This window comes from Nycticebus coucang, chromosome 5 (assembly GCF_027406575.1).
Source record: "Nycticebus coucang isolate mNycCou1 chromosome 5, mNycCou1.pri, whole genome shotgun sequence".
NCBI lineage: Eukaryota > Metazoa > Chordata > Mammalia > Primates > Lorisidae > Nycticebus > Nycticebus coucang.
This window is the reverse complement of record NC_069784.1, coordinates 39454399-39597568: the sequence shown is the minus strand read 5'-3', so window position 1 is coordinate 39597568 and position 143170 is coordinate 39454399. Positions and strand designations below refer to the sequence as shown.

At 44.3% G+C, this 143170-nt stretch overlaps 5 protein-coding genes and 2 pseudogenes across 16 annotated transcripts in view; 2 read left to right on the top strand and 5 right to left on the bottom strand.

Annotated features, from left to right (window-relative positions):
• LOC128585722 (glutathione S-transferase Mu 1) overlaps positions 1-516 on the bottom strand; it is a 6530-nt gene extending 6014 nt beyond the window's left edge. The window contains exon 1 of one of the 3 annotated variants that reach the window (XM_053590919.1): positions 91-516. In XM_053590919.1, coding sequence (XP_053446894.1) covers positions 91-153 — 63 coding nt within the window. In that variant the 5' untranslated portion in view covers positions 154-516. The remainder of the gene's footprint in view (positions 1-90) is intronic. The other 2 variants (XM_053590920.1, XM_053590921.1) reach the window with 2 other exon arrangements.
• Positions 517-19387: 18871 nt separating this feature from the next.
• Positions 19388-21887, bottom strand: LOC128586233 (adenylyl cyclase-associated protein 1-like; annotated as a pseudogene).
• A 14072-nt stretch (positions 21888-35959) lies between these two features.
• AMPD2 (adenosine monophosphate deaminase 2) lies at positions 35960-47700 on the bottom strand. Of its 7 annotated transcripts, none has more exons than XM_053592144.1 (18): positions 47560-47700; positions 42552-42682; positions 42189-42319; positions 41757-41825; positions 41557-41668; positions 41095-41281; positions 40719-40860; positions 40518-40607; positions 40131-40260; positions 39463-39657; positions 39246-39377; positions 38944-39107; positions 38528-38654; positions 38273-38436; positions 37851-37971; positions 37345-37539; positions 37096-37206; positions 35960-36938 (listed from the first exon to the last, which is right to left on the bottom strand). In XM_053592144.1, exons 1-18 carry the CDS (start codon positions 47567-47569, stop codon positions 36729-36731), a joined length of 2421 nt encoding a protein of 806 aa, XP_053448119.1. In that variant the 5' UTR covers positions 47570-47700; the 3' UTR covers positions 35960-36728. The 7 variants fall into 7 exon arrangements, 5 of the variants coding, with proteins under 5 accessions (XP_053448119.1, XP_053448121.1, XP_053448120.1 ...); XM_053592146.1 differs by having other exon boundaries at positions 42552-44803; positions 47560-47660; XM_053592145.1 differs by lacking the exon at positions 47560-47700 and adding an exon at positions 44711-46912 and having other exon boundaries at positions 42552-44598.
• Positions 47701-49931: 2231 nt separating this feature from the next.
• On the top strand, positions 49932-67154 carry GNAT2 (G protein subunit alpha transducin 2). The gene is made up of 8 exons (XM_053592141.1): positions 49932-56271; positions 58646-58688; positions 58952-59093; positions 60321-60478; positions 63538-63666; positions 63840-63969; positions 65995-66148; positions 66524-67154. The coding sequence occupies exons 1-8, from the start codon at positions 56154-56156 to the stop codon at positions 66712-66714; spliced, it is 1065 nt and encodes a 354-aa protein (XP_053448116.1). The 5' UTR covers positions 49932-56153; the 3' UTR covers positions 66715-67154.
• Positions 67155-75699: 8545 nt separating this feature from the next.
• GNAI3 (G protein subunit alpha i3) lies at positions 75700-121781 on the bottom strand. Its single transcript, XM_053592140.1, has 9 exons — positions 121457-121781; positions 93741-93783; positions 93483-93624; positions 88349-88506; positions 85951-86079; positions 82297-82426; positions 81627-81780; positions 76935-77147; positions 75700-76844 (listed from the first exon to the last, which is right to left on the bottom strand). Exons 1-8 carry the CDS (start codon positions 121572-121574, stop codon positions 76957-76959), a joined length of 1065 nt encoding a protein of 354 aa, XP_053448115.1. The 5' UTR covers positions 121575-121781; the 3' UTR covers positions 75700-76844; positions 76935-76956.
• Positions 113230-115050, top strand: LOC128586381 (septin-7-like; annotated as a pseudogene). Its single transcript, XR_008380229.1, has 2 exons — positions 113230-113358; positions 113540-115050. The product of XR_008380229.1 is annotated as a septin-7-like (transcript).
• A 2644-nt stretch (positions 121782-124425) lies between the features above and the next one.
• On the bottom strand, positions 124426-131563 carry GPR61 (G protein-coupled receptor 61). Of its 3 annotated transcripts, none has more exons than XR_008380227.1 (3): positions 131437-131563; positions 125971-128256; positions 124426-125359 (listed from the first exon to the last, which is right to left on the bottom strand). XR_008380227.1 is itself a non-coding variant. In XM_053592138.1 (2 exons), the coding sequence occupies exon 2, from the start codon at positions 127639-127641 to the stop codon at positions 126286-126288; it is 1356 nt and encodes a 451-aa protein (XP_053448113.1). In that variant the 5' UTR covers positions 127642-128256; positions 131437-131563; the 3' UTR covers positions 124426-126285. The 3 variants fall into 3 exon arrangements, 1 of the variants encoding a protein (XP_053448113.1); XR_008380228.1 differs by having other exon boundaries at positions 126002-128256; XM_053592138.1 differs by having other exon boundaries at positions 124426-128256.
• Positions 131564-143170: the final 11607 nt, after the last annotated feature.

The window sequence follows — 143170 nt, the reverse complement described above, 5'->3', positions numbered from 1 at the left end:
GCCCAGGTCAGAGATGGAGGGTCCCCGATTCATGGCCTTACGGGCGCCACGCGAGCCCCCACGGTACACCCACACTCAGCAGTACCCCACCGGCATGCGCAGGCCCTTGAGAGAGGGACGGACAGCGGTTCCCCCACCCTGAGGAGCCACCATCCCCAGAACCGGTGCCCAGCTGCTCGGCCTCTGCGCCCCAGTGCCGCTGCCCAAGCGGACCCTCGCTCACTCCGCGGATGTCCCAGTAACCCAGTGTCATCGGCATGGTGCAGGGTGCTGTGGACTCGGTGGACAGTCCTCAGCGGAGCTGGGCTGTAATTTTCTCCCGGCGCCCGGGAGGGCGAGCCCTTCGCGCCCAGCTCCGCTCCACGGGTCTTAATTGTCGTAACTTCCGACTAGTCTCCCGAGATGCGCAGACGCAGGAGGCCGGGACGGGGTTGTGGGTGGGGCAGGGCGCCGGAGCCTTGGTGGCAGAAAAGAGTTGAATGGCTACAGCACGCCAGCCCCCAGGGTTCAGAGAGTGAGGTGTGGGCTCCCAGAAGCCGAGCAGGGTTCGCCTCCCTACCCGGCGCCACTACCACCCCACCCCCACCTCTGCTCTGTGGCAGGGCGCTGGCAGTGCACTTGGGAGAAAAGCCAGGTGCTAAAACGGCAAAGCTCTTCTCCCTTCTCCTCCCCTCCTGGCGTTGCTCCGTCTTCTAGTGGCTGCCGAGTTCCCCCCGACTCTGGGAGGCTCAGGCTGCCAGGGTCTGGACAGAGAGTGATGCCCCTGACCGAAGATCATCCCTTCATCCCTACTAAGTCATGGAAACCTGGTGGTTTGCTCATCTCTGCTAAGTTGGGGACCTGGGAGACTACACACGGTGGTGGCAGGGCTCAGTCTCTGTTGAGATGTTCGCGGCCCGTTTAGACTGGGCTCTGAGACCAGGGTCCAGGTTCAGGAGGCCGCCTCTGTGTCAAGGTGTGTTCCCACGCAGGGTTGCCCCCAGGGAGGCGATGGCACCATGCACACAAGTACCTGGACTTCTGAATAGTTGTATTTCTCACTATACATTGTAAGTTTGTCATTCTGAGTTTTTTTTTCTTTCTTTTATTTAGAGACAGAGTCTCACTTTGTCACCCTCCGTAGAGTGCTGTGGCATCACAGCTCACAGCAACCTCCAACTTTTGGGCTTAGGTAATTCTCTTCCCTCAGCCTCCCTAGTAGCTGGGACTTGTTGTTGCAGTTTGGCCAGGCCGGGTTTGAACCCGCCACCCTCCATATATGGGGCCAGTGCCTTACTCACTGAGCCACAGGCACTGCCCTGTCATTCTGAGTTTTAAACATCTTGAGATAGGCAAGATAAAATGTCCAGATCTAATTGAGAAAAAAATCTATATACATATATTTATACCCCCATATATATACATATGTATATATGTATACGTATTTTTCGAAACAGTCTCCCTCTGTCACCCTGGGTAGAGTGCTGTGGCGTCACAGCTCACAGCAACCTCAAACTCTTGGGCTCAAGTGATTCTCTTGCCTCAGCCTCCCTGGTAGCTGGAACTACAGGTGCCTGCCACAACGCCCAGCTATTTTTTAGAGACGAGGTCTCGCAGTTGCTCAGGCTGATCTCAAACCTGTGACCTAGGGGAATCCACCCCCCTCAGCCTCCCAGAGTGCTAGGGTTATAGGCAGAAGCCACTGCACCTGGCCCATTTATCCATTTCTTTATTGCAAAAGCAGTTGCTGAAAAGAAAACAAACCAAGATTGTGGTTTAGCTGCCTAAGACTAGAAGTCAGGTGGGAACCGCAGGCGAGAGCCTTGAAAACCCAAGACACATTTTACTGTGTTTACCCACTGAGATGCAGTGGGAGGGGAAAGAAGTTGAGTGCAGGGCGGCGCCTGTGGCTCAAGGAGTAGGGCGCCAGTCCCACATGCCGGAGGTGGTGGGTTCAAACCCAGCCCCGGCCAAAAATCACAAAAAAAAAAAAAAAAAGAAGTTGAGTGCAGCAGACAGAAGCAATCCACACGCAGGCCAGGACTCTGAGGAGGTGGGAAGATGGGGCCCAGGGCACAGGTGACTTCTTCAAGGGAAGCACGATTCTGCAGGAGGGGAAGGACTAGACCAGAGGGCTGTCAGAACCGGGGGCTACAGTGTGAAGAGAATCATCCTGAGGAATGACATGGGTCTGCGTGAGGCAGTCGTGAGCAGCAGGGGTAAGGGAAACTGAAAAGTGTCCTTGAGAAGAACGTGTATGCTGTTCTTGTGAGATAGACTTTTCTGCGTATGTCTATGAGTTCTAGCTGGTTCACTGTGTTGTTCAAGTTCACCATTTCTTTTCTGTCTGGTTGTTCCTTCCATTTTTGACCGCCAGTTACTGTTGTTATTATAGAACTACTTCTCCCTTCAATTCTGCCAGTTTTTGCAGCATGTACACGTATCTTGTCTTATTACCACTGTGAGAACTATAGCCTGTAAGACAGAGGAAATCAATTATCCCTCCGGGAAATTCTTCCGGGGTATCTGTATAGTCCTCATTTAAGAAGCTTCTGTGTATCTTTGCTAAGAAAACATGATTTCCTGGTGGGATGGTATTTTTAAATATCTGGCGATCTGGAAAGCAAACAACTATGGCAGTCAGAATAGCCCAATATTAGCCCTTTTCTGTTGACCTTGTAATGGCCTCATCAGAAACATTTTATTGGTACGAAGTCAAGGTTCAGTATTGGGATCCTGAGGTTGGGATTAATGATGTGAAGGAAACGTAATCACCATAGGAGCCTGTTAAGGGGAATTTGCCTCGTAAAGCTTATTTTATGGTTTTTTTATTTTTTTTGGCCGGGGCTGGGTTTGAACCTGCCACCTCCGGCATATGGGACCGGCGCCCTACTCCTTGAGCCACAGGCGCCGCCCGTAAAGCTTATTTTAAAAGAACAGTTATTAAATTTTTGTCAGCAGGGTTGTTAGATTCAGAGCAGTAGATTCATTTTTGGTCTGAGAAAAAAATGTAAAAGAAAATTTAGTTTTCTATTAAGTGGTAGATGGAGAACATAAGAGGTCAAAAGTAATAGGATGAAAATAAGGGAGATAGCATTAATGTTTTAGGTGGCTTCAAAGAATAAAAAGCAATGTAGAATAATAGGTAGGAAAGGGTGTTAAATCAGAATGTTAAACTTGACTGAGTCTTGCCAGAAGCTGTCCACCTCTGAGAAGTCAGGAAAATACCTAAGAACCTCATTTTAAGATTCTCAAATGAATGGATGCCCAGAAGTCAAGAGGAACTGTTGTACTATATCTTTTGAGCTGAGAAATATTAACCTAAGGATCTATACTTTGGAGTTTTACTGCTGTGTCAGTTGTTAACAGTATCTGATAAGGTCCAAGGACAGTTTTTCTCAAGTCATTTCCAGAACATTAAATCTCCTGTTGTTGGGTATGGGTGTGTGGTTTGGAAATCTTGATGATAAAGCTGGAGGTATTGTATGATTTTCTTGCAATTCTTAATCATATTTCATTGTAATTATAATAGGATATAGTCTAAGATTGGTGGTGAAATATTCAAACACATGGGCAGGCCTTTGCTTTGGAGGGGGAAGCAAGTCTGGCAATGTTGCCCAGGCTGGAGTGCAGGACTGCAGTGGCTATTCACAGGAACAAGCACAGCTCACTGTGGCTTCAAATTCCCGGGCTCAAGCAATTCTCCCATGTCAGCCTCCCAAGTATCTGGGGTTACAGGTATGTGCCACCACACCCAGGTGATCTCTTATGAAATCATAAAGAGATAACCTGTGGGTCCAAGAGGGGGGTGGACTTATACACACTAAAGCTAATGATAGTATCTTAGGCCATAGGATTTGGAGGGAGCTTTGTTAATTTTAATTTTACAGTTCCATTAGTTCTATTTTCCCTTAGGACTATGGATGATAAGGACTGTAAAGTTTTGGGGCAAAAGGCAAATTTTACAGATTTCCTTAATAACATAAACAGTAAAATGTGGCTCGGCACCCATAGGTCAGTGGTTTGGGCACTGGCCACATACACTGGGGCTGGTGGGTTCCAACCCGGCGCAGGCCTGCTAAAAAAACAATGATGACAATAACAACAACAACAAAAAAAAAAAAAAAAATAGGCGGGTGTTGTAGTGGGTGCCTATAGTCCCAGCTGAGACAAGAAAATTGCTTAAACCCAAGAGTTTGAGGTTACTGTGAGCTGTGACGCTACAGCACTCTACCAAGGGTGACAAAATGAGACTTGGTCTCAAAATAAATAAATAAATAGATACATAAATAATAAACAGTAAAATTAATATCTTTGTTATAATTAAAGACATAGTGGAAATTCCCAGGTTGGAAAACAAAAGCAAACAAAAATGTTTGCCAGGGGATTGGTGGGATTACACCAGCGGTACATCTTACAAGGGTATATGTGAAACTTGGTAAACGGTCTGTAAAGCTAGTGAGTGATGCCCCATGATCATATCAATGTACACAGCTATGATTTAATAAAAAAAAAAAAATGTTTGCCATAGTTAGAACCATAGCACTGCAGCAAAGAAAAGCCTTAATCCACTTGAGGGGGAAAAAAAACCCAAACAAACAAAAATAATAATAATTAGAACCTGTTCATAACCTATTGCAAGAGGCATTTATCTAAAGTCCATTTGGAGGCATGAAGGACCCTCAAGACCCTGGTTTTTTTCCACATGTCACCTTTAGGATCACATTATTGGCAGCTGGAAATGTTTTAAAAACAACCTTAGGAATACCTCTAAAAATACCCCACTAATACTGGTTACCAATTTATCCCTGCTATTGTGAGTAATGTCATAAAGCATTTTTGCAAAACTCCACTACAAATCATTTGGTGTTATGAGTCAGCCATCCTGAAAGCACCGAATAATCTCTATGCAAACTTTTCCCACTTCCAAATTTTTCCATTTTTTGGAATCAAGGGTTTGTCTCAACAGTTAAAAATACCCTCTTTGAATTCCTCCCAGACCTGTCTTTTCTTATGTGGTTATAGGAGCAATGATCTTGGCTAATACTGTTGGGGTTAGCATAGTGATGAGTCTTCCTGCTTTGAATGATGGTCTGATTTTATTATAGCTACTTCCTTAGGTAACAGCAAAGCAGCTAAAAGCTTTATTTTTAACTTCTCCAATTTCTATAGGTTTCTTTGAGATAAGAAAACTCTTTGTTTCCATACCATTCAAAATTCACAGACTCCCCCGCCCCAAGTGCATCTGCTGTTCATATACATGCTTACACTTTACATTTTACAGGCTGGCAAGCCAGGTTGAGGGCAATTACTATAGTCATCAAAGCAAATTTAATTTCTGGAATGGTGAATTCAGGTCTGTGATAGTATTTTTAAATGTAAACAAATAAAATTAGGTCAGGGCTATCCAAGGAAATTTCTAAAAAATTATTAAGAATATGGGAAGAGCGGGGCCAGGCGTAGTGGCTCACACCTGTAATCCTAGCACTATGGGAGGCCAGGGTGGGTGGATTGCCTGAGCTCATAGGTTTGAGACCAGCCTGAGCAAGTGTGAGACCCAGTCTCTAAAAAACTGCTGGGTGTGTGGCGGGTGCCTATAGTCCCAACTACTCAGGAGGCTGAGGCAAGAGAATCGCTTGAGCCAATGAGTTTGAGGTTGCTGTGAGCTGTGATGCCACAGCACTCTACTGAAGGAGACAAGTGAAACTCTGTCTCAAAAAAGAATATGGGAAAATCACTGAGAATTAGCAGAATAATTTGGTGATAAAAAGAATCTCTATTAATCTGCGTGTAAAATAACTGAATCATTTTACATAACAGATCCAAATTCTAATTTTACTCCTTTAGTTTGTTATTTTTGTAACATTATAAAATAGTAAAGGCTCTATTAACATTCATTTGTTTGTATATATTTGAACATGCACAGATATATAAACATACAAATAGGTAATACTTTAATGCTTTTTTAAAAGATTGTGGCACTACACAAACATTATAACCTAATGGTTTGTACCCTCCTATTAATTTAGAATTAAAAAAAAAACCTGGACGGTGCCTGTGGCACAGTGAGTAGGGCGCTAGCCCCATATACAGAGAGTGGCGAGTTCGAACTGGTCGTTGGCCAAACTGCAACAAAAAAATAGCTGGATGTTGTGGCAGGCACCTGTAGTCCCAGCTACTTGGGAGGCTGAGGCAAGAGAATCGCCTAAGCCCAGGAGTTGGAGGTTGCTGTGAGCTGTGACGTCACAGCACTCTACTGAGGGCGATAAAGTGAGACTCTGTCTCTAAAACAAAACAAAACAAAACATGAAGGAAACATGAAAAAAAATTGTGGCACCAGGCATGGAGGTTCACACCTATAATCCCAGCACTTTGAGAGGCTAAGGCAGGAGGCTTGGTAGAGCCCAGGAGCTTGAGACAAGCCTGGGCAACACAGCAAGACCCCATCTCAACAAAAGATAAAAAAGAAAATAGTTGGGCATGGTAGTACAGACCTATAATCTCAGCTACTCAGGATGTTTGCCCCTGCCAGGCCAGACACCTGCTTCCTTCTTATTTTCTCACTGTAACACAGAAACTTCCTTGTATGACTTTTTTTTTTTTTTTTTTTGAGAGAGTCTCACTCCATCACCCTGGATAGAATGCCATGGTGTCATCATAGCTCACAGCAACCTCAAACTCTTGGGCTAACGAGATCCTCTTACCTCAGCCTCCCAAGTAGCTGGGACTACAAGCGTCCACCACTATCCCCAGTTAGTTTTTTCTATTTTTAGTAGAGATGGGGTTTCAGCCTTGCTCAGGCTGGTCTTGAACTCCTGACCTCAAGCAATACAACCACCTCGGCCTCCCAGAGTGCTAAGATTATAGGTGTGAGCCACCGCACCCAGCCCACATCTATGTTCTTAAGTATATTTCATAAATTGTATATATTTACTAATTTTAATCTATTTCATAGCACCACAAGCGAGAATGGGCAGTGGGGTGGAGCCCAGACTGGAGAGGGCACCCACTAGCTGGGACAGCAATGACCAAAGTCCCCCAAGCTCCTGAATCAGAGTGAGCTATGGGAAGGTGAGGAAGGAAGCAAGTGAGGAGGTGCAGGGAGAAGAAGGGAGCCAAGGAGCAGGGAGGAAAGTGGGGTAGGCAGAGGCAGAAGTGCTCCTGGGCGAAGACACCCAGCCATGCCAGCAGCTGCTCACTTCCTAGCTAGTCTGTCTTCATTTCTTTCCAAGTGTCTTCCCCTGTCTAGAAGAAAGAGCATGTTCAGGGCGGCGCCTGTGGCTCAAGGAGTAGGGTGCCGGTCCCATATGCCAGAGGTGGCGGGTTCAAACCCAGCCCCGGCCAAAAAAAAACACACACACAAAAAAAAAAAAAAAAAAAGAAAGAGCATGTTCAGACACTATCACAGCTGTTTTCGCAGACCCTTATTAAATAAGCAGAACAAGCCAGACTTGGTGGCTCACACCTGTAATCTGCGCACTCTGGGAGGCAACAGCAGCTGGATAACTTGAGCTCAGGAGTTCAAGACCAGCCTGAGGAAGACTGAGACACTCCACCACCACCATCTCCAGTAAAAGTTGAAAAATACTAGCAAGGTGTCATAGCAGGAGCCGGTAGTCCCCTTGGGAGACTAAGGCAAGAGAATTGCTTGAGCCCAAGAGTTTGAGGTTGCCGTGAGCTCTGACATCATGGCACTCTATCCAGGGCGACAGAGTGAGACTCAGTCTTAGAAAAAAAAAAAAAAATGAAAACAAGCAGAACAAACCTGAAAGGCACCAGCTCCTGCCCAGAGGGGCTTCCAACTGAGCCTTCATCCACATACCTTCGACCCTAGAAATCTTTCCTTTCGTGCCTTTATTTGTTTGAGCAGTTGTAAATCAGACCCTTTAATGAAATATATGAATGGCGTATTCAACCACAGAAAACTCTTTGTAAAACTGGTAAATCAATACTGGATGTAGCTAAGTGCCCCAAAGGTATCTTGTCTATTCTGCAACTATCTACAGACAGCCAGGACAGGAAAAGTTCCACATAAGCAGATCACCAAAGGGTGTGGGATGGTCACACATTGTATAAAAACAGTCAGAAAGAAGATGGGGAATTCAGAGGCAGCCTCTCACTGAGGCAACCTCTCACTGTGCCAGCCTAGAGACTTCAGAAAAGTTACTTGACCTCTCTGCACTTGAATTTCCTCTTGTGATTACAGTAGTACGTATCTCACAGTATTCCTTCTTTCTTAGCTGGTCAGTAGCTTTGGTCATTTATAAAGAAAAGAGGTTTGTTTGTCTTGTGAAACTCAGCAATAAACAAAACACATAAAGTTCAGAATTCACAAAAACTTCATTCAGTGGGGCTTATTTTGGAGATAAAATCTGCTCCTAAGGGAAAGCTCTTTGACTAGCATCATACACATAGTAAGTGCTTGACAAATGGCTCTGTGCCGCCATAGCTGGGAGACTTCCAGCAGTGGCCATGATATTTGGGACTAAGAGTGCTCACCTAGGGTCCCTCACACCACTGAGTTTTCCAAGATCTGATTTCACACTTGGATGCAAATCTCCTTCTTCTACCCTTGACCAGCCATTGGAATGGGCACCCAGCTCTCTGCCAGCTGCTTACCCTACCCAGACAGAGGGCCCAGATCCACCTCATACCAGCAGAGTTGGAGTCTTCTCCCTGCTTTTATCCTGAGAGTGCAGGTCGGTCCCTAAAGAGCAAGTGGCAGCCCAGGTCTCCCTGCACCCTGCAACACCCCCCACCCCAGCCTCTCCTCCTGGATGTCTTGAGGAACGATAACTTCACAGTCAGATTAAGAATGGCAATGGTGTTTAGGAAAAAATCGTGTTCTCTTTAAAGAAAGGGCTGATTTGCTCTTACTAATAATCCCCCACACAATATTTATTGAGCACCTATTATGTCTCTAGTACATATACTTTCTTTTTTTTTTTTTGAGACAGAGTCTTCACTTTGTCGCCCTCAGTAGAGTGCCATGATGTCATAGCTCACAGCAACCTCAAACTCATGGTCTCGAGCAATTCTCTTGTCTCAGCCTCCCAAGTAGCTGGCACCACAGGTGCCCCCCACAACGCTTGGCTGTTATTATAGACAGAGTCTCACTCTAGCTAAGGCTGGTCTTGAACTCCTGAGCTCAAGCAATCTGCCTGCCTTGGCCTCCCAGAGTGCTGGGATTATAGGCATGAGCCACCACACCTGGCCCCCTAGTACATATACTCAAATTCTCAAAACACCTCTTTGAATTACTTCTTTCTTCCCCCGTTTTACGGGTGAGGCTCAGAGAAATTAAATAACTTGTTCGAAGACACACAGTTGTATTTGATGTAGTCCAGTCAACCCCAAGGCCTGGGTCTACCCAGAACACAATACTGCCGCAGAGTGTCACTACAGGACCCAAAGATCCAGGGACAGACAAAGCAAAACTGTTTCCAAACATTGCGGGAGCTCATAATAGACAAACTTGGCACTAAGAGGCTCTACGTGCCAAGCATTGGCATTTCTTAGAATGCTTTGTGTCCTTTGTATCCTTTGTATTCCTTACCAGTAAGAAATGATACTTCACGAGGCCAGAATATTTCAGTGAAATTAGATCCTATAAACACACAGACAAGGCCACAGATGTACCGGTGGGAAACGAGAGCCAGAGGGAATGTGTGGAAAAGCTTCAAGAGCAGTGCACCGAGCCACAAAAACAGCATTGGCTGCAAAAAGCTCCCTGTGTCTAGACTTTTTTGGTTTGCTGTTACTTTTTCCCTAAATATTATGCCAAAAAAAAGTGTACAGTGAAATGGGCTCACATGGGGGAGCCTATGCAGTGGCCCTGGCAGGAATGCAAAGCAGGACATTGGAGCTGGGCCATCAATGCATTTGCCGGTCTGTCCTGGGGTTGGGGACAAGCAAGGATTTCCAGGTAGCAATGTGATGATGGTTTGGGTAGAGCATCAGGAGCTAGGGTCGCTGCTGAAGAAGACGGAGGAAACTAGGGGTCTCAGTAGACGCACTGGGATTCTAGACCGACGCCAGCCTGGCTGAGAACCGCCCAGTAAAACAGGAAGCAGAGGTGATGCTGGCTCAGGCAGACGTGGCTGGGACAGAAGGAAAGGCTGTTGCTTCATGGCACAGAGGGTGCCAGTGGGGAGACCAACCTCAACCTGCCACCTGCTTTGGTGCCTTTCCCACCCGGCCGGCCTCTCAGGCCCTGGCCCAGCTCCAAGGCACAGCGTTGGCGCGGTACTGGGGAGCGAGGCAGGACCCAGGCGGGAGGTGCAGCCTCCACTTCTCAGGAGGGGGCAGGGCACGAGGCCAGAAGGCAATGGGAGAGAAGGAGCCCTCCGGGCTCCTCTGGTCATAGGACCCCAATGCCTGTTCCTCGGCAACGTGGGAAGACTGGTGAAGGCCTACAAATCCCACATCCACTGGCCCCCAGGCCTTCCTGTAGCGTTACACTGTTAATATCCTCGGAGGCCTAAACTCACCCCCGATTTCTGGGAACGGCAATTCCAGCAGCGCCCCCTGGTGTCCAAACATGCGGCTCCCAGGCAGGGAAAAGCCGGCGGACTCCCCTTGCTTTGGCTCTTGATGGGTCCTGCAAGAGGCCCAATCTGACCGCACGACTGGGACAGCGGTCAGGAGCGCCACCTCGCATCTACAGCTATTTGGGCTTTTCTGGTTCTCTGCCCAAGGACTTAAGCCACATTCCCCAGGGGCCAGAACAAAGACTTTGGGGCATCCCGTGGTGCAACCTAGGATTATTAGGCCATTATTCTTTGAAGTAGGAATGCTGACCACTTGGCACATACTATTCTTTTTTTTTTTTTTTTTTCTGGAGACAGTCTCACTTTTATCGCCCTTGGTAGATAGAGTGCGGTGGCATCATAGCTCGCAGCAACCTCAAAGTCTTGGGCTTAAGCGATTCTCTTGCCTCAGCCTCCCAAGTAGCTGGGACTACAGGCTCACACCACACCACTGGGCTATTTTTAGAGACGAGGTCTGTCTCTGACTCAGGCTGGTCTGGAACCTGTGAGCTCAGGCGATCCACCCTCCTCTGCCTCCCAAGTGCTGGGATGAGCCAGCATGGCTCACGGTGGGTGAGCCACCGTGCCCAGCCAGCACATACTATTTTATTTCTTAACACCTCCCTAAGAAATAAGTGGTGTTATTACCCTCTCTTTACCAGAACACTGAGGCTGATTTTTTCTCACTTTTTTACATTGAAGTGTAATTCACATTACAAAAATGAAGCTTTTTTTTTTTTTTTTTTTGAGACAATCTCACTATGTTACTCTCGGTAGAGTGCTGTGGCCACACAGCTCACAGCAACCTCAAACTCTTGGGCTCAAGCAATTCTCTTGCTTTATCCTCCCTAGTAGATGGGACCATAGACGCTCTCCACAACGCTGGGCTATTTTGTTGTTGTTGTTGTTGTTATTGTTGTTGCAGTTATCACTGTTGGTTAGCTGGCCAGGGCTGGGTCAAACCTGTCAACTTCGGTGTATGTGGCTGGCACCATAACCACTGTGCTACCGCCACCAAACCCCCCCCCAAAATGAAGCATTTTTAAATTTAAACTTGCATTTCATTTATTATGAGTAGGGAGACAATAAAATTTATCATTCAAATAAGAAATTTTTGAGACTAAAAGATTACACTGTCATAATTTTGCTGAAGAAGTAAATGTAACCAACTACTTTCTCAGGGAAACAGGGATATATGGTTACCCTAAACACGAGGGAGTTAGAGCATTCATTAAATGGCCATTTGACAAATGAACCATTTAAAAATAAACAATTCAGTGGCAATTAGTACATTTACGATGTTGAACAACCAGCACTTCTAATTTCAAAACATTTTTATCACCCCAAAAGAAACCCAATACCCATTAAGCAGTTTCTGCCCATGACCTTACTTCCCCCAGCCCCTGGAAACCACCATCTGTGTTACATCCCTATGAATTTACCTATTCTGGATTTTTCATATAAACGAGACATGTAACCTTTGTATCTGGCTTCTTCCACTTAGCTTAATGGTTTCAAGGTTCATCCACATTAGCCAGTATCAACCTTAATTCCTTTGTGTGGCTAAAAGAATATTCCATTGTATGGATATAACGCCTTTTGTTTATCCAGTTGTTGATGCACATCTGGGCTGTTTTCACCTTTTTTGCTATGGTGAATAGTGCCATTGTGCACATGTGTAGACATGCATTTGGTTGAGTCCGAGTTTTCAGTTCTCTTGGAGAAATATGCCTAGGAGCTGGGTCATATGATAATCCTTTGTCTAACTTTTTCAGGACCCACCAAACTGTTTTTCGTAGCAGCTGCACAATTTTCCATTTCCATCAGCAATTATGAGGATTCCAATTTCTGTCTCCTTGCCAACACTTGTTGTTTTTCCATTTTTGTCTTATTGTAGTCATCCTAGTGGGTGTAAAGTTGTATGAGGCTGGTTTTTAAAGTGAATTTAGTTGAAATCATTTTAAAGAAAATATTGAGAGAATAATAGCATGGCACTATGTGGATAGAGTGTGTGAGACTGGGAGACCCAGAGCCCAGGACTAGAGTCTGCACCCGCCATAGCTTCCCCTCAGTTACCCATACCAATACCCCTCAGTTACCCGTACCCCAGCAAATCTTTTCTATCCCCAGCCTCAAGGTGAGCTCCAGGCCATGCTCTTTAGGGCCAGTCTCCTCATTCAGAGGTCCATCATCTTATCTCTCACCTTAATAGCCAGGGCCTGACTTCACAGCCTCAAGAGTCCTTCACAGGCTGTCATGACCCCATGCCCTTGAACTTCCAGGATCAGCAGGGTTTTCAGGGCTGACCACCCACCAAAAAAACAAAATGTTGAACTAATTGTTGTGGGACAAGCCTCCCATGCCAGCAGACTCAGCCCGTGCCTCTGAGAAAGGCAAGGAGACCCCTCCAGATCCCATCCTAGGGAGGAACTGGCCCAAGTGTCAAAAGCAGCGCCATCCCCTTCTACCGTACCCTTTGGAATATTGATCCCACACAAAAGGCTGAGGGGAAGAGTCCCCCAACACAGTCCCCTATGACTTCCTCCCTCCCCTCCTTCTTGCTGGTTCTCCTCATCCTTGAAGAGCCTGGTCGAAGCCCATCTCCTCCTTGAAGACTTGCCCAAGTGCCTTCCTCCCTGCCCTCCCATCCACAGCTCATAGGAGCCTTGCCAGGAACTTTATCTCCTTGGTAGGACTGGGGCATGACCAGTATATGGGAGTGACAACTAGGTCTTCCTCCAAGCTCTGAAGTAACAGGAAAATCCTCTCAAAGGAGATGAAATCAACACTTGCAGAAAATCATCAAAAAATTAAGAGGCATTCCAGATGAAGAGCCAGAAAAGCCCAGAAACCCAATTGGGGTTTGCTGATGTAAAAGAAGATGTGACCTAACCCCACGTGGCCCACAAATCTGAAGAAAGAACCTGGTAACAAAACAATGGGGGGTGGAGCCCAGGCCTAGAATAGCACCCCTTTGCCCAGGGAAGAGGGTGTCCGTGGGAGCTAGCAACAGGGCAGCTCTCCACCTTCTTGGGTCCTGGTGTGAGCCAAGCAGTAACTCTCACTGGGGGATTCATAGGTGAGCCAGCCTGTCTACCAGGCTGCTGGGATGGGGCCCCAGGGATCTCCACTGCATGAATGAATGAGCATGGGTGCAGGAGAGGGTGCACCAGCCCACACAGCCCTGGAGCAGGCTATTTCATAGGGTACCACCACCGTGTGGACACATTGGGAACTGCAGAAGGAATAAGACCAAGGGCAGGTAGGAGCTGAGATCAGCCTACACTTTGCTCACCCAGGAACTTGCCTCGCATCACTGCTGCAACCACCTAGAAGAAGGACACTCTTATTTACCAAAAGATGCCATCAGTTCCATGAGCTACCGACATCTGCCAGAGGGCTCACCACATCCTAACTCACACAAAAGAGACACAGAGGGGAGCATAAGCCTCGGGCTGTGCATGACCTGAGGGCCCAATCGGCATCTGATGCACAAGGACACGATGCCGCAGAGAGCAAGCCATGTACCTGGGTTGTCCGCAGCGAGGGCTCCAGCACCCAATTCAGACTACCCTTGGGATCCATGGCATGAATGTGCATTTCTACTGCAACTCGGGGCACCCAGACAGTAGTGTGGACCCTGAGCTTTGTTCAGCTCAGGACGTGATTGAGGTGGCGCGGAGATGGCTGGGGCTTCAGTTGATTTACAGACTTACATGGGATGGTGCCTGGAACTCTCAGACCTGGCTGGGTGACATCCTCCAAGAGTAGGCACAAGAGCCAGGGATACATCAGGGATAATGAGGCTGCACATGTATCCTCAGGCTGCAGGTGCCCTACACAAGTCACACAGGTTATACACTGCCCAAGATCCCCTGATCACCCATGGGCTGAAAGCCAGCCTGTGCTCTGCTCACCAAGCTGTGCTCTCAGCATGAGGCTGTGTCCACCCAAGAAAGGAGGTTCTTTTCCTAACTGCACAAAAGCACTTCATGGGCTGGCAGGCTACACTTGGGGGCATATGGGTGCAGAGGAGAAGGAGGCCCAAGTACAATACAGATTGTTCAAAACCCTGGTTCCAACTTACCACTCATCAAGCCACCTCTGCAAAATCTTATGCAGCTGGGCACGGTGGCGCATGTCTGTAATCCCAGCATGTTGGAGGCCCAGAGGGGAAGATCGCTTGAGCCCAACCATTTGAAGTTACAGTGAGCTATGAGGATGCCACTGCACTCCATCCTGGGCTACAGAGCAGGATCCCCATATTAGAAAAAAAAAAAAACAATCCTATGCTTGGTGTTTTGAGTTCTTATTATAAGCTAATGTATTAGTCCATTGTGTGCTGCTATAGAGAAATGCCTGAGGCTGGGTAATTTATAAAGAAAAGAGGTTTATTTGTCTCATGATTCTGTAAGCTGTATAAGAAGCATCGTGCCAACATCTGCTTCTGCTGAGGGCTCCAGGAAGCTTATGGTCAAGGTGGCAGTTGAAGTGGAGCAGGTGTGTCATGTGGGAGAGAGGGAGCCAGAGAAGGGAGGAGGTGCTAAAATCATTCCGAGATGCGAGAGGAAAGGAAAATGGAAATCCAATTTGTGCAATTAAAGTGGCTTTTATTCCACCTAGAGGGCAGATGGGGTGAGATTCCTGACTAGGGAGAAATTCATACGCGGGCTATGGTGGACAGGGATTTAAAGGGTTAGGACCACCAGGATTGGTCTGTCCATAGTTTTACCTGGGCAGGTAGGTGGGACAAGGTTAGGGGGTCCTGGATTGATCCATTCACTATTTCCTGGGAGGGACATGCTTTCCAGGCAAGGGATCTTTCCTGGGTGGGTCGGTAACACGATTCTATCCCTAAGCTCCTTTATACAACCAGGTCTCACCTGAACTAATAAATCTAGAACTCCCTGTATCTCACTGGGGGCACCAAACCATTCACAAGAGATGTGTCCTTATGACCCGAACACCTCCTACCAGGCATATTCAACACAGGGGATCAAATTTCAAATGAGATTTGGAGGAGTCAAACATCCAAACATCAGCCGGTAAGTAGCTTACCAGGTCTGCTTCACGTCGCCTGTGAGCTGGGTTCCTATCACTGATCAGCTCTGAGTGCTGGGACAGATGGTCAGAAAACCATCTCCTGGTCCATCTCATCCTCTGCTAATATATCTACGCCCACCCCCCAGGGCCCTGATGAATACTGCAGAGGAGCTTCTGCACTTTCTCCTCCCCGCCCTCCTCCTCTGCCCCAACAAACTTCTTTCCTGCCTCCAGGGTGTGAAAAAAGAGCTACAGGGAATCAGGCACCTGCAGCAAGAATCGGTCTCCCAGCCCCTGGGAAGAAGGGTGGATGGAGAGATGGAGACAGTGAGAAAACTTTCAGGAAGGCAGGAGGACCAGCCAGGAGCAGGGTAACCCACGCCAAGAGGCACGAAATGTTCCCAGAAAGGAAGCAGTTGATAGTTTGTGGTGCCTCCAACCCCAAGGCCCGTGGGGAGGACTGGCTTTGAAAGGGAAGCCTGGTGGGGATGGCGTCAGAGAAGCCCAAGGGTGGTGGAGCTCGGAGGATAATTTGCTGAAGAAGAGGAGGACAGGAAGGTGCAAACCACATTATTATTCAGGGTTACCCTCACTGGGGGGTAATGCTAAGTATAGGGAGATGCTGCACTCCTAACAGAAAAGGAAAATACAGACTACCAGTCAAGACAAGGCTAGCTGGGCCAGGTGCTGCGGCTCCTGCTTGGAATCCCAGCACTCTGGGAGAACAAGGCGGGCGGATTGCCTGAGCTCAGGAGTTTGAGACCAGCCTGAACTACAGCAAGACCCCTATCTCTAAAAAATAGCTGAGCGTTGTGGCAGGCACCTGTGGTCCCAGCTACTTGGGAGGCTTAAACAAGAGAATTGCTTGAGCCTAAGAATTTGAGGTTGCTGTGAGCTATGATGTCATTGCACTCTACAGGGGATGGGGGCACAAAGTGAGACTCTGTCTCAAAAAAAAGAAAAGACAAAGGCTAGTCACAGAAGTGGGTGACACAGACACAACCACTGAGGGTATTGTCCTAAGTTCTCCTGCTACCCTATGGCAAAACCTAAAGACCTCTCACCTCGGTAGCATCTTGGCTGGATGTCACTGTGTCCCAGATGACATGGGACTCTGATGCTCTGAGACAGCTTGATCTTGCAAGAGTCTGGGGTTGCCAGTCCTCTGGAGACAGACCACCATAATGGTTCAGCTTGGACCCTGGAGTCAGATGTACCAAGATTTGAATCCTGGCTCTACATCGTGACCAAGTGACCAAGCCAATTACTTAATTTCTCTATACATTAGGATACTCACCTGTGAAATATGGATAATAGTAGTAGATACTGCACAGTGTTTATGAAAATTAACAGTTATTCATGGAAAAGAATGAGATACATATGAAGTTGGCTGATGAAGGCTAGGAGCAGAAGGGAAGGAGCAGGTGGGAGAGAAGCTGAGATGAGGGTGTTGGGCTTAGCCTCATCCAGGAGGCCTCCTAGGTTCCAGAGCCAGCAGGTTCTCCCAGAAGGTGGTCAGGCCCAAGGCAAGGGTGTGAGGTGGGAAACAGAAAATGGGAGGCCCAGAAGAGTTAAAAAGACCCAGGGCACTTGCCTTCAAAAGTCTCAGTGGCCTTGACAAAGCCAGACCTCACCCTAGCTCCCTCCCTTAGTGCTCCCACCCCATTTCACTCCCCTTTGGAGCCACCACCCTCCCATTCCCACCACCGGCCAGGCCCTGACTCAGATCTGCAGCAGATCCCAAAAGGTGCTCACCAGCGAGAGCGCTGGCGTAGGAGTCCAACACCAGGTCCTCACCCCTCACTCACCACCTCATAGTCCCATGACCACACAAAGTAGGGGGCTTCTCTGATTCTCTACACCATTATCCCTTCTGTGTGGATGACATTTGGTTACTTCTGTTTAGATCCCAGCCTCGAAAGGATCCAAGGCTGCTGGTAGGAATAATCACGCCCTCATCTTGCCTAACTCACAAGGCTGTTATAAAAATTAAATGTGGAAATGATAAAGCACAAAACAAACATGATATTATTGCTATTTTCTACAGAAGGAATTAGCTCATCCTTCTCTGCACCCCACCCCCAAGGATTTTCCATGTGGTCCTTGAACTCGGCTTTATATACAGTATTTAATTTCACATACAAATGGACACTGATGTCCTCATTTTATAGGTTAGAGAACTAAAGCTCAGAGTTCATCTAATTCACCCAAGATCCCACAGCTAATACATGACAGCTATCCCATGAAATGGTGATCTTTTTTTTTTTTCTTGCAGTTTTTGGCCGGGGGCTGGGTTTGAACCCGCCACCTCCAGCATATGGGTCCAGCACCCTACTCCTTGAGCCACAGGCACCACCCTGAAATGGTGATCTTAACCCAGAGATCACAAACTCAGGCAGATCCTTGGCAATATGTGGCCTGGGCCAAGTGGAAGGCAGCAGGGAGGAGGCGGCTTGAAGCCACCTCAGGGCGTTCAATTCTCAATCTTTTTTTTTTTTAACTTTAAGTACCTAAAGGTTTATTTCCGCAGGCCTCAGGAAACGGGTAGAAATCACAGGACTATCTCTCTTCCCACCAAAAAAAGTTGCATATTTTGGTTATTGTTTTTTCGGGGTTGGGGGCGGGGACTGAAATTTATATGAGCAATGCTGTGTAAGATTCTTACATAAATTGAGACCTAAAATTCAGTCTGCAGGGGAGGTTTTAGTCCTCTGGTTCAGGTGCCTGGACAGAAGCTGTTAAGTTGTTGAGCATGACAGAGAAAAGGAGGCAGTGAAGATGGATGACAGGCTCCTAGCAGGTAAAGAGGAAGGAATGCCAGACATCTTGGAGTGATGTGTTGTTTTTCCTTTAAAGAAATCTTTAGGGAAAGGTAGGAAGGTGCTAGGCAGGGATCCCAGAGAAAGAAAGAGTCCAAGACACCTTTAATGGCCCTGGATGAAGGGCACAGTAGCTAGTACCAAAGAACCTCCTATCTCATGGTTGAAACAGACCCAGGATGCAGAATAAAAGGAATGCTTATAGGACACAATTTCGCTTGGAATGCCAGATGGCCAAGCCTCAGCTTTTGATCCAGTTCTACCCTTGCCTTCACTTGTCAACAGTGAAAAATTAGTTTGGTTAGAAAAACTATCTGGAATCAATACCAGCTTCTACTACCCTCATGCTCATTGTCAGAAAAAAGATTAACTAGTGTGAACATTCTGATTTTTTTTTTTTTTTTTTTTTGTAGAGACAGAGTCTCACTGTACCGCCCTCGGGTAGAGTGCCATGGCGTCACATGGCTCACAGCAACCTCTAACTCTTGGGCTTACGCGATTTTCTTGCCTCAGCCTCCCGAGCAGCTGGGACTACAGGCACCCACCACAACGCCCAGCTATTTTTTTTTTTTTTTTTGGTTGCAGTTTGGCCAGGGCTGGGTTTGAACCCGCCACCCTCGGCATATGGGGCCAGCGCCCTACTCACTGAGCCACAGGCGCTGCCCTAGTGTGAACATTCTGATCTGTTAATTCCTAGGACTGTTTAATTCTTCTCAAAGGACTGTCTGTTGGTAGAATAACACCCCCAAAGCCAAAAGCTGAAAGGCACCGGTCCTGCTCCGCAGTTGGTTAAGAATGGACTGGTGGTGTGATTGAACTGATATGGAAAGGTCGCATGCACCTTCCTGCACAAGATCAACTGACTTGCTATCCCACCCCAAGTCTCAGCCTGAGGTATATTTCAATGAAGGCAGATAGCTGTGCTTCTCAGAGTAGAGAATCTAGACAAGAGCTGTCTTGATACAGATTTATCCCATGGTGTGAAGGGAGAGGGCAAAGAACCCCATGGAACTTCGCTTAACCAGCAATTTCTGTCACTGTGGTGACCAACTTCTGCCCATTCCATAGGGTCTTGAACAACTCAGGGACTGAAAACTCATTAAAGTCACCATTTTCTGTAGGAATGAGGATGTTCATCTCAGAAGATTTGGCACTGACTATCTCACAATCCAAGGAATTCTTGCTCAAGTAAGCATGGCAGCCATCTGTTTTGTTGACGGAAATGGTTGGCACTTTACCCATTACTGAACTTTGACATCCCTACTATTGATTATCTCCACGATGCCCACCGTGTCATCAAATACCAGACCAAGTTTCTTTTTTTTCTTTTTTAATTTTTTTATTTTTGGCCGGGGCTGGGTTTGAATCTGCCGCCTCTGGCATATGGGACCAGTGCCACAGACACTGCCCCAGACCAAGTTTCTTACAGTTATCTACTGTAATGGAGTTAATTTTGCCCTTGATTTGCAATGTGGTGTTGACACACTTGTATATGTAAACCCCCTGTTTCAGCTCTGTGTCATTAATCACCAGGCTGGAAGCATTCTCCTGATTTTCCACTCTCCACTTCTCGCCCTCCAGTTCAAGTAGAGCTGGCTCTTTCTTTGTGATTGGTTTGGGGTGTAGAGGACGCCAAGAGCCAGATGACCTCTGAGCAAGATGATTTGCAGCTAGGAGGCGACCCTCGGACAATTTGCCCACAGGTGTTCCTTGCAGAGAAAGAGCCCTAGCCCATGGTGATCCTTGGGCAGGTAGTCATTATCTAATACTCCCCTCACCTGTCCTGTACTGGCTCAAAAGGTTACTGCGGAGGTTGCTCGGGGCTATCCTGCAATCAAGGTTAGCCTGCCTCCTGCAAGCTTGTACTTCTAATCCAAGTCACGCCTGGTTCCTTCCTGCGGCGATAGAGACCAGGGCCATGGGCCATAGAGGCTGCGACATCTGGCATATCCGGCAGGATCTAGCAGGACACAACAGGACACCAGGGATGTGGAAAGGGGAAAGTGACACGCGGAAGTAAGTGAGGCCTTTGGTAGACAGTGGGAGGAAGTCCAAAGGGAAACTCCACTCAGGGCAAGTGGGACCTTTGGCCAGTCTAGAATCTAGGGAACCTGGCTCGGAATCAGTGAAGTCTTTCATAATAAGTAAAGACGTTTAGAGAAAACAATGGGTAACTTCCTGTTTGGGGAGTTGCAAGAATTAGAAACTGAGGAAGAAGGTGATGTTCAAGCAGAATTTGAAAGTGAGGAGAATAGTGAGGTTCAGAGGGAAGCTGGACCTAAGGAGAACTGGGAATCAAGAGCATATGATACAGACACAAATAAGCAAGAAATTACCTCTATAGCCATTATAGCTGCTCAGATCAGGCAATTGAAGACCAGGTAAATAGTCTTACGATCAGAAATGTCGACTTAGAGCACCCAATATTGCCCTCAGCACCTCCCTATGTAGATGAACCGCCTGTGACTTCTGTTATGAAGGCTGTGTTAGAAGGGCGTAAGACTGGTGACTTTAAGTGGGAAGACACTTTGGGGCTTTTTCCGGTTACGGTCACTGATATTCCTCCCAGCTGCAAATCATCTTGCTCAGAGATCATCTGGCTCTTGGTGTCCTCTACATTGTAGTTTGGGTGCAGAGAACAACTTGGGGCCACTGCATACTGGAACACTCTGAGCCTTCAAGGCATGGTTCTTGTGAGTCTTCATGTCATCAGATACATGTTTCAGGGCATGTGTGAAGCTCTCCCCCTGATTAATCTGCAAACAGTGCTGAACGGGATGTAGATTCATCAGAGCCTGAACTGGTGGGGACTGGGGAGGAGGGCCTGATCCAACAGAGGGTCCAGATGGTAATCCACTCAGTTCTTTTGCCACAGGCCCCATCTTGCTCCAGGACAGTCCAGTGGTATGGAACTCCTTAATGTAACTCTGCAGCTCTGTCCGTATACTCAAGTAAGCTTTGACCCAGTCTACATGCTTCTTATTCACATCTTTGTACTCCTTGAGGACTCGATTTGTATAAAACATGGCAGCATCATTCATTTCTTTCACATAGGGGCCAGGCTTGGGAGCCACAGGGCCTGGATACTGTCACTGACAGCTGACAAGTGATTGAACAACTTGCTGCCTCGGTTCTTCTCCTGAAAAGTTATCGCTTCTTGGATCTGCTCTGAGATGGGTACCAATAAATCAGAAAGCTTATTGCCTGCTGGCTGCTGACACTGAGAGGCTGTAACCAAGAGTGCTCGCTCCAACTTCAGACCTGTGTGGACCATCTCTGCATGTTTCTGCATGTCTCCCCCAGTTTCTTTACTGATCTTCAAGTACTCTCCCACAGGACCAGCAAGCAGTGAGTCAAATGCTTGCACATATGGAATTACCCCTTTTGATGAACTGTCTCCATACCCACAGTGCATGTCAGAGGTATGGGATACTGCCTCCAGGCGGCCCACTGCCCTCTCCAATCTTTCTATCAGATTTTGCATGTCAGCCATAATGTACCACCTCGGGACTGCGATCAGCCGTTCTCCCAAGTTTCAATCTTTTTATCAGTCTGCACCAGCCAATCACAATGCTGAGGACAGCTCTGCCACTCTGTCTTAACCACTGGTCTTAACTGCCTCCCCCCAAAATCTCCTCTCCAGGCTCAGTGCCTATAGCCCAGTGGTTACAGCGCCAGCCACATGCACCGAGGCTGGTGGATTCAAATCCCCAGCCAGGGCCTGCTAGACAACAATGACAACTGCAACAAAAAATAGCTGAGCATTGTGGTGGGCGCCTATGGTCCCAGCTGGCTGAGGCAGAAGAATAGCTTAAGCCCAGGAGTTTGAGGTTGCTGTGAGCTGTGACGCCACAGCACTCTGAGGGCGACATAGTGAGACTCTGTCTCAAATAAATAAATAAATACATAAATAATAAAAAATCTCCTCTCCACCCCACAGCCATCACCCAGATTTCATTACCCACGCTGGGAAGTGGCAGGAGCCTCATCCACAACCTTTCTGCCTCTAGACTCACCCATACTAGCATCTGCTCATCAGAGCCAGGTATTGTCCCTTCCCTGAGCACCCTACCTCTGAAGAGACCCCTCTCCAATCAGACATGTACCCCAGGGACCATGATAGAGTAGGAGGAACAAAGACTTTGCAGCCAGGCAGTTCAGGGTTCAACTCCCAGCTCTGCCACTTACTAGCTGAGTCACGTGGATGAGTTACTTAACCTCCTTGAGCTGCCTCCGCCCATACAGGAAGGTGTATGATGCTATCATGCAGAGTCCCAGGAACAGTAAGTGCGTTTACCCTGGTAAAGAGCTTAGCCCAATGCCAGGTGCTCTTAGGCATTTTACCCTACCATTTCTACTGGAAAATGCACAGTAGACACACAACCATATCCTAGTTGCTTCTTCCTTGGGGACCCAGGCTAGGAATGGGTTGGTAGTTTCTCCTCTGCATATTTCACCCACCCCTGGAAACTCAGGGAGGACAGCCGACTTGTCCAACTGACAAAGGGAACACTTGTATGTAAACTCAGGTCAGTTTCTCATCTGCAAAATGGAGACAGAAACTCCAGCTGTGCATGGTCACTGCACGGATTCAGAGATGCCAGTGGCTGCTCCCAATCTGCCCAGACTATCAAGGGAGGAAGGATGAAGGCCACAGCTAGAGCAGAAGCTGAGCCAAACCCCCTGCCCAAGAGCAGGACTTCAGGGCTGAGCCATTTAGTCTCTTTGTAGACTCAGTGTCTGATTCTTGGAGGCCTGGCCCTCACTGTAACAAACGCAAAATGCACCCACACCCTGCATTCAACATAACTCTTGCTTGCTTTAAAAGTTTTTATAAATTTGATTTTGAAATTACTTGACTATGACTAATTCATTTAATTTGCTATTGGCTCTGATTTCTCTTTAACCATCCTAGAATGCTTGCCAAAAATCCAATTTACAAATTGTTTTCAAATACAGTGACATTTGTATGGATACTAAAGTGAACAAATATTAAAGCTGACATACTACTTTCTGAAGGCAATTCAACATTTGTCAATTTCACCTTTGCTTTTTTCATATTTTGCAACCCCAAACTTTTTCTTTTTAGCTCTCTCAAGTTTTGGGGGGGGGTGCTTTGAAAGTCTGCCAGGCCCTCAGGAGATTTGCTCACACAGCAGGGCACTTGAATCATCCCCCTGTTCAGACGTGCAGGCCACCCCGAGGGACCAGCTGCAGAGGCCACCCACTCCAGATTGACTCCAGGGCATCCTAATTCCAGCAATTTTACTTCATTTTGAAAATAAAATGATTTATAGCCGGGCGTTGTGGCGCGCGCCTGTAGTCCCAGCTGCTCGGGAGGCTGAGGCAAGAGAATCGCTTAAGCCCAGGAGTTGGAGGTTGCTGTGAGCTGTGTGAGGCCACGGCACTCTACCGAGGGCCACAAAGTGAGACTCTGTCTCTACAAAAAAAAGAAAAGAAAATGATTTGCCAAATATTGGATTAAATGTGACTTAATGCCTAAACCGTTATTGGGATGTTGTATTAATAAATTTGCAAATGAGGGCAATGCTTTAACAGGGTAAATATCCTGAGGTAGGGTTTATTTATTTATTTATTTATTTAGACTCTGTCTCACTCTGGTGCCCTGAGTAGAGTGCTGTGGCATCATAGCTCACAGCAACCTCAAACTTTTGGGCTCAAATGATCCTCTTGCCTCAGTTTTTCTATTTTTAGTAGAGATGAGATCTCGCTATTGCTCAGGCTGGTCTCCACCCCTGAGCTCAAATAATCCACCCTCTTCAGTCTCCCAGAGTGCTAGGATTACACGCATGAGCCACCTCACCAGGCTCTGAGGTAATGTTTAAAAATCAGAATCACCATCACCTTAAGAAAGCACCCCTACCCTCACCCCCATCTAGGTCTGTGGGCATAGCCAGCTCTCCCCCTACCCTCTCAGCTCCCCCAAGAGGGGGCTCACAGGGAGGTGAACCAGTGCCTCAGTGTGGGAGGTAGCATGGCACAGGGCACTCGAACTGCCCGGCGTGCAATGTGTTGTGATTGACAAGAGATGGTTCACTGGTAGAACCAGTGGCCAGCCCCACGACTGGAAGCAGACAGGTTTGTTTGCATGTTTCCCTGCGCTTTATTTGGGGCCTTTTAAAGCAGACCAACTTTTAAATTCCCTCTGCTGCTCACCCTCATTCTCCCTGCCTACCTATGTATTAAATAAGAGCCTCTAGCCGCTGGCAAGATGATGTGTCCTTCTCAGAGACACACGGGCACCTCTCAAGCAGTATCAAGGAGGAGGCGAGATGGGGTTCCAAAAGAGGAAAGGAGGCAGTAGGATGGAGAGATTGGCATGGGCAAGTCAAGGGCAAGGAAAGGACTTTGATCTTGGCTCACACACTTAGATTCATCTCTATTACGAATAGTAAAGAAAAAAGGTATGCATTGAACCTAGTGGTTTCACTCATGGGCATCTAGAGTTAGGGAACACTCTCCAGAGCTTTAAGCAAAGATAATAATAGCTTATTGAGCACTAACTTAGTTCTTTATAACCGGAGACTAAATGGATCTAAACGGTGGCACCTGTGGCTCAGTGAGTAGGGCGCCGGCCCAATATACTGAGGGTGGCGGGTTGGATCCTGGCCCCGGCCAAACTGCAAAACTATAGCCGGGCGTTGTGGCGGGTGCCTATAGTCCCAGCTACTTGGGAGGCTGAGGCAAGGGAATTACCTAAGCCCAAGAGCTGGAGGTTGCTGTGAGCTGTGATGCCATGGCACTCTACCAAGGGTGATAAAGTGAGACTCTGTCTCTAAAATAAATAAATAAATAAATAAATAAATTTAAAATCAACCCATGAGGAAAGTGATTATTACTTCCATGAAATGAGGCAGGACACAGTGGCTCACACCTTAATCCTAGCACTCTGGAAGGCCGAGACAGATGGATTGCCTGAGCTCACAGGTTTGAGACCAGCCTGAGCCAGAATGAGACCTCATCTCTAAAAATAGCTGGACGTTGTGGTGGGCACCTGTGGTCCTAGCTACTTGGGAGTGCTGGAACAAGAGAATCACTTGAGCCCAGGAGCTTGAGGTTGCTGTGAGCTGTGATGCCATGGCACTCTACCAAGGGTGACATAGTGAGACTCTGTCTCAAAAAAAAAAAATTATCCCCAAGAAATGGGGTGAGGACCTAGAGGCACAGAGAGGGAAAGTAACTTGCCCCAAGGTTGCACAGCCAGAAAGTTGGCGGAGCCAAAATTCAAAGCCATGGGCCTGGCTCCAGAGCGTGCCCCATCAGTCACATCAGGCCACAGTTATTCTTAACAGAGAAGAGCTGTGAGAACAGATCAAGGGTGGCTCACCATGGGCAGTGCACTATAATTAAGATTTATATTTAGATATTTTCATGACCTGTGGAAAGACTTACATTAAAAGTCTTTTTTTTTTTTTGCAGTTTGTGGCCAGGGCCAGGTTTGAACCTGCCAATTCTGGTATATGGGGCCGGCGCCCTACTCCTTGAGCCACAGGCACCACCCCTTATGTTAAGTCTTTTTTTTTAATTATTATTTTTTTTTATTAAATCATAGCTGTGTACATTAATGCGATCATGGGGCACCATACACTGGTTTTATAAACAGTTTGACACATTTTCATCACACTGGTTAACATAGCCTTCCTGGCATTTTCTTAGTTATTGTGTTAAGACATTTATATTTTACATTTACTAAGTTTCACATATACCCTTGTAAGATGCACCAATCGCCCTCCTTCCGCCCACCTCCCCTGTTAAGTCTTAACACATATATATATATATATATTTATATAAACATTTAATGTTTATTATATAAATATATAAATAAACATTTATATATATAACATATATATAAATATATATATATGTATTTTTTTTTTTAGATAGTCTTGCCCTGTTGCCCTAGGTAGAGTGTTGTGGTGTCATAGCTCACAGCAACCTCAAACTCTAAGGCTCAAGAGCTCCTTTTGCTTCAGCTTCCCAAGAAGCTGGGACTACAGGTGCCAGCCACAACACCGGGCTATTTTTTCTGTTTTTAGTAGAGACAGCATCTCATTCTTCCTCAGGCTGGTCTTGAACTCCTGAGCTCAAACAATCCACCTGCCTTAGCCTCCCAGAGTGTTAGGATTACAGGCATGAGCCACCACCCTCAGGCCTTAAAATACTTTTTAAAATGCAAAATTATATGTGATCTTAAGTCAAAATGCCATTGTTTTAAAAACAACTGAAAGGAATATATAAATATACATTAAAAGATGAAATGTATTAAAATATGTACATATATCTCAGGTATACAGCAGATATTTGGTGAAATTAGTAGATTATGAGTGGCCTTGTTCCTTCCCATTTTTCTAATACTTTCCAAATTTCTTTTTCTTTTTTGAGACAGAGTCTCACCTCCATCCTCAGTAGAGTGCTGTGCTGTCATAGCTCACAGCAACCTCAAACTCTTGGGCTCAAACAATTCTCTTGCCTCAGCCTCCCAGTAGCTGGAACTACAGGCACCAGCCACAGTGCCCTGCTATTATTTAGAGACAGGGGTCTTGCTCTTGCTAAGGCTGGTCTCAAACCTGTGAACTCAGGCAATCCACCACCTTGGCCTCCTAAAGTGCTAGGATTATAGGCTTGAGCCACCATGCCTGGCCTACTTTTCATATGATTTTCTTTTGGGGTAGGAGGAAATAGTAAGGCCTTACTGTTTTAAGATGATTTGCTCTTGATAAATATTTGAAAGAGAAATTTCTGAGATTAATAAACAAATTGCGAAGAGATTACTAAAAAGAACTCTTTAAATTAATAGTATTTTTAGAAGTAGGCCTTAGCACACACAGAGAAAAATAGGGGACAAGAAACAGGAAAGAAGGATTCTATTAAATAACAAATTCAGTGAGTGAATATGGAGTCTTAAGTGCTGGCAAATGGGACAAGCAGTTCTTGACCTCAAGGGACCTTCTAGAAAGATATTCTGGATCACACTTTTAATCCTGGTGCTTTGGGAGGCTGAATGGGGAGGATCACTTGAGCCTAGGAGTTTGAGACCAGCCTGTGCAAAATAGCAAGACCCCATCTCTTTAAAAACAATTTTTTTTAATTAGCCAGGGGTGGTAGCACATACCTATAGGTCCAGCTACTCAAGAGGCTGAGGAAAGATCCCTTAAATTACAGGCTGCAGTGAGCTATGATCACACCACTGCACTTCAGCCTGTGCAACAAAGTGAGATGAGACCCTCCCTTAAAAAAATATATGTAACCCTGCTTCCTTGTTAAATGACAAGATATAGCTTGCTTGTTATTAAATAAATTCATCTCAGTAAGATCAAGAAGAGGACTGCGAAGAATTCTGGGAAGAGGGACTACTGGTAGCAACCCTTGGCAGAGGCTCCTGAGCAGAGGAAGAAAAGCTGGACAGAATCAGACTCTATGAAGCCAAAGGTCGGGAGCTGAGCCAAAAAAGAAGTTCAGCAAGCTGTAACTCCAAGGAAGAGCATTCAAGAAAACAAATTACAGATACAAAGCCTATTGACTAGAGGAAAAGAGACCCCTCCCCGACGCAGGAGCCCTGCCACAGGCTATCTGCGAAAGAGCAGGGAACAAAAGACCTCTCATTTTACCTTCTGGAGAGAGCCACTAAACTCCAGGTCTCTTTCTCCAGGGAGGTTCCACTTATGAATCTAAACACCATCCCACCAGGCATAAAATTGAACAGATATTTTCCCCTACAAGTCCAAACTCCCAGTCTGCCCTTTCCCCCTCGCATGGTGATCTGCAGTTCTGCCCCCTGCAGAGCACAGAATGTTTGGTCTTGTCCTGAGAGATCGGGGCATAGTGTGGACCGCCAACCATCAGGACAGAATCTGTGACTAACAGGGAAGAAAGGGACACTCAGCAGGAGCAGTTATGGTTATGATTATGCCCGGCCAGTGGTGGTGTTGACCCTTGGTTCAGGCTGTGTCTGGTGGGACTGGCTCTGACAGCACCCACATTGGGAGAATGGTTGCCCCAGAGTGGACTGAGTTTGACAGATAGGGCTGGTCCCCAGCCCCTGCTGCACCTGCAAGCAGAGGCTAGCTAGGCATGGACTGAGACCTGAAAGCAAGAGCATGGCCCTCCAATTCCAATAGAACCCTCAAGCACTCCTGTGGGCAGAGTGCGGTACCCTGACTCTAACAGAGCCTGCAAACAGAAGCTTGCCAGGCAGTGGACTGAGACTGGCAGGTGGGGGCATAGTCCCTTGACTTCAACTGGTCTGGCAAGCAGAGGCTAGCTGGGTGTGGATTGAGACCAGTGGACAGGGGCGTGGCTCCTGGCTCGAACTGGGCCTGTGAGCAGAGAAGTGGACAACAGTGTGAACTGAGTCTGGAAGACAGGAGTGTGGACCTCTGGTTCCAATTGTGTTGTTGGAGACCCTTGAATCCCTCTCTATTGAGCAGGGTTTGCACCACCTGAGACAATTTAATTGGAACCCATGTCCAGGGCTGTACACTCGGGGACATTCTGAGGTTGACCTTCAAAGTTCTATAGCGGAAAAGAACTGAAGAGTGGGGGCTGGGTGCTACAACTGTTTGTATCTCTTCCCAGTGGAGATTTAAACCTAATACTGTGGTTTCTTATGATAGAATAGAGGTTGGCTGATATCAAAACAGAGCTAGCTTGCACTATCTCACCAAGTAGGTCCTTGGAGTCTCTGGCCAAAACTCTGACAGGGGCCTTTGTAAGGTTGTAGGAGATAAGCTATAATTACAAAGCCTAGTGCTTTAGTAAGGGGCTATCTCTACTATCTGGGAACCCCAATTAATCTCACCCTACCAGTTTTAATAACTAAATGGTGGAAAATAAACATGGGGCAGACCCAACAAAAGAACTCTGGCAAAATGAATAACCAGAGTAGATCAACCTCCCTCCTAGAAATAACAAAGGAGATACAACTAAAGATGCCCTGCATAGACAAATGCAACAATGTCAGAAGTTAAATTCAGAATATGGATTGCAAATAAGATAAATAGAATGGAAGAAATTATAGAAATTGAACTCCAAAGAGTAGTTCTAAAGTTGTCTCAAGAAATTAATGAATTCAAAGCCCAAGTCACCAAAGATATGGACATAATGAGAAAAGAGGTAGCAGAGCTCAAGGAAATGAAAAAGTTAGTTGAGGACCTCCAAAACACAGTAGAATCCCTCAGTAATAGAGTTGACCAGGCAGAAGAAAGGATCTCTGAAAATGAAACAAAGCTTTTGAACATTCCCCAACACTCGAAGAGGCAGACAAATGGAGAACAAAAACTGATCATTCCCTGAGAGAGTTGTGGGATCAATCCAAAAGATCAAACATTTATCTTATAGTAATTCCCAGAGAAGAGGACGGTCCTAAAGGCACAAATGCTCTACTCCAAGAGATTTTGGAGGAGAATTTCCCAAGTATTGCAAGAGATACAGAACTTCAGATAGCAGACAGTTTCAGAACCCCAGCAAAACTCAATCCAAATAAAGTATGTCCTAGATAATTTGTGATTAAATTTGCCAAAGTTAAGATGAAGGAGAAAATTCTGCAAGCAGCCAGACGTAAGAAAAGCATCACCTACAAAGGGAGAAGTATCAGAATGACTGCAGATCTGTCAGCCGAAATGTTTCAATCCAGAAGAGGATGGTCATCGACATTCAATCTCCTAAAACCAAACAACTTCCAGCCCAGGATCCTGTATCCAGCTAAACTGAGTTTCATTTGTGATGGAGAAATCAAATACTTTAATGACATACACATGTTGAAGAAATTTGCCATAACTAAACTAGCTCTCCAGGATATTCTCAGACCCATCCTCCACAATGACCAGCGCAATGCTCTACCTCCAAAGTAAACTCACCCAGAAATTTTTGAACAAAACCCAGCTTCTACAGTGGCGAAAGGATTAAAAATGTCCACCGGACATCCGAAAATCATGACACCCAAAACACAACCAGGCTTTTCAATTCTCTCAATTAATGTGAATGGTTTAAATTGTCCTCTAAAGAGACACAGGCTGGCTGACTGGATACATAAACTCAGACCAGATATCTGCTGTATACAAGAATCTCATCTTACCTTAAAGGATAAAAATAGACTCAGTGTGAAGGGATGGACTTCTATAATACAGGCAAATGGAAACCAGAAAAAAGCAGGAGTTGCCACTTTAGTAGCAGATACAATTGGCTTTAAACCAACAAAGTAAAGAAAGGTAAGGAAGGTCACTATATATTTGTCAAGGGAAACACCCAACATGAAGAGATTTCAATAATTAACATTTATGCACCCTATCAGAATGCTCCTCAATTCATAAAGCATACCCTAATGGATATGAACGACTCGATATCTTCCTGCACTATAATAGTTGGAGATTTTAACACCCCTTTGACAGTTTTGGATAGATCCTCCAAGAAGAAACTAAACAAAGAAATATTAGACTTAAATCTGACCCTAGAACAAATGGACTTTACAGACCTCTACAGAACATTTAACCCTAATAAAACTGAATATACATTCTTCTCATCAGCCCATGGGTCATCCTCCAAAATAGATCATATCCTAGGACACAAGTCTAACCTCAGCAAATTTAAAAGTGCAGAAATTATTCCTTGTATCTTCTAGGACCACCACAGAATGAAAGTTGAACTCAACAGCAACAGGAATCTTCACTCTCAAACAAAGTCATGGAAACTAAATAATCTTAGGCTGAATGATAGCTGGGTAAAAGATGAGATTAAGAAGGAAATCACCAAATTTTTAGAACAAAATGATAATGAAGACACAAATTATCAAAACCTGTGGGATACTGCAAAGGCAGTCCTAAGAGGGAAATTTATAACATTGGAAGCCTTCATTAAGAAAACAGAAAGAGAGGAAGGCAACAAGTTAATGGATCATCTCAAGCAACTGGAAAAAAGAACATTCCAGCCCCAAACCCAGCAGAAGAAAAGAAATAACCAAAATTAGGGCAGAATTAAATGAAATTGAAAACCAAAGAATCACTCAGAAAAGCAATGAAAGAAAAAGTTGGTTTTTGAAAAGATTAACCAAATTGATAAACCTTTGGCCAGCCTAACCAGAAATAGAAAAGTAAAATCTAGGGTGGCACCTGTGGCTCAAAGAGTAGGGCAATGGCCCCATATACCAGGGATGGTGGGTTCAATCCTGGCCCTGGCCAAAACTGCAAAAAAAAAAGAAAGAAAAGAAAAGTAAAATCTCTAACATTGTCTATCAGAAATGATAAAGGAGAAATAACAACAGACACTTCAGAAATTCAAAAAATCCTCAATGATTACTACAAAAATCTTTATTCTCAGAAATATGAAAATCTGAAGGAAATGGACCAATACCTAGAAGCATGCCACCTTCCTAGACTCAATCAGAAAGAATTAGAAATCTTGAATAGATCTATATCAATCACTAAAATAGCATCAACAATACAAAATCTCCCAAAAAAGAAAAGTCCAGGACCAGATGGTTTCACATCCGAATTCTGTCAAACCTTTCAAGAGGAACTAGTACCTACATTATACAACGTTTTCCAAAGCATAGAAAAAGAAGGAATACTTCCCAACACATTCTATGAAGCAAATATAACCCTGATACCAAAACCAGGAAAGGATCCAACAAAGAAAGAAAATTATAGACCAATATCATTAATGAATATCGATGCAAAAATATTCAATAAGATCTTAGCAAACAGAATTCAGCAACACATCAAAAAATATATATACACCATGATCAAGTTGGTTTTATTCCAGGGTTACAGGGTTGGTTCAACAGACACAAATCTATAAATATAATACATCACAATAAAATGAAAAACAAAGATCATATGATTCTCTCAAATGATGCAGAAAAAGTCTTTGATAATATCCAGCATTTTCATGATCAGAACACTTAAGAAAATAGGCATAGAGGCATTTCTTAAACTGATAGAAGCCTTCTACAGCAAACCCACAGTCAATAGCATATCAAATGATGTAAAATTAAAAACATTTCCACTCAGATCAGGAATAAGCAAAGGATGCCCACTGTCTCCACTGCTATTCAACATAGTAATGGAAGTCTTTTTTTTTTTTTTTTTTTTTTTTTTTTAGAGACAGTCTCACTTTGTTGCCCTTGGTAGAGTGCTGTAGCATCATAGCTCACAACAACCTCCAGCTCTTGGCTTAGGCGAGCCTCCCGAGTAGCTGGGACCACAAGGTGCCCGCCACAATGCCTGGCTATTTTTTGTTGCAGTTTAGCTGGGGCCAGGTTTGAACCCACCACCCTCAGTATATGGGGCCTGCACCCTACTCACTGAGCCACAGGCACCGCCCTAGTAATGGAAGTCTTAGCCATTGCAATCAGACAAGAGAAGTCGATCAAGGGTATCCAAATAGGGTCAGAGGAGATCAAACTCTCACTCTTTGCTGATGATATGATCCTATACCTGGGAAATTCCAGGGACTCAACTTCAAAACTCTTAGAAGTAATCAAGGAATACAGCAGCATCTCAGGATATAAAATCAATACTTACAAGTCAGTAGCTTTTATATATGCCAATAATAGTCAAGCTGAAAATATAGTCAAGGACTGTATTCCTTTTACAATAGTATCAAAGAAGATGAAATATCTGGAAATTTACCTAACACAGGACATGAAAAATCTCTATAAAGAGAACTATGAAACTCTGAGAAAAGAAATAGCTGAAGATGTTAACAAATGAAAAAATATACCATGCTCATGGCTGGGAAGAATCAACATTGTTAAAATGTCCATACTACCCAAAGCAATCTATAGATTTAATGCAATCCCTATTAAAGCACCATTGTCATACTTTAAAGAACTTGAAAAAACAGTACTTCGTTTTATATGGAATCAGAAAAAAACCTCAAATAGCAAATACATTACTCAGAAATAAGAACAAATCAGGAGGTATCACATTACCAGACTTCAAGATATACTATTAATCTATAGTGATCAAAACAGCATGGTACTGGCACAAAAACAGAGCAGTAGATTTATAGAACAGAATAGAGAACCAAGAGATGAACGCAGCTACTTATTGTCATTTGATCTTTGACAAGCCTATCAAAAATATTCAGTGAGGGAAAGACTCCCTATTTAACAAATGGTGCTGGGTGAACTGGCTGGCAACCTGTAGAAGACTGAAACTGGACCCCCACCTTTCACCATTAATAAAAATTGATTCTTACTGGATAAAAGATTTAAACTTAAGACATGAAACTATAAAAATCCTAGAAGAGAGTACAGGGAAAACGGTTGAAGAAATTGGCCTGGGAGAATATTTTACGAGGAGGACACCCCACCCCCCCGAGGCAATTGAAGCAACACAAAAAATACATTACTGGGATCTGATCAAACCAAAAAGCTTTTGCACAGCCAAGAGCACAGAAAGTAAAGCAAACAGACAACCTTCAGAATGGGAGATTTTTGCAGGTTATGCTTCTGAAAAGGTCTGATAACTAGAAGCTACAGAGAACTCAATCTAATCAATAAGAAAAGAATAAATAACCCCATTTCTATGTGGGCAAGAGACTTGAACAGAAACTTCTCTGACGAAGACAGGCACATGGCCCACAAATACATGAAAAAATGCTCATCATCCTTAACCATCAGAGAAATGCAATCAAAACCACTTTGAGATATCATCTAACTCCAGTAAGATTAGCCCACATGGCAAAATCCCCAAACTACAGATGTTGGCATGGACGCGGAGAGAAGGGAACACTTCTATACTGCTGGTGGACTGCTGGTGGGAATGCAAGCTAATACGACCTTTTTGGAAAGAAGTCTGGAGAACACTAAAGGAAGTAAAAGTAAACCTACCATCCGATCCTGCAATTCCTATACTAGGTATATACCCAGATAATCAAAAATTATTTTACAACAAAGACATTTGCACCAGAATTATTGCAGCCCAATTCATAATAGCCAAGACATGGAAACAGCCCAAGTACCCATTGACCCTTGAATGGATTAACAAATTGTGGTATATGTACACTATGGAATACTATGCAGCCATAAAAAAGATGGAGACTTCACATCTTTTATGTTTACCTGGATGGAACTGGAACATATTCTTCTTAGTAAATTATCTCAAGAATGGAAAAAAAGTATCCGTTGTACTCAATACTTCTATTAAATCAATATATAATCACCTACACACTCATATGAATGGCAAAACATAACTATAGTCCAGAAGTAGAAGGGAAGAGGAGATAGAGGGGAGGAGGGACATGGGAGTAGGGAGGGAATTTGGGGGGACCTCACCTAATGTGTATGATGCAATGGTACATTTCAAAACTACTAAGAAATGAGTATAATTGTGATGGATGTGTTACTTAGTTCAACGTAAGCATTTCATATTATATATCGAAGCAGTACCCTGAACCCCATAAATGCATCAATGTACAGTTATGATTTAATAAATAAAATAAAATAAAAAAATAAATTCATCTCTTTGAGAGTTAGTTCCCCTCACCCATGTAAAGCATGGCTCCTTGGACACATGAGGTGCAAGAGCCCTGGATGTTAAGTTCCAGTCCAGGCTCAGCCACCGGTCACTTTCACCTGAGCCTGTTTCCCAGCCAGAAATCAGCCAGTTATACATCTTGCTCCTAGTCCAGCCCTAACGTCCAATTTTGTTATATGTAAATGGTGAAAATAAACTGGGCAGATGTCTTCTGAAACTGAGAGGCTCTGGGTCTTGACCAGGAGGCCTGGCCAGCGCCTTCCTGAGGCTGGAGGACGAGAGCTTTTGCCAAGGGCAGCTAGGCACTAGCTGAAGAGGCCCAGGGCCGGCACTGGTGCACTCTTCCAAGGCAAGGCTAGGGCAGAGCAGCTGACACACCAGGAGGAGGCTGCCAGCCCTCCCCTACTCTCACTCTGCCCAGGCCCTCCATCACAGGTGCACGCTGTGTTAGAGCTAATCATCTGCCACCCACCCAGGACCTTGCACAGGCCAGGGCACATGGTCACTTTTCCTTTTTTACTTGGGCAACATACTCCAGCAACCCTCATGCGAAAGGGGTGCTCCCGGATTGTTATTAACAGGGGGCAGAAGCTGAGCTGGCTGAGGCTGGATTCCCAAGACACAGGCTCATCTCAACCCCTTGCAGCAGACTCTGCCCAAGAGTTTGCAGATGTCTGTGCAGCTCCTTTCACCTACTGAATTGGAAGGACCTAGATAGGGCATTTAGATCCCTAGATGTACAGATTTCCAAAGCGCTAGCCTCAGATTGCTGTAAGTACATACTCTCTTATCTACCAGACCGGCTCCTAAGAAGCCAGAGGTGGGGAGGAAGTACAAGGCAGGAAAGGGATGCCATTCCCTAACTTGCTGTGACAGGGATGTGATGCAGACCTGGGGCCAGGTGTTCCCCTCAGAGGAACAGGCTGGATGAGAGCCCAGGGGACATTTCCTCTGTCCTGCAGCTTTCTTGGCCACTTTCCATGCACGCAGATATACCACCCAAACCCAGTGGCTCCCCTCAGAATGTGCTGTACCTCCATCCACAGCCACCCCCAGCATAGGCCTCCCTTCTCCCAACAGAGATCCCACCTGCCTCATTACTTAAATAATCTTTATTTCTCATGCACTAGGAAAGACGGACTGTATGAAACACTGCATTTTATAGCAAAGGTATCAGTCCGGAACACAGGGGCCCAGCCAAGATCCAGATCTGGGGGCCATGGTGGGGATGCTACACAGCATATGGCATCTGTCCTCTTCCATAGAGGCACAGGAAGCTGACACCAGAGGAGCATGTGGGCGGGGGAAAGGACGGAGAAGGTTGCTGTTGGGCAGTGACATGGTGGAGATGGTGGTCCACCCCCTCAGGCCAGGCAGCCCAGGGCCAACCCAACCCAGAGCAGAGCTGCTGGAGCTCCACAGGCCTTCAATAGCCCCATGCCCAGGGCAGAGCTGTACAGGCCCCACCTGACTGCTCCTCAGCCACATAAAGAAGACAGGGACCTAATCTTTAAGCCCCAAAGCTCAGATTTGCCCAGGCAGGAGCCCAAAGACTAGATGATCAGCCCCCCACAACCGTCCCCAGGCTCTGGACAATGGAGAAGCCCACAGGACAGCTGGGCTTCTGAGGCTCCGAGGATAGGGTCGCCAGCGGAGCTAGCCCTCAAAACTTTGGCCCTCAGTGTAGTAGATTCCTGGGCATTGCTTTCATTGGGGTGGCCCAGGGACAAGGACATGGTCAGAGACATGCAAGAAGACAGAGACAAAGAACAAGAGACATGCAGAGACTAGGGCAGGGTGGCAGGGGGCTGAGAACACAACGTGGCCAAGGTGCTGAGATGCGGGCACTGTGAGGGCCAGGCTCACTGAGGCCCTGGGCTTGTGGCCACACCCGCCTCCTCGGGGATGGTCTCCAGCGTCTCGCTCTGGATGGCCTGCGTGATGAGCGCCAGCTCCTGGCACAGGGTTTCGTGGCGATAGCCCACGCGAATGTCTGGCACGTTGGTGCGGCGGATGTCATTTCCCTCAGGGCCCTCCTTGGTATAGTTGGGTCCCAACCAGTGGCTCTTTACCTGTAGAAAGTGGGGGTAACAGGAAGAGGAGCAGCCAGCTCTGAGGGGGCCAAAATGCCTCCACCCAAACCACCTCAGGGACAGGGCCAGGACCTCAAATGCAGAGGAGGGGCAGAGACAAGACCCCTGGGTCCAGCCAGGAAGACAGGTGTAGTACCTTGTGGGAGAAGCCACTCATGAGCACACTGTTGCGGGCCAGCTCACACATGTCGCAGGAGCTAAGCTTCCACACCTGGGTGGCGATGCTGTACTCCTCCATCAGCGGCTCCTGCACAGGCCAGGGTCCCCTCAGGCAGGCAGTCCCTGGCCCTGCAGCCCCTCCCGGGCTCCCTTCCCCCACTTGCTGCACTCCACCAGCAGGGGGCAGCACCAGCCTGGAGAGACCTCAGTGTCCCAGGACACTCGCCTGGCTGTCTGCCCCGCTGACCTTGGTGAAGTGGAACTGCAGGGGATCGTCAGTGGAAAGCGAGACCATGAGGCCACGGGACAGGTACTCTGGGAGCGGGTTCCGGTGGTAGCTGAGGAAGAGGCTGTTGTTGCTGAGAGGGGACATGGCAATGCCGATCTGGGCCAGGTAATACAGGTACTGCAAGACCGGGGCCTGTGCAAGCGACAGGAAGAGCCTGTCAGGTGACCTGAAGGCCAGGAAGGCATGCTGGTCCTGGAGGTCCAGACCACAGCAGTGGGCAGGGAGAAGGGAATCCAAGCTGGGCCTGATGTGTGAAGGGTGAGTTGCAACCATAATCCAAGTTGAGGCCCTAGTCCGGAGAAAGCTGCGGTGGGGAGGTTACTCTGGGAAGGTAGAGTCTAATCTGGGGGCTGGGTGAGGGGGAGGGTCAGTCACTGAAGGGCCCAAATGTTTCGGAGGAAGGTGAACAACTGGGAGGGGAAGCTGGAGGTGCAGACCCTGACCTTGCGCAGAAGCAGCCCGTGGGAGATGTTCTCAGCCAGCATGAAAGCTGACACCAGGTGGTGGATGGGCCCAGCCTCCCCGCAGTGTGGCCTCAGTACAAACGTGTGGAAGCCCCTCTGCCTGGGGGCATGAAGACAGGGTCACTGCTGAGCCTGGGCTGCCCTGGGCTCACTGGAGCTTCTGAACCCCACCCCAGCACGCATGCCCTCTGGGATAAGGGGAACGGGTAGGTTCTTGGCTGTGAGGGGTGAGGGATGGATCCCTGAAGATAGAGAAAGAACCCATCCAGTGTAAGCACAGGGCAACAGGTGGGTGGGTCAGGGCTCTGGTGGCCCCAGCCCAGGGCGCCCACAGCCAGGTTTGTCAGATGAGGCCGTATGACGACACAGCACACAGGCATCCAGCTTGGGGTTACGGGCACCTGCGCAGGTGGTTCAACATGGCCATGTTGGCGAAGGTGTAGTACAGGTAGTAGGCGTAGGGTGGGTTGTCCTCCTCCACCCAGGCCTCGGGAAGGGGGCTCTCCAGGTTGAAGACATGGTTCTCAGGCTTCGACTCATCATCTACACTGTCAAAACCGTCCACCTGGCACAGAACCCTGTGGTCAGGCCTAGAATTGCAGCGGGGGCGAAGGCTGGGTGTCCTTCCCGTCCCCAGCCCTGTACTGCCTGCTCACATGCTCCAAGAAGAGGTGCAGCTCTGGGTGGCTGGCCGGGTGCACAGTGGCCTCGAACAGAGGCAAGAAGATGTTCTCCAGCATCTCCTGGAAGTTGGCCAGCTGGCCCTTTGTACGGTACACGTCACTGCAGGCAAGACACAGCATGCAGGCACGTGCAGGTCAGGACCAGCGAGAGAAAATCCAGCAGGCCAGTAAGGGACAGAGCTTGGCCCAATAGCACAGAAGGATGCTCTAGTCACATTAGGAAAGTGGGGACACCAGGCTGGGCTGGGCTGAATAGACCATGGGTGGGACCAGGAGACCTTTCCTTGCACTCAGTGGGCTCAGTAGGGCCAGGGGAGGCTCAGCCATCCCAGGAAGAAAAGAAGCAAGCTCTGGCCCATGTGTTCCCTCCCACTCCAAGGCATACTCACAAGAGGCGGGGCACCTGCACAAGCCAGCGCACATTGGGAGAGTGCACGCGGTGCATGACAGCCCAGCGTGCCAGCTTGTCCCACTCATCCCTCGAGCGCCCGTAGATGGAGAGCCGCAGCTCTGCGTTCTGGTATTTGCTTTCCTCCAGGTCTGACATCACCTCCTAGACATATGGTGGGGGAGAAAGCTGTCTTTACACCCATGTATGCTCCAGTCAGACCTCTTCAGGGCTCTGACCCCACATGGACCCCTCCAAGCCCCCCAGATACCATGGCTCAGTAGCGAGGGGCTGCCCCCTTACCTTGATGATATGAGCAAAGTACTTCCCAGAGACCCTATTGTCGGTCTTGATGAATATCTCTCTGAGGACAGACTCTCCAATAGGATTGTATTTGGCATTGAACTTGTCAAAGCGATGGAAGGTGTTCCTGTCCTAGGGGAGAGAGGAGGGCCCAGGTCACCCTGACCCTTGGCCCCTACACTGACCCAGCCCCTCAGCCCAGGCCACTGAGACGGACCGCATGTACGTCAAGTGTATCCACACTCAGGTCGTAGGCTGTGAGGTTCATGCTCTCGAAGACCTCCCGCAGTGTCTGCTCTCGGCCCTGCTCCACATGCACAATCTCATCCAGGTGCCGCTTCATTGCCCGCTTGATGAAGCGCAGCAGATGCTTCTGGTTCATGCAGGATGAGGCATGAATGTGGGTGTCCACCTGGGATGCAACAGGGCACTGCTGGTCCACCACAGGCTGGGAAGGTCTAAGGCCCAGGGCAGTGGGATGGGAGAAGACACTTTGTTCTGAAGGCCGGGCACAGTGGCTCACACCTGTAATCCTAGCACTATGGGAGGCCCAGGTGGGTGGATTGCCTTAGCTCACAAGTTCGAGACCAGCCTGAGCCAGAGTGAGAACCCTGTCTCTAAAAACAGCCGGTGTTGTGGAGGGTGCCTATAGTCCCAGCTACTTGGGAGGCTGAGGCAAGAGAATCGCTTGAACCTGAGAGTTTGAGATTGCTGTGAGCTGTGACACCACAGCAGGGCAACAAAGTGAGACTCTGTCTCACAAAAAAAAAAAGATACTCCATTCTGGATGCTGGGTGGGGGAGCCCAGACCCTTGTCCGGGATGCTGAACAGAGGTGCAGGATCAGGACACAGAGAAGGCTACAGGGTAGGGAGTGAGGGCCCACCTTTCGGATGTTGTAGAAGTCTCGGTGTGGCACTTTCTTCTGGGCAGCCAGCTCCTTCATCTCATTGAGCAGCACATGCATCTGGAACTTGGAGCTCAGGTACTGCAGCCGCCGGTAGCAGAATGACTTTCTGGGTACAAGAAGAACAAGGCAGAGGGACTCAGGCCCTGAAGGGAGTACCTGGGGAGGGTCTGGGCAGCAGAGTGGAGGGAGGCTGGTGGAGGGAGGCAGAGGAAGGGTGAGGGAGGAAGGCTGCCAAGAGGGCAGCAGACTAAGGGACAGTCTAGGGTTTGGTGACTAGAGAGGGACAAGTGTCTGGCGCAGAACTGGGACTGGAGAATCTGGGCTGGGAGGTGAGCTGAGTGTCTGGGACAAGAGGGGACTCACATGGGGCCATTGATAATCAGGGCCATCAGCACATTGACATCAGCCACAAATTCCTGCAGATCAGGGTACGGCAGCTCCACCTCTGAGCAACTGGCATAGAGGGGAACTCGGGTGAGGATGATACACCAAGCTCTGCGGTCTCTCTTGAGAAACTGCAACCTCCCACATGGTGGCCCCCAGCACACACCACACCCCTCTTACTGCTCATCAGGCTCCCTGCGGGTGTAGACGTGCACCACGCCCCGCACCATGCGCAGCCCCAAGCCCAGGTCCCCAGGCATGGTGCTTGGCTCACAGCGCTCATACGGGTGCTGCTCCAGCGCAGGGGGATGTACTGGGGCATCTGTGAAGGTAGGAAGGGCGGACTCAGGCCCAGGACTCTTCCAGATGGGGGCCTCACAAAAATGAGAGATAGCAAAGACCCCAGCAGGGCAGGCAGCTCCTGACTTGACCTCCACCCCTGGGCACCAAGAGGCTGTGGGTAGGGAGACAAAGGCAGGGTAAAGATGCCCCAGACCCTGTCTCAGGGAGCCCAGGGCCCAGGGCATTTGGGGTAGGGCAGGGATGGGGGTCCCACCAGCAGATACGGGGGTGTCGGGGCCTTGCTCATAGGTCCGTGTCTCCAGAGGCTTCTCGGCCAGCTGCTGCAGGTAGCGGCGGGTCGTGGGACAGAAGCTCTGCAGCGATAAGGCCATGTACTTCTCCCGGATGAAGAGCGCCCGCACCACACTCTTGGCTGCATCCAGCAGGTCGGTGAACGGCACCTGGAGACCAGGACATGCGATCACCCTCCTCAGTCTCTTGGGCTCAGGACACTCTCACCTCCTTCCTGAAGCCTTACCCCAGACCCCAGACTATCCCTCACCTCCCACAGGTCCTGACCCTTAGGTGCTCTCAGATCACTCTGGTCCTAGCCCACCGAGTAGGCCCTCTGCCCTCCAGCTGCTGGGGAAAGAGAAACACCCTCTCCAGCAATCCCTCACTCAGTTCCCTGGCTAGGACACCTGGTATCAGAGACCTAGGCCCTGCCCACACTCACCCCACACTTCTCCTCCCCAGAGATGGTGACCCGCTGAAACTCCCGTTCCAGCACCACATCGCGCTCCCGCAGTCCCCTGTCGCCCTGCCCCTCTCCCTGTTCCTTGTAGAGCCTGCACAGGAAAGGCATGGGGAGGAGGTTGGAACTAGCAGCTGACGGGCCTCAGCTCCACATCCCCTGTACCCGTCTGCCCTCCTCACTGGAGGTCTGAGTCACTGTCCGTCTTCAGGAAGTCTTGCTTGGCTCTAAGCAGGATGTCCGGCTCCAGCCTAGAGGGGTGAAAGGTCAGGCAGATCATGAGAGATGTCCTTTGCTCCCAGGTCCCTGTACTGTGTTAGGTGCACATATGACCATCACAGGCAGGGCTGTAGAACTTGTGCTGTTCTTACCCCACTTTAGAGATGAGAACCCAGACCCAGAAGTTAAGCAACATGTTCCAGGCCACATCAGTGGACAGGGCACAGAACCAGAATCCAGAAACCTGTCTCCAAAACCCATTCTCTATGCTGCCTCCCCAAGTGGACCCCATAGGGAGGTCAGGAGAGGAAAGGGTCCAGATGGAGACAGAGGGATGTCGAGCAGACCCCAGGGTGTGCCCTCAGCTGCCCGCCAGGCTCTGGGGCCCGGCTCACTTGACATCCTGGCTGATCTGCCGCTCCAGCCGCTGCCGCCGCTCCTCCAGCTGCTCAATGGGGCTCTCCTCAGGGAACTCATACGGGGCACTACGGAGCTCACTCTCAGCCAGCGAGCGGCTGAACAGCTCCTGGAGGTGAGGAAGGAAGGGTCAGCATGGCCTCGCCTTCATCCCCGGGGCCCTCTCCTGCAGAGTCTGGGGATGGGGTGAGGACAGCAGGACCTTGGGGTACCTGGGAGAGGCTGAGGATCAGGAGACGGCCAAGCATGAGGTGAGGGGACAGCTGGGGTGGAAGAGGGTGGGGAGCAGAGGCAGGGCATGGGGACATGGGGTGAGGGGCGTGGGTGGTACCAGGGGATACCTCGGCGATCTCCTTGCATTTGCCATCCATAGACGTGCGCAGGTCGAGCGGGAAGTGCTTGAGGCAGGGGGCGGGGCCCGGCAGGGATCGGGCAGACTGCAGCGGAGGGGCCCCCAGACCACCCCGAGCCTCTGCAGAGACAGTGATGCCAGGTCAAAGAGTGGAGGGACAGCCCCTGGAAGCCCGGGGCCCCTACCTGCCCCAGACTAGCTCCTGAAAGAGCCCGGGGCCTGGAAAGTAGGCAGTGCCTCCTCAGAGGCAGAGGAGTAAGCCTGTGTGATAGACTCCCAAAGAACTTCACCCTCACCTCCAGCACAGGGACCCTTCACCCATTCCAGCTTGCAGGTGGGGATCCCAAGTTCACTCAACAAACAAGAACCTGAATCCTGGACTAGGGCCAGTCCCTCAAGCCATCTTCAAGTGACCTCCTCCCAGAGGCCGCATGCGGGTGTCCACACGCACACAGTATACATACCTGTACAGACAGGTACGCACTCACAGAAACACACAGACACACACCAGACGCTCCTTAAAGACCAGCTGGCCACACCAAGGACCCCAGCCCGCAGCTCCCAGGGCAGGCAATCCAGTATCAAACCTGTTCTGGACTGGCAGATCCTCCAGGCAGAGGGGCAGGGCACTGAGCCCAGCATCCCAGGCCTACAGAGCACAGAGCAAGCACAACTGCCCCTCAGCTCTCACCTGGGGACCAGCCCGCAAGGGAAGAGGAGGACAAGGAGGACCTGGTTGGCAGGGGATCCCTCCCTTCTCCCTAGAGGCCTGCCTCTCCCCCGGGACCCCAGGGCTGCCAAGATGTGGCCTGGTCCTGGCCCGCCCCTCCCACTGCTGGCTGCCCCTCCAAAGGGAGCTGCCATGAACAGTCTGCGCCACTCAGAGGCCCCAGGATCTGGGCCAGAGGCCCTTGGGAGGGGAGTATCATAAGCCAGGGGTCCTTCTCCATCAAGGACAGAACTCCCCATGTGTACCACCAGGAGGCTGGCACTAAAGACCTTGAAACAGTTAGTCTGTAGGGGCTCCCTGAGCCCCAGCCTACCTCAGAGGACCCTCTCTGGGTTCAGCACTGCAGCCTCCCCAGCGGGAAGCTCAGCTCTCCCAGCCAGCTGTGGAGTGCTCCCCTCCGGCACCCTCCTTTCCCCTCTCCACCCTGGCTTAGGTAAAGGTTGAATGCTCTGCCTGGGTAGCCCATTTTAAAGTCTCTGTGCTTGTTTCCCAGTACTCTAGTTCTGGTCCCAAGGCTGGACAAAGGGAGGAAGAAAGTGCCTGTCCCAGATCTTGGACCCAGCCCCCCCACCCCCCTCAGCCTGGTCCCCTGCCTGGACCCTACCTTAGAGTTCAGGCAGCTTCAGCCAGCAGCCCTGTGCCCCTTGATGGCCTGTTTGCCGACTAAAGCTGCAGCCAGTCCCTCGGGGGCGGCACGGGCTGTACCAAGTGCAGCTGTGAGCAGGGGAGACCCTGGGATGACCATAAGCAAGGGGCTGGAGGAGTTCAAGGGAGGCCAGAAATCAAGGCAAGGAGCATCAGAGCTGGGAGGTAAGATGAACTCTAGAACTGACAGGGCCTTAACCTCTACAGTGCCAGAGAGATCCCAGCCAAACACAGAGATCCCAAGGGGGAGAAATAGGGTAGGCTGATTGGGGCAGGGCAGCCAAGGTGGGCAGTCAGGCAGGGAGGGGCCAAGCCTCCTTAAAATCCCTAGGGAACACCAAGCAGGCAGGGCAAGTGGGGAGGGCTTGGCCAGCCAAAGGGTAAGAGGGGAGAAAAGGAACGGAGCACAGCACCCCTCATCTCCAAGCCCAACAGCCCAGGCCAGCTCCCTCTGCCCAGAGGCCTCGTTGCTCACCACTGTCCTCTGAGTGCTGCTTGTGGGTCCCTCAAAAGAGACAAGGCCTTGCTTGGGTCAGGAGCTGACTATTAACTGGGGAAGGAGCCCACTTTGAGTAGGGGCCAGTGACTGAAGCTTCTTAGCCACCCAGCTGTTCAGGGGGCTGGTTCATAGCGCCTTTGAACTCCAACTCCTGTTCCAAGCCTATGGTCAGGGACAGGACAGATGGTCCAGGACAGAGGTTTGGGAAAAGAGGAACTAGAATTTGGAGGACATGAGTCTGACTCTTCCCATTTACTGGCAAGTCCTGACCTACCTCTGGGAGGCTGAGTCCTGTCTACAACGGGTTTCTGCCCTGCTTCGTCACAGTTGCCACAAGGCTCACAGAGATAACTGCCGTGCAAGTGATCTGTGAAACACCAGGTGCTGTGCCGAGGGTCTACAATTATGGACTCTTAGGACCTACAAAGCCCTTCCTACATGTAGCCCCACTCCTAGAGGAGGGTGGGAGGTTCTTAGCCCAAGGCACCTGAGCAGTGAGAGGCAATGATAACCACTTCACTGGGATGGAGATAAGAATGATGCTATCTCCTCCTTGGAAACAGAGTAGGGAGAGGAAGAAAAGAGAAATGCCTGCCTTTCTCCCAGAAGTAAGGTCTTTCCTTGGTTAAGCACCCTGATCCTATACACCTCCTCTCCACATATGGCCCCAGACCACAGGCCTCCATGGCTGTTTTGTGTAGGGTCAGCAGGAGCTGAGCCAAAGACCCAAACTGCAATCGCCATCCCCCCCCACCCCCCAACAGGGTGGCCTGGGGCCTCTATCCACAGCAATGCTGTGTGAGTAGGGCAGATTCCGGCACCCAGAGCCATCCCCTGGCCTGCCAGGCCACTGCACAAGACTGCAGAGGGTTCACTGGAGGTGACACATAGGCAGTAATCTCCACACTCTCTGAGGCCAAGTCTAGAACACTCAGCCTGCTGATCCCTTCTCCTGGGGCTGAAGGTTCCCAGCTATAGCACCAACACATGTATAAACCCACATAGGGAAAGTCAGCCAAAAGCCAACACCACTGACTCCAAGATTCTGACCACCCCAACTCCCCTCTTGGCCAACAGCCAGGACTGTCTCCACTGGCAGGGAGTGTCCAAGGCTGTGACCCACAGGTATCACTCACATACTCTTACATCCGACCACCCAAAGGTCTACGGTTCAGTAACAAGGCCACTGGTACAGATCTAACCCCAAGGGACACACTTTCTGGACACAGAGAACACCCTCAGGACAGTACAGACCTTGTACCAGGCATATTCGATGTCATAAGAAAATAAAGGAGGTGGATGATCAGACTGTAGGTACCAACAGCTGTGGGAGAGGTGGGGGACTATGTTAATATGACCTGGTCACCAAAGTGGAGGTGTGCCTTTCCTTAGCCACAAGGCCTGGGGAGAGCAGACGGCAGGCAGATATCCCTCTGCAAGCCCAGCCCCAGGCAGCTGAGGTAGCCGAGCCCTCTCCGAGGCACTGCAGTAACTGCCTGCCTGCTCTGGTAGGCACCAGAGTGGGAGCGGAACCAAAGGGTGCAGGAGCACGCATTAGCCCAGCCTGATTCCCTGCATGGTCTTGACCCAAGGACACCACATACTCCCAAGGAGGCTCACAACACAGACCGGGACCAAACCAGCAGCAAACAAGACAGTTGAGCCCCTAGCTCTGGGATGCTGGCCAGCAATGGGTATGCCCAGATTTCAGACCATCAGTGAGAGGCATGTAGATCTGGGGTCCTGGAAAGAGGAACTAGCTGCAAGAGAACAGCCTGAGCCTGCATGCTAAAGGCACAGGCGCCAGTCTGAGTGGCCAGCCCAGGAAGCAGTCAGTCCCACACACACCCCCCACTCCATTCACACACACTTTATACGCAGTCTTAGCACATGCACACACTGACACGCGTGCATACACACCTCTTGCTGCACTCACACCCACTCCTTATTACAGAGGACAGCATCCCTGCCATAGTCACACCACCCCCCCTTCCCCCAAATCCACCTCCAAGCCAGCCTCCCCTGTGACTGAGGTCGAGGAGCACCACCACAGAGATAGGATGCCAGAGAAGGGGTGCCCCCACCTCTGGGGGACCAGTGTCCAGGGGAGGGGTGGTGGGAGTCTGTGCCTGAGGCCCGCAAGCACACTCACCTGGAACTGCAGTGGAGGCCTGCAGGCTGGCCCGCTTCTTAAAGGGATATTTGGCCTTGGACTTGCCGGAGCCAGATGGATAGGATGCCATGGCTGAGGCCACAGCTGAGTGTCAGCGGGGGTGTCTGAGCGCACTGGCTGGGGCCTGGCTCTGCCACATCCAACCCCTTCCTCTGCCCCGCCCCCAGCGGGAGTGACTGATGCAGGAAGCAGCGCCCCACAGGCGGAAGAGGCCCTGGCCACGATTTCTCCTGTTGTCTAGGCAACCTGGGGGAGTGGGGCCTCATCCCCGCCCCTTATGCCTCCCCTTTCTCCTCAGACCCTGGAGTGACGGAGACTGATGGTGGCTGAGCCCGGGAAGGGGCGGCGGGGGGTGAAGAGAGAACAAGATGGGGAAGAGCCAGCCCCCAGCTCTCCACTAACCCTGTCAGGAACCCTTTCTCCATTGCCAACGCTCCAGGGTAAGGGAGTCAAAGTCCAGGCTAGCTGTACAAGCTAGCCTGGGAGAAAAAGAAATAATAGTAAACATGAATCCAGCAGTGAGTGCCTCTAAGCTCAGAACACATTCTTCTCAGGGTAGGGCTACTCGGTGAAAACACAGCGCCTCTAGGGAAGAGCCCCCTTTTTTTCTCTTCCATCTGATCCCCAGGGGTGGCCTAGCTCTGGTAGGAGGAGGTAGAACTAAGACTCCCAGCCCAGAGGGAGGGGCCTGTCTTGGGAAAATTCCACCTTCCAGCAGACGCTACCTCCTAGGACCTAGGCAGGGGCTTGGCTGGGGTTCTTGGGAAAGAGACTCCAGACTTTCCTCTATGTCTTTGCGCACTCAGGCTCTATTGCCCCAGGCCCTTCCAGGAGAAGGGGGCCGCCTTCCCTAGGACCTGCAGGCTGTGCAGGGACCCCCACCGTCTTGTCACCCTGGCCACACAGCATTTCTCTGTCCCACAGACCACCGCAAGCACACACTCACTCACCTGAGGCCATGATGCCCGAATCTCAAGGGGCACCGGGGACACCTCCCAAGAGGGTCTGCACAGCGAGGAAGCCGGAAGGGGGGCTGGAGCACAGACCCCCGGCCAAGTCGCTTCAACGGCCCTTGACCTGGCACTGAGATGGGGAAGTACGGCAATCTTTCAAAATTGCCAGCTGGCTAGAGGCGGACCTCCGCAGACCTCCGCAGCCAGCCTGGCCTCAGGAGACCCCGGCGTCCCGACCCCCAGCCCTGCACTGTAGAGGCGGGCAAGCCACGTGCTGCCCAGGGAGCGGGATCCGGAACTCGTCTGGGCTTCTCTCAACACTCCTGGGTATTCAGGGTGGGAGTTCAGCAGGTGGATTACGGGGGCGTCACTCAACAGGTGCGACCTCACCAAACCCTCGCGGACGCCGAGCCGGGATGCAGCCCGGGCCTTACCAATTCTTGGCCCCGCCCCCGCTCGGGCCCGCCCCCGCCTGGCCAGCCCCGCCCCGCCATTTTTTTCCTTCCCGGGAGCCACGTGGGCAACGCTCCCCACTGCTGTCTGCCTGGCTCGACCCTGGGTCTTGGGCAAGTGCTGTGCGTCAGCTTCTTCATCAGTAAGATGCAATGGGGTAATGACAGTACCTCATTCAAAAGATTTATTGTGAAGATTAAATGTAAAAAGTTCCTGGCACAAAGGCCCCAATAAAAGGTGGCTGTTATTGTTGTCCCAGGATTCATTTTAGCCAAAAGTCCTGCCCCTACATTGTCACCTAGGTCATCTGTTTTCTTATGGCTAGCAGTTCTGGCTCCCCTTCCCACATTTATTTCTGTATTTGGTGGTTAAGAGCTTTTTCAGTAGCCAGGCTGTCTACGTTCAAATGCTTTTTCAGTAGCCAGGCTGTCTACGTTCAAATCTAAGTCCACTACCTAATTCCTAACTGGTATTGGGCAAGTTCCTTCTCTGTGCTTCTATTTCCTCTGTAAAATGAGTGTCCGAGTACCTGCTTTATATGGTGGTTGTTAAGATAAATGAGCTTATGATTGCAGGAGGGACTTTACCTAACAATTGCAATCAGTGTAACCTGGCTTATTGTACCCTCAATGAATCCCCAACAATAAAAAGAAAAAAAAAAAGATAAATGAGCTTATATAAGTTAAGTGGTTAGAAATGTGTCTGACCTGTAGTTACCGCCCAAGGTTCCTGTATTATTGCTTTGGCCTGGGCCTTGGTTCCCTATTGACATTCACAGGTTGATTCACCTTGCAACCTATAAAGAAATGGAGTCAAGCTGTTTTGGGGACTGCAAACCAGCATCCCACTTCCAAGGGATAGAGAATCCAACCAATCCAACCTAAAGAGAACTTGTACAGCAAAGTCCCAGAGACTTCACTGGAAACATATATATATATATGTGTGTGTGTGTATTTTTTTTTAAGAGACAGTTTTACTTTATCGCCCTCAGTAGAGTGCTGGGGCATCACAGCTCACAGCAACCTCCAGCTCTTGGGCTTAGGCAATTCTCTTGCCTCAGTCTCCTGAGTAGCTGGGACTATAGGCACCCACCACAACGCCCGGCTATTTTTTTTTGTTGCAATTTGGCTGGGGCCAGGATCGAACCTGCCACTCTCTATATATGGGGCTAGCACCCTACCCATGAGCCACAGGCACTGCCCTTTCACTGAATATTAATTATTTATATTCGCAACAATTAATCTCTTTTTTATTCTCCCTGTTGTGGGAGCCCACACCCAGTTGTTCTAATGCTGTTTGCCCAGTTCCTCCCACTTCTCACAACCCCCAGAGCAGAGTTCGTTCCCAAACTCTGCCTCCCTGTTCTCTCCCCATACTGGATTCTGGACCCTGAACCCTATTCTTCACCTGCATGTGGTGTCACATCCATTGATCCCCTGTCCTGACCCTGAACAAACTTAAAAAGACCTGGCCTCCATAAACATTGTTGGAATAAACATTGTTGGAGGTGTGAGGGGAGATTGATCCCTCACAAAGAATCTAATAAAACTAAATAGAGAATAAAGATAGTTTACCTATCAAAATAGCAAGACAAAGAAAAATATCCTAATTCAGGCAAGGATGTAGTTAGATGGGTGTGACAAAATAGAACAACTGGGTGTGGGGGCCAAAGGTCTCCCACCACAGAGAGAATAAGGAAGAGATTAATTGCTGCTAATATATGTAATTAATATTCAGTGAAGTCTCTGGGACTTTGCATACACACACACAGATTATTGGTGCCCACAAACATTGATATAATCTTTCTGAAAGCTATTTGGCAATATATAATAAAAGTTTCAAAAGAGTTCTTATTGTTTAACACCATAATCAACTTTCAGGAAATTGTTCTTAAGAAAAGCTGCCAAAAAATTATGTGCATACAAGGTTGTTCATCACTGCAATGTTTATCTCATAGAAAAGTTAGAAACATAAAGTTCCAACAAAAGGAGGTTGTTTAAATTATGTCATATGCATACAATGAAATACAGCCATTAAGGATTGTTCTTGGAGAATTTTTTAATTATGTGGAAATGTTTACAATATAAAGTTAGTGAAAGGCTAAATGTAAAAAACTATACATACAGTATGGTTGTAATTATATGATATATATGCATAGAAAAGAAACACACCCAAAAGTGTACAAATTATTATATGTAAGTGATAGAACTACAGGTTATATTTATTCTTCTTTATCTGCATTTAAAAAATTATCTACAGTATATATCTATTACTTTTATAATTAGGGAACAGAAAGCCTATAAAAATCTGTCATTGCCTCCACAGTCCCCCCCACTGTCTTAAGCCCAGACTCAAATGTAAACTATTCTTAATATGGCCCCTAAACTGGTCTTAGGGTCCTTAGGAATTTTGAGCCTGCTGGGCTCTTAATAAAGAATAATAAAAATACATTTTCAAAATTAAAAATCAAGCACCATGTAGATAATGTCATTGATATTCTGATAAGATACAAATTTGGACATAGTTTGAAGGGTCAGTATTTCCGACTGGGACAGGCTTCTTCCAGACTTACCTACATAACCAGCCAATATATGCATCCCAGCCCTCTACCCAACCCAGGCAAACCAGTTCATTAGTACCTTTATGCTCCTCCCTAGTTCCATCTGCAACTCACCCTTCACTTTAAAATCCTCCTCTATTTCCAGGCCATCTTATGTGTTGTTGCTGCTAGGAAGTCGGTACTGATTATAGCTAAGCATCAATCTCCCCACCTACTCAACACCAGTGAGGTGTGGACAATGAAATCTCAGTGAGGTTTCATTGTCTATGTAGAACAGAGCTTGAGAAATGAAGAGATGAGTCATCCTGTGGCCTAGGCTTTTCTCACATTAAGGCCTTAATGTTGCCTTTGAGCTTCTGGGATCTTTCCTAGCTCTAAACACAGCTTCCTTCCTTCCTAGCCTATTCTCCAGATGGCTCTTAGGAGCCCTCCTGGAACCCCAGGTCTGCAGCACATTCCTCTTTCTCCAAAGAACTGCTTCTCTTTGCCTCTGGCCTTCAACTCACTTGTGATGTCAGCCTCCCTAGGCCAGAATACTCTTCACACATTAATATTAAAATTGGGAGAAAACACCTGCCTCTCCAAAAAAGATCCATGTCCAGACAGTTTCCCAAGCCATACCTTATGCCTAGACCCTTCCAGAAACAAGCTGTTCAGCTCTAGTTTCTCAGCTTCTCCTAGGAGCCAGCTCCCCTAGCCCCCTCCCCTCAGTTACATAGCATTGTTTCTAGCACCATGCAGCTATATCCATCCATACTGATTTGTAAGTCCTGGTGGATTTCAGCCAAACCTCTTAACCTTGTCATTCAAGGCCCTTCACTGGCTGGCCCCAATTTCCCTTTCCCATCCTCATCTCTCAGTCCTCCCTTCCATTTCCTTTTGCTCCAGTCCTGACCCATCCAACTCCCCGGTCTCCTCTGAGCACACTTTGTACCTTGTATTCCAATGCTTTGTCTCATGCTCTTCCTCTCCCGAAAATGCTTATACCCCACTCCACTGTTGTTCTGCTTCTCTGCGGAAAGTCTGTTCATTTTACAATCACCCCTTCTTTTTTTCTACCATAGACCTTATCAGTCTGCCAGTTAGATGTTTAATTGCCTTTCCATCATGGTGGGGCTAAGTTTCAAACAGCTCTGAATTCCCCAGCACTAGCACAGTATTCCTTTAAGTAATTGCTTTTCTGTGAATTCTCCTCCCTATCCCTATGGACTGGAAAGTCCTGAAGGTAGATCTTTATCCTTCCACATCCTGACCTCCATCTGAGACAAGGCTCACTAGTGGATGTGAGAAAGATTCTGAGGTCTCTCTTTAACTCAGCAAACATGTCCATATTTGCTGGGAAACAGCGATTCCTTTTTCACTCAAAATGATATGGTTATCCTGAGGATCACTCTTCAGTGCCACAATTCTAAAATGGGAAGAGCACTACGTGCCTTATCTACTTTGCCAGGACGCTGTCCCTGACTGTGATAAAAAGCAGAGCAACCATAGGCACAGGAGCTGATGACGGGAGGCATGAGGTCACTGGGACCAGGAACGGGGCATGCCCAGCAGTGGATCTGTGCTCTCAGAGGCCAGGCAAGGGCCAGAAGCTCCCTTACTCAGCGTAGTTAGTGAGAATGGGGAACTTGCACTCAGCAAGCGAGGCAACAAAGCAAAAGCAACACAGAAGTTTGCAGAGGCAGTAGCAGAAAAAGGAACAAGCTCAAACATTTTCCCACTTGTTAAACAAGTTAGTGGTTCCTTTAACAAAACAAGCGCTACTGTTATTAAGTTCATACATTTGACCAAAAGTTTTTTCACTGGCTGCTTAGGTGGGGGGAGAGGAAAGAAAGTTTGTTTACTTTACTATAGGACTTTGAGGAAGTTACTTAATCCTCAAGTGTCAGTTATCTGGTCTGTAAACTAGGGAAAATAGCACCTATCTCAAAGTTGTGAGAATTCACTGGAATGAGTCACATAAATTGTCTAGCAATTAGTTGTAGTTATAACTAGTTATAATACAATATAATAAAATATAATACTTAGTTCTTAGCCATCCCTTATGCACAGCTCTAGTTCTATGGAAGAAATATGGAGATTTCTCAAGGAACTAAAAGTAGGTCTGCCATTCAATCCAGCAACCCCACTACAAAGTATCTACTCAAAGGAAAAGAAATCACTTTATAAAAAAAGACACCTGCATTCATATATTTATCACAGTGCAATTCACAACTGCAAATATATAGAACCAATATAAGTGCCCAACAACTGATGACTGGATAAAGAAAATGTATGTGGGGCAGGGCCTGTGGCTCAGTGGGTAGGGCATAGGCCCCATAGACTAAGGGTGGCAGGTTCAAACCTGGCCCCAGCCAAAAAAAATAGCTGGGGGCGGCGCCTGTGGCTCAGTGGACAGGGCACCGGTCCCATATACTGAGGGTGGTGGGTTTGAACCCAACCTCGGCCAAACTGCAACAAAAAACAGCCGGGCGTTGTGGCAAGCGCCTGTAGTCCCAGCTACTCGGGAGGCTAAGGCAAGAGAATCGCCTAAGCCCAGGAGCTGGAGGTTGCTGTGAGCTGTGACGCCACAACACTCTACCGAGGGCGACATAGTGAGACAGGGTCTCACTTAAAAAAACAGGCAGTGTCTGTGGCTCAGTGGGTAGGGCACTGGCCCCATATACCGAGGGTGGTGGCTTTGAACCCAGTCCCAGCCAAACTGCAACAACAACAACAAAAATAGCCGAGCATTGTGGCAGGCACCTGTAGTCCCAGCTACTCGGGAGGCTGGGTCAAGAGAATCACCTAAGCCCAGGAGTTAGAGGTTGCTGTGAGTTGTGTGATGCCACGGCACTCTATTGAGGGCAATAAAGTGAGACTCTCTCTACAAAAAAAAAAAAAAAAAAAAAGAGGGCGGCGCCTGTGGCTCAGTCAGTAGGGCACCGGCCCCATATGCCGAGGGTGGCGGGTTCAGACCCGGCCCCGGCAGAACTGCAACCAAAAAAAAAATAGCCGGGCGTTGTGGCGGGCGCCTGTAGTCCCAGCTGCTCGGGAGACTGAGGCAAGAGAATCGCTTGGGCCCAGGAGCTGGAGGTTGCTGTGAGCTGTGTGAGGCCACAGCACTCTACTGAGGGCCATAAAGTGAGACTCTGTCTCTACAAAAAAAAAAAAAAAGAAAATGTATGTGTGTGTTTATGTATGTATATGTGTATATGCATATGTAATGGGATACTACTCAGCCATTAAAAAGAATGAAATAATATCTTTTGCAGCAACTTGGACAGAATTTGAGACCACTATTCTGAGTGAAGTGACCCAGGAACAAAAAAATAAATACTGCGTGTTCTCACTTGAAAGTGGAGGCTAACAAATGAGTATATAAATACTGTTTGTTTTGTTCTGTTTTTTGTAGAGACAGAGTCTCACTTTATCGCCCTGGGTAGAGTGCCATGACGTCACACAGCTCACAGCAACCTCCAACTCCTGGGCTTAGGTGATTCTCTTGCCTCAGCCTCCCCAGTAGCTGGGACTACAGGTGCCTGCCACAACGCCTGGCTATTTTTTTGTTGTAGTTTGGCTGGGGTCAGGTTTGAACCCACCACCTTCACTATATGGGGCCGGCGCCCTACCCACTGAGCCACAGGGCGCTGCTCTTTTTTTTTTTTAAAGACAGTCTCACTCTGTTGCCCAGGCTAGAGTGCCATGGCCTCAGCCAGCTAACAGCAACTTCAAACTCCTAGGTTCAAGTGATCCTCCTGCCTCAGCCTCCTAAGAACCTAGGACTACAGGTGCCTGCCACAATGCCCAGCTAATTTTTTTACTTTTAGTAGAGATAGGATCTTGCTCTTGCTCAGGCTGATCTCAAACTCCTGAGTTCAAGTGATCCTCCCACCTCAGCCTCCCAGAGTGCTAGGATTATAGGCGTGAGCCACCGCACCTGGCCTATAAAATGTTTTAAAAATTTGCTGGACGTGGTGCCATGCACCTGTAGTCCTAGCTACTTGGGAGTGTGAGCCAGGAGGATCGCTTGAGCTCAGGAGTTCAAGGCTACAATGAGCTATGATTGTACCACTGCACTGCAGACTGGGCAACAGAGACAGACCCTTCATCCTAAAAAAAAAAAAAAAAATCCATGAAGATTCTCAATCAGAAGGTCTGGGTTAAGGCCTGAGATTCTGCATTCTAACAAGCTTCCAGTAATCTGACATTGCTGGTTCTGGGACCACATTTTGGATAGCAAAATTCTAAAGCATCTCTACCTAAAAGAAGGCTCCACCAGCAAGATTCATTTAAGTAAATTTCAATAATTGGCACAGACAAATAGACCAGTGGCAACTTTTCAATTTCTGTGAGAATGTACCCTTATTTCGCCCCAGGAAAAGGCAGCTTGGATGAGGGCCAAAGGGAGAGTTGGCCCCAACCTTTGAGAAGCCAGAGTCTAGGATCCAATTTCCCAAAGAAGTAGAGTTTGCTGTGTGAGGCAGCACAAACCCCAAACTAAATTCCAGCAAAGTTCACTTACTGAGGGAGGTTAGACCTCAGTAGGCTTGGGTGGGTTAAGCTGGGAAGCTGCCCCATTCTCTCTACCTTTTTCCTACATGCATTTAAATACCAAACCTTTACTGATGATCCACTAATAAACTGCAAGTTCTGAGGGATTCAAAGAAGAATCAGATTTGGCCATTTGAGCTCCAGGAGGAGGAATTCACAGTGGGAAGCAGAATTGTAAAATAAAGTACAACGTGAAGTGGTAAGTGCTAATAAACATTTATGTACAGAGATGAGCCAGCATGAAGGAGCAATGCTAAGAGCTTCCCAGAGCAGCAGCCGCTGTGGGAGCTACATGAGACGTCCCTAATACTTGCAAGTAAGGGACACGCCCTAAACAAAAATTCCTTGCCAGGGCCAGCCAGTGATGATAACAAGTATGCTTTGAGGCCTTGAAGCCCTTGAAACCAAGACCCCATATTCCAGAGGCTTAACGTGGGAAACGCTTCCTATGTTTGTGCCCCTAACCTCCAGCTTTATATTACCAATAAATCCAAAGAATCGAGAGACTTTTAGGGGCAGCACCTGTGGCTCAAAGAAGTAGGGCACAGGCATATGCCAGAGGTGGCGGGTTCAAACCCAAACCCCAGCCAAAAACTGCAAAAAAAAAACTTTTAGAGGATGAGATCCTCCAAAGGGTGAAGGTGACCATTATCTTATTCCAGAGCTCTAGTACCCACATCCTAACCCGTGCCGAAACCCAACTGATCATTTCTCTAGCTACAGAGAGCTAGAGAAATCTTTACCCTTTGTCATATTGACAAAGCTCTTTATTGGCTTAACCCATTGCACTGCTAGATCTAAAGGCTATAATCCCTAGACTAAGAAGTAGGTCTCCGGTTGGGGTAGGGAGCCTCAGCCAATGCAGGAAGGGTAGAAGACTGATAGCCTGCTCTCACCCTACTCCACACAGACCAGCTTTCAGGGGAGCTCAGGAACTGATACTCAATCCCAATTTATCTTTTCCTTTTCTTCCATCTCATATATAGAAACACTTACAAGAGAAGTTCAGGAGCCTAAGGGAGCAGCTGAGGAGGAAACGGAAGAGATGGGGAGTGGAATCAGTGCTGAGGACAAAGAACTGGCCAAGAGGTCCAAGGAGCTAGAAAAGAAGCTGCAGGAGGATGCTGACAAAGAAGCCAGGACGGTCAAGCTGCTGTTGCTAGGTGAGTTATGTGGAAGATAAACCAGAAGTTAATGCTCTTTTCTGCTTTCCCAGAGGGTCAATGGGTTCTAGCTCACTCCACTGGGAAAGAGAGGTGGCAGGTCATTTTTCCTCTCCTCTAGCCAGTCTCTGGTTAAGTTAACATGGGGCCTGAATGGCTACCCACCAGGGGTTCCAGAGTGTCAAAGTTACCTGAAAAAAAAAAAAAAATGTTTTTTGAGACAGAGTCTCACTATGTCGCCCTTGCGTAGAGCGCAGTGGCATCACAACTCACAGCAACCTCAAACTCTTAGGCATAAGCCATTCTCTTGCCTCAGCCTCCAAAGTAGCTGGGACTACAGGCACCCACCATAACACCCGGCTAGTTTTTTGTTTGTTTTTGTTATTGTAGTTGTCATTGTTGTTTTTTTAGCAGGACCGGGCTGGGTTCAAATCCGCCAGCCCTGGCGTATGTGGCCGGCACCCTAACCACTGAGCTTTGGGCACTGAGCCAACTCTGAATTTTTTTTGCTTTCCCTTGAACTAGAAATAGTGTAATGGCCAGGATGAATCCATCCATGTCCAAACGTAACACCTCCTTTCTTTTTTTTTTTTTTTGAGACAGAGTCTCACTTTGCAGTTTTTTAGCCAGGGCTAGGTTTGAACCCGCCACCTCCGGCATTTGGGGCGGGCGCCCTACTCCTTTGAGCCACAGGCGCCGCCCTGTAACACCTCCTTTCATCTCGGCAAATATCAAGAACCCTGGACTTGCAAACATGTACCCAATCTGCAGAGAACTCTGAGCCAAGGAATCCAAAGAGAATAGGAGCTTCCCTCACCAATGGACTTTGAAGTCCTACCATACAGTACCACAGAGTCGAGTCCCAAGAATAGGCCCACTGGTTCTTGCCAAGTATACTGGTTCCTTCTTGCTGTCAATAAAAATCATGGAACTAGGAAGCTGTGAGTAGGCAGTACGGAGTTTTTATCTACAGCAGTCCCTTCCTGTCTTTTTATTCAGTAGCTGCCTCTAAAGCCCCTGCCAGATGGAAGTTTCATCAACTTGATGAGCTCCTAAGCAGATCACTGGTCTGGGCTGAGAAGAAAAAAAAGCACCCCAATAAGTCAGCCAGGGAAATTGATCCTGGTTATAAATAGAACCAAGTCAAGAAAATTTGGGACATCTGGCTTAGAAAAAAAACAATGGTGCCCCAAAAGTAGGCTATCTGAAGCAGGAGGGGTCATGTAGCAGGCTAACTGCCTGGCCTGGGTGTCCAACCCATGAGGGGCCTGAGAACCAGTGCACCAGGCTAAGGCACCTCTTTTTCCCCAGCTGATCTGTGACACAGCCCTCAAGACACACCAAAGGAGCATATCTCTCTCTGTAATCTGGACCCAGACTCTTAAGGAGCACAAGGTTACATAGGGGGAAACCAGAGATGACAGGGCCACTGAGAGATCTTTTAAGCCTAAGCAGATTTTTTCTAGTTCAGGATAAGCAGCTTAGAGAACACTAAGCAGGAGGAGGCTGAGGCGTTAGGGCAGTATAGTCCAAGAGAAGGTGAAAAGGTGTGTGAATGAGCACATTAGGACATTCTTAATAAAGGAAACAAGCAAAATGATGATAAAATAGTATTTCAGTGAAATGACCCAGCTCTCTCAAAACCTACCCTAAGATCACTCTCCTGAATCAGAAATAGGGAGAGAGAAGAAGTGAGGTAAAGGAATTCCCCTGAATCTATTGGTGGGTCTCAGCAGGGAGGTTTTTGTTTGTTTTTTTGAGACAGTCTCACTCAGTCGCCCAGCTGTTGAATGCTGTTGCCTCATAGCTCACAGCAACCTCAGACTCTTGGGCTCAATTGAGTCTCTTGCCTCAGCCTCCTAAGTAGCTGGAACTACAGGTGCCCACCACAATGCCCAGCTATTTTTAGAGACGGGGTCTTGCTCTTGTGCAGGCAGGTCCTGAACTCCTAAACTCGAGCAATCTGACCATCTCGGCCTCCCAGAGTGCTGGGATTACAGGCATTAGCTACCAAGCCCTGCCATAGCAGGGAGATTTTGACTCCCAGGGGCCATTTGTAAATGTCTAGAGATATTTATGGTTGTCCTATTGAAGAGAGTGGGGTATTATTGGCCTCTAGTGGATAGAGGACAGGAATATTGCTAAACATCTTCCAATGAACAGGACAACCCAAAATGCAAATAGTGCTGAAGAAATCCTGCTCTAAATCCAGGTCAAGTGGCCTGAACTCAAGGCTGCTAGACATTGAGGACAGCAATTACCCCCATGTGTTCTTCCCTAACAAGACTCCCAAGCAAACACTGAGTCTGACTTCTCATAGGCCATCTCCTGGAAGGCTGGGGGAAATTGGAAGCATAACCATCTCTACTTTCAGGTGCTGGGGAGTCAGGAAAGAGCACCATCGTCAAACAGATGAAGTGAGTAGGAACAAAGAAAGCCCCGAAAGACTGGGGTAGGGGAAAACAAGTGAAGGTACTCAGAGTTAAAGGCTCTTTAGCCTCAAGGAACCCAGAGGTTCCTTGCCCTAATCTGTATGCCCCGAGCCCCTCACCCTCCACCATGATACAGTAGTAGGAACAGAGGGATGGGGCACTTACAACCCTTTAAATACTCCAGGTTCCCAATCCAACAGGTCTGGTCACTCGGGTCCAGCTAAAGACTAGGTGTCTGCCCCTTGCAGAATCATTCACCAAGACGGCTACACGCCAGAAGAATGCCTGGAGTTCAAGTCTGTCATCTATGGGAATGTGCTGCAGTCCATCCTGGCTATCATCCGGGCCATGTCCACACTGGGCATTGACTATGCTGAACCAAGCTGTGCGGTATGTGATTAATGTTATGTGGTTAGGGGTGGAAGCAGGAAAGGCTAATGAGAAGAAACAGACAAGAAGCCAACCAACCATGAGGAAAGATAGGGAAAGAAAATAGTTTTTTTGTAACTAAAACCCCACCTGATGAGCTTCGCATCTTTTTATTCAGTTCTGGAGACATAAGCAACTCCTACCTTTATAATAAATATTTACAAAATCCACTCTCTCGGGCGGCGCCTGTGGCTCAGTGAGTAAGGCGCCGGCCCCATATGCCGAGGGTGGCGGGTTCAAACCCAGCCCCGGCCAAACTGCAACAACAACAACAACAACAAAAAAAAATAGCTGGGTGTTGTGGCGGGCGCCTGTAGTCCCAGCTGCTCGGGAGGCTGAGGCAAGAGAATCGCGTAAGCCCAAAAGTTAGAGGTTGCTGTGAGCCGTGTGACGCCACGGCACTCTACCCAAGGGCGGTACAGTGAGACTCTGTCTCTACAAAAAAAAAAAAAAAAAAAAATCCACTCTCTCAGCTTCCTCTGCCTTTTTGCCTTATTTTACCATTTAAATTGTTCCCTTTTGTGCCTCCTGGCCATAGAACTTTAATAAATCTCTAGTTCTGGTATTGACATTTTTCTAGCCTCTAATCATTGATAGAACAGAAGTGATAGGTTTTTGTCTTCCATCTTGTCTATTTCATAGTCAATTTGGCCTTTAAACATCCAGTCTCCCTGCAACAGAAGACCATGTTTTATGGTAGTACCCTTTCAGACTAAGGATGGAAGCCACAACCCCCAGAGAAGCACCTGGGACTTCTGCTATCCTCTAAGAACCCCAGGGCCGGCTATATTGTCACCCTGTACATATGGGGAGCTCAAAAATTAATCACTATGTTTTCTTAGAATCTTCAGTGAACACCACCTACACCTTTCAGGGGTCCTCAAACTACGGCCAGCGGGCCATATGAGGCGGAATGATTGTATTTGTTCCTGTTTTTTTACTTCAAAATAAGATATGTGCAGTGTGCATTGGAATTTGTTCATAGTTTGTTTGTTTTTTTTTTTAACTATAGTCCGGCCCTCCAACGGTCTGAGGGACAGTGAACTGGCCCACTGTTTAAAAAGTTTGAGGACCCCTGCCTTAGACTTGGGTAGCATTGTAAATTGCTTTTCGTTCAGCAGCACTCCCAGAAACTTCCTGGGAAGCTATTACTCCTGTGTAGTTCTCAGCCAGGTTTCTGCATTACAGGATGATGGGCGACAGCTGAACAACCTGGCTGACTCCACTGAGGAGGGAACCATGCCTGCTGAGCTGGTGGAAATCATCAAGAAGTTGTGGAAGGATGGTGGGGTGCAAGCCTGCTTCGAGAGAGCAGCAGAGTATCAGCTCAATGACTCAGCATCTTAGTAAGGGTCTGATGGGGAGGGGGTGGGATGACACTTAAGCCAACTTCCAGGTGAAATTTCAGCCAGCCTAAAATTTCAGGCAATGAAAGCTAGAGACCCACCAAATGAATTGAGCCTGTAGGTCTGTTTTGTTAGGATTGAGTTGAGCAGTGTTTTACTGTGCTTTGAATTTGATACCACTGGGATACCTGCCATGATTGCCACCACTGTTCTGCTTTACACCAACTTGCTGCAGCCTGGAGAGCTAAAGATACAAATTCAAAACAGAGGTGGTCTGCCTAGCCTCCCTCAAACCTACTCTTGAGTACTTAACATTAGCCTCTCCTTTCAGAACCATAACATAGTCGGGCTATTCTGCCACACACTCTCCCCAGGATGGCTCTTTCAGGGCAGAATTTTCTAGCTTGTAACCCAGGATCTACTTAGGCCACTAAGCAGAAATGAAAGTCTCCAACACCCAGAGAATCTTATGTCAGGATCTCAAGGTAGGGGACGCAGAAAATGCCAAAGAGCAAACCAAAGGAAGGTGGTCAAGGTCAGGTGTGGTGACTCATGCCTATAATACTAGCACAGTGAGGACAATGCGGGTGGATCACCTGAGTTCAGGAGTTGAGACCAGCCTGAGAAAGAGCAAGACCCCAGCCCTACTAAAAATAGAAAACAACTAGCCAGGCACTGTGGCAGGCACCTGTAGTCCCAGTTACCTGGGAGGCTAAGGCAAGATCTCTTGAGCCCAGGAGTTTGAGGTTGCTGTGAGCTATGATGCTATAGCACTCTCAGGGTGATAGAATGAGATTCTGCTCGCCCCCCCCCAAAAAAAAAAAACCAACAAAACAAGGTGGTCAGGATTAGAGAGAACCAACTTTGCAAAGCTGGTTCCAAAAGGATAAGCAACAAATTTTATCAGTCCTAAGACAGTAAGGGATCGTAGACATGCATCAGCTCGAAGTCAAACAGACCTGAGTTTTATCTCCCAACTGCCACCTAATTTTCAAGGAACTGGTATCATTTACTACCCCTGGAACACTCACTAAGGCCAGTCACTGCTAAGTGCATTATGAATAGTCTCAAGACCCTTTACCCACCTATACAATAAGACTTCAAGGTAGACAGTACCTTTTATTAGCCCCACTCTATAGATGAAAAACTAAGATTCAGAGAAGTTAATTAACTTGCCAGATAAATGCAGAGGCTAGATTTGCATCCAGGGCTCCTGGACTATAAAGCTGAGTATTTTTCACAATATGCCTCTTGACCTTGGGCAAGTTATTTAACCCTTCTACATTTTCCTTTCATCTGTAAAATGCGGATATGAAATGTGAAGGCTTAGGAGCGTCAATGAGAACTTAAATGTGAAAATGCCAGTAGGCACTTGTATTAACTATCCTCCCTCTTTCCCTCAGCCACCTCACTTCCTACCCACCACCACTTTTTAATTAAGTAATTTATTTATTTTGAGACAGAGTCTCACTTTGTCACCCTGGGTAGAGTGCCATGGTGTCATAGCTCACAGCAACCTCCAACTCTTGGGCTCAATCCTCTCCACTCAGTTTTTCATTTTTAGTACATATGGGGTCTCACTCTTGCTCAGGCTGGTCTTGAACTCCTGAGCTCAAGCAATCCACCTGTCTCAGCCTCCCAGAGTATTAGGATTACAGGCGTGAGCCACCATGCCCGGCAGCCACCCCCCTTTTTTATGGTAACTTTTAGAATTTCACAAAAGAGGAATAACATAATGAATGATCTACCTGCAACTCATGGCCACTCTAATTTCGTTTTACCTTCATCCCCTACTGGATTATTTTTAAGCAAATCTCAGATGTAATTTCATCCAAAAAAGTGTTATTACATGTCTCTAAAATAGATGCTGTTAAAAGAATCTCAGTATCATCACACCTAAATATTTAATAATTCCTTAATACAAAATATCAAGTATCAGCTCAGCGCCTGTGGCTCAAACAGCTAAGGTGCCAGCCATATACACCTGAGCTGGCGGGTTCGAATCCAGCCCGGGCCCACCAAACAACAATGATGGCTGCACCGAAAAAATAGCCGGGCGTAGTGGCAGATGCCTGTAGTCCCAGCTATTTGGGAGGCAGAGGCAAGAGAATCGCTTGAGCCCAGGAGTTGGAGGTTGCTGTGAGCTGTGATACCATGGCACTATACCCAGGGCAACAGCTTGAGGCTCTGTCTCCAAAAAAATATATATATATATTAAGTATCATCAAATTACTGTTTAAATTCTCAATTATGGATGCCTGTAGCTCAGTGGTTAGGGCGCTGGCCACATGCTGTTCTAACCTGGCCCTGCTAAACAAACCAAAAAAAATAAATAAATAAAATAAAATAATAGGTGGGCATTGTGGTGGGCGCCTATAGTCCCAGCTACTAGAGAGGCTGAGGCAAGAGAATCATTGAGCCCAGGAGTTTGAGGTTGCTGTGAGCTATGACACCACAGCATTCTACCGAGGGTGACAGAGTGAGACTGTCTCAATTAAAAAAAAAAAAAATTCTCAATTATCTTACAAGTTTTTCTCCCAGTTTGATTCAGAATATAAACAAAGTCCACGCATTGCAGTGGTTCCTGTATCTATGTCTCTGAAGTCTCTTTCAATGTATTGCCTCTTGCTGGAACTTTGAGCACCCATTTAACCACTAAATCTCATTCAAGGGTATAGAAAAGCTTGCAGTCAGGCAAAACCCAAGAAAACTTATCTGATGTGACTTAAATGATGGAACCCCTGCCTCACATGGGCTTGTCCCTCAGTTCATCCCTTACTTACCGTTAGGAAGAACACATGAGGTTTTGAAGGAAAGAATCCCAGATTTAACAATATGGGATTCTGGGCGGCACCTGTGGCTCAGTGAGTAGGGCGCCGGTCCCATATGCCGGAGGTGGCGGGTTCAAACCCAGCCCCGGCCAAAAAAAAAAAAAAAAATATGGGATTCTAGTACTGGTTCTATCACCAAATTAACTGTGTAACTTTGGGTAAGAGCCTTTACCTCTCTTAGCTTTGGATGTGGAAAATTTGTCATCAATGCCAATTACTTTTCTACAGCTACCTGAACCAACTAGAACGAATTACAGACCCTAACTACCTTCCTAATGAACAAGATGTGCTACGATCCAGAGTCAAAACCACAGGCATAATTGAGACCAAGTTTTCTGTCAAAGACTTGAATTTCAGGTGAGTACGTGGTTCCCCAGGGCATCTCAGATATACACGTGGAACCCCAAAAGGGGTATGGGCATGCTTCTTGGCCTTTGCTTCAGCCTAACCTAAATCACTGTTCTACCTCTCCCCTCTACTTTGGGTCCTACGTTGGGCATACCTATGAGAATATCTGCTTCTTCCCTCAGGATGTTTGATGTGGGAGGACAAAGATCAGAGAGAAAGAAGTGGATCCACTGCTTTGAAGGAGTCACCTGCATCATTTTCTGTGCAGCGCTCAGTGCCTATGATATGGTGCTGGTTGAGGATGACGAAGTGGTGAGTGGCCTCTGCAGCAAGCAGCTTTGGCAGGACAAGTTCTCTGCACAACCCTTTCCCTAAGCCTTGCGTCAGTCCAGCGCCTTACCTTGGTTAATTTCAGCTAACAATGCAAGTCTAGCAGTCCTCTAGCCAATCAATGTCTCTAGAAAAACCTCTTCTGTAGGTTCAAGGTGAGCGATTTAGAGCTCTAGATTTAATGAGTATAAGCTTGGTCTCAGATTGGACATCCAGGTATCACTTGCAAATCATTAAACTCATAAAAGGAACTGAGCTGAGATAAGGGAACATCAGCTTGACAATGCAAAGGAATATTATGGGAACATCAGCTTGACAATGCAAAGGAATATTATGCTTAATACTCTCCCAAACTGCCCTAGGAAGGATAGGAGAAGAAAATGATAGAACAAACAACTTATGATGTGAATCCTCACACAACATAATATAAGGGTTGAACAACTAAGTTCACTTTAGAAGCCTAAAAATATACTGAGTGTCATCAAGAATAAGGAGAGACTGTCAGACCAAGTATCTGACATCCCAATAGAACTGGTAGCTGAGTAGGTGAGTGGTTTCCTTTGCCTGTAGAATTTTCCAAGACAGGAACTCTGCAGGACAAGTGTTAGAGTACAGCCAGTTACCTTCTCTGACTTGGAGATAATGTCATAGGCATGGAAGATGTTAATTTCACACAAGCATCTACTTCATAGATGGAGGCACATAGTTTACTGATGAAAGACAAAACCCCTACACTCCTATCCCTTGCTCCACAGTAGAGCACTCTGAGTATTTTCTAATCAAAATGTTAGAAAATGTCTTACAGGGCTATTCACTTTCTAAGATCTCTTCTTTCAACCATAAAGTCTATGAGATTGTAAAGGGTTTTGCAGGAATAATAAGAAATGCTACAATTTTTTTTTTTTAAAAGGCTACAGATTTGATTGTTCTTACCTTATTAGATGAAAAGACTAAGTCCGTTGGCAGCATACTTCAAGGCCCTCAAGGCCTGCTTTCTGAAAACAGGCCGTGCTGGGCCAATGTGCACCTCTGCAGAGATGCAGCACTGCCTCTCTCTCTAAGTAGCAATTAAGGGAGGATGAGGGCAGAAGCGCTTACAATACGACACTGGCTGGCTCGGTGCCCCTAGCTCAGTGGTTAGGGCGCTGGCCACATACACCAGGGCTGGCAGGTTCGAACCCGGCCCAGGTCTGCTAAACAATGACAAATACAACAACAACAACAAAAAAAAAAAAAAAAAAAAAATAGCTGGGCGTTGTGGTGGGTACCTGTAGTCCCAGCTACTTGGGAGGCTGAGGCAAGAGAATAGCTTAAGCCCAAGAGTTTGAGGTTGCTGTGAGCTGTGATGCCACAGCACTCTATCGAGGGTGCCATAGTAAAACTCTGTCTCAAAAAAAAAAAAAAAATATATATATATATACCTTCTCATATATATATACACACACACAAACACATATATAGCACTGGTTAATTCTTTAGACCTCATCACATGGCAAAGTATCCCTGTCATGTTCCTGCTGAAACCAAGAGCCAGGATCCCAGGACAGAAGCCTATCAAAACCATCTTGGAGATGCAAATGAACACGTGCTAACTTGGGCCTGGTACAAGCCTTGATCAGCAGTTCTTACAGAATGTCAAAGTCCTCAGTTGTGTCTTAGCTGCCAAAAATCTGCATCACATGTACTGTGCGCTTACATACCAGACACCATCATGGATACAATACATATATGACCTCAATTAATGTTCATGATTCTCCTGTATAATAGGGAAACTGAGACACAAAAATGCTCAGTAATTTTCCCCAAGTCATACAACTATTAAAATGATAAGAGGATTAGAATGAACCCACATCTCTGGCTTTACTCCACTACATGAAATAGAAATAGCTGTTTCCTGTCTTTCCTTTTACTTTTGGAGTACTAGTCTTTCCAAGGGGGAACAAAAACAGGAAGTAGACCATCCTGTAAGCCAATTCTGATATTTTCAATGGTGTTTCCTCTTACTAGAATCGTATGCATGAGTCTTTGCATCTGTTCAATAGCATATGTAACCACAAGTTCTTTGCGGCTACTTCCATTGTCCTCTTTCTCAACAAGAAGGACCTATTTGAGGAAAAAATCAAGAAAGTCCATCTCAGCATTTGTTTTCCAGAGTATGATGGTAAGTGTCGGGGCTGGAGACAACAATGTCTTTTTGTAGTAAGTGGCCACTGCCTCATTTCCTAGGCCAAGGTGACATAAAGAAACTTGTCTTATGGAAGAAATTTGGGGGTTTGTCTCTGGAATAGATTAGATGCGGGAGAGCCACTGATTGTTTGAATGAAAAACTAAAGCTAAGACACAGAGACGCTTCTTAGGATCTCTGTTCAACTCAAGTAGGAGACACCTGAGTATAACAGGAAGAAATCTCCCTCTAAAAACAGGTCCCCAACTGCAGCTAACACAATATTTCAACGATCAAGTCAGTCACCTAAAAAGTAAGCAACGAAGAAAGGTTAATTTATTCCACTTCTTCACTATCTTTCTGGAAAACCAGGGAACAACTCCTATGAGGATGCAGGGAATTATATCAAGAGCCAGTTTCTTGACCTGAATATGCGAAAAGATGTCAAAGAAATCTACAGTCACATGACCTGTGCTACAGATACACAGAATGTCAAATTTGTATTTGATGCAGTTACAGATATTATTATCAAAGAAAACCTCAAGGACTGTGGACTCTTCTAATCCTCACCATTTCTCAGGGATAGTCTACAAACAAGACTGGAATCTGAGTAATTTGAAGCAGACAATTATAGTCAGTGTACCATGACACAAGGAATGAATTCTCCTTTGGAGATGGAATATGTATGATTACAATTGTGTCTCATACCTTCTGTTTAAAGTGGGATAGCTAGTGCGATTTACAGAGCTCAATGCCAAGAGTCAGAAGACCCAGTCACTTAAAACAAAATGTAATACTTAATACAAAATTAAGTTATCCAGCAACTTAATACAAAATGTAAATACTTCATTTCTCTGAGTCTTGAGCCCCCCAACTATAAAATGAAGATAATTTCCCTACCTACTTCACAGGGTTATTCTGAGGAGTACATAAAGGTTGTGGTTAAGAGTCATAGAAATAAATCTAGTATAAATGCTGCCATTTGTTAAATTCAGCTCCTGATTTTCAGAACACATTCTCCTAACTATACCAAGCAAAACAGCAAACCTCCCTACAGTCTGCAAAAAACTACCCTAAACAAAACCTCAATAAACCTACCACTCCTATTATTAACAGAGGTCTATGCGCCTTAGTTCAGAAATCTGGATAACTGGATAGGAGATTCTAAGGCACACATCCAAAACTGATTGTTTTTTAGATAAAGGTCTTGCTTTGTGCCCAGGGTGGAGTGCAGTAGCCTCATCACAGATCACTGCAACCTCAAACCCCTGGACTCAAGCAATCCTCCTGCCTGAGACTCCTCAGTAGCTGGGACTACAGGTATGCACCACCATGCTGGCCTGTTCTTTTTTTTTTTTTTAAGAGATGGGAGTCTCTCTCTTGCTTAGGCTGGTCTCAACTCCTGAGCTCAAGCAATCTCCCTGCTTCGGCTGCCCACAGTGCTAGGATTATAGGCATGAGCCACTACACTTGGCCCTTTCTATTCTTTGAAAATACGGAGTCCATAGCTTGGCGCCTGTGGTTCAAGCGGCTAAAGCGCCAGCCACATACATCTGAGCTGGCAGGTTCAAATCCAATCCGGGCCTACCAAACAATGACGGCTGCAACCAAAAAATAGCTGGGCGTTGTGGCAGGTGCCTGTAGTCCCAGCTACTTGGGAGGTGGAGGCAGGAGAATTGCTTGAGCCCACGCGTTGGAGGTTGCTGTGAACTGTGATGCCACAGCACTCTACCCGGGGCGACAGCCTGAGGTTCTGTCTCAAAAACAAAAAAAGAAAGAAAATACAGAGTCTGCTCTTCATCAGACAGGTCTGAACTTCTGGCCTCTCACCTTCCTAAAGAGTTAGGATTACAGGTGTGAGCTACCACTACCAGCCTGATCATCTTTATAGAGCACAGATATTCCTTTATCCTTTATCCCCCCCAAGCTGTCAAACCGAGCTTCCTCTTTCTCTACAAATAACTGTTTCTCAGCTATACAAAATACTTTCTAAATAAACTAAGGAGACATAATCATACTCCCATTTAAAGAATTTATTGCTGCCACTTCTCTATCATAGAATTTAGAACAATTCTAAAATTCTCATCTCAACTGTTGCATTTTTCAGGAGAACAAAAGACAAATGAGCTTGTTTTAGGCACTGAAAATCTTTGCAGTTGGGTCTGTGCAGTGCTCGCTGAAAACAACATCTCTCCAAACAGACCAACAAGCAAATTAATCCTTTGAACTCCTTTGAGGGGAAATGAAGCTTGCATTTATCTTGAGAGAAGGTGGCAAAGTCAAATATACTGTAGATTTAGCATTTATAACTACTGGCGAGGAAAGCTCTTGGCATCCAGGATTTAGTATATGAAAGAAAATGTCAATTAAAATGAAAATCTGCTCCTTCCCAGAAACATCCATTCACACTTAGGTTGCTACTAGCAATATTAATACTAGAGAGCCATATAAGCTTTAAATTAACACTGAAGAATAAATTTGTTGCTCTATCAAAATTAGATTCATTTAACAGTCTTTCTGGGTCTCTAAAAAGAAACCAAGTTAGGAAGAGAATTACCAGAGAAACTGCTCTGGCTACTGCCAATTAAAAACACTTACGCCAAAGAAAAATCCTAGGCAAGACTTCCCACATTCAAGAGCTGTTCAAGGACTATTCTGAAAGGCGTGCTCCAACTATCACAAACCTGTTGGCTTTAACCCAACATACAGGGGTTCCAAGTCTATTCTGTGTCATGGATCCCTCTGGCAATCTGATGAAACCAATGACCTCTTCTCAAAGTATTTTAAAATGCATACAATAAAATTTAAAGAATTACAAAGAAAACCAGCATACTGAATATAGTTCTATTCCTAAACTGTCTGTAACTCTTAAAACCCCAGGTTAAGAACTGTCATTACAGATAGGATCTTTTCTATTCAGTCCCCAAACATAATTTATCCCATTTATTCTAACTCCCCATAGGACAGTCACACATACCCTCAAATAGGAACAGATTGTTACCTCTATTATTACCTCTTCCTGGGTCTTTGAATCTAGGTGGAAACTGGTGAGGGGCCAAACTATCAAAGTGTGACACAGGTTCCTTGGTTATCAATGCTCACATAGCAGCTGCCCTATGGTACTAGTATGAAGGCAGAGCCTGAGGGACTTCTGGCAGAACAATTACAAATCCCTATTAGAATAAAAAAGGGTTGTATTCTACTCCTCTTCATTTTTTCGGGTAGACATCTCAAATTTTAATGGGTTTATAAACAAATTCACACAAGCCACCTTGTATGAACATTTTGTAAAAAGTTCATCTTGGAGGATGGAAATACCACTTAAAACAACATGTTCTACAGCTGTTTATTAACTTAGGTTATTTTTATCTCATGGATATTTTGATTGTGTTCATGAAAAGTTCTCTGTATAAAATGGTTGTTAAGAAAGATTAAAAGCAAAATTAATAATCTGCATTCTCTCCTTTGGCCTCATTTTAAATTCACATTGCACTGCTGAATCTTATGTACCTTTATAAGCCATCAGAAATCATTTTTTGTAACAAGGTCAGACACAAACATTCAATCCTATTTTCTAACACTACAACCTTAATTCTTAGAATGCTGAAGTTAGGAGGAACTAAAATATTCTAAAAATATTCCAGGCCCATCATTACCAATTTATAAATAGGAAAGCGAGGCCCAGGGAGGTAGAGTGTCTTCATCAAGATCATACTGCTAGAAAGCTGCACAACTAGAACTCCAAGAGAGGTCTTCTAAGGCCAAAGCCAGTGACTGACATTATGCTGCCAACAGCCCACTGTACGCTATACAAAGTCAATTTCCCATTCTTTTAAGCTCCTCCTATTCTCAATCAAATTCTTGTTTATTTTTTAGTTAAAACCATCTCAAACTACAACGGAGATCTCAAAATAGAATGTAATAATCACATGCAATCACAAAAAAATAACTAAGTTTGCTTGTTGTTGGAAGTATAATCTCCTGCTTGTATCCTTAAGAGGGCACAGCACAGCATGATTAGAGAGATACTTATAACAATAAACCAAATGGAAATTAGGTTACATTTCACATATCTGGTAATAGCTTTTCTTTTCTTTTCTTTTTTTACAAAAATACATTAGTATTGACACAAAAGGACGAATACTATATGATCCCACCTATATGAGGTACCTAAAGAGTCAAATTCATAGAGACGGACAGTAGAATGATGGTTACCAGGGGCTGGGGGAAGGAGAAGAATGGGGTGTTGATGTTTAATGGGTATAGTTTTATTAGTTCACAAAGACGAAAAAAAAGTTCTGAATATAGATGGTGGTGATAGTTGTGCAACAATGTGAATGTATTCAATGCAACTGAGCTGGCATCTTAATTATTTAAAATAATTTTATTAAAAATAATTAAGATAGTAAATTTCATCAAAAGTTTTAAATGGAAAAAATACATATTATAATTGGAAATTTGCTTTTATATTTTCTGTGGATAAAGGAACAATAAAAGCAGCACACAAATTCAGTACTAAAAGCTATATAAAAGACGCATTAACTTGTAACAGTTCCTACTCTGATAATAAAACTCACATGTACCCCAGAGAGTCCAAATCAGAGTATTTCTTCCCATGCCCATGGTGAGACATACACATTGAAAACCCACTCAATACTTGGAGATGTACCGTAGACCAAAGTGTGCCGGCCATGCTGGGTGGAGAAGGTGGTGAAGGGTGAAGAGCTCTTACCTCCCACTGCCCTCTCTACCCGGCACAGCCCCCGGAGCACAGATTCCAGCAAGACTTCAGTGTCGGGCCAGGGATTGCAAGTGAGACAGAGCCTCTGGTGGTCCTGCTAGGTAAAAGCGTGAAGACGTTTCCGTGAGGTCAGACACACTGGAGACTGAAGTAAAAAACTTTTCTGCTTTTTGCCCATGAAAAAGCAAGCACTAGTATGAATAAAAAACAGAGAACTGGATTTAAATGAAAAACAAAGACCTTTTCACCCTGCTTTACAAACTCTAGAGTAATTTATAATCCAACTTCATTTCAGGTATTCAAAATGAATGAGGGCAAAGTGATGCTGTGAAAAGATTGCCAACTACCATGAATACATATGCTGGTGTTGCCTTAAAATATTACTATTTCTTTCAGTGCGCTATAATCCTGAGTATCACAAAGAACATTTATAGAGCACTTTCAAGTACATTATTGCTAAATGATGAGAACAATAGAGTATCATAGCTGGAAGGAATAATTTAGTCTAATTCAACTTTAGATAACAGATGAGGGATATAAGACTGAAAGTGACCTATACAAGATTTCATAGCTAGTTGGAAACAGAAAAGACCAGAACCCAGTACTACAAAGTATTTAACCTCGTAAGATTCTGAGGGGTGTCAGGATCTTTATCCCATGTGAGCAAGGATGAACAGAACAGTAATTTCTTTTGTTATGTCTACTGGGAATCTATTACTTATAATTTAAGCCTTTTAGTAAAAATGTCTGGATAACCCAAGGATTATTCTGGGATGGGAAGGGGAGGGCGGCAGAGGGTAGGAGGAGAAAGATACGTTATACAAAACTTAATATTCCAGCTGTCAAAGATCTTACAGCTTATTGAAAGCTAATACATTGAGATAGTATATCTCTGCAGTGTACTAATATTTATTCATATTTGATTATTTCTGCTACCTGTGATTAACCACTGGATATCAGGAAAACATCAGCATTGGGCATATAGACTTTTCCATTTGACTCGATCATTCCCTTTATTTACCCCTTCCCAAACCATTTCAAAAAGACTTCCATTCCAGAGCATAGAGCTAGCTAGCTTTGCTTTATCTACCAACTATAAACATTATACGTTATATAGACAGTCACCTCTGCCACAGGATGTTCTTTTATCTTTGACGGGCACACCTTTTAGTTTTCAATGTGTAAATAAATGCAGTGAAATAAACAAAATAAAAACAAACACTTGGATACCGAAGTCTTTTTGTCTCAATTTTATATAAAAACCAAATACTCTATCTAAAATGTAGGAATGCTCTTTGACCAAGCAGTTCTCACTAATTTTTGGTCGAAGTCACTTTAACTAACTCATATACAACAGGGACTTCTTACTTATTGGCAAATGAAAAATAACTCATCATTCCTTAGTGATTTTGAGGTCAGATATGTGTTAAAATTGTTTTTTAATTTTTCCCAAATATAAAACTTCAAAATCAGAAATGCTCCAAAAATCTGAAACTTTCTGAGCACCAACATGATGCTCAAAGGTAACAGTCAGTGGAGCATTTTGGATATCAGATTTTCAAATTTGGGATGCTCAATCAGTAACTATATAAAGTGTAAATATTCCAAAATCTGAAATTTTCAGTCCCAAATGTTTCAGTCAAGGGATTTTCAACCTGTATTAGGTCCTATTCAGTTGTTCCCAAATGTTGAGCCAGACTGGCTGAGGAAGTTATTAAAAATGTATCTATTCCCAGGACCTGCATTAGACATTTTAATTTACTAGGGTGTAGCCAGAGAATCTGTATAGATTTATCACGCACCTCAGGTATCTACTGCTGTATAAAATTCCTTATTACATCTTATTCCTGAGAAGACTTGAGTTAGGCCAGGCCTAGGCTTAACAGAATATCAGAAAAAACAAAAACCGACAAACATACCCTGCCTTGACTTGTTCTAAAGTATGTTGTCCTCAGAAGAAGTAACTCATAAAAGGGGTGGATTTTAAAAGCTAAACAAAGATAAAGAAACAAAGACCTTGACCATCCTGCTGTTCAGGCACCAGTGCTTTACAAAACCTCTCCTTTACTCCCTCATAGCTGACAGCAAAATCAACTTTCAACTCTAGGCCTCTAGACCAGCGGTTGGTTCTCAACCTGTGGGTCGCAACCCACAGGAACTGTATTAAAGGGTGGCAGCATTAGGAAGATTAAGAACCACTGCTCTAGACAGCTTGTTTTTTTCCTCTTGGGGTTGGTGGCAGCAACTTAACAAAATATGATGGTCATAAAGCTATGTGGAGAGCTGTGATTGGTCCAGGTCAGATCTCTGATTTGCACTATGCAGCCTAAAGCAGAACACAATAATTACCCAGCAGTACTGGCAAACTAAGATAACTGTTCTTCACGTCAATATTGCACATTAAAAGGAAAAGACTCCACAAGTACGAAGACTGTGCTGTTTCAGGTTTGTACAAAGGAGTAGAGGGCTGTAATATTTTAGAACATTTAAAGGGAAAAAAAATTAGTCAATGGCAGGTTTTTAATTGGAATCCAAGATTGACTTTACCTTGTCTGCACTTTTAATACAGCAAGAAGTTCTGCAACAGGTAACTCCAGAATTGTATCACACATGCTAAGCAAATGAATAAATACAGAAGGTGCCAAAAAGTGTATATGCATTTTAAGAAGGAAAAAACTATTAAAATTGTAATACTCAAGTCATGTTTGACTTCTACTTCTCCCACATGACTTGTATTTATCTTTTGTTATCTGTATATACTGAGTATTACAATCTTAATATAGTTTTTTCCTTTCTTAAAATGTGGACACTTTTTTGGCACCCTCTGTATACAGAGTAACCAGTTAGCCTAAGCAAACAATGTTCAAAGTTACAGCAACAAATCAGAGAATAGGGGCCAGGATATAAGAATACAGCTTAAGTGAATGAATTAAGAAAACCCAGCAGTTCTTCTTAAATAGTTTAAAATGTACATACACACATAACACAAATACCTTATTATGAGACATATGTTAATATGAGAATTAAAAAACAAGGCAAAAAATAGTTTTTTAATAATCTGGTCCATCTATTTTAAGACTGTAGCACCTTGTGAAAAAAGATCCATCAGTGAAAATAATAAAATGAAACACTGAGCTAGAGATTTAGAATTCAAATAATCCAGCATGTAAATATCACCTCAAGACCCACCTACAAATAATTGTAAAGGTTTTTGGAATTTCATACTGGGCAGTAAAATCTCCTGCAAGTCTGGTTTCATAAGGTGAGGGAAGAATGTTCATTCAGGAGAATAATTCTTCTTTACATAGGGACTAATGAATGGCAATTCTACTGTCCCAAATTTTAATCAGGAAAAGATGTGCCTGTCAACAAATTAAAGCTACTGTTGTAATTTTTCCTACCAGGGTCTAGTCTATATTCATTAAACTTTAATTTTCTTAGATATGCTGATTTCTTACATGGACCAAAGCATAGCTACTTGAATTCCGAAACATCACAAATCTCCAGTATTCTCCAGGGAATACACACAGGCCAACCGTTAGCTTCTCTGATTATAAATATCAATCTTTTTCAGGCTAGTAGTGCTGACATTTCATTCCACATTTTGGCTCTGATGTAAGAAAAGATCTTTTGTTTGAAATACAAATTAGTGATTTACAAGCCTAGCTGATAAGCAGAATCACTTCTTAAAAATCAGATTGCTAGCGCAGCCACCCAAGTCAATCTCTGAGATAGGGCCAAGGGATTTTTACTTAAATTATATTTGAAAACCAATAATTTTAACGGCCTCTCTGAGTCCTCAAGGAATGTGCATTTAGATAAGTTATTTGGGGTGGTAGGTGAAGGGTGATCTTTATGAAAACAGAGTACAAATGTAAATGGTATAGAGGCAGAAAAGCAGGGAATTACTACTTTTCAGTAACAGAAAGGCTAAAAAAAAAAAGACATTCAAATGAAAATACAAAATTCATTCAGAGTAAAATTAACTTTTTTGATTATTTTAGATAATCAACACCATTCCATTAGCCCAGAGTATAAAAAGACTACAATTGAAAACAATATTCCACTAGTTCTCATTTCCAAATGATCCTGTATTACAGAAAACAATAAGGAAAAGATATACTCAAAATGAATAAGAACTATCAACCCTATCTACATTTTGGATATTAAGTCAATCACCAACTGAAGGGGATAATTTTTTTCTTTCAGATCAAGTTTTCTCACCCCCAAAGAAAATTCTGCTAGATAATAATTATGCCACCTGCATAGTTACAAGTATGACTTTCCAAAGAGAGTAAGAAAAAGAAAAAAAACTACTAACAAAGGCACTGAACTGATGTGGCTTGCTTTTTTTGATAACCACCAACCTTTTTTTTTGTTCCTTTCACCAGCAAAAGGTCACATCAAAAGATGAAACAGAATCCAGTCCAAAAAGACTGGATCCAAAAGGCACTGCTCAAACTACTGATGTGAAATGCTCAATACACACTCTCCTCAGTTGTCTTTCTCTAATAGATTTAATATTTAATGACATTTGCTGTATATTATACAAAAAGACCTGTAGGCTAAAGTGAATATAGCTTTCCACACAAGAAAACATAAATCTGGACAATGGATTATGACTGCATGTCCCACGCACAGATCTGACATAAAACCCAAGATTCAACAATACTACTTACTATGCCAAAGGACGAGACCTTCAGGAGATCCTTTTACCTAAACCCAAAGGCCAAAGCACATGGCAAAAAGAAACAGAAGACAGTCTTTCCAGAAAAGACTGGTTACAAACGGGAGGAAACCTGGACTGTTTACTCACCATTTTAATACTGCTACCAACCATAACAGATTAAAATCTGTACATGTGACAAAGTGGAAAAAAGTCCCAAGATCCAACAGTTTCAGCAAAAGAACATACTGACTAAAGATTACAGTTAACATTGCTATAGCAAAAACAATGGCAAACAGGGATTTGGCACCACATTTACAAAGTAAAAGCATGCACTGTTAATACACTTTAGATGTTTCCCAATGGAAAAGGCCATGAAGATGGAGAACAAGGTGGACCTTGTACAAATTCCCTACTGTCTGAGACAAAAAAAGAATCAGTTAGTAGATATGTAGCAGCAAAGGCACTGGTTCTGTTTGGAATTTAGCAATCCGTATTTCTGATTGGCAGCTGCCCTGGATGTGTCTGTATCCAAGAAGCTGACTTGATCACATCAGCATGTATCTAGTAATTTGGTAATCAGCATAAATGAGGTTAACCTTCAACAACAAGCTTAAAAAAAGAGAGAGAGCTAAGATCTTATTGCAGAACTCACCAATGTAATTACCTTTTAGAAAACTTAATGGTACTTTGAGCAGGACAGTAACATAAATTTCATCCAAAAGTTGTATTTTTAAGTGTAATCCCAACAACTGGATTTTAAGAATCATAAGTAATTACGGCAACATATTCTGACCAACCAAGAGTTAAAAACAAAGAGTTCCTACTAAGAGGACTATTTTCAAGATGATCTGGTCACATCATATGCATAGTTAAGAATGTATTTTAATAAAGATTGTTTTGCAAAGAAATGATATTTAGTAAAGTTATTCTCTTGACGAAAAAAAATTTTAAATGACCACTGCTGGTTTGTTAAGAAAGGGGGGAAAAGTAAGCTACATATTAAAGTTCTGGAATGCAGCATCTCAACTTCATATCTGCCCTAAGCATTTGAGATTATGAAATCCAAGTGATGTCTTGAGATCAAATCACACTTTATAGATGTTCCAATTCCAATGTCTGACTTTAGCATCTTGTGTCAATTAAAAGTTGCCTAATACAGAGGATTGTGCTAAAGACTGCTAAGATTCTGCATGTTGCTGCCATTCCCTGGTCCCGTTCATTCTTTCAGCTGCCCCATTAAGACAGCAAAAGATGTCTGGTTTCAACACTCCACACTGCAGTAACTAGAAAAGAAGAACATAATTAATTAGAAAATATTTGCAAAGCTAAGAGACATCACTATAACACTACAACTAAATTGTCTGAACCTCTACCTTTCATTCACATCCACACTCTTCAATAAAGTCCACATTCCTTTAAGTTGTTTTTAATGATGACATCTGTAACAGCATCAAAAACAAACTGCACGTTCTTGGTGTCTGTGGCACAAGTGAAGTGAGTGTAGATCTCCTTGGTATCTTTTCTTCTGTTCAGATCTTCAAACTGGCACTGGATATAAGCAGCTGCTTCTTCATATGTATTGGAACCTAAGAGACACCCGATATTCTTGGTTTTAAATTATAATGGCTGCTTAAAATCAAATGGCCATTACCATTTGCTTACAAAGAGAGGAAATATGACCCAATTAAATATGGACAGAATTCTGTGTTTCTATAATTCAATTGTTTATAAGAGCAGATTCTCATTGTAACTAAAATAAAATCATCATATACAAAATTGAGGGGAAAACAAAACTAAATTTTTCCTTCCCCTTTCCTTTATAGATTTTTCAGCTAAAAAAATCTGGCAAGTATAAAAGCAAATTAGGGAAGTAGGAGGGTGCATTTCTAGAGAACATAATTATTTAAAAGGTTAGGGAGAGGCTGTGCTCCTTGGAATGATCTTGAAATAATTCAAAAGCATATTCTTTTCAAAATTATCCCAGTTTTAAGGGGGGTTAGCCCCAGAGCTTTAAGAATTTAAATTTTTAAGCAAAAGGAATAAACTCTAAAAGGGTGAATTTTATGGTTTGTGAATAAATATCTCAATGAAGCTGTTATTTTTATTTTAAAAAGGGGTGTGTATGTGGCAGGAGCCAAAAGAAAGGCTGTCTTCCACAACATTTATAATTAACACTATTAACCATCTGCTTTTCATACCATCTTGTCTCTGGAGCCTTTGGAGCAGTGTTAGAGGCTGGCTGCAACAATACAAACAGTTGTTCCAATAAACAAGAGGCTATTTTCAGTGACATTAATCATGACCCTTCCTCCCCCACCCAAATCAACAACTAGGTAAATAAAGACTAGATAACAAAGAGCTTAAGAAAGGAAGATGTATTAATTAACCAAAATATAATTATTCAAAGAACTGAAGGAAGGCAGCTTTATAGATGTTTGAAGTAGGTTTCTTGAAATCTGTAGCACCACCTCTGTAAATGAAAGGAGTCAGATGAGTGAAAAGCAGTTTTCACCAGGAGAAACAGATACTAATACGGGGAAATCAGGACTGTGTGAATCCTTAAGTAGAATGAAGTTTCTAGAGCAGTGGTTCTCAACCTTCCTAATGCCGCAACCTTTTAATACAGTTCCTCATGTTGTGGTGATCCCCAACCATAAAATTATTTTAGTTGCTATTTCATAACTGTAATTTTGCTACTGTTGTGAATTGTAATTAAGTATCTGATATGTAGGATGCATTTAGGTGACCCTTGTGAAAGGGGTTGTGACCACAGGTTGAGAACCACTGTACTAGAGAATAGGCTTGGAAGTGCATAATAAAAACAAAAAATGAATATGATATTGAAGACTTTTTGCTTTGTGTGAAGACTTCCAGATGGGCCTTCAACATTAATGTCAATCCTTTTAAGTTATCTTATATAAGATTTCTCTCTCAATCCTAAAATCTGACTACTTTCTTTAAACTCACTCAATTCTTACCTCCCCCCATTCCTTACTCTGAACAGAACACTACATTTCTAACTTTCCTGAGAAAATGGAAGTGATGAGGATTAAACTACACCTCAACTTTTCAGTCCACTACTTCACTTAAAAAGTTAACTATCTATGCTTACGTGTACCTCTGCTTTTAAAAGGTGTCTTCCTTCCTGTTCAAAATCAATTGCTCTAGCTAGATTGTTTTTTTTTTTAATGGAGGGAAATTCCCATAACATACATTTAACTATTATAAAGTGTACAATTCAGTGTATTCACAATATTATGCAATCACCACCACTCTCTAGTTTTTTTTTTTGAGACAAAGCCTCAAGCTATCGCCCTGGGTAGAGTGCTGTGGCTTCACAGCTCAAAGCAATCTCCAACCTCTTGGGCTTAAGCAATTCTCCTGCCTCAGCCTCCCAAGTAGCTGGGACTACAGGAGCCCGCCACAACGCCCGGCTATTTTTTGGTTGCAGCCGTCATTGTTGTTTGGCGGGCCCAGGCTGGATTTGAACCTGCCAGCTCAGGTGTATGTGGCCGGCGCCCCAGCCGCTTGAGCCATAGGTGCTGAGCCACCACTCTCTAGTTTTAAAACTTGTTCACCGCCCCAGGAATACACTCATTCCCATTAAGTAATCACTCCAGCGTTCTCTCCACTCCCTGCATCCTCTAGTAACCACCAATGTGCTTTCTTTCTCTATGGATTTGCCTATTTTGGACCTATCACATAAAAGGAATCACCTAATGTGTAACCTTGTATGTTTGGCTTCTTCCACTTAGCATAATGTTTTCAAGGTTCTTCCAAGTTGTAGCATCTATTGTTCCTTTATTTGAGTAAATAATCCTCATTGTATATATATACCACAATTTGTTTATCCATCTGTCTTACCTAGACTCTCAGTTCCTTTTTTGTCCCACCTGCTTATAAATCTTGCTCCATCAATTACCTCTTATTACAACTTCTCTTTTGCTTCTTAGTCCATTACTTTTTACCCCTAAACCTAAGAACATTCTCAAATCTCTCCTTCCCCTTTAATCCATATTATTCAATCCATATATTTTTCTCCATTTCTTCACTTCCCACTTAGTACCTCACTGTACCCAGCTCTACTCTCACCATTCCACTGATGTTGCTCTTGAAAAAGGCCATTTTTCAGTGTGCATCTTACTTTGTCTATACATGACATTGTTGACTAAAAGTTAACTCCTTTTTAAAGCTCTCCTTTTAATTTTTATGACATACTTTGGCTGCCTTGGGTCTTCCTTCTGTAGGTTTTACAAACCTTTCTTCCTCTCCTGCCAATGGAGGCTAGTATTCTCATTCTATCCATGGTTCTTTTCTCTCTTCATTCTACAATATCATCTCCCTAGGTCATTTCATTCATTTCCATGTTTTAATTACTGATGATCTCAAATCAATACATCAAACCCCAACCTCTCCTCAAGCTTCTGAAGCTCCACAGCCATAAATATAACTGTTTATTAAATAACATTTAGATGTTCCACAGGTATTTCAAAATCAACATTCGTAAATATGAATTCAGGTCACAGCACTAGCATCTAAGAGAGAAATCTAGGAGTACCTTTGACTTTTCCCACTTCCTTACTTTATTATAGAAAGCATTTACAGGGTCAGAGGAACAATAGTTCTTCTTCCTGGGAAATACCTGGCTCTGGATCTATGTTTCTTTTCTTTCTTTCTTTTTTTTTTTTTTGAGATAGAGTTTCAAGCTGTTGCCCTGGGTAGAGGGCTCACAGCAACCTCAAACTCTTGGGCTTAAAGGATTCTCTTGCCTCAGCCTCCCAAGTAGCTGGGACTACAGGCGCCCGCCACAATGCTCAGCTATTTTTTGGTCATAGTTGTCATTGTTGTTTGGCAGGCTGGGGCTAGATTCGAACCTGCCAGCTCCAGTGTATGTGGCTGGTGCCCTAGTCGCTGAGCTATAGGCGTTGAGCCTGGCCTATGGATTTTTACCTCACTTTAAACCATGGCCAGAATCTTTTACCTAGGCATTCAAATCTGGGGCCAAGCAATTTCAGTGTAACCTTGTCTTTTTTAATGGAGAAGACATAGAAACTGTGATGAAGCCATCTTTTATCACATAAACTGAATAGCAAAGAAGGTTGGTAAGAAAAAAAAAGAAGAATAAAAAAGATACATAGAGAGGAGAGGAAAGAGTTGACAAGAAAAGGTGCTTCCAGGGTACCTGGCAGCTACTTCCTAGTTCTAATTCAATTCTAAGGCCTGTCTGCATTCTTGCCTTTGGCTTCTATCCCTTCAATCCTCACTAGAAGTTTTTATTTGTATCCTAAGAGAGTTATTACTAATCCAACCCCCCTACTATCTATTTTTATTATGTATTGCATAATCTTTCTAAATCACAGTTTCTATTATACTATGTACCCCAATTAAAATCCTTCCATTTTTCATCACTGTTTCAGCACAATATGGCCCTTGATGGATTGATCACTGACCATCTCTGCAGCCACTCCCTTCCCTACCACTTTAAACTTCAAGAACACTTCAAATTCCAGAAAAAGTTGTTTTTCTACCTTGGTATTTTCATAAATGTAATTCTCCTTTTCTAAAATGCTTTATTCCTTCATTTGCCTGATGATTTCTAATTCATCCTTAGTAGCTCACTCAAGTGTCATTTCCTCTAGAAAAACTACACCAATCTCATCAAAAGTAATCACTTCTGTTCTGCTTCTACTGATGCACATTTTATACTACAATAAATTTATTCATGTGTGTCTCTCTACCTTTGCAACTAAATGTCAGTTTCTTGAGCACAATGACTGCATCTTATCCTTGTATTATCTTGAATATATACCAAATTTTAATTTTTATCCTTCTTTACTTTCCTCAAAAAATGTAGAAATTAAAAATAAACAGAGAAAACTTGAGTATGTTTGAAATACCACTTTAGACTTAAAAGATCTTACTCACATGCTTAATGCTGATACCAGTGAATACTTTCCATGAATCATTCAAAACAAAAGGCAGTTGTATGAATGTCACCAAAGTGTTGATGTAAGTGATATGTGTACGTATGTGCACCTCCAATACAATCTTTCGTGAATCCTTACCTGTGTATTCTGGATAACAGATAGTGAGAGGACTCCTCTTTATTTTTTCCTCAAAAAGGTCTTTCTTGTTAAGGAAAAGAATGATTGAAGTGTCTGTAAACCATTTGTTATTACAAATGCTGTCAAACAGTTTCATGCTTTCATGCATACGGTTCTAAAAAGGAAACAAAGAATGATAGGTCACTATAAACTGCAAAAGTTAATTAATGTAATGAAAAAACAGACCAACAAGTTTTTTTTTTGTTTTTTTTTTTTTTAATTTGGCCGGGGCTGGGTTTGAACCCGCCACCTCCGGCATATGGGACTGGCGCCCTACCCGCTGAGCCACAGGCGCCGCCGGGACCAACAAGTTTTAAAGCACTGAACATTCGTGGAAATATGTCAGACACTAATAACATGAAAGTCAAGTCAGTTCTCCTTTTAATTCTTGGGAGTGAGGAAGAGGGAAGAAGGGCAGGCTGACAAGAAGATGTACTCAATGTAGCTATCACATCTCTCTAACAATAACAGGCATAGATCAGTATTCTGAAAATCTAATCTCACTAACAAGGAGAAAAATTAAAGATATTAAGTTTGGTTCAATGAACAAACGGATGCACAGTCTTCCTAAGAGTTATTTTCCATTTCCTGGCTTCATGTGACAGGTTTTTTACCAGAAGCTCTAACGTACCATTTCCTCATCCTCAGCCAGAACAAGGTCATAATCACTGAGGGCCACACAGAAGATAATTGCTGTCACTCCCTCAAAACAGTGAATCCACTTTTTTCGTTCTGATCTTTGGCCACCTACATCAAACATCCTGAGGTAAGGGAAAGAAAGCACAAATTCAGCAGGTCACACATACACCTCTCCCTGAACTGAAATGATTAGGAAACTTCTCACATATTTAAAACCTCACTTACAATAGAAAAGACAAAGAAGGGGCATAAAATGTAGTCAAAATAATTATCTGCAGCTAAAAGTAAACAAGAAAATAAAATTTAGCAATAATGTAAATTCTCATTTTATTTACTTGAGCCTTCTCCCTATAAGCTTTTATCAGATGTGCCAAGCAGAATAAGCACTGAAATGGATTAAAGGAAGGAGGGGAGGAAAGACAGGAAAAAATAAAGAGCTAAAGACATACAGCTTAAGATAATAACAATACTAATAATGATATTTATTGAGTGTTTACCATGGTGCTAGACACTATGCTAAAAATCTTAAAAACATTAACTCATTTGGCCCCTGTAACATTCCTATAAGTACTATTATTATTATCCTCATTATACAGATGAAGAAACTGAGGCACATTCCATATTAAATTACTAACAAATGGGGACTGGGGATCTGAACCCAGGTATTCTAACTCCAGCACCCATGCTTTTATCCATGACACTACTCTGCTTCTCAAAATGGTTTGCTTCTAAATCCCCAACTTCTGTTCTGCTTCTATAATTTCTCCCTTACTGATTTGAAAGTTTGTTTAAGGAAAAAATATTTTCTTTTTTTTTTTTATTGTTGGGGTTTCATTGAGGGTACAAGAAGCCAGGTTACACTGATTGCAATTGTTAGGTAAAGTCCCTCTTGCAATCATGTCTTGCCCCCATAAAGTGTGACACACACCAAGGCCCCACCGAGGACAATTAATGACAATTAAGGTTATGGGGGGGGGGAAGCAGAAAGAGGGAAGGAAAAAATATTTTCAAGATTAATTGTGGAAAAAAATTGTATTTTACAGTAGGATTCTAAGAAGCCAATATCTTGAGGAAAAGAAAGCAATCCCCTTAACCAATATTTCTAAACTCCCAGTCCTACTTAAACCTAACTAATAATAACAAAGCCTCAACTGTTCATATACTTTTATGCTCCACTTCATATTAGTTTTAGTCCACTATTCTCTTCTGGGGGCTAACTTGATATCCTGGAGTCAAATGCTGAACTTCTGTGAACAGTGTCCGCATCCACTTCCAGAAGTAAAAAGAATACCAGCACTGTTTTGTCTTTTAGCTGATACTCAGTGTGATGAGGTATGCATGCAAAGGTCAGATATACTCTTAAGATCTATTTGTTGATATGATTAAAATTTATAAAGGTTAAATTCTCCCAAGCTGGTTTAATGCATCAGATCTCTAGTAAGAAATAAGATACAGTTGTTGATTTCTCAGTGTATGTTTGAAAGGGAACAAACATCATATCTCTTCATGACCCAACTCTTCCTTTGGGTTGATTTTGGACAGTTCTTTCCAACTTTTGGTCATTACATCTAAAATGATGCAATCACAAATTTCTTTAATATGGGGTCATATTTCAGGTTTTAGGAAGGATAACCATATATTTTACCATGGAAGTCTCAAAGGGAGCCAAATCAGTACACCAATAGTTTTAGTATAGTACTCTCCCTTTTTCATCTATGAAGCCCATAAAACCAGTAGAAAACTGTGAAGTTTCAAGGCAAGCTTTTAGCACATATTAACATTTACAATATCATTCACTAACAGATTAACATTTTATAAACATTACCTCATTAACTGAGAGGCAAGTAAGCAATTACACAATGCCTTGCATATGGTAGATGCTCAATAAATGTTTGAATAAATGGATAGTGGTTTTGCCTAGAGAGAAGAGGAAAAGGAAGAAGTGATAGTACTTTATAACAAGATATCTACATGCCAACAATAAAGGGGGTGTGGCACCTTAATTACATCTAGCTATTGATGCCAGCATAAAAAGACAGTTGGAGTTGGGATTTACCTAACTAAAGGTCAACCTGTGATAACATCAACAAGAAAGTCTCTTACACTAAAGAAATAATGGTCACAACTTTTAACTATAAATGGGTTATGAATCTTACAGCACAGAGACATCTCATTATTATGGTTTCACAAGTAGTATTTGCTGCTCTTGTTAAATTCATTAGTACTAAAAGTAAACCGTTTGTCTACTCCAAAAACATTCAGCTGGGCCAGGCCTGGTGGCTCATGCCTGTAATCCTAAGCACTCTGGGAGGCTGAGGTGGGTGGACTGCCTGAGCTCAGAGGTTCAAGAACCAGCCTGAGCCAGAGCAAGACCTCGTCTCTAAAAATAACCAGGCATTGAGGTGAGCACCTATAGTCCCAACTACTTGGGAGGCTGAGGCAAGAGAATCACTTACACCCGTGAGTCTGAGGTAGCTGTGAGCTATGATGCCACAGCACTCTACCAAGGGTAACAAAGTGAGACTCCGTCTCAAAAAAATAAATACATTCAGCAGATCTGCTATTTACCGGATGTTTAAAACCAGGTTTTAATCTGGTTTGTGTATTTAGATTTTAAGATCCCAACTGTTACCTAATAAGATGTAAACTCTGTGTGGATTTCACAATTATTTTCAGAGAAAAAAATAACCCTGAGAGGATCCGAGGTAGTAGTTATACTTGTATGCAATAGAGCTGAATATCACATTTTACTTATAAGCATAATGAAATAACTAAAAATTTACGTTATATATTGTAGGGGAAAGTTTACTCCTAATCTCAAAGGTCATAAAAGCAGAAAAAAAGGAACCAAAAAAACCCAATTCTAGTATTTATAAAAGATCATTAACACAGAGACCAGCTAAGGCCTGTTTTAGAATTACTAATGCTAACAAGAAAATTCTTCATATTAGAATACTAGAATTTTCTCTCTCTAAAATAATCATTGTTTATGTCATCATACTGACCCAAAATATCCCCAGATAACCACATGATTAACTATCCCATATCTATTTTCCATCCTGCATTGTATTAAGACCTTAGCTGTGCATGACACTATGCAGAAAGTGCACAATCAGTTTAAGAGCCATTACAATACCAGATCCATTTCATTAAACTTAAAAGAAAATTTGAACCAGTAAGAAAGAAATAACATGACCCGGCATGCCTGTAATCCTAGCACTCTGGGAGGCCAAGGCAGGTGGACTGCCTGAGCTCACGTGTTCAAGATTGCCCCGAGCCAGAGAGAGACCTTGTCTCTTAAAAAAAAAAAAAAAATAGCTGGGTGTTATAGCAAGCACCTGTAAGTCCCAGCTACTGGGGAGATTGAGGCAAGAGAATCGCTTGAACCCAGGAGTTTGAGGTTGTTGTGGGCTATGACTCTACCAAGGGCAACAAAGTGAGATTCTGTCTCCAAGAAATATGTATACATAGCATGAAAGAAATGTCTGGGCCTAATTCACTTAAAATATTCAAACAATGGCTGATAAATACAGTAGGTTTCTAAACCAAGGAATATTGCCTACAGAAATTTTATTCTGACTAAGAGAGACTAGCTAGAAGAAAACATTTGTGTTTGGCACATCCAGTAAAAAGGCTAATAACTTACTTGAAGTATAGCTCTTTGAAGGTAAAATGTGTTTCCACAATTCCTGTCGTCTTCACTCTTGTCCGAAGCACATCTTGCTGAGTTGGAATGTAGTTGGTTTGGGATATTCTATCCAAATCATTTAGGTAACTAAATAAAATAATACATTTTTTTCTTTTTTTACTAGTGAAGACAATATGTGCATAGTAAGTCAACTAAATTCATTCCTTGCCAAAAGTAGATTTTGAAACTGTCACTGAAGTGGCAGAACAAAATCAGATCTTTAGTACCATAGAAATGAGAAAAAACATGAATCTGGTGTAGGATAATTAAAATAGGCTCTATCTGCACTAACAAAAGTGGCTTTAATTCTATGAAATTAAATTGTGAAAGCCAATTAAAAAATTAAAAAACAGGAAATGTTACTCTTATTAAAGAAAAATTCCTGAAATTTAATACTAAGTCAGCTATGCACTATACAATATCAAAACCAAACTAACAGTCCTCAGACATTTAAACATAATAGGTCATTTGCATGTTTAATCACTTAATGAGACATTAGAGAATGTCACTCCAATTCCTAAAATTGAGAAGAAAGGAACTATAAAATTAAGAGAACGGTAAGAATGAATGTTTCTTGTTTTCTTTAGGGGAACAAAAAGAGCTATGGATTTTGGGATTTTTTACTTTAAGCCAAAAATAAATTTAATTTGTTCAGTGAAATAATTAAAAGACTGCTTCAAAGCTAAATTCTTCTCTGATTCTAGGCCAGAAAACTGAAGAGCTGGTGGCACCAATATAAGTGAATCATTAATGATCTATAAAGCCAAATACCATCATTAGTGTTAAGGAGTCAAGTTTAGATCAACTATAATGGAAAAACAAAACAAAACCATCTCTGTAAATTACATATGGTTAAAGAATTCAGAACTTATTGAACATAGGATGAAAAAAAACAATGACAATCTACCATTGATGACTACTAGCATTATTTAAGTTATCAATATCTACAACTACAAATTGTTACTGAAAGGCAGGCAAGAACCCTGAAATGAGTGTAGTCGTGTCCCAGCTACTCAGGAGGCTGAGAGCAGAGGATCACTTGAGCCCAGTGGTTTGAATCTGGGGCAACATAGTGAAAAATCTGTCTCAAAAAAAAAAAATCCTTAAATGTTTCTAAAGCCAAGTTTTCATTTAAAGAATAAACAAGTTTTTCAATACAATCATGTGCCATGTAATGATGTTTTGAACAACAGAACGCACATAGGCACGACATTGGTCCCATAAGATTATAATAAAGCTGAAAAGTTCTTATCTCCTAGGAATGTCACACCCATTGTAACATTGTAATACAGGACATTAACTTTTCAATGTTTAGATACACAAATACTTACCACTGTGTTACAACTGCCTACAACATTCAGTACAGTAACATGCTATGCAGGTTTGTAGCACAGGAGCAATAGCCTAGGTATGTAGTAGGCTATATACATCTAGCCTTTATGTAAGTACATTCTATGATATTCATTCACACAACAAATACTTTTTTTTACAACAGATCTCTGTCATTAAGTGATATATGACTATATCATTTAACTTTTTCTTACAACAATTTAAGCTAGAAGGAGAATGGGAAAAGTAGGAAAATAATATTGGAGAAAATATTTTAATGCTTCAAAGTGCCTTCATCTAGCACAGAGAGGGAGAGAGGTACAAGTGTTCGCCAAGCTCCCAAAAAGTACACTGGAAAAAAAAAATTCAAATATATTTATAAGGTCTTATAAATAAACATGAGTACAAGAAATAAAGCAGGATCACATATAATAACAGAAGTATTAATTACACCTTCCCTAAAACTGTTACACCCAAACGAATTTCCTTGACAAAAAGATACTCAAATTCATTTTATGACTCAACATTCTCTTTCTATACAAAGTCTATTGTGATCTCGCAAAAGATTTATAAGCGGTGACTAGTACCAGAGAAATCCATAGCACAACAGCCCAGACACAGATAGTTGGCCACAGAAAAAAGGGATATCACAATTCTAATTTCCCTCTCTAGCTGGCTATCATTACCAAGCCCGTAAACAGAGGGAACTTCTGAATTGTAAGAGATCCGGAACCCAGTTACAGTAGATACCTCTCCTCCTTCACCTGCTTTTTATATGTATAAACATACCATGGAGCTAACGTTATGGTGCCAAGTCTCTTGCTTACATTTCAAGGGGAACTTTTTCCCCCCAAATCATACAAATGATCTAGGGCAGCTCTATAACCCTAAACTGAGAATCTTTATATAGGATCCTATAGACTTCTAAGAGCACCTGTTACTTAAACATTTCCTTAAGAATGGGCACTGAACTTTCTCTAAGGTTACCAAATTATTCTGTTAAGTTTCACAGAGAAAAATTACTTACTATGAGGCAGAATCATTGAGTTGATATTCCCTGGATCTGCTGAAGCAAGCTTGCACCCCACCATCTCGCCACAACCGTTTAATCACTCCTGCTAGTTCTGGAGTCATGACTCCTTCTTCAGCACTGCCAGCTAAAACAAATAATTGCCGGGCATCGTCCTGAAGAAAGCAGTTAAGGTAGACAGATGATTCTCCATTTCTTTAAAACTTGACAACAGTTTCTTTGAAACACACATACACTGCATGTTATTTTGAAAAAGATGTTACAAGAGGCCATTTCTGGCAGGCCAGGATGACAGAATTTATAATTCTTTCCCACTTCTCATTCTACTATAGTTATAAGTCCAGAACAGAGCTAAGGAATGATTTTACTCCCACCACACCACACTACCTCACCATCCCCTCTGACTGGCCCACAAATCTCCATACTGATTGCTCATTATTTTTTCACAGAAAAAAACTGGTCCATGAGACAGGCACATGTAACACATTCCCATTCTGTTAAAGGAAGCTTACAATAAAAACATAAATGAAAAGACTAGCATGTAATAAGTAAAGCTTAAACATGTTAAAGGGAGTAAGTAAAACATTAACCAAGTTTAAGAAAAAAGCCCAGATAGCTGAAAGGAAAAAAGAGATGGAGAGGCATTTATTAAGTTTAGAAGCCTAGTTGGGGGAATAAATCCCTCAGGGAGAAAATTCAGTGTCTAGATCTCAAAGGAAAAATAATATAATGCTTTAAGGTAAGGGAAAGAAGGCAGCAGGAGAAAAAGAAAGTAACAATAAGAGATTTGATCAAAAACTTCATGAGTCACAGACAGTTTTCTAAGTGGTTATAGTTTTAATTTACTTTTTATTTTTGAGACAGAGTCTCACTCAGTCCCCCTGGCGCTGAGTGCTATGGAGTCACAGCTCACAGCAACCTTAAACTCTTGGACTCAAGAGATTCTCTTGCATCAACCTCCAGAGTAGCTGAGACTATAGGCGCCCACCAAAACGCCCAGCTATTTTTTTTTGTTTAGAAACAGGTCTCGCTCTTGGTCAGGCTGGTCTCAAACTCCTGAGCTCAGGCTATCCACTCGCCTTAGCCTCCCGGAGTGCTAGGATTACAGGCACCAGCCACCATGTCCAGCCTCTGGGTATAGTTTTTAAACCTAAAATATATGAAGGCAGACAGGACCAAAAAGGGCTCTGAGAATTTTGATTGTTTTGCTTTATTCTATCTATTCCTACTTGTCACTTTGTTTTATTTTATTGTTTTAAGAGTCCCACTCTGTCCCACAAGGCTGGAGCACAGTGCAGTGGTACTACCATAGGTCCCTTCAGCCTTGAACTGCTGGGCTCAAGTGATTCTCCTATCTCAGCCCTTCCAAGTACCCAGGTTTACAGCTGTGTACCACCACACCTAGCTAATTTTTTCATAGAGTCTTGCTATGTTGCCCAGGCTGGTCTCCTTAAACGTCTGGGTTCAAGTGACCTTCCCGCCTTGGCCTCCCAGAGCGTTAGGGTGAAAGGTGCGCCTACACAGGACAGTTTAAAAGTACAGGACTCAGGGGATGATTTCCCCACCAAAATCTAATATTTATCTTCCTCAAGATAAACACAGACATGAAAAAAAGCATATCCTGGGTAAAGAAAAAGTAAAATAAAAGGAGGAACAATCATTGTATATTCAGTATCCACCAGGACAAAATAAACTAACAAGCAAAAGACATTTCAGACCATAGGTCAAATCACGACCCAAAACTCCTAGGACTTGTGCATTTTTGTGCACCTAGGCAAAACAAAACTATCCATGGTACATTCAAATTAATTTTGTCAAACTCTGGGGTCTTAGTGGTAATAGTCCCTCCTCTAAGATCCTTTCCTGTATTCTTTCTAGTAATACTTTAGGCTCAACCCTCCCCCATCCAAGTACTAACCAAGCCTAAACCTGTTTAGCTTCTGGGATTAGACGAGATGGGGCGCATTCAGGTTACTATGGCCATAGACTAGGTTCAACACTAAGAAACTTTATACCCACCTCTCTATTCAAAGATAGTTTTGGGTTTTTTTGTTTGTTTGTTTGTTTGTTTGTTTTGAGACAGAACCTTACTCTGTCACCCTGGGTAGAGTGCCATGGCATCATAGCTCACAGCAACCTCCAGCTCCTGGGCTCAAGCAATCCTCTTTCTTCAGCCTCCCAAGTAGCTGAGATGACAGGTGAGTGCCACAACATCCAGATAGTTTTTCTACTTTTAGTAGAGATAGGGTCTCACTCTTGCTCAGGCTGGTCTTGAACGAATGCCTGAGCTCAAGCAATCTACCTGCCTGGGCCTCCCAGAGTTATCAGGAGATTACAGGTGTGAGCCACTGTGCCTGGCCTAAAGATAAAAATTTTAAACCAAAGAATGAATGAATGAGAAAAGCTAAAAACACAAATTACCCAACATACTCAACAGTAAGCATGTATACATGTATACATAAGGTATAGTGCTTTAGCTTACATTTAAAAACTTTATAGTCTCTTGGTTATGAAATTTGTACTCATAAAGGTATTCAAATAACCTCATTGAGCATTACCTTAAAAAAAAAATACCATGATTCTAATTTTAGGAACTTCAAAGTAACAGGAGTGATTACTACATATATTTGCTGTCCTGACCATATAAGTATTATTTTAGGACTAAGACCTAATGCTCAAATAACCTCATTGAGCATTACCTTAAAAAAAAAATACCATGATTCTAATTTTAGGAACTTCAAAGTAACAGGAGTGATTACTACATATATTTGCTGTCCTGACCATATAAGTATTATTTTAGGACTAAGACCCTGCTGCAAAAGAAAAGAAAATGAACCTTATACCTTCACCCTTAAGAAGACTTGAAAAAAGGAACAATCCCACACCTAGCTCTATTCTTTTCCATTCATAACTATAACCACTCTAACCAAACACAAAAAATTAAGAGAAGGGTAAGAGCAGAGTTACAAATATAAACTCTTACATATGAAAAAAAAAAGAGAGAGAAACTTTTTTTTTTTTTTTTTTTTGTAGAGACAGAGTCTCACTGTACCGCCCTTGGGTAGAGTGCCGTGGCGTCACACGGCTCACAGCAACCTCCAACTCCTGGGCTTAAGGCGATTCTCTTGCCTCAGCCTCCCAAGTAGCTGGGACTACAGGCACCCGCCACAACGCCCGGCTATTTTTTGGTTGCAGTTTGGCCGGGGCTGGATTTGAACCCGCCACCCTCGGCACATGGGGCCGGCGCCCTACTCACTGAGCCACAGGCGCCGCCCAAGAGAGAGAAACTTTAAAACATTATATAGGATTATAGATCAGGATACGTGGAGGCTAGAATGCCAGATGATTTAGGAGGCCGAAGAGGGATTAATATGTCAATTGCATCTCATGATACAGGAATTAATGACATCAACTATATTAGGCATTAGGTCTCAAAGATTAATGACAACTGATCTGATAAATGAAAGGAGGAAAGGTGATAAACAGAAATAAAGGAGGATAGAGGTAAAGAAATAAAAAAAGAAAAGGGAAAAGGAAGAAACTAAAAGAAGTAAATAAGTGAAAGAAAAAGTCAACAGGGGAGGGAAGAAAACAAATACATGTTACTGACCAGTTATCAGATACATGTATAATGAATACAACAGAGAAGCGGAGGTAAGTGACAGGGAGAAATGAGAAAAAAGCGGGAAGGAAATAAGATCAGGAAAGAGCTGGTTCAAAGAAGAAAAAAAGGAAAAGGTTAGAAAAGTAGGAGGGAAGAGAAGGGGTAAGATAAGGAAAAAAACTTTATTATTGTTTGAACTATCAAACTTCCCTCCTCAAAAGCATAGAAAAATTAAGTCTCTCATTTTTGTGATGTGCCTTTCAAAAAACATATAAAAGTCTTACATATTTTTTCTTCCTTTATTTTTTGCAACTTTACTCTCCCATCATTTTAAAACCCCTAAGCTAGCTCCTCTTGCCTTATGCCACTTCTAAGATATACTTTCTAGTCTAATACCATCCAACTATGACTACCCTTTCAATATTTTTCCCTTTAATAATTTTCTAATTATTTATTGAGTATGAATTTGTATCTGATAAATTGAGAGTTCCTTATAAGAATTCCTAAGCTACTTCACAGATATACAGGCTTTGCCTTTCCAAGCAGACCCCCCAAATCACTTCCTTTTATTTTTTTCATGCCACCTAAATATGACTCTCTGAACGTACCTGATGACTCTCTTAGATTTAGGAAATAATTCTACAATTTCTCAGCCTTCTCTTAGAATTTAGCTGATAATAACATAAAAGATCTGTCTTCATTTTGCCCATATCCCCACTGGCATAAAACATCCTAATTTATAAACCAGACTTTCATGGTCCACTAAGCATTATTATAATTAAACAATATAACTTTTTAAATAGTTGACATGTGCAGGGAATCCAACTCTGTAGCCTATAGTCCAAAGTAGTACAGTGATAGAACATTCTTGAATACCTAAAAATCATTTCTAAAATTTGGACTTAATGCACATGTTCTCAGTTTATTCTGGGAGATTCATTTTTGCCTTTAATCTCTATGCCTCAAAAGGTAGTCTATGGCAACCTGTCTAAAGATTTTTGTTTTTTGAGACAGTGTCACTTTGTTGCCCTTGGTAGAGTGCTATGGTGTCACAGCTCACAGCAACCTCAAACTCTTGGGCTTAAGTAATCCTCTTGCCTCAGCCTCCCAAGTAGCTGAGACTACAGGTGCCTGCCACAACGCCCAGCTATTTTTTTTTTTTTGAGTCAGGGTCTCACTCTTGGTCAAGCTGGTCTCAACTCATGAGCTTAGGCAATCCACCCACCTCAGCCATGAGCCACTGCACCCAGCCCAGATTATTTTGCTATTATTATTAACTACTATGAAATAAGTCAACAGTGCTGTAAAAAAGACAAATGAATAGAACTACTGTCACAGAAATCTATGGTATAGCTGCAGAATCCCATTTCCTAGACTCTTATTATGGTGGTAATATAGTATCTTCTAAAGCATATTGCTAACACTTATTAAGTGATTCACATTTCCCTAAAACGTGACGCAAATTTTGTTTAACTTAACTGCATCTACTGAATAAGAGCAAGCAAAGACAAAGTGAGAAACACTTACTGCTCTGGCAGCTTCCCCAAAGTCAATCTTTAGCCGGCCCATAGCTCTTATGATTGCAATGATGGACTGTATAGTATTGCTGTAGACAACTACTTTATATTGTTTACATTCTTCCTCTGAATAGCCATCCTCGTGAATGATTCTTTAAAAGGAAGAAAACCACAAGTTAATGCCATTGACCTAAAATGAAAAGGTACCATGGAATTTTTATACATTATGAGGAAATCTAGTCAAAGGAAAGGTCATCTTTCAACTTACTTCATCTGTTTCACGATGGTACTTTTACCAGATTCTCCAGCACCTGAAAGAAAGAAAACCAGACCTTTAATTTCTCTGTAATAAACACGAAAGTATGAAATCAACATGAGTGGTAACAGTAGTATTGATGGAAACCACAGATCCCAGGGAAAATTTTATCAAAAGCTTTTGTGTCTATCAGGAAAACTATGGAGTTTCTCCATCAGAGCATTTTGCTTTCTCTACAAAACTCAGCAACCAAATATAATTTATTGAAAGTACCCCAGGGCCTGCTTGATTCCGTTTGTGTAAAATAAGCATACTCAAGGAGAGATACAACATAAACATCTGTAAGAATTCATCCTCTTACATAAAACAGCATGATGTAGACACTAAACACAGATAAAAACAAAATGATTTTTTTTGGTTTATTCATTTTTATTAATTTCTCTGAGGAATAACCTGAGGAATAACCCAAAAGCATTCCTCTCAGTCATGGGACTAAACAGGTTCAAAACGGAAACAAAGAAGGCACCGTTCCCCTCACTTTTTCCCTCTATACTCCCTAAAGACCATGCTGCCCTCCTTAGCCAGATGGAATCACTTTAAACTAATGACTACAAATGTCAAATAAGACTTCCAAACTCCTTGACAATCCACGAGCTAGATCTTCCCTGGTCAATTCATTCTCCACCTTCTAATAAAATGCCTATTTCACATCACCTCTTCTCTCTCAAACCTTTTAAAGCCCTCCCCTCTTCTGACTCTCAGCTGATGATGTGACCCCTATTTATTGTGAAAATTAAAGCAATCAGAACAATTACTTTACTTCCCTATAAAATGACAATCTACCAATCTGCACCTCTGCTGATACTCTGCTTTCATCAAATGGGTGAACAATCTCTGCCAATGTTTGAAGACTAGCTCGTCCCTTTCTGTAGTTATCCACTTTGTTTCACCTATTCAGGGTTATGGCTATCAGTTCCCATGATATTTCTGTCACTCAAATATCACTGATCTTTCTCTTTCCACTGGTTATTCTCATTAGCATACAAACTTGCCCATCTTTAAATCAGCACACCCTTACTTTTCCTTGACCCCACACACTTTCCTCTAGCTACCACTCCATTTTCTGTCCCTCTTTATAGCAAAACTCCTCTAATTCACTATCTATACTCACTGTCTCCAATTCTCTACCTCCAAGTCTCTCCTTAACCCATTCCAATCTGGCTTCCATCCTCACCACTCTACTGAAACCACTTCTCAAGTTCTCCAGTGACTTCCACCTTAACAAAACCAAAGGTCAATTCTTGGTACTCATCTCACTCAGCCTCTCAAGTAGAATTTGTCCAAGTTGATGACTTCTTCCCCGTGAAATGTACTCTTCATTAGGCAGCCTTCTAGCCACTGCACCATCCTAATTTGACTCCTACTTCACTCCCTCTTAATCTTCTCCCACCAGTTTCTGAATTCTGAAGTTTATACTGCACTTCAAAGCTCCTTTCTTAGCCTTTTTCTCTATCTACACACATTGACTAGTTATCTCATCTAATCTCATAGTTTTAAATACCATTCATAAACTGATAATAATAGTTCACATCTGATGAATGTCCTGTGGCACTTTGCTCTAAGCCCTTTGCTTGTATTAATTCAATTAATCCTCATAATAATCTTACAAGTTAGGTATTATTACCCCCATTTTACAGAGGAGGTAAATTAATCAGAGAAATGTCAAGAAACTTGCCCACAATTGCACAGCAGAGCTGAAATTTGCATTCACACAGTCTGGCTCCAAAGTTAGTGTATACTACTTCTATGCTAATGTCTCTAATCTTGGTTTCTAAGATTCCTGTGTGTAATTCACCTATTCAATTTTAGATTTCTACTGGGCATTTAGACCTAAAATGCTCAAATCTGAGTTCTGATTCCCTGACCCCACTGCAAAACAAACTGCTTCTCCCTCAGTTTTCTTATCCCAGTGAATGGCAACAGCATTCATCAGTTGCTCAAGCCAAAAATGGTAAATGACATGTGACTAATATACAGATGGAATGGGGACAAAAGTGCCAATCTGTATATTAAATATTAGCAAAGCTTACTTTTCTTTAAGGTAAAGGAATATAAATAGTTTTAGCAGTTTGTTCTTGCACATTGGAAACCACAGGGCTAGATTCTGCGAAAGGTTCCTAAATGGCCCAGTGCTTCGGTCCTTGCCTTTCCTACAGTCGGTTTTCCACTTGGTGGCTGGAATCAACTTTGTAAAATGTGATTAGATCATGTCACAGCTCTGCCCAGAAACGCTCCCAGAGCCTCCCATTATACTCAAATCCATGGGCAGGCAATAAAGTCCAACATACGTGCTCGCCCTGCCTACCTCCACTTTGTTCTCACTGCTCTTGCCCAACTAGCTTTCCTGCTTTTCCCCAACGTACCAGACCGGTTCTAACTGAGCTAGATCCGGACTCTTGTCTTTCCTGCCTTTGCATTTAATGCTCCTCTGCCTGAAATAATTCTTGCAAAACTTTCTTCTTCACTCAGCTTTCTTCTTCCCTCAGAACAGCGTTTCCTGACTAATTCTACCTAAATAGCTCCTGCCCTATTATACTCTCCTCTCACCCGGTGCTGTATTTTTTCATAATACTTATCACTTCTTCTCATGACAAATTTGCTCATTTCCTGTCTTCCCTATTAAAATACAAGTTCCATGAAGAGTTATTCATATATTCCCAGGGGCTTAAACTAAGCCTGACATCAATTACTCAAATAAATACTGTTGAACAAATGAATGACTAATACTTAATAAGCATGACCCTTTACTAATCATTTCTCAACTTTATCAACCAAAAATGTTAGTTAAAATTCAAATAATATAAAAATTCTAAATAACTACATCCTTACAGAGTCAAAAGGTACATTCATATGACTTTTTCTCTGTTTTTTGACATAATCAGCCCTCAGGGGCAGCACTGAATTGTTAACGTTCAAGAAGCACATGGACTTTCTTAGGATGCTGTTAAAGAATCTTCGACGTGGGCGGTGCCTGTGGCTCAGCCGGTAGGGCGCCGGTCCCATATGCTGGAGGTGGCGGGTTCAAACCCAGCCCCGGCCAAATTAAAAAAAAAAAAAAAAAAAAAAAGAATCTTCGACGTATATCTAAACCCTCCCCATCCTGAAGAAAAGAATAAAAGTGCATACCAGTTATATTTTAAATTGTTTAAAACACAGAATTCCCCATTATCTCATATTCACAAGAGCTAGTAAGAAAAGTTGAAATCAATGAATTAATATGCACCATTCCTTTATGTGTTGAAAACAGCATTTCCACCATTCATGTCAGATATTCTGAATGAAACCATCAGTAAATATATTAAGCTCGGAATCAATTCCTATCCTCCTCATTAAGTTCTAGCTTATGAAGGGGCTGATTTAAAAGAAAAACTATGTTGCCTTGCCTCTCTCACATTTTCCTAAGGCTTCCTGAGAAAAATGTCAGTTTGTCCTTCTCTTTATTATTGCACAATATACCTTGTTCCACACTTTGATTAAGTATCCAGTTTATCTCTTTAAAAAAGGCACCTTTTAATGCCCACAGAACTAAATACAGATTTGTCTCAGTGGGTGTTCCAGGAACATTTTATACAGGAATGAATCACTTTATACTAAATGTCTTTGCTATTTGGCTTTTAGTCATGGAAAGTGCCACCATCTTACCCATCTTCCAAGTATGAAATCTAAGAGACACCTGGAACCCACTCACTCTTCTCTCCTTACCAAGGTGTAATGAAATCTTTCCTTATGCCATTCTCAAATTAATCCTTTCTATTCCTCACATGTCTGAGCCTGATGTGCCTATACGTTACTTTTGTAATTTTCTCAAACTTCCAGAAAGAAGAACTTTCTTCTCATCATTTCCAAGTGGCACTATGTTACAAAGCATTAATTTATCTAATAATTCTCCACATTCTTCAAGCACTTTTCTATAATCCTTTCTTTTGGGGTCTTAATAAGGTCTGGGCTCTTCAATCTTTTTTTGTTTGTTTTAAAGACAGTCTCACTTTGTTGCCCTAGTAGAGTGCTGTGGCGTCACGGCTCACAGCAACCTCAAACTCTTGGGCTCAAGCGATTCTCTTGCCTCAGCCTCCCAAGTAGCTGGGACAACAACAGGCGCCCACCACAACGTTCACTATTTTTAGAGATGAGGTCTTGCTCTGGCTCAGGCTGCTCTCCAACTAGTGAGCTTAAGCAATCCACCTGCCTCGGCCTCCCAAAGTGCTAGGATGACTGTGCCCCACTGGGCTCTTCCTTTCCACCTCAGTCTTCTGTGATCCACTGCACCAGTAGCACGCTTCCTCATTAATAACACCTCACTCTTAGGTGTTCTCCAACTGCTTCCTATGCCCCACTACATATATGGTATTTGGAACTTTCTGATTTTAAACAACATCTTTTTACCTATCCTTCTTCAAAGATTAATCATGACTTTAAGGGGAAACTAATTTGCCCACCTTCAATACACTAGGGAAGTAATAGGTGGGATACAAAGAATGGGAAAGATGCAGAGGATATTGGAGGGATAGAATCTATAGCTTTCAGGGGTCCTCAAACTTTTTAAACAGGGGGACAGTACACTGTCCCTCAGACCATTGGAGGGCCGGACTATAGTTTAAAAAAAAAAACTATGAACAAATTCCTATGCACACTGCACATATCTTATTTTGAAGTAAAAAACAAAACAGGAACTAATACAATCACACCACCACACATGGCCCATGGGACCCCTGGTTGAAGATGACTATTCAGGCAGAAGGGATGAAACTGGGCAGAGTACAGCATATACAAGGGAAAGAAAGTTGGACAGGTCCCACAAACAGGAGGGAATAGGATCAGTTTGACCGAGAAGCTTTATCCTTAAAATGATATGTATCTAAAAGATATTCTACATAAACAAGAAGAATGAAAGGTAAAGTTACAAAGATTTTTGAGAGAAAAAGGAAGAAGGAAGCTATGTTACTCTCATTCTCAATAAGAGGCAAGGCAATCTGCAGAGATTAATTTAGAAATCATGTGGGGTTTTATACAGTTTAATCACCAACACTGTTAGATGAAAAATAACTCACCAGGGTGGTGCTTGTGGTTCAGTGGGTAGGGTGCCGGCCCCATATACCGAGGGTAGCGGGTTCGAACCTGACCCCGGCCAAACTGCAACAAAATAATAGCCAAGCATTGTGGCAGGCACCTGTAGTCCCAGCTACTCAGGGGCTGAGGTAAGAGAATCGCCTAAGCCCAAGAGCTGGAGGTTGCTGTGAGCTGTGATGCCACAGCACTCTACCGAGGGTTACAAAGTGAGACTGTCTCAAAAAAAAAAAAAGAAAGAAAAGAAAAATAACTCACCAGTATATACTCTACTGTAGAATCACTGTATCTAACTAAACATATTCTTTATTTTATTTTTAAGAAGATCCTAGAGAGACTATACCATACCATACCCCCCCATAACATATAGTACATTATGGGTATGACAAATGAGAAATGGTGATCATTTCTTTGCAAGATCTTTTTTAAAGACCAGTGAATGAAATTGCTGATACAAATAAACCATTATATATATGAACAAACTCATTTAGCTCACATACAAACCGTTTTTAAAAATTAACCGAGAAATGGCTGATACTCAAAAACATATCACCTGATACTTTCTCTTTTTTCTCTTTCATTTGACTAAAGCCAGTCCAAAGAAAGTACATGAGTATGTTATGCTCTTTTCTACTTCTGCGCCATTAGACACAATGAATTTCCTCATCTGTAAAACAGGGGTCAATAAAAAATGCTAAGAACAGTGCCTGACACTTAGTACGTATTTAATAAATATTAGCTACCTATTATTTGTGAATGCTGTTTTCTATATTCAGAATGTCACCAATTAATGCTATGGCCCCAAAGAGTTTAATTTAATGAAAACCACCTGGATATGGATGTTGGTCCAAAAACCCAGTACAGATGGTATTAACTATGTAACAGTTGTTCCACAATAAAAAAAACTCCAGATGGCATCTGAATTCAGAAACTTAAATAGCAACTTATAACCTAAAAGTTATAGTAAACTACGTAAAGCATTAGTCATCTTCTTCACCCCACCCTGAAGAACAAAAACACTCTCTTCCTTAAATGTATTTACAGTCCTAGATACTCCTGTCTACTTACTACCTCCTCTCCCACACTTCTCACCCATTTACATCTCTCTAAAGCTTTTCCTTGAAGTTTCCTCACAGTGCTTTGTACTACCACCATCTGAGACTGTGGTTATTCCAGAGGCACCTGTAAACCTCCTCTGCCTTTTAAATACTTCTTTCAATGGAGAAATCTTGGAATGTCTAACAACTCAAGATTATAAGTAGAACACAGCCACTCTTCCAGGTCTGGACAGCCAAGCCCCAGCGTGGCACTATTTTTGGATAACCCTCTAGCTAGTGCGAGGCCAAGATTCTCTTCCCTACAGGTTCCCATTATTACACATGTGGAACGTATGACTAGAATAGGCATAGACAACCCCTCCCCCACAGCAAGTTGAAAGCCTGAACAGCAAATAAACTTGATCTTTGTTTCCCCCTAACTTATTCTCATCTTTCATTTCCAAGACAGATGGTTAAAAATACACATACTTTTTAGCCCTAATGATACATTCTAACAGAATAATACATTTTAGCCCCAGCTCTGCCATGACTAGCTGTAAGACCCTGGGCAAGTCACAAAAGTCATAATGCCTGTCTCTTTATATATGAAATGTGAAGGACTTTGGCCTAAACGTGCTCTATAGATGCACTCTAATGTTTTAAGTCTATAGTTCATAAGAGAAAAACTCAAACTCAAGTCAATTCAAGATGGGGGAAAGGGAAGGGAGGGAGGAAGAGAGGAGAGGAGGGAGAAGGGAGGAGGATTGGCCTGCTCCTACTTAATGGGCAGAAAGTAAGGGTATGGCACACCTCCTGGGGCCAGGACACAACTACAACAGGTACTCTACCTAACAAATGCAAACACTGAGACCTAATTGTACCCCCCACAATAATGTGAAACAAATAAATAAAATGTCTTTTGGTAAAATCCCCCCCCCCAAAAAAAGACTATAATTACTATTATACTAAAAGCAAACTAAATCTCTTATTGCGACGCACAAAGGCCTCACTCAAACCATGGACCACATCTTCCTATCAACTCACAATAGCTCTCATAATTTGGTTATTACAACATTCTCCAATCATACACTCCTGCTCAAGAAGGAACAAAGGGTATACAGAATTAAAGAGTTCAGGAACAGTAAAGAATTAAGTGTTTTCTGGCATGCCAACCTCCTATATTCATACTCACTCAAGGGTACCCCCAAAAGGTGTGCCACTATCCTTACATTGTGCCCATTAAGTAGGAGCATGCCAATCCCCCTCTCTCCTCCCTGTCCCCCTCTCTCCTTTCCTTTTTCCCTCATGCTTGAGGGTATTCTATAGTTACATAGTTTCAAACTAGCAAAGTATTCCAGTTAGATCCTTATTCTTTTTTTTTTTTTTTTTGTAGAAACAGAGTCTCACTGTACCGCCCTCAGGTAGAGTGCCGTGGCGTCACACGGCTCACAGCAACCTCTTAACTCCTGGGCTTACGTGATTCTCTTGCCTCAGCCTCCTGAGCAGCTGGGACTACAGGCGCCCGCCACAACGCCCGGCTATTTTTTGGTTGCAGTTTGGCCGGGGCTGGGTTTGAACCCGCCACCCTCGGCATATGGGGCCGGCGCCCTACTCACTGAGCCACAGGCGCAGCCCTAGATCATTATTCTTTTTTGTGTGTGTGTATGAGACAGTCTCACTATGTCCCCCTGGGTAGAGTGTCATGGCATCACAGCTCACAGCAACCTCAAACTCTTGGGCTTAAGTGATTCTCTTGCCTCAGCCTCCCAAGTAGCTGGGACTACAGGCACCTGCCACAATGTCTAGCTATTTTTATTGTTGTTGCAGTTGTCACTGTTGTTTAGCTGGACCAGGCCGGATTTGAACCGGATCGCCCTGGTGTATGTGGCTGGCGCCATAACCACTGTGCTCTGGGCACCAAGCCTAGATCACTATTCTTGAAGAGAAGAAATGTGAGTACCAGTTACCAAAGATTGCAGGAGCACAGTCCGTGCTATTTTGAATAGGAATATCTATTGTTCTCATTAATTCCCTTTTATTAACAGGTGTAAGTATAACTAACTATAAAAATTCAGATTAAGGTTAAAAATGACATTTTATTCAAAATGGTTTTCTTTTTCTTTTTTTTTTTTTTCAACAGAGTTTCAAGCTGTCACCCTGGGTAGAGTGTTGTGGCGTCACAGCTCAGAGCAACCTCAAACTCTTGGGCCTAAGCGATTCTCTTGCCTCAGCCTCCCAAGTAGCTGGGACTACTGGCTATCGCCACAACGCCTGGCTATTTTTGTTGTTGTTGCAGTTGTCATTGTTGTTTTAGTTGGCCTGGGAAGGGCTCAAACCCATCAGACTCAGTGTATGTGGCCGGTGTCCTACCCACTGACCCACAGGCACTGCCCTCAAAATGGTTTCAAAGCACTATATTCAACACAAAACCAGGTGCTTCTTAGTTCAATAAAAGAAAGAGCTACCAGTATCACAGATGAAAAAAATATTAACCATACAAATGACAACTTTTATTCATTTTCTTTTTCAATAACCATATCTCCTATGTGCCCAGAACTGCTGCACACTGAAACTTCAAATACAAATAAGCTTAGGAATTTATGGTCTGGTGGGAGAAGTTAGAGATCTACTTTTCTTTCTTGTGAAAATACCCAAGTTTCCTTAGCCTAAAGTATCAGAATAATTTTTTCACCCAGCCCACTATCCCTCTATACATGACAAGCCTCTGACTATACTATAAACATCCTTGAAAGTCCTATTCAACTCAAACTTCAACTCCTTGCTAAAGCCTTCCCATTCTTCCAGAGCACACTCCACCCTAAGGGCTAACAGATTTCCTTTCAGCATCAGTCGCAGAGGTTAATTTCCAAAATTAACTCTGCTGTCTTTCCCAGCCATTTCACTTAACTTACTCCCTAGTAAGCTCTGGCTACTCATATTAAAAACAATTTTTTTTTAATTTGCCAGCTCCTAGTCTCGTTAATTTATTTTCTCAATTTTGATTAAAATAATAATCACAAAATGAAAACCCTTTAAAGACAGGTTTTCAAGACCCTTCTCCCTCAAGGATCAACCTGGACCCACAGGCTAGTGTCAAACACCAAAACACTAATACTTGGTTAAATTATTCTAATTATTTGGGTTTGTGCCTGCTTAGGACTCAATAGCCCTAAACTCAAAGCACAATCTTTGAAAGCACAAAACAGCCCCTTCCTTTTGCATCCCCTCTCCCAAATCTAGATCACAATCTATGACAGAGTAGACACTTAATAGCTATCTACAATGTGAATGGCTTGAGTTTCTATGATATTTAGTGGTTGCCCAATCACATTTTGTAAATGCCAGTTGCAATGGGTGGAATGTGCAATGTGGGTAAATTACCAGAAACAGATTTCCATTCCTCTGCTATCTTTACTCAACCCCACGCCCACTCCTGGCTATGATTTCAGCTCTTACCCTATAACTATACTTATAATAAATTTGGGCTCATTCGCCAGCCTCACTCCCCTCTAACCTTACTCTCAATCCTTATCCTGGCTCCTTTGCACTCACCACTCCATTCCAGTGAAATAAACTGCTATTGAGTCTGTTCTGTTCACTCTGCAATCTTATCACTAGAAGAGTGCATGAAACACAGTGAGAGCTCATTAAATATTTGTTCAGATGGTGAATAAGTCAATAAATGAATGAACAAATATTTTCAGGGCAAAAGAAGGCAGTGAGTTTTGACTGGAACAAAGATAATGGGTCTCTTCCAAAAAGATTTTTCTAGGAAGCAATCACACACCAATTACCAAAAGGCTTAAAAGACACATAAGAAAATTTTGATAAAACTTGAAGGGCCATGGGCGGTAGCTCGTATCTTTCTTTAATCCTAGCACACTGGGAGGCCAAGGGGGGTGGATTGTCTGAGCTCAGGAATTCAAAACCAGCATGAACAAGAGTGAGACCCCATCTCTACTAAAAACAGGAAAGAAAAAAAAAAAAAAAAAAAACTTGGCAGGTACCAGCAGTCCCAGCTACTCAAGAGGCTAAGGCAACAGGATTACTTGAGTCCAAGAGTTTGAGGTTGCTGTGAGCTATGATGCAATCACCCTCTGTCCAAGGTGACAGCATGAGATTCTATCTCAACAACCACAAAAAAAAAAAAAAAAAAACTTAACTGATACATGTATACTAGACAGAATTTCAGAACACCTGCCCGCCCGTAATCTCTTTTAGAAAAATCTCTATTTCTCCCGTCAGGGGGCAATGGCCTACATGATCTGGACTACATCGTTCCTTATGATTGGATGAGGTATATTAAATACCTAACACAGGAGTCACCAGTCACAGCCTCTTGAGGACCTACACCCTGTGTGACCCAGCTCCAAAAGATGAGCAAGACCTATCAGATTATCTGGGGAATCTGTACTAAGATTACATGGAAAAAAAACCTAGGCACCTTATAGAGCTTCATGCACACCAAGGTCATAAAGGAAAAGATTAAGAGAAAGGCTGGTCTGGAGAGAACACACAAATGTGCAGAGAGACTTAAAGAGACTTAAAGATGCCATAAAAGGCTCGGTGCCTATAGCTCAAGTGGCTAGGGTGCCAGCCATCGGAGGTGGCGGGTTCAAGTCCACCCTGGGCCTGACAAATAGCAATGACAACTACAGCCAAAAAATAGCTGGGCATTGTGGCAGGTGCCTGTAGTCCCAGCTACTTGGGAGGCTGAGGCAGGAGAACTGCTTAAGCCCAAAGAGTTTAAGGTTGCTGTGAGCTGTGATGCCACGCACTCTACCAAGGGCAACATAGTGAGACTCTGTCTCAAAGAAAAAAAAAAAAAAGATGCCATGAAAGAGAAAAGAGAGTTCACCAAAAAAGAAAGAGAAAGTAAGTCAAGAAACAGAGAATGGATGGGACCAAGAAGAGAAAAAAGAGAGAAAGACAGAGGAGAATAAGAAAAGACAACAAAGCAAGAAGAGGTAGAAACAGTGAAGCCAGTAAGAAAGAAGGAAGCAGAGAAAAGGTGGAAACAACAGGCCAGTAGCAGTGGCCTGTAATCTTAGCACCCTGGGAGGCTGAGGTGGGCAGATTGCTTAAGCTCAAGAAGTTCAAGATCTCATCTCTATTAAACCTCTCTATATTCTAACAATAATCTCCCTCAACAACTTTTGATCTGATTTTAATGAATTTTCTCTTCTTTGCAAAAAAAAAAAAAGGGGGGGATGGAATTGGCTTTAAGGAGATTAACAAACATCTGTGTCCCACTGTTTAGCATAAAAAATTAAACATTATCATTTATCTTTGAAGCGACCTATTAGTCCCTCTCAATATCAATTATTGTTTCATCAAATATTTCCAGAGGATAAGTATACAATGAGGGAGGGGGGAGATATTTTTAAAAGCCCTAACAATGAAAATATGTCTGTAACTTAACAGGGTACTATATGGTTTGTTCAGAGTTTCACATCTTTCACCAATTACATGAACAGGATCCCATCATTTTATAAGCTTTATAAACCATAAATCAAAAAGCTATTTAGCTATTTTATATTTATAAATCACCTTAGAAAAATGTGGGGGGGAGATTTTTGTTTTATTTTTTTTAAGGTAGCTGACTCAGCTAAGCAGCTCTCCTCAAAATGTTACCACTTGGGAATATGAACAGTGTGTAATTTGCCTACTGCTAAAGATCTTGCCTCCTCTTTGGGCAACTGGCCAACAAAGGGGGAACTGGGGGTTTCTTCCTTACCTTTGCAAAATAACAGGAATGCTTAAAGGGAGCAGTCATTTGTGAGCAAGGAGGGGTGTTATCCTCTGGCTGTTTCAATGTTCTAATTTTGGCCCCTAATTTTGGTGAGTAAATTTCCTTTTATTTCTTTGAAAGCAAAGCAACAAAAAGCCATTTAGATGCTAATGTTAAATTACATGCTATTTACATTAAACATAACTGAAAACTATCTTATATTTAAAGTAAAAGGACTAGAAATACCATAAAAAATCGTAATCCACAAAAAAGATCTCATTTAACCCATACAAATAATTTTTTATTATAGTAGACATGTCCTCCAAAGTTAATTACAATGCTAAATTCATTCATCACACCCCCTATATCCCAAAATTTCACATTTAAAAATGTTAGAATCTGGCTGGGGGTAGTGCCTCATGCCAGTAACCCTAGCACTCTGGGAGGCCGAGGTGGGCAGATTGCTTGAGCTCAGGAGTTTGAGACCAACCTGAACTAGAGTGAGACCCCATCTCTAAAAAATTAGTCAGGCCTTATGGAGGGTGCCTGTAGTCCCAGCTACTCAGGAGGCTAAGGCAAGAGGATCACTTGAGCCTAAGAGTTTGAGGTTGCTGTGACCTATGATGCTATGGCACTCAACCCCAGGGTGACTAAGTGAGACTCTGTCTCCAGAGTCTAACATTTTTAAATAAATAAATGAATAAATAAAATAAAAATAAAAATGTTAAAATCATATCCCTACCTAGAGTCCTGAAACACTGATGACAGCATGCAACACTTTTCTACCTGCTTGTTTAATTAAATGTAAATCAATATCACACTTTTAAAATTCACCAATAGCAAAATGTTACAAATTAAGTCACCAGATAAGGATGACTATAATTTCCTTTACCATAATAAATTCTCAACAAAGGTGTTAACCCAAAACCCAAAAAAGTCTGAGTTTCATGTATGTGTTTACTTTTATTTAACCTTTTTATTACAGTATGACTTAGGGGCGGAATGGCAAAAAGGCAGGTAATAAAAAGGGAAGGCAATGCAAAGTACCTAGGTGATTTCCCCCACAGTTTATCAACACTCCTATACACACACAAACATTCCCCAGTATATGCAGGGGGCTTGTTCCAGGACCTCTCTTGGAATACAAAAATCCACAGGTGCTAAAGTCCCTTTTATAAACTGCTGTAGTATTTGCATATAACCTACACATATCTTCCCATACACTTTAAATCATCTCCAGATTACTCATAATACCTAATACAATATAAATGCTATACAGAGTTGTTATATACTGTATTGTTTCTATTTGTATTACTTTTGTTGTCATTTTTAATTTTTTTCCAATTATCTTTGACCTGTGTTGGTTAAACCCACAGTTGCAGAATTCGTGTAGTGTGTGTGTTTGTATAAAATATGGCTTAAAATATCTTAAAAAATCAAATAAATTTGCATGTTTTTCCCAGCTCATTTCCTATATTCCTCCTATATTAAACCCTTCATTCCAGTCAAATCTAACTATTTGCTCGCTCATGTTCTGAACTTTTGTGCATACTATTCCCTCTGTTTGGATATACTTCTCTTCAGTCTCTGCCTTAAGAGTTCCTATTTCAGGGTGGCACCTGTGGCTCAGTGAGTAGGGCGCCGGCCCCATATACCAAGGGTAGCGGGTTCAAACCCGGCCTCGGCCGAACTGCAACCAAAAAATAGCCGGTGTTGTGGCGGGCGCATGTAGTCCCAGCTGCTTGGGAGGCTGAGGCAAGAGAATCACGTAAGCCCAAAAGCTGGAGGTTGCTGTGAGCCGTGTGACATCATAGCACTCTACACGCAGCAAAGTGAGACTCTGTCTCTACAAAAAAAAAAAAAAAAAAAAAAGAGTTCCTATTTCAAAGCCTATCTCAAATGTCATCTTCTCTGGGAGGACTTCCTTGATATGCCTCTATCTTCCTCCTCCTCTTTTTAAAATTGGCCACTCTTTCTATAATCACATTGTATTGGCTTTGTTTACTTGTATATCTCTCCTACTTGAAATGCTTACAAGTTTTATCTATTTCTCATTTATATTTCCAGGTCAAAAAAGTACCTGTGCACATATAAAACAATTTATCCCCCTCTCTCTCTCTCTCTTTATATATATATATACACACACACACACACACACACACACACATATATATATACACACACATATACATGGGATACATAATCATAAATAAGTTAATAAATGAGCTTCCCACTGGCAGTTAAATACTGAAAAGGAAAAAGCTTAATAAAAAGTGGCTTTAACTAAATGCAGTGAAGTATTCTGGATTGGATCCTAGAGCAGAACAAGAATACTAGCCAGGCTCAGCAACCACACCTCAGTGAGTAGGGCACCGGCCACATACACCGGAGCTGGCGGGTTCAGGCCTGCTAAACAACAATGACAGTTGCAAGCAAAAAAAAGCCAGATGCCCGTAGTCCCAGCTACTTGGGAGGCGGAAGCAAAAGAATCACTTAAGTCTAAGAGGTTGAGGTTGCTGTGAGCTGTGACACCACAGAACTCTACCAAGGGCAACACAGTGAGACTCTGTCTCAAAAAACAAAACAGAAAAAAAAGAACATTAGCCAGAAAACTGCTGAAATCTAAAAAAAAGTGTGAAATTTAATTAATATTAAGGCACTAACATGAATCTCTTGGTGTTGACAAATATGAATATAAAAACTAAGGCTATCAATATGACTAAAACAGAAATCCAAATACAGTGTAACATTTTCATAATTTCTTAGAATCTAATGAAATATTATTTTAATTTTAAAATTCAACTTGAAAGGAGAAAGGGGCTAGGCACAGAAGCTCATGCCTGTAATCCTAACACTGTGGGAAGCTGAGGCAAGAGGCTGACTCCAACTCCAGGCTTGAGGCCAGGAGTTCAAGACCATCCTGAGCAAGAGACACCCCATTAAACAGGGTACAATGTCCCACACTTGTAATCCCAACTACTCAGGAGGCTCAGGCAGGAGGATCATTTGAACCCAGGAGTTTGAGGTTGCAGCAATCCATGATGATGACTACCCCAGGTGACAGACTGAGACTCTGCTCAAAAAAAAAAAAAAAAAAAATCCCTAAGGAGAAAATAAAACTTTTAGTATTTTGCATAATGTAAATAGGATCACAATCATTACAGTAAGATTAATTACATAATAACAAGAATCAATTATCTTGCTAATTTTATTTTATTTTTTTGAGACGGAGTCTTACTATGTCGCCCTTGGTAGAGTGCCATGGCATAACAGCTCACAGCAACCTCAAACTCTTGGGCTTAAGAGGTTCTCTTGCCTCAGCCTCCCCAGTAGCTGGGACTACAGACGCCCACCACAATGCCCGGCTATTTTTTATTTTTTTCTGAGACAGCCTCAAGCTGTCACCCTGGGTAGAGTGCCATGGCATCACAGCTCACAGCAACCTCCAACTCCTGGGCTCAAGCAATTCTCCTGCCTCCGCCTCCCAAGTAGCTGGGACTACAGGCGCCCACCACAACACCCGGCTATTTTTTGGTTGCAGCTGTCATTGTTGTTTGGCAGGCCTGGGCTGGATTTGAACCCGCCAGCTCAGGTGTATGTGGCTGGTGCCTAAGCGGCTTAAGCCACAGGTGCCAAGCCGCCTGGCTATTTTTTTGTTGCAGTTGTCATTGTTGTTTAGCTGGCCCGGGCCGAGTTTTAACCCGCCAGCCTTGGTGTATGTGGCTGGCACCGCAACCACTGTGCTACGGGTTCTGAGCCAATCTTGCTAATTTTAAATAAGTCTGATTTAAGCGGTCTCTACATGACCAGTGTAATAACTGTTAATAGCAGGCTCTAAAAGCAGATGTGAGCACAACTTAAATATACAAATAGAGTGTATGTTTTGATCATGGTAAGACATGCCTAACTAAACAGTTGCTACAGCTGTAAGAAATTCAAAATACTATACTGAGCAGCTAGAAAAAAATTTAGACTATTATCTACTTTCAAGTAAAGTAACAAGAACTTTTTGAGATGTAAAATACTAACATCATTCAAACAACTAAGACTATTCATATAAATATTAAAAACATTTATACATTTGAAAATATGGCTTGGGCTCGGCACCCGTAGCAAAGTGGTTACAGCGCCAGCCACATACACGGAGGCTGGTGGGTTCAAAACCAGCCCCGGCCTGCTAAACAACAATAACAATAACAACAAAAATAGCCAGGCGTTGTGGTGGGCGCCTGTAGTCCCAGCTACTTTGGGAGGCTGAGGCAAGAGAATCTCTTAAGCCCAAGAGTTTGAGGTTGCTGTGAGCTGTGATGCTCCAGCACTCTACCCAGGGCGACATAGTGAGACTCTGTCTCAAAAAAAAAGAAACTGACACAAAGAGGCCCATGGCAGCAAAATAGTAATGGATCAATAAACACAGTAACATCTCAGCTAATCCTTAACAATCTTTTAAACTTTTAGGTACCTCCCAAGTCTAACTTGGAAATTAAAGAAAATGCAGATCTAAAGATGTTTCCGCATGAAATTTCTGTCTAACATAACTAGGCTACTCAGGTACAAGTCAAACACATTTGGTCTTTTGGGAATCCTTCTTTGCTTATTTTGCATCGGACATGTTATTTTCTGTTACAACTTAATAGCAAGTCGTGAAAAATAGGATATTTCATTTACACAGAGCACTGCATCAAAACTACCACAATTAAACAGTGATCCTAATATAATGTTATTCAGTTCAAGCAGCTCGAATTACAGAAATGATACAGCTGACTACCAAGTAGGTAACAGGATCACCTGGATAAAGCTTAAAGCCAACTCTTGCTAAACACTGAAAAACAAATTATACCAAAATGAAGACAATTAAAATTGGAGAGAAATTCAAATACTACAATGATTTATTTTCTTTGTATTATCTTTTAAATATTTACATTATGGGCACTTTATGAATTTGTCTTTGATATTTTTAACTATCTTCCTTAGCAGCTTTATGATGTTAAACTAATTTCAATCAAACTTAAGAATAAGAGACCTATCACAAAAATAGGTCTCTTTATTAACAGGCGTCCTCAAACTTTTTAAACCTGGGGCCAGTTCACTGACCCTCCGACTGTTGGAGGGCCGGACTATAGTTAAAAAAAAAAAAAAAAAAAACTATGAACAAATTCCTATGCACACTGCACATATGTTATTTTGAAGTAAAAAAACAAAATGGGAACAAATACGATCACACCCACAGGCCACAGTTTGAGGACCTCTCGTTGTAACTTGCTAAAATATTCTATCTGGTTAATAATATTAAGTTCAGACAAGAGACCCTAAGCTCTGAAATTAGGACAAATGTCCCATCTTTCAGTCTTTTTGCCATCTATTAATTACATGGTATTCCCTACTTCTGAATTACCAGTTCAAAGAGATGTATTTTATCATTGCTAATCTACTATATTGTTTAACTAGAAAAACAATTTTAAATAAACTCCAGCAATCTGACATCTTTTATAATGAGACCCACAACATTTTTTTTTCTTTTTTTTTTTTTTTTTGTAGAGGCAGAGTTCTACCCTATGCCCTGAGCAGTGGCGTCATAGCTCACTGCAACCTAAGACTTGGGCTGTGGGCATCCTGCTGCCTCAGCCTCCAGGGCCGCTGGCATTACAGGCGCTCGCCACTGCGCCTGGCTGGGTTTTTCTATTTTTTTCACGAGTTGGGGTCTCACTCTCGCTCAGACAAGCCTCAAACTCCTGAGCTCAAGCAATCCTCCCACCTCAGCCTCCCACAGTGCTGGGATTACAGGTGTGAGCCACCGCGCCCGGCGAGACCCACAACATTTTTATTTTTTGCTAACATTCCGGCAGAGCAGCTGAACCTGAGTACTTAAAATATCTTTTCCTCTCCATTTCCCCCAACAAGCCCCATCATCCAATAAAACTAAGCTAAACATGAGGTGAAGACAGACAACAGACAGCTAAAATGTAAAGCAATCTACTTTGTCAAAATGTTTTTACCTACTCCATAACAAAAACTTAGAGGCAAAGTTATTAATAAGGAGCAAAATAGTCCGTTTTACCTCTTCCCTTAGCTTTGGACAATTTTCTGTTCCTTATAAAGAGGGGGAGGTATCAATCAGCAAAGAAAAACAAGTGGGATAAAATATAGACCCTGAACTGAGCATGTGCATTTTTAAAAATTCCTAAATTAAAATCAAATGTAATTCAATTCAGGTGAAATCAACTATTCTGACTCGGATGTGTTGATTATAGGAGTTTAAAATCTTGTACCCTACCTCAATTTAATTTTAAATTTGAATTTAATCACATCTCCCAACTACACAAAATGACAACTTAATACTGAGAATGAGCAGGCATTTTCTTATTAATGAGAAGCTAAAGCAGGGACATGTTTAGTTCAATAGTTCTGTCTCATTCTATTATGTTCCACTTATATTTAATGTTTTTACTAGGTGGCAGACACTGTCTTCTATTTATTAATTATTAACTCTCTTAGCCTTTGATAGGGAATTTGATCTACTCCAGTGCTTGAAAGGGTCAGCCTCATAAAACTCATGATAGTCCATCAACCCTATCATACCCCTACCACAGATGATGGATTGTGGTGGGCACCTGACAAGGCTAGGCCAATCTCATACTCTTTCCCAAGAACCTGGAATGGGGATCCTGGGAGCCATGAAACACTTGAATTATCAGGTCAGGCAGTGTGTGCACCACAGAAAGTGTCAAGAGTAAGCCAAAGATGAAGATTAGGGACACAGGGGGAGAAGCGAAGAAGTCATGGAGAACACAGAAAGCTGACAATCTTAAGAGGTGACTTACCAGCAGAGTAGTGGCCATTCTGCTCTGGGAGAAATGAAGGGATGGAAGGGGGTGTGAATTGCAACCCATACACACACAATCTACCTGTATTCACGTCTTATTTATCCTTCGATATCTAATGTCTATGAAATTGCCTACAGTGTCCTCTCTGCAAATCTCTCCTTTACTTGCATGAGTAATGTTCCTGGCCTCAGACAATCCCCGTCCCGGCCTTCCAAAGTGCTAGGATTACAGGCATGAGCCACTGCCCTTAGCCCCAGTATCTGTCTCTTTTTGTTGCCTTTTCCTGGTCACAGAAGAGGGATTTGTAAGAATGGGGGCTTATGTGGTATTGTGGAGGGAGAACTTGATGAAAAATATAAACATATGGCTCTCTTCCTTAGAAAAATACATATAACCCAAATTTTGCTAACAATTTTATTAAAAACTTCATGGATCAGAGGAAGCCCCGGGGATGTCCAAACTGTCCTAGCTTGCTGCAAGCTGATTTTGTGAGGCCTTTTTTTGGTTTGTTTATCTGCGATGTGGGATATCACAAAAATATCCATGAACTTTTTTTTTTGCTAATCAGCTTTCATTAGAGTTTGTGTATGGTTCGTAATGGGTGGTCCAAGACAACTCTTATTCTTCCAATGTGCAGCAGAGAGAAAAAAGGTGGGGCACCCTTGCTTAACCGGTACATATATACCAGATTTAAACAAACAAACAAAAAGCATGGGGGAACAAAGGGAAAAGAGAAGAGGAAATAGCTGGAAGAGGGGGCTGGTCGCGGGGGTGGGAGGGAGGGGATGTTGGTCAGTGCGAGATCCGCTGCTGCTGAGGAGAGGAGCGTCAATTGCAGCACCATGGCTCAACAGAAGAACCTTGAAGGCTATGTGGGATTTGCCAATCTCCCAAATCAAGTATACAGAAAATCAGTGAAGAGGGGATTTGAATTCACACTTATGGTACCCTGTTTCCCGAAAATAAGACAGTGTCTTATTTTAAGGTGTGCTCTCAAAGATGCGCTAGGTCTTATTTTCAGGGGACATCTTATCTTTCCTGTAAGTAGGTCTTATTTTCGGAGGATATCTTATTTTCGGGGAAACACGGTAGTAGGACAGTTCTCCAGAGTATCGTGGTCCTTCCCATAGAATTAAAAAGACTGTACAGGTGGAACAATCCAAAGTTTTAATCAAAGAAGGGGGTGTTCAGTTGCTGCTCACAATAGTTGATACCCCAGGATTTAGAGATGCCGTAGATAACAGTAATTGCTGGCAGCCTTTTATCGACTACATCGATAGTAAATTTGAGGACTACCTAAATGCAGACTCTCGAGTAAACAGACGTCAGATGCTGACAGCAGGGTGCGGTGTTGTTTCTACTTCATAGCTCCTTCTGGATATGGACTTAAACCATTGGATATTGAGTTTATGAAGCGTTTGCACGAAAAAGTGAATATCATTCCACTTATTGCCAAAGCAGACATGCTCACACCAGAGGAATGCCAACAGTTTAAAAAACAGATAATGAAAGAAATCCAGGAACATAAAATTAAAATATATGAATTTCCAGAAACAGATGATGAAGAAAATAAGCTTGTTAAAAAGATAAAGGACTGTTTACCTCTTGCCATGGTAGGTAGTAATATTATCATCAAAGGGTCAGAGGACGGCAGTATCCTTGGGGTGTTGTTGAAGTTGAAAATGGTGAACATTGTGATTTCACAATTCTAAGAAATACGTTGATAAGAACACATATGCAGGATTTGAAAGATGTTACTAATAACGTACACTATAAGAGCTACAGAAGCAGAAAACTGGAGCTGTGACTTATAATGGAGTTGATAACAACAAGAATAAAGGGCAGCTTACCAAGAGCCCTCTGGCACAAATGGAAGAAGAAAGAAGGGAACATGTAGCTGAGATGAAGAAGATGGAAATGGAGATGGAGCAGGTGTTTGAGATGAAGGACAAAGAAAAAGTTCAGAAACTGAAGGACTCTGAAGCTGAGCTCCAGCGGCGCCATGAGCAAATGAAAAAGAATTTGGAAGCACAGCACAAAGAATTAGAGGAAAAACGTCGTCAGTTTGAGAATGAGAAAGCAAACTGGGAAGCTCAGCAACGTATTTTAGAACAACAGAACTCTTCAAGAACCTTAGAAAAGAACAAGAAGAAAGGGAAGATCTTTTAAACTCTCTATTGACCACCAGTTAACGTATTAGTTGCCAATATGCCAGCTTGGACATCAGTGTTTGTTGGATCCGTTTGACCAATCTGCACCAGTTTATCCATAATGATGGATTTAACAGCATGACAAAAATTATTTTTTTGTTGTTGTTCTTGATGGAGATTAAGATGCCTTGAATTGTCTAGGGCGTTGTGTACTTAAAAAGTAACAGCTCTAAGTACCTTTCCTACATTTTCTTTTCCTTTTTTTATTAAACAGATATCTTCAATTTAATGCAAGAGAACATTTTACTGTTGTACAATCATGTTCTGGTGGTTTGATTGTTTACAGGATATTCCAAATTAAAAGGACTCTGGAAAGTTTTCATTGAGGATAAATTGCCATAATATGATGCAAACTATGCTTCTCTATGATAATTATAATACAAAGGTTCCATTCAGTGCAGCATATACAACAATGTAATTTAGTCTAACACAGTTGACCCTATTTTTGACACTTCCCATTGTTTAAAAATACACATGGGAAAAAAACCCTATATGCTTACAGTGCACCTAGAGCTTTTTTATAACAACCTTTTTTGTTTGTTTGTTTGTTTTTGGATACTTTAAATATGTATTATTCTCATTTAGTGCCCTCTTTAGCCAGAATCTCATTACTGCTTCATTTTTTGTAGTAACATTTAATTTAGATATTTCCATATATTGGCCCTGCTAAAATAGAATATAGCATCTTTCATATGGTAGGAACCAACAAAGAAACTTTCCTTTAACTCCCTTTTTACACTTTATGATAAGTAGCAGGAGGAAAAATGCATTTATAGATCATTTCTAGGCAAAATTGTGAAGCTAACAACCAACCTGTTTCTACCTATAAGCCGTCTCTTTATTTTACTAGAAATGGGAATCATGGCCTCTTGAAGAGAAAAAAAGTCACCATTCTGCATTTAGCTGTATTCATATATTGCATTTCTGAATTTTTTGTTTGTATTGGAATATGTCTGGGAAGAAGATTTCCAATTTGCATTTTGCCTCCTGCAACCCCTTTTAGAATGCATATGTACTGATTTTCTAATTTAAGACATACTTTGTCTCTTTGTTCATTTCTGTATTTCTCATCCGGGTTAGGTATACCATCAAGTCCCTGGAAACAGAAATTTTTTTTTTAACTGGAAAGAGGGTAGTGTAATTTCTTTTTAGTAAGCTCAAATGATAAAGATTTTAACATAATGTTTTATGATAATTTTAGGTATAATTAATACAACCCAGTTTATTACTTTGAAATGTTTTACCATGTCTGTTTACTCTTTAGAATTAATGACTCAGGAGGAAAATGATAATTAGCCAATATTTTTGTTTACTTCAGAAATAAAAGGATTTTTCTATTTGTAGAAATGTAAGGGGTACAGTGTAATTTTGTTATAAGAAGGGTTTAAATAAATCAGTATGCTCGAAACATGAAAAAAAAAATAGCTGGAAGAAGGGAGGGACACCAAGCACCAAGAGGGAGGGACAAGAGTCAGTGGGACAGTGCTTCGGATTTCACAAACTTCTAAAAGGTCTCCTGAGCAGGAACTACTTTTATCACTTAACCACAAACCCAAGACTTTTTGTAGTAGCGCAAATAGCATAGTTGCAGCCTGATTAGAACATTACATCTGTCAAATCTAGTAAGTATTAAGCACCCTATTCTATGGCCATCACTGTACTGCAGGAATAATGAAATGTAGTCAGGAAAGATTACATTATTATAATTCCCCAAAAGGACCATATTTTCATACTGCAAAAGTGATGAATACATTTAAATAAAAGACTGTTTACAAAACACAAACCACTTTTTTGCAATGCCAACTTCTATTTTTTATGCCAATTTCTTTTTTCCCCCAGACACAAGATATATACTTGCATGAAATTTAACTGGAGGATATAATAGCATATTTATCAAAAGACAGCCTCATCTTCAATAAGTATATTCAACCAATACACATGCATAAATTTAAATGTGAACAATTAACTATAAAATATAGGTTTTCAGTAAACTAGATGATTCCATGTTCTGCACAACTTAATTTTTGCCATAGCACCACCAGCAAAATCCCAAAGAACAATGTAGTCATCTCATTTTGTATGTTTTCTACAGACCTGCTAAAGGGAACTATCAAGATATGGAAATTTGGGGCGGCGCCTGTGGCTCACGAGTAGGGTGCCAGCCGCCAGCCCCATATACCAAGGGTGGCGGGCCTTGTGGCGGGCTCCTGTAGTCCCAGCTACCTGGGAGGCTGAGGCAAGAGAATCGCCTCAGCCCAAGAGCTGGAGGTTGCGGTGAGCTGTGACGCCACAGCACTCTACCAAGGGCGACAAAGTGAGACTCTGTCTCTAAAAAAAAAAAAAAAAAAGAAATTTGGAGATAGAACGGGAATAGATCATTAAATAACTTACAAAATCAAGTGATAACATTTAATTCTTTTCAGCATAAAACATATTAAAATTCTTTCAAGATCTTTGAAAAGAGTATATTAACATGAAAAATAATCAAACAACTATCTGAAGCAACCTAAAAAAAAAGTAGCTAAAATGTAAGGTTCACAAACATCATCAAAGACAGATGTTATCATTTATGAAATCTTTATTGTTTGCTAGGCACTAATGCTAAGCATTACATACATTATCTCATTTCCTATTCTGAAACATCGTAATTCTTACCATATAGATGTGAAAAGTATGACTCATATGGTTAAGTTACTTGCCCTGGGTCTCAGGGCTAGTAAATGGAGGTAGAACTTGAATTCAGTCTTGTGTGAATCCAAAAGCAATGTTCTTATCCATTACACTCGTGTTTCCCAACATTCATCACATGATAGCACAAACTGGAAATGGTAAGGCTCACTGGGGTAAGTTGGAGGGGTTCAGCGGAAAATTTTTTCTTTAAATTATGAGGTTATGGCATGAAAAATAAAATACAAAATGTTACAGATGATGTTAAATACTGAACTGCTAAAAACATTCCCAATAAAAGTTCTCCAAATTATCAAATTCAGGAAGTTTACAGACGGAATCATACCAAAGATATTCTAGTATCATACTGTTGTCAAATTCTGAAGTTACAAAATGATTTAAAATTTCAACACTATTAAAAAATGTGCAAGCAGCACACCTATATGTAATGCACTATATCCTGGGTGGGAAGCTTTGCATAATAATAGTTTTGTCTTTCAATAGAATATTGTGATTAAATACTAATCTGTCATATCAAGATCTTCTCAATAGCATTTAAAGGAGATTCAAACAAAAGGTTATCAAAGAAAGAATTACAATATAGAAGTCTTCCTTAACTAATCCAGCACACACTAGTTTTTGGTTTTTTTTTTTTGAAGTTTTTGGCAGGAGCCGCGTTTGAACCCACCACCTCTGGTATATGGGGCCAGCACCCTACTCCTTTGAGCCACAGGTGCCGCCCACACACTAGCTTTTTTTTTTTTTGTAGAGACAGAGCAGAGTTTCACTTTATTGCCCTCGGTAGAGCGCTGTGGCATCACACAGCTCACAGCAACCTCCAACTCCTGGGCTTAAGCGATTCTCCTGCCTCAGCCTCCCTAGTAGCTGGGACTACAGGCGCCCGCCACAACACCCGGCTATTTTTTTGTTGCAGTTTGGCCGGGGCTGGGTTGGAACCAGCCACCCTCGGTATATGGGGCCGGCGCCCTGCTCACTGAGCCACAGGGGCCGCCCCACACACTAGCTTTTTAATTTGAATTTCTACAGCACTTATAATTTGTACATTCACTTTTATTTAATAATAACAGTAATAACAACTAATCATTGAGCTAGTACTATGTGCCAAGCCGTGTTCCTCTTTATATTATCATATTTAATCCTCACAACAATCCTATGAAATATCTCTATCTTCTCCATTTTAAAGGTAAGAAAACTGAGGCAGAAAGAAACTAGTTCACCTAGGTTATAGCTGGTAAATGGACTAGGATTTGAAGAAGCCTGACTACAGAGCTGATGCTAATCACTATGCTAAACTACCTCCCTGTAAGAAAGAAAACAATTTATGTACAGGGAAGACAAGGGTAAGCAGATAAATCTCAACTTAAACTAAGTTTGACAGTTTCATAGTGATGAAGTAAAAGTGACTTGTGTGCACAACAAAGATATTCTACAAGAAAAGAAAATTATTTGCATATTGTGGTGGGTGCATTTTGCATATAGAAATAGCAAATATTATTTTAATTTCACATGTGCATTATGATATGGCTCAAGCAACAGAATCTTTCTCTGCAACCTATCTGAATTTGTGGATTTAACTTGCTCAAGAATATAAAAAAAACTGATTTAGAAAACAATGAAGTTGGTAAAAATTAAAAGCAAATGTTTTCGTATTTTTTTACTTACTGCTTTTCAAGTTTCCTTAGACTCCAAGTGTTTAATTTTGTTTTTAATTAAGCACACCATATATAAAGTCATGAATAAAGATTTTTCCAGACACTTGGACAAGTTCTGCTTGTCCAGGTTCTGCCTGTCAAATGCCAAATCCTGCCATTTGGAAGAAAGCCTAATAGTTTACAAGTGTATTATAATAGGCTAATGTCTTGAAGAGATCTCTGTGTAAATCACTCAGAAAATGAGAATACATCTTTAATGTCATAACAAAATCGATCATTCAATAAAGAAAATGATAATGCCTTGAATATTGTGGTTTATATCAAACTTCTGAAAGGCTCCAAGGACCAATGGCCAACATGAGCTAGCTTAGGCTGGTTAACAGTAAATATTTAAGAGCATCTGTGTGCCAGGGACCATGGTCATCCACAGAAGATATTTGCTATATAGACAATGATAGTCCAGGACTACAATTTGAACTCATACCTTCTAGGAGTTCAGGCATTCAAAGTGGAAGCTGAAGCTGCAAACCAACTGGTGGGAAGGGGGTGAGGTCCAGGGACATGTGAAAACAAACAGTCCCTGACCCCCTCCCCATTGATATTCAACCAGTTCCAATATATAACTTCTCACCTGCAGTATATCCAAAAACCTTTTATCAGGTCTTTATCAGAGCTTTATTATCAGAGCTTCTGCTATCTACAACCAATCAATATGTTAACATGAGACTAGCAGGGGCACCCAGCATATCCTGGAGTACAAAATAAGTCTTAAGTTATGATTGTGCCTTCTGTCCTCTGGAGCTTTACGATGTGAAATTTAGCACTTTCCTAAAGCAACTCTCAAAAAACAACTGTTTTTAAAAGTAAAGTTCTATTGCTTACAGAAACCATTACTCCTGCTTATTCTTCTGTAACTAATCCCTAGAAAATACTACTAATAAAGAGATGTGGCTTGATTTACTGATAAGCTAATGCCACTTTACATGATGTACCCTCTAAAAAATTTTAAAACCAAATCATGCTGAGTAAAATGCATATGACTGGGCGGTGCCTGTGGCTCAGTGGGTAGGGCGCCGGTCCCATATGCCGGAGGTGGCGGGTTCAAACCCAGCCCCGGCCCAAAAAAAAAAAAAAAAAAAAAAATGCATATGACTGTACATAAAACCATTTTAAATGGGCTCGGTGCCTGTGGCTCAAGTGGCTAAGGTGCCAGCCACATACACCTGAGCTGGCAGGTTCGAATCCAGCCCGGGCCACCAAACAACAATGATGGCTGCAACCAAAAAATAGCCAGGTGTTGTGGTGGGCGCCTGTAGTCCCAGCTACTTGGGAGGCTGAGATAGGAGAATAGCTTGACCCCAGGAGGTGGAGGTTGCTGTGAGCTGTGAAGCTACAGTACTTTACCCAGGGCAACAGCTTGAGGCTCTGTCTCAAAAAAAAAACCATTTTAAATGATTATCAGGTAACATGAACGGTAATTTCTGAAGCTAATATTTTTGCTTTAAAGAGGTCAAAAAGAATAAAACAGCTCAGCAGAAGCCTATGACAGGCTTTATGGTAAATATGTTCAATTCCATAATTTATCCCAAGATAAAGCCATTTCCACTGCACACAGTCCCCTAGCAACTATTCAGCAACTTCCAATGTGTAATCTATTGTCCACCAGATCTTCTGCCACAAACCTCAAGCCATTCTTTTAAAATTCCTCAGCTCACACCACCTCCCCCCATAAAAACAGGGGAAGGAGTTACAAAATCTTAAGAAATAAAAATAATTTTTTAAGTGGAAAAATACAGGTGGCCTCTGCACCGAAGATCTCTTCCTTTACACCTGACAATTTGGGATTTATCTGAACCACCTACTTTTATGGTCCTGGATAATCCAGGGTTCCTCCACCCCAACTAACAGTTCAAAATGATCACTCTCTAACAAATGACAGGGTCCTATGTGACCACTCTGTCCTAGCCTATTTAATCATTCAAGTTTCCCAGCTTTATTGTTATCACAAAGTTATCACTTCGCTCCAAACTCACAAACCATTACACGAGTCCAACACACACTCCATTCCAACTCGTTACCAACACGCTCCAATCCAATGTAAAACCTACTCTAACATCAGCTCTTCCTTTATAAGTTTTTCCAATATTCCTTTGTAAGTTTTTCCCATATTCCTAACAGTCTCAATGTCCTGCCGCCGTATACTTTCAAGCTCTCTTTACAGAACGCAATTCCAGTCCAGAGTTACACCCTCTCCAGCCCAATTCCTACAACCCCAAAACCCCACCCCCTTCCATCACGCCCACTGGGGCCTCTGCCACGAACCCTAACACTCCGCCCCAAGCCCAGCACTCCCTCCAGATCTCTTTGGAGTCCTTTTCGCCAGCCTAGCCAGACCCAGACCAGGCCTCCCAACTGCCTAGGATTTCCCGACCACCACTCCACTCCCGCCTCCATCCCCTCACCCAGCAGCAGCAGCTTCACTTCCTTGGCTGCTTTCTCCCCGTCCACCCGCAAGTTGCGGTCGATCATCTTGCTCCGCTCCACCGCCGCCTTGTCCTCGGCGCTCAACGTGCAGCCCATGGCGGCGGCGGGAGAGGGGACCAGGCCCGGGCTCACTCACACACCGCAGGAACTTCGTTCGACTCGCCTAGCTCAGACAGCGTCTACTGTTGGGCGGCGGCCCTCTAGGTCAGCTCCCCTAGCACCAGGGAACCGGATATCCGGTGTTACGGCACTTCCGGCGACGCCCCGCGGCCTTTACCGCTTGAACTACTCTGGCTCTGGGAGAGGAGGTGAGAGCGAAAGCGGAAGTCACGGGGAGTAACGTCAGTCCTGGGCGGTGGTTCCGCTGAGTTGCTAGGTTCGGTCAAGTCGCTGCGCGCTACCCAACTTTCATCCCTTCACCTTTCAGCGACCTGATTTGGCTAAATGTAGAGAAAACCGGGCCTCCGACTCGTGGTGCGGTCTCGAGGTCCTACAGCTGGTTTGGAGGTGGAACGGTGGGGGATTCACAAATGAAGGCTCATAGTCCGCACGGGAGATTTTGCTGGGAATTTCTTGCCTGCCGGAAACTTCTGTGATTTTTCTTTCTTTTTGCAGTTTTTGGCCGGGGCGGGTTTGAATCCGCTACCTCCGGTACTTGGGGCCGACCCCCTACTCCTTTGAACCACAGGCGCCGCCCAGCTTCTTTGATCTCTTGCTGTGGAAACTTAGGAGCCCAGCCCAAGTGTGGGACACTTTCTGCCAGGGTTGTCTGTCAGATCTGTGGGACGGGAGCAAGCTGCCCAGCTTGGGCTCCGACTACGCCTCACATCCTTACAGATCAGGTGTGCTGACCGTGTGTAGGACTTTGGCAGTGCCTTTTTGCCCTCTCTGGCCCACCGCCTCCTGTTGCCAATACATGTCTTAATCCTTGTGGTGTTAACGTATGGATTTCTGTGGGCTTAAGATTTGCTTAGCAACTATGTTGGCAAAGGGCCAGTTGAAATCGCTAGGACTTACTCGACAATCTGAAATAGAAGCGTGTAGTTCCTCCATGCTGCCCATCTCTCCAATAAGCCAGATGGTTCTACATTAGGACCTTAGGACTACTAGCAAGATAAGTCAACCTCAGCCCCACACTCTAAAACAAACCAGTGCATCCTGTACCAGCTCTATACTAGACAAAAAGGGAAGTTATAGTAAAATTTGCTTCTCAGCTGCAGTATCACCCGAAAATTAATAAATCTCCCCATGAAAGCCCCAGGCTGTTACCCTCTTTCACAGATAACCGTTGGTACTCCCGCGAAGGTAGTCCTAAATTACCTTTACAGTCAAATAACCCCACAATTACTCTTACCATACATTCTAGAGAGGGGAACTCAGCCCCTAAAGTCTTTCCCTGTGATTATAAATTATTTCTCTAACAAAATCTGAACCTTAGAATATAAGGTCTCAACGGGTCTATATAATGATGATTCATTAATTGTAAGGATTTAACTGAAGGATTACTAGCCACTAAACAGCTTCATCCACGATAATGCTTTTATCAATGCCAATTTTTCACCATTTTACAAGTCTCCTACTCGTTCCCAAATGATGGTTAGAATGAAAGGGACTGATTTTCCCTAATCAATTCTTCTGGGGGAAAAGGGCAAGAGGAAAGGAAAGAAAAATCAATTATTTATTGAGTACCTATTGGCCAGGTGTGGCTGGGTGCTTCCACATCTTATTTCTTTTAATCCTCACAACAACCCTGTGAGGTAGGTAATAATGATCCCCATTTTACAGATGAGGAAATAGGCTCAGTGAAATTAAATAGCTTTCCCAAATTTACACAGTGAATAAGTAGATATGTTTTGGCTCCAAATTCACTCTTTTGCTACGATACCTCATAAGATATTGCCTAGAGACACCTAACAACATAAGGTGTAATGTCTTCATCTGGAATTGGGAGCAACCCAAACACCAGCATGATGCAGGCAAAAGCAGCTGATCAGATGGTTGTCTCAATTTGTAGACTATTCACAGGGTTAGAGAGGTCAGATTCTGTCCAGCAACAGCTTTCAGGGCTGAGGATTACATTATTAAACTTTATCAAAACATCCTGTTGACTAGAAAACTGGAAGGGGGTCAAAGCAGAAATTGCTGGGAAAGTCCTCAGCACAGTAAAAAAAAAAAAAAAAATGTATCCCCTTCATGATCCACTCCTACAGGGAAAAATAAATAGCAAATGAATTCATGTCTGTCAAATTCTGTAATAGAGGCCAGTGAGGTCCCAGTGTCAAGAAATTTCAGCCTGAATTAAATAATTCTTGCACTTAAAACTTTTTTGTGGAGGGGAGGGCTCAGCATCTGTAGCTGAGCGACTAGGGCACTGCCCACATACACCAGGGCTGGCCTGTTCGAACCCAGCCCGGCCTACCAAACAACGACAGCTACAACAAAATAATAGCCGGGCATTGTGGCGGTGTAGTAGTCCCAGCTACTTGGGAGGCTGAGGCAAGAGAATCGCTTAAGCTCAAGAGTTGGAGATTGCTGTGAGCTGTGACGCCACAGCACTCTACCAAGGGCAACATGGTGAGACTCTGCCTCAAAAAAAAAATAATTTCCCCCCCTTTGGTGTATGTAGAGGAAGGGTTGAAGGGCAGAGGCAAAATAACAAAATGGCTGCCAAACAATGTTTCATGCCCTCCACTTTACCTCTGCCCCTACATACATACGTCTTTCCTACTTCCACTGGACTCACACTGCCACCTGCTGGCAATACTTTGGGTGGACTAGCTGATCAGCGGTGCTTAAAAGAAGCTTTTCCCCTATACAGGAATGAAATTCTTCAGAGTGAATTTATTTTAAAAGGAAGGAGAGAAAAGTGAACATGTTTTTCAATCACAAAGGACTCTCCTTGCTATACATACTATATTTCTAAGGAATTTCCTCAATATAATAGGGACTAGGCTAGTCTAGTGGTAGGAAGACAGAAACCTAGCAATTTTCCTGGATCAAAAGGGAGAAAGTTAAGTTCGTTTCATTTAATAAAATTTTTTGTTCATGAGAGCGTTTCTTTTACAACCCCTTAACTTCTACACTCTTCAGGAAGTGTCCATGTTGGTATCTTGCTGCAACAAACCAAACTCACAGATGTTAAAACCATGAATATATTCTGTAATGTGCTAGTTCTCAAACACATTCTATAGTGCTTTATCGGATCAAAATGTTCTGTGAAAATACCTGATCAAATTAGATTATGAATTCCTTAAAGACAGTCAGTGACTGTATTTCCTCTGTGAATCCCAGGGAATAGCGAGGGTTCTATTATGCACTGAATTGAACTGAAGGAGTCAATGTTGATATCAATATAACTTTTTGTTATAAAAATTATTTATTAGCTGTTTAAAGGGGAAACTGTCCCACTCCCACCAGCCCATTTTCCCCCCCTTTGATGCTCGGTGAGTCAGGATTTTGTTCAAATACAGACCACAACACCCTCTGGCCCTGTCTTGACTCTTGAATATTACCTGATTCAATTGAGAGAAGTGGAATAGACAGGTGGCCCCTGATGGGTGTCCTGTCCAGTTTGCAATTATTCCCTCTTCATTGAAAATATCACCACCAGTACTAACCAACACAGTTCCTACAGTCTCAAACAGTGAACAGCAAAGCCCAACTCCTGTGCCCTTTCTCCAACCCAGGGCTATAGATAAGAGAGAGATTTAAGTCTTTGTCACTGAAGCTAATTTTGAGAGCGATGAATGAGAGTAGGGAGGCATTTAATGGACCATGGAAACCCCACCCTTCCCATGCCCAACCTTAGTCTCTTGTACCCGATTGTCCAAGGGGCTGGAGGTGGGTCACTGCCATGAGGAGAGAGATCAGGGAGGCCAGTCCTGCAAAGAAAAGATTTGCAGTATTATTGATCAGGGTTATTACCTGGCCTTTTTATATCACCTTAGCAATTCAAACGCCAAACCTACCCTTAGCCATCTGACCCCCAGTCATTCTAATTCTTTATCCTAAAAGGAAGAAAAAGTCATCTTGTCTTATTCTTGTCTCTGCTGATATCAAGCCCCAAGCCTGATCTCCTATGTGCAGGAGAGAAAAAGAAAAATAGAACAGAAGGGCTTTTCCTGAAGAGTGGGAGAAAGAGAGCTGCAGTCAGCTTTCCTGTCTTGTATTCCATGTACCCTAATTGCTATTTCACCTTCTGGACAAATTTAGGAAAGGAATACACCCTGCTGGTCCTCTCCCTTAAAGGAAATCTCAGTTATAAAACTAGAAAATTGTCTATTAATTCAAATGGAAACACTTGGCTGTAAAGTAGTTTTTTTAAAGCAAGCAAGGAAATAAGAAAACATAAGTCATTTTCTTACCTTGCTTGGGTGCAATTACTGCCCTGGACAAATTACACTGAAAAATAAAATGTCCTAAATGGCCCCCAGAATATCTACAAATGGCCTGCTGCCCTATATCCTCCAACTCCTCCCCTTAGAGAATTTACCTGCTTCCTAAGGCATGGAAAGTTCACTCACTGGTTGAGAGGCTTCACCTCACCTTTGTGACCCTTTTCTCTCGTCATCGTCTCATCATACCCAGGTTCCCTCCCCCAGTAGTCAAAGATCACAGCCAAGTCCAAGGCTTTTGCCACACATTCATCTGTTGACTCTGTTCCTGACCCAGGAAACACTAAGCAAAAGCTGTGTGTGGAGACCCCAGGCCCAGCCCTAGCCAGCTGGGAAAAGGTGATCCCACAAGGTGGTCCTTGCAATCATAACCGGCCCCCAGCCCCATCTCCCTCCAAGTGTCCAGTGGCCCATCATGACTCCAGCTGGGGTGAGGGGGCAGGACGGAGGTAGCCATCTGACATGATGATGTCGCTGGTAAGTTGCTGCTCCAAGAACTCAGAGGTTTCCTCAGCTATCTGGCCTGGGATTCGAAAGTCAACAGCAGGTGGCTCCTGCTTGGGGCTGGGTAGGGGTCGGGAAACCCAGGACTCAGTGGCACAGCCAGTCCCCTGAAGGAACTGCAGGAAGTTCTCCTCAATGGAGCCCTCCCGGCTAGGCAGCCTCAGCTCCTCCTCTGGAGCTGGCTTGAAGAAACAGACAAACTGCTTGCTGAGCTCCCCCCGGATCTGCCGGTTGAGACATCCATAGAAGAAGGGGTTGGAAGTGAAGCAAAAGTAGCCGATCCAGGTCACCACACTCTCCACCTGCCCAGTGGAAATAGGCTGAGCACTCAGGGCAACGTAGAGGTGGAAGGAGAAGTAGGGCAACCAACAGAGCAGGAACTGTCCTCCTACAGCCAGGAGAACCACTGCTGCCTTCCCTCCCCCAAACGTCCGGTGTGGGGTGGTCTGGGGGGCCCCGGAGCTGGTGACCATGGTGGAGCGGCTGCTGAGAGACTCGGAGCGTTGCCGGGGTGTCTCCATCCACGTGGGCAGCGGCCCATGCTGCATGGCAGCCACACGAGCCACTCGGAACATGCTGCAGTAGACCACAAGGATGAGGAGCAGGGGCAACAAGAAGTAAAGGACAGCAAAGACCACCACAAAAAGCTGGCAGTAGGCACTGTGACTCCATTGGAGTGAACAGCCTGGGGGGACCCTGGGAGCTCCTTCCTCCCAGGAGACCCTTCCCAACACTGGCACAGAAGCCATGGCCAAGGCCTTCACCCACACACCCACTAGCACAGAGGCTACCAGCCCCAGCGTCATGCGCACCTCATAGCGCATGGGGTGGACCACGTAATAGTAGCGCTCCACATTGATGGCCGACACGGAGAGGATGGCCAGGCTAACAAAGCATACGCTCAGGAACAAGTAGAGGCGACAGGCCACCTCCCCAAAGAGGGCATGGTCAAAGAGGGCAGAGCTGGAGAGCATGGCCAGAGGCATGAGGGTCAGGGCAGCCAGCAGGTCCACCAGGCAGAGGTGGAAGACGAAGACAAATTTTCTGAGGGCAGGTGTCTTGGCGATAACAGCCATCACCGCAGCATTGCCAGCCACAGCAGTCAAGTCCAACAAAAGCATGAAGAAGAGGGCCACAGATTCTGAAGCTACATCCTGCAGCCCCACCTCTGGAACCCCACTTGTAGTAGAGGGACCTGGGGTTTGAGGTTCCCTCCCCAGAATAGAAGAGTTCCCTGATGACTGGGGGATGGGTGAGGACTCCATGGGGCCGAAAGAGGACACCCAGGGTACCTCCTGTCACAGGCCCATCCCCCATCCTAGTCTAGCAATCCTGGGATGGTGAGCCCAGGCTCAGGTTTCCCAGTTTTGTGAGGAGCGCCTCCTACTGGAGCCTCTGAGTCGGGCTCTTATCACCAGCCTCCCAGGCTGGGATTGTCCGTGTCCAGAGCGCAAAACAGGCAGCTGAGGGCTCAGGATCTTATATCCCCTTCCCTGTAGGAGGCGGCTCCAGAGTATGCCTTGGAGACTGCTAAGAAGCAGGAGACTGGCGAGATGGGGAGGCTCACTCACTCAACACTCCACCTTTAGAGCCTTCGGTTCTTCTTTGTCACTTCCTTTCTGCCATTGTCCATAACCTTCTACCCTTTCAAGATATATTATCCAGGGATTCTAAATCTTCTGTCTCCCTGCCAGGGTCCTGCTGAGCTCTGGGATAGCACCCCAGTTTGGGGGTTGCTTATGTAAGTTTCCTGATTTCTTATTTCCTTAGGACGGGAGGAGCTGAGGAGTAGAAAGAGCAAAAGATTTGGTTTCGAGCACCAGGTCTGGGCACTACTAACTCTGTGGCTCTTCTCAACTTCCGTTTCCTCATAAAGGCATCTGTAAAATGAAAGGAATAACACTTGCTTCACAGCTGTGCTTGTGGATCCTGTGTGATTCATTAATAGCAATGCATCATACCAATCACCAACAGTAACATTTATATGGTGCTTTCCACACGCCAGGCCCTGTTCTAAGCGTTTGACATATGTTAACTCATTTTAATCCTCACACAACCCTATAAGATAGATATTATTCACATTCTCGTTTTGCAAGGGATAAAAAAGGCCTAGAAAAGCTAAGTAACTTACCCAAGGTCACACAGCTAGTAAGTAGCAAGACACCTGCCTGGGCAGTCTGGCGCCAGGGCTGGTATCCTTGCCCACTGTGGCATGCTGTGTCTGAAGGTGCCCTCCACATCAGCTGCACATCCAGTAAATAATTGTTGTATTTGAACTGACTCTAAAAATGTCTCTCATTGGTCTAAGGCTATCCCTTGAAAAGGCAAACTGTGCCCTAGCATATTCCGACCTCACCACTCCCAAGACAAAGAGCTGACACTTTGGGATTGTTGAGGAGGAGCAGTGAAAACAAACTGTCCTGGCTGGAAGGAAACCAGGAAGTCAGCTCACCCAGCCTCCACTTTCCCCAAAGCCAGAGGTAGAAATCATTTTAAAACTGCCCTTCTCTATCTCCTCATTAACTTCTCAAGGCCAATGTGGCCCTGCCTGTGGGAGAGGAACTGCACCCAAATTCACACTCCCCAGCTCCTTAGATCTCTGGTTGTTGGAGCTGACCCTCAGAGCCTTCTTGGTCCTAGACTGTTACCACAGTCAGAACAAGGAGTAGAAGCTGGCACCTGTGTAAGGGTAGGTAGGTGTGAGAGTGGGTGGGGGACTGTGCCCGTAGAAGTGGGTAATCATAAATCTGAGAAGAAACCTGGAAGAAACTGGAAAAGAAGAAAGTCTTTGATTCAGTGTGTCTCATTTTTCCTGATGAAATACTGTTTTATGTATCTTATTATCCATGTTGAGTTTGCATATAATTGAAATAGCTTGCCCAATGCAATAAAAATGTTTTTCCTTGACACACATTATTCTTGCAGTTCAGATTCACTGAGTACACTGTGCTGAGTTATGCAGACTAGAGACAAACTGCAGATAATGCCAAGTCTGATGGCCTTTCTAAAGACAAATCACAAGTTACCTGGGACACAGTTTCCTCATCTGTGAAATAAGAAGATTGGACTGAACAATTTCCAGGGATCCCTACATGTGATAACATTTGATTACTCTGTGAGTTCTGCGCTCTGGAGAGCCTCATGGTTGCTCAATTTTAAAGTCCATCATTTCTATGACTGCAATAAGGAGGACCACGTGGCCAGACAGGCCTCACTCTCCTCACAGCTACAGCCTCCTTACAATCACTGTTAAATGCAAACCTTGCACTAATCCAACTTCTAACATGCTGTGCATGCAATAGGTTTTATGAATTGCATGAATCAATAGAATTTTGTGAATTGCATAAAACTCAAATTGATCAGTTGACTTCCTGTCCCCTAGTACAAACTCCAAGAATACACATCCTGTCAGTTAGTTGTGTGTCAGCCAGGGGACTCTCTTATGGAAAGGGTAACCTGGGCTCCTGGACCCAAAGCAACCCTGACTTTGGAAAACTACCTAGAGATGTGCATCTCTCCAGGGATGCAGAAAGCTCATTTTATAGTAAAGATGGCTACAGAGACTCTGGGTCTGCCCAGAAGATGAATAGGAGGGCATAAAAGTGGAGACCAGGGCGGCGCCTGTGGCTCAGTCGGTAAGGCGCCGGCCCCATATGCCGAGGGTGGCGGGTTCAAACCCGGCCCCGGCCAAACTGCAACAAAAAATAGCCGGGCGTTGTGGCGGGCGCCTGTAGTCCCAGCTACTCGGGAGGCTGAGGCAAGAGAATCGCTTAAGCCCCAGGAGTTGGAGGTTGCTGTGAGCTGTGTGAGGCCACGGCACTCTACCGAGGGCCATAAAGTGAGACTCTGTCTCTACAAAAAAAAAAAAAAAAGTGGAGACCAGCTTCTCAGAAGAGCCTACCAAGAAAAATGCCAGAAAAATACTAGGAGAAGCATACTTCCCCCTTTCTCTTCATGCCACTATTTACCCATCCCTTCTACCTATGAGTGGAGCCCAGAAGATATGGCTCTGAGTCTCTTTCTCCTGAAGGAGAAAAGGCCCACCATGTCTGGATGGAAATCAAGAGCCTCAGATAGAGAGAAGCAGACATGGTTTCCACGTGGGGATGGAGGGTACTATGCAGCCATGATGGGGCCCTAGGCAAGAAGGCATTGGACATTTATTTTTTTCATGGCCCCCTCAGCCTTGCCAGTATCTCTACAATGACTCCTAAGTTGCAGAATTCCTTTTTACCGCTTAACAGACAGACTAATGTACCTGGCTACTCAGCACTCTCTCACTGGCTGGGGTAATGGAGGGTAGGGCTATGGTGTAATGGTTTCATAGGGGAAACCTAGGATTCCTAGCTCATATCATTATGTCTTCTACCAGAACAGATGCTCTCATTCTCCTACTGCTGCATCCCAACACCACGCCTCTTACCTCCAGAACCTCTTGGTACCTAGAAGGCTCTGCCAATAGGGCCTGAGGTCTGGGCCTCTAGTAGGGCATGGTCAAGTTACAGATATTCTTGTTTCAGGATGCAAGATGTGCATAAATGCTCAGCCCAAGGCCACAGAAGTATCGGTGGGATTCACATGTGCCTATTTCCCAGATACAGAGCTTCTGTGCCAAGGACCCGAGCCTAGTCTTCCTTTAGTGGAGAGCATGCCCCTCCTAAGCTAAAGGAGATTTCCAGGGAGCTACAATATCTCTCCCCAGCAGAGTTACCTACTCCCAGGCCACAGTCACTCATCAGCCAGATGCTGAAGGACCCATTTCTAGGATGTGGGGGACCCATCCCTCTGACAGGGAGCAGGACAGATGAAGAACACTGTCTGCAGGATGTGGGTACTCCTGCCAGTAAGAGATGATCAACCCCCCAGCTCTAGGAGCTTCCGAGATGCCCACACCCCAGTACTGCCTTCGGGATACCTGAGAGCCCATCACCTGATAAAACTGCCTACCATAATGCAGGAAGGGCTGGTCCTTGGAATGCTACCCTTCTGTGGAGCACCTCAGCACTCACCACCAGACCCTGGGTCTGGTCCCCATTCCTGGCCTAGTCGGCAACTCCTACCTTTGCTGAGCAGCTCCCGGCTTCCATGTGATAGCTTCTCTCAGCTGATGCTTCTCCAAGGCTGCTGAAGCCTAAACCACTGCAGTGAGCAGTGAGAGGCAGCCGGCAAAGCAGAATGCTCTGAGAGCTTCTGGGTCCTAATGGCCTCCTGCTTCCCATCCAGCCCCTTGGAGCCACTTCTGAAACAAAAATCAGGACACCAGTTCCCCAAGCAAGGTTCTCAAGAGTGAACCCAACTCCTCTCACTTCTATTAGGTTGCTGGACTGCATTTCAAAAGCTTCATGGGGCAGATAATGATAGGCAGGGGAGACCCTTCTGACCAGCTTGATGAAGTTGAAAAAAACACTTGGGAGTTAGAAAATTGGGGTTCCAGCCTGGCTATGGCACTTACTAGCTATGTGACCCTGAGTAAGTCACTTCCCATTTTTAGTCTTTATTTCTTATACATTCAAAGGGAAGATAAGATAGATATCTCTGAGTTTCCCGACAGCACTGCCATTGCATGGTTCTGTGTGAAGTCACAGCTTAGGTGCTCTTGTAGCAGGCAGGTCACTGCAGACACAGGGCAGCAAGGTTGACGCCAGGGAGAGTTGAGGCTCCAGGGGATGGTCCAAGGTTTGGCTTCTTTGAATGCTGCCAAATGTGTATAGCAGACAGAGTTAGGAGTACCAGCCAGGTTTGAAGAAGAGCTGAAGGCCTTGTCTTGACACTGTACTTGCCCCCCACCCCAAAGCACATTATTATGTATTAGTGTTTTCTTAGATTGTTTTTTTGGAGTGGGGCTGTGAGGGCTGATGGAGGCAGGGAGATCTAACATTCCCCTGAGCCACGGTGTAAACCACCATAACACTGCTCCATGAAGATAGAGCAGGAGCTAGGTAGTCCAGAATGCTCACTCTCTGGATTTGTAGGACTGAACAGAGCTGGAGAGCATCATCCATGGAGCATCGCCTATCCAAATGATGGGCCTTTGGAGGTGCAATGAAGGGGCGTGGCCTCTGCTAGCTTTGTAGCCCCAGGTATATGACCGGTACCCAAGGATGGGCTCCTAACATTGCAGAGCTGTCAAACATCCTACAGGCCAAGGTAGCCATGTTTCTGAGGCCCAGAAAGGTGAAGAGATTGCTCAAAGCCGCATAGCTCCATGTGGCAGAGCTGGGAGTCTAGACAGGGAATTTAGGCATGATACCCACTCCAAAGCCCACTGCCCTGAGACTTGTCTATCCAGTAACTCTCTGCCTCCAAAAAGGAAGAAAAGGAGTTCTGGAATTGTTTACCAGACCTAACCCAAAGAGCCATAAGAACAATGAATTACCCAAGGAACTCAGGGGGCCTATCGGCTGCCCCAGGCCTCAAGTCAACAACAAACAACAACAAAGAGGTCACTGACCCACCTGGAGCCAATGCAGCAATCTCTGCTGTCACTAGCCACTGAGTTTTTTCTTTTCTTTCTTTTTTTTTTTTTTTGTAGAGACAGAGTTTCACTTTATGGCCCTCCGTAGAGTGCCATGGCATCACACAGCTCACAGCAACCTCCAACTCCTGGGCTTAAGCAATTCTCCTGCCTCAGCCTCCCGAGTAGCTGGGACTACAGGCGCCCGCCACAACGCCCGGCTATTTTTTGGTTGCAGTTCGGCCGGGGCCGGGTTTGAACCCGCCACCCTTGGTATATGGGGCCGGCGCCCTACCGACTGAGCCACAGGTGCCGCCCCACCACTGAGTTTTTCAAGTGCCAGGTCCTCTACACACAGTATGTTCAATCCTCACACAGATCTAAGAGGCAGCCATCATTTGCTCTGTTTTACAGATGAGAAACAGGTACTAGAGGTGAAGTGACTTTCCCCAGATCACACAGCTAATGAGTGCCAGAGCCAATATATGAACCCAGGTCTGTTTGGAGTCAAAGTATTTACTCCTTCCCTCATACCCCATGGCCACTCTGGAGGCCTGAGATGAGGCTGGGCAGAAGCTCTAAAAGCCATTTCCATAGAAGTGATCATAGCCCTCCAGAAAGCCTAGAATGGGCAACAAAACTAGACATACTTGTACAGGGAAATCAAATGAAATTTTCAAATTAAAAACCTGTAGACAGCACTGTGACTTTTATCAAGCCCTAGGCTGTCATGTTGGCAAGATTATCTTGGCATCAGTCACATTCTTTGGGATTAGGTAAAGCCCATCCCTGCTTGGCACCTGCATCCTTCCTGTAGGGCCCAGAACAACACGACCCCTTTCTAAGGGATTCGGGAAGAACCAGAGCAAACTCAGCCTCATCAGAACAGGATTATAGAAAGAGGACTAATTTGGGGTTCAAAAAATCTTGGTTCCAATTTGGCTCTACTCGGCTGGTTGGTGATAAAACCTTGGCTTGTCAGCTGTGCGTCAATTTTTCTATCTGTAAAATGAGCAATATTCTTGACTCATCAGCTTCTTTCATAGGGATAGGGATCCTGCGATACAAACATAGCCTGCTCCTCAGGCTTTGAGGAGCTAATACAGTTACACTGGCTGACCAAATAGCTCATGTGGTGGCCAGCAAACAAGGTCTCCAGGTCCCAAGGCAACTCCCAAAGAGCTGCTAGGGGAGGTGGTACCAAAAAAGCAGTGGATCCTAGGGCATCCTCCCTGTTGCTGGAAGCCATCTTGGCTCAGGGGAGTAGGGGAAAGGGAAACTGCTTATCCTTGTCTGGGAAGAACTATTAATAATAATTATACTTCTTGAGGGTCCACTCTGGGGACCCAATTCTTCTGCTGTATCCAATTAAATAATCTCAATCAGTGCTGCAGTAGCTATTGACATTACATCCCCCATTCCACCTGCTAATCTCTCCTTTTAGAGCTTAGCACAAAGAAGGGGGAAGAAGACCAACATGGAGAAACTAGATGTGATCTCCAAACCTCTGGCCTACTATCCTGCAAACATACCCGGGAGGGGGATCCTGTTGTAGGATGGGGACCAGGCTTTCCTCCTGACAGTGGCACCCCTCTCCTTGGTATTGTACCAGGGCCCTTTGGTACTGAGGACTGATCTTCCATCCTATAATTGCTCCTGGGAACACTCCTAACCCACCCTAGCCCAACAGCACCTCCTGACAGGGTTATATTCCACCCTTTTCTGTCCCAGGATGAGATCTCGAAGCCAACCAAGTTTACAACCATTTCTTCAATAAATATTGAGTGTTTTTCATGTGTCTGTGTCCCCCTCGCTAGAGCCCCTCACCTGCTGAGTGGTCCCACTGCCTTCCTTCTCTGCTTTCTCTGCCTTCTGTCAAAACCTGCTGTCAGGAAAGAGGTTGATAAATCCATTTACACTGACAGCAGCTTAATGTGTTCCCTTTCCCAGGAATATTAACAATTTAACAGGGAACAAAGGGAAGAAGCAGAATGTTGGGATATCAGCATTGACCAGGGGTGTCCCTGAGATCCCACAGCATAGACTGCCTGTCAACAGACTCCTCCCCAGCCTAGACTCACCCCACAAGATGCCAGGATTGTGTCCTCTCCACACCCACCTCTGTCCACATCGACTCCCAACCCTGCACACCCAGACAGCAGGCTCACAGCTGGGACCTCCCCACTGCCATTCAGTTTCTGGCTGCCCAGAGTCCCCTCTTCCATCACCAGCCATGCCTCCCCAGGCACCTGCCTTCCCCTGCACACCATCTGGGGGCTGGGCTGAGAGGCTGAGGAGGGAGGCAGAGGAAAGCAGAGGTGAGAGCCTTTCCGTTCCCTTTATTTCCCCACAGTCTGGCCCACACCCCCTGCCAGGAGCTGAGATCCAACGGTATATTCAGCCTGCAGCTGCCACTGGTCATGTGAGCCCATTGCTAGGTTACAGGGACCCAAAAATAAATCCTTCCCAACAAGATTAGAAACTGGGGGCCTTGGATGAACCGGGCTCAAAAGAGTGGCAGGAACACCCACAGTGTGTGTTCAGGCGAGGCCTGCTATGGGCCCAGGGGCCTTCCCATGCTGCCCACCTCCCATCCATCTGTTGGGGCTCAAGGCCCAGAGACTCCCAGGTCCCTAATAATACTGTAAATAGGTCCACAAGCTAAGTATCCCTTCCTCACTAGCAATTAGGGCAACACCCATCTGCCTGTTCTTCCCATCCAAGCTCCCCACCATCAGCCTGCCCCTCCATATGCCCTGCCCCACACTCAGTGCACAGGCAAAGCAGCATTAGTCATTTGCCGTGTGGCCTGGGGGCCGTCTGTACCAATCATCCTTATCCAGACTCAGGAAGGGAGCTCTAGCAGTAGGCACTGTATTATGTGTGTTAACATGCATAGTCTCACACAATCTTCTGACTTAATCTCAATAACTTCATTTACAGATAAGGAAACCGAGGCTCAGAGAGGTTGAGTGACTTTCCAAGAGCCACACAATTGGGCACCTGAGATTGAAAGCCCAGATCTATACTTACTTCTACTGGAGATGGGGCAAGGAAGAGGGCAGAGGATAGTGAAGGAAAGGGGAGTGCCTGAAAACCCTACTTGGGGGCTGATAACTTGGCATTTTCTTGCTCTGGATTGGGGGTATTGTCTCCCTCTGGGACTCCTTCCACATTCTCCAAGCTTGGGCCTCATGCCGCCTTCCCCATGGCTTTGGGCTCTATCCTTTCCTCTGGGAAGCACTGCCCAGGACCTGGGTAGGGTCATTCCTGGTGCTGGAGCCTAGCGAGGCACATACAGATCCCCATGGCTCAGCACCACTCTACTTTAGAAGCTAGACACAGAGTCAGAATAGCGTTTCAGAGAGGGTCATAGGAGGTCAGGTGTCTAACCCCTTATTTTACAGATGGATAGGCCCAGAGGTGGAAAGGAATAACTTGCCCAAGGCTACACAGCTAGAGGATGAAGAAAGGAGGACCAGAACCCAAGCCTCCAGATTCCCACCCATTCTATAGCCCATCATTATAGATGCATGGTTGGGGTTCACCAGACCTGGTGCTGGCGCAAGCTGGAGTCCCTCCCAACACCTAGTGCCCTTCCTTACCCCACCACACCTCCGAGGCCCTCTCAGCAGTCTGTCCTCTTCACCTCCTCCTCTTTGGGAAGGTTCTGAGGAGGCCCCAACTCCCCATTCACCTGTCTGCATTAGCCCTTGGCTCCCATTCTGAGCCCATTCCTAACAGTCTCCTGAAGCCTTGCAGCGCTCATCTCCACCTCCCTCAGTTTTCAGCAACCTGAACTGCAGGCTCCACTTTACTCAACTCAAGACATGTTTATTGAGCACCTACTGCATGCAAAGCTCTATGTAGGGAATGAGGAGAGAGAGATACCAAGATGAAACAAGTACAGAACTTGCGCTCTTGGTGTTTGCAATCTAGGATGGGAACAGGAAGAGACTGAAACTGCTGGAGAGAGTCAAGGAAAAAAGTGAACCTACTCCTTTCCCCCTGGAAATCTAGAAAGGCTTCCTGAAGGAAGTAGCATGGGTCTTAACAGAGGGGTTGGATTTTAACTGGGAGTAATTAGAAAGATTGAGGAGAGTCAAGTGAAAGGAGAAGGCCTAGCAGAACATGGAAACCAGCAAGTTTAGGAAATATCAGGGCACTGTGAGTTCCCCGATTTCACTGAAAAATAATCTTTACACAGGGAAGAAAGCACACGAGAAAGGTAGACTTGCAGGACCGTGGAAGCCAGACTGGGAAGTCAACACAGCAAAAGGTTTTAAGCAGGGGAACAGGGCCCAGATATGCCCACCTCCTGTCTTTTAGTGAGTTTGCCGATCAGTAGTTACTGAACCCACAAGTTTCAGAGCAAAGGGCTGAACTAAAGACCGGGAATTTTCCTTGTCATTGAGGCCCAGAGGGAGGAGCAGAAAAACCATAGTGATCATCAAGATAGTGCATGGGAATGTGTGACAGAGTGAACTCAGAGGAAAGCGTAGGTTAGAGATAAGTGATAGATCAGATAATACTCATATTACCCAGGTGGGGCTTTCAGAGCACTAGCCCAGGTCCCTGTGAGTTACCTGCATGTCCATCCTCTGTGGAGGAGGTAAAGAGGGCTGGAGTGGTAATTTGGGTGCCTGGAAATTATCCCTATTGATTCATGGTGTCATGAGAAGCTGCTCAGCCTGATCTGAGGGGTCATGGCATCCTAGACCTGTTTCCTTGGCTCTGGTCTGAGAACGAAGGGCTGGGCCGGATTTCCCAACTGACGGCTCCACAGAGCACTCCCTGCGCTTCCCGGTCTCTGACTCTGGTGGGCGCCCCTGCTCCGTGTCTATGGGGCGGTCACCCCTAAGCATCTTATCCTCAGCCAACCCGGTCCCACCGAGCCCTAAGGCAGCCTAACTATTTCCTGTCCAGGATGGACCGCATTGAACACAGCGATACTGGCCCCATGACTTCTTTCTCAACCGTCTTCCCTCCAAAGTCCTCAACCTGCACTCCTAACCCGCCTAAAGGCAGGACCACCTCCATTCAAATCTCAAGCCCATCGGTCCGAGGGAGGGGAACACGCCTGGACCCATAAATCTCAGGGCCTTAGAGATGGAGAGCTGGTTTGTGAGTGGCCCCTTAGAGGGGGATGGTGCTCAGCCCTCACCCCCCTGCCTGGGGACCTTATTGCAGAATAGCATGTTGGAGCTCAGTTTCTTGGGTGGCCCAGTCTTCAGGAGCATCCCTGGAAGTTCTAAATTAGCCTCGCGCTGGGGCGGGGGGTCCTGGATGCTGAAGAGCTGGGTGGAAAGAGGCCCCAACTGCGCTCCATTTCCGGACTCCCAGACTGCCCTGACCGCCATCAGCCACATGGGGGCAGTGTTGGCCATAGAGCTGCTAAGAGTCGACTGCAGTCTCAGGTGACAGGCTTCTTTCCTTACCAAGCCCCCACTTGCTTTCTCCCTCCCAGAGACATGTCCTATGGGCCCCGACATTTTTATACTATCACAATCTCAGCTGGAAGAGCCAGCAGGAGGACCACGACTCCCCAAGAAAATCCTTCTTAATCCTAGGAGGTTGTGAGGAAGAGAAGGAAGACTGGAGTCCCGAGGGAGCCTGACCCAGCAGACCCGGGTGCTTCAGTGTTAAACGGGTAGTGAGCTTTGGGCTGCTACTCTCTTGGCTTCTTGGAGCCCCAGATTCAAATGAGGGATTGCACTGGGATTTTACACGTTCTCTCAGGTCCTTTTTCTCCTTAGAATTTGAGAGTCTGAGTCAGCAGCTGCTGTCCAGGGCCCTGACAGCTTCAGAGGCTCAGGGCCCCTGCGGTGGGGGTGGGGGGTGGTGGTGCAGGAAATAGCAGTGGGGACTTCTGATCTCTACAAACCAGGCCATGCTTCTGAGAGTCAGTGAGGAAGAAATTCTGGGTGGGGGACAAGGCAGGGATAACTAGGATCAGCCAGGTTTGAAAAAGACCCCTGTAAGGGGCTCCATCTGATTGGTTTGTGTGTGACTGTGTCAATGGTAGATAGCTAGAGGCTGGTGGAGCTGAATGGGGCTATCCTGAAGTAGGCTGCAGAAAGTGTAAACTCCCTCCTTCCTGGGCTGCCTCACTCCCAGATCCCTACCATAGTCACATCTCTCTTCTCTGCTTTGCTTCAACTCCTGCTTTTAGCAACCTGCCTGAACCCAAACCCCCAGAGATCAGAGACCACAGCTGCAATTCTCCGGGAAGACTGTGCCTGGCCTGATCTCCAGACGACCCTGCCTGCCCCCATCCCTCCAACCAGCCTCTGCTCACACCCTCATGCCTCTGTTCCCTGTGCCTCTGACCCGGCATTCTCTCCTGACTCCTGTAATTTCACACCAGGCTCCTGGACATTCTCTGCCCAGCACCTCAGCTTCCCTGATTGGGGCATCTGATCCGGCACCTGGGGCCTGACTCCCCAAGCATAGTATGTGTCCTGGTTCTTTTATCCCATCTCCTCTTTCTTCCTTGATGACTCCATTTTCTCAATTTTTCCATCTCTCTTATTTGGTTTCCCTCCTTTGATCTTGCCTTTGCTTTCTGTATCCTATTGCCAGAACTCTCTAAGTCTCAGAGAGACCCTCTTGGCCATGGGTCTCTGCTCCTCTCCGTTTCTTTGCCTCAGTGTATACCTTTCCCTTTTCCTTTTCCTTTCCATCTCTCTTTCTACCCTCACTTCCTCCTCCGCAGTGAATACATTGAGAATTTGATCCATCCCTCCCTGGAATGAGGGTATATATAGCAGGGGGAGGCTGGGCTGGGAGACAAACTTCCTACTGGCCTCTTCCTTGCAGCCTTGGGCTCAGGCATCCAGGACCAGAGGTCGAGGACCAGTGGTAGGGACGGTCCTGGGTAGCGCCTCAGGTAGGGAGCTGGAGGACCAAGGCTGAATGCCACTGTAGAGAGTGACAGACCCAGCCAAAGAAAGGGATGTGACAGCAAGCTGGGGGAGTCCTGAGCTTCATGTGCAGGCCAGGTTCTCCCCACCTAACATATATAGAGTGCCCTACTTCTATAGTTGGAGAAGGAGCTCTGGGTCAGAAGACCCTTCCAAAGGCCGTTCCTCCAGGACGCAGAGGCATGGGCCCAGTGGTTACCAACAGACAGCAGCTGGGGACTGGAGTGGAAGTGGTGCCCTCAAGAAACAGGCTGCACTCTAGCCCCAGCCAGCTCCACGGCCTAATTAGAGACCGGAACGGCATTGATCGTCCCTGAGCTCATTATGTCACAGCTGGGGAACAGCTGGCCAGTTTTTTCCAGGCCATTAGCTGCGCCATGAAGTGGAGAGAGGGAGGGGGGCGTGTGAGCAGGATCAATACCCCGTCTGTCTGGGAGAAAGCGGCCTGGTGGCTGCCTCCTCTGGCATTTTGGGTATGCTTCTTTCCGGGGCCGCCACGCTGGCTGCGCTCCTTGGAGTTTGTACACATGGCTTCGCTCCTTCCATTCTGGAGCCTGGAGAGATAGGGCTTGTGGCTTCTGAGCTTGACTCTGACCTAGCCCATGGGGCCCCTCAGAACCTTCTCTCCTGGGGGAGTATGAAGGACAGGAAAGAGCTCAGATTATCTACACTGGTCTCAGAGGCAACCTCAAAAGTACAGCTTTTCTCCACCCCCGAAGCAAGATGACACCTAAGGCAGCTACTCCCATGGGCCCTGGGTCCACCTCTCTGTGCCCCTGGGCTCCGCTGGGTTGGATTTCCTGAGGGGTGGGGAGATGGAAAGGGAATCCTCTGTCTCTTGGGGAATGAGAGTGCTAGAAGGAGGGAGAGAAGAGATAATAGTTCTTACTCTCTTTCTCCCTCTCCCTGGCCTGGGCAAGAAGAGGCTCAGCTAGGCATCACTTGAGGCCTGACCCTAAGAGTCTCACTGTTGGAAGGGAGTTCACCAGTACTTAATAAGGTGGCATTTTACTTATGGGATTACAAAGTGTGAAGTCTGGAAGAGACCTCCAAAATATCTCAAGCCACACTCCTTGTGTTAAAGGAGGAAAAAGCAAGCTCTAAAAAAGCCTTAAGCTCCACTCTTCCTGGCTGATTGTATCAAGGGCTTTGTTTTAGTTCTGTTTCCCTCCCATTTGTTCCATATTGAGTTCTAATATAGCCCCAAGGTCTCTTGGGCATTGTTCTCAGGCTGCTGGTGGAAGCCTCCCTCTCCAATAGAGGTGTGGAGATTGCGGGGCTCCCCTCCAGCCTCTCAATCCCCACTCTATAGCACCATCATGGGAAAAAAAGGCTCCAATCGCTAGAAATCCTGCTGAGTCTCCTGAGCAGTTTTCTTACCCCACTAAAGGGCCAGGCTGTGCACAGCACCCTCTGTTCCGCAAATTTCCCACCATGGCCTCCTTTTCCAGAATCAGCAGTAAATAGAACATAGAGGTCATAAGTCCTGAATTCCAAACTTGACTTCCTTCTAGGCCCAGCTCTAGCCCTGAAGAGCTGGCAGAGAATGATATAACTAGAAACACACGAAGGGTGGAAGGGCCCTTAAAATTTATTTCTCATGTTACAGATGAGGAAGCTGTCACCCAGGGAAGAAGAGGATTTGCTCAAGGACACTCAGCTGGTTAGAGGCAGGTTGTTGTTCTTTTTCTATTTGTTGTTTTCAGGCTAGTTTTTTTCAGCTGGTTAGAGGCAGTGGGAGTGGAGAAGGAACAAAGAATGTGATCAATTAGTTGTAAGTACCACTGCTCTCAACCAGCCAAGGTGGATTTGAGATCAGGTTTCCAACTCCTCCTAGGAAGTCAATGCTGGTTCCATTCCACCACTAAGCTTCAGCTCTAAGTTCCAAAAGCCACTAATCAAGGTCTAGTGGATCACCCTTGACCCACCCAATATGCTCTGACAAACCCGACATGTGACCCCTTACAAATCCAGAGTGTACACTCTTTCTCAGGGGGGGTCTCAGAATAGCAGGGGGGCACCTGGGGCTAGTCAGGGATATAGCAGAGACCACTGGGGTCTGCCATGTCTGATGTTGATCCATCTGTCTGGGTCCAAGATATGCTTAAGGCATAAGGAGCCTAATGATAACTTGGCATTGCCAGAACTTCCTCCAGCTGGATTCACAGAGATAGAGTGAACTACAAGAAACCAAGTATTGCTCTTTCAGCTGGCATTGTGAGGAAACACATGTCTGCATGGGCTAGATGAAAATGACAGTCACTGGACTGGGAATCCAAGAGGGCACGTAAGTGAGTTCCCAGGGCCAGCTTCCTGAGGCCATTGGGAGGTCAGCCCCATCCTTGTGTTTTTTCTTGGCTCCAGAACAGATAAGGACAGCCTTAAGCAGCAAGACACTGAATCCTTGTTCTAACTGGAATGAGGGGGCAGGAGGAGCATACGGTGCTTCAAAGGCCAGAGGCCTGGGGGTAGAGATTACTATGGTGGGAAAGCAGAGCTCTGAGAAGCCAAGGGCACAGGAAACAGAACCTGCTGGTATAAAGGAGCCGGGGAAAGGTAAATGAGGGAGGTGGCAATGACAAATCATATCCTGTATGAAAATGTCCACGGTAGGAGGGGGCATTGTTCAAGTCCTGACTATACATCCCATTGATGTCATTTGTTAGCGCTGCAGAAGTTCTGATCTATGAAAAACGCTAAGAGCAATATTAGCCTCAGAAGTTGCTGGCATTCTGTGGTTCACATGAGGAAATGTGGGTGAAAGGCTCTGGAAGATGTACAAACAGTAATGATGATTTTTATTACACCACAGATGTGGTGTGGAGCATTAGGACCCTGATTCCTAAGTTGCCAGAGGATGGTGTGTGTGTATCATACGCTGTGTACATAAGTATTTTTGTCAGGAGTGACAGAAGCAAAGGGGCTCTCCTTCTAGAAGGGACTACCCAGGCCCCACGAACAGATGTTTATGAATCTATAATAGCATGCATCCATCCCCACAGGGTCTCTGCTCAGAGAAGGCGTCTGAAACTGAGGCTTCCAGGATGTATGTGCACAGACACGCATGCCCACACACACAGACACACAGACATTGTGGCAATGCCTGGTGGCTTTGCCATTACCCGTTCCCCCTCATGGGCGTTGGCCTCCTCAGTCTTCAGTCAGTAAAGGAGTTCATCTCTGAGATGGTAGCTGAAAGAGATGAGGGAGAGTTTTGGATTCATTTTGTATAGTTTTCTCTTCTTTTCTTTCTTTTTTTTTTTGACAGAGCCTCACTCTCTTTGTTGCTTGGGCTAGAGTGCCAGGGCCTCAGCCTAGCTGACAACAACCTCAAACTCCTAGGCTCAAGCAAGCCTCCTGCCTCAGCCTCCTGAGTAGCTGGGAGTACAGATGCTCATCATCATGCCCAGCTATTTA

Excerpts from the sequence above, each read along its gene's own strand:
- GPR61 (XM_053592138.1), bottom strand. The coding sequence starts at position 127,641 with ATGGAGTCCTCACCCATCCCCCAGTCATCAGGGAACTCTTCTATTCTG.
- AMPD2 (XM_053592142.1), bottom strand. The coding sequence starts at position 46,679 with ATGGCATCCTATCCATCTGGCTCCGGCAAGTCCAAGGCCAAATATCCC. Across the intron at positions 37,972-38,272 it reads ATGTTGAACCACCTGCGCAG|GCAGAGGGGCTTCCACACGT; the intron begins GTGCCCGTAACC and ends TCATGCCCCCAG. Across the intron at positions 37,207-37,344 it reads TCAGCGGGGCAGACAGCCAG|GAGCCGCTGATGGAGGAGTA; the intron begins GCGAGTGTCCTG and ends TGGCCTGTGCAG.
- GNAT2 (XM_053592141.1), top strand. The coding sequence starts at position 56,154 with ATGGGGAGTGGAATCAGTGCTGAGGACAAAGAACTGGCCAAGAGGTCC. Across the intron at positions 59,094-60,320 it reads ATGCTGAACCAAGCTGTGCG|GATGATGGGCGACAGCTGAA; the intron begins GTATGTGATTAA and ends TCTGCATTACAG. Across the intron at positions 66,149-66,523 it reads TTGTTTTCCAGAGTATGATG|GGAACAACTCCTATGAGGAT; the intron begins GTAAGTGTCGGG and ends CTGGAAAACCAG.
- GNAI3 (XM_053592140.1), bottom strand. The coding sequence starts at position 121,574 with ATGGGCTGCACGTTGAGCGCCGAGGACAAGGCGGCGGTGGAGCGGAGC. Across the intron at positions 86,080-88,348 it reads CTCAATGATTCTGCCTCATA|TTACCTAAATGATTTGGATA; the intron begins GTAAGTAATTTT and ends TATTTTATTTAG. Across the intron at positions 77,148-81,626 it reads CTGTTATCCAGAATACACAG|GTTCCAATACATATGAAGAA; the intron begins GTAAGGATTCAC and ends GGTGTCTCTTAG.